A 113,976-nucleotide genomic window follows, 5' to 3' on the forward strand; every position below is an offset into this window, starting at 1 on the left:
GTAACTGACCTAGAAGCTGACCTACCTGTCTTATGGCATCTCTCAACTTTCCTTCCTCCGTGGTCAGTGCCAGACGTAAATGAGATACATGCATGATAAAGGATTTACCTGTCGCTTGCTTTTGTTAATGGAAAGAGGACCTATTAAGAGGAGATGGGTAATATACAGACTACAGTTATAGAAAGAGTTTTGCTTTACTCTAGTTTGGTAAACGTTAAAAATAGCTTATTGATCACATGCTTCAAATAGTCGTTCTGAAAATATACTGTTTGTAATTAAATAAATTGTGCTGAATAATATTTTTTTTTCTATTGAAAATCAGTTGTTAAGTTTTCTTACAAAATCAGCAAATGCCATAGGTTACCTCACACCTATTTCAAGTTAAAAAATAATACACAAGTACCTACTTTAACCAGCCAAGCGTGTACCAGGAATTTCGCGAAATAACCAGGTGAAGCTGACACGTCAAATACTCGAAGCAATTTGTAAATAACGAGAAAAGTGATACATTTCCTAGTAATAATAAAATTTTCTTTGAGTAAAGGAAAAAGGGTTTTTATTTATGTAAATGTCAAGTGATGTGATGCCTTGATGTTTGAGAAATATTAGTGTAATGAGTATCATGTTAGGATCCTTAGAAATTATTATTGTAGACTAGTTTTTTCAGTCGGTTCCAACCGCGTCCAAAGGGAATTACCGCATGCATTGGGATAAAATATAGCCAATTATGTTTCTTTTTAGGCTTCAAAATCAACAAACACGGTAAGGATTTGAAAAGACTTATTTTAATGTACCTAATATTGTGTATTTTTCACTTTCTAATACATAAGGAAAAGACTTAAGAATTTTGTGGAATCACGTCCTTATACATATACACATTCCGACATTCTACTACCGCATAATAGAACTAACGCTAATCAACAATAGTGGTAGTATTTAAAGCAATAGTAAACATTTGATTGAAAACTGCGTAAACTACAATAATATTCTATTTATTTTCGTCTATGTATTCCATTGTTTTACACACAATGTGAACAAAAGTATTTACTCAATACGTAATTATTTTTTTAGAGGCTTGAATAGACATAGATTTCATAGTTTCGAAACAAATTTGACGAAAACGTTACTGATAGGTATTAATGCATTATTATTTACAAGTTGTTTCAAGTGATTTCATCCGTATCACATGGAAGCTACTGCACATATCCGGGATAAAATATAGCCTATGTCATTTGGCAATAATGTGGCTTTCCAACAGTGAAGGAATTTTTCAGATCGATTCAGTAGTTTCAGAGCCTTTGAGGTAAAAACAACAAACAAACAGAAAATGTTTCCTCTTAGTATGTATTATTATATTTTATTTCACACATACTGGTGAGCCGTACCTAGCCATGTATACAAAAAGAATACTTATACATATAGTTTTTTTATTATTAAAAACCTCTGATAACCCAAAAGATTAACTTAATTCAATTACCGGATTGACAAAGTCACCCACTACACATAAAATATGTAACTTACTTCACACATCTACTATGTATGTCGTGGGAATGTTTGTATGTTTGTTAATTAATTTATTTGCGAAACTCACATTGTCATTGACATGTGTCGACACTGCTCTTATGTTGTCAATGAACTTTATACACTCGCGGGCAATGAATTCGGGTCAGTTGCATACAAGTTTTTAGAAATAAAGTCACTTTTATTGTTTTCAAGGTTAATAGCTAACTAATAAATATCAAAAAGAATCCAAGAAAACTATATTTACAGAAAAGGGGAATTAACCTATCAAGGAGGATTAAGTTATACAGACAATTTTACACTTTTCAAAATTAACATAACTTTTGAAATACAGCAAGTTTCATTTTTTTACAGCAATAAGCTCTACTTTATTTACTACATCGTCAAATAAATAAGTACTCTCACACCAATATAATAGTAGGTATTGAAAAATCAACCGAGCATTTTTGTTTTAAATATTTTTGAATTTAGCCCGATATTTATGAATAACGGCTGAAACCTGCGCAGTTCAGATATAACAGAGCTGTTAATACCAAATAGTTTTCCAAAATCGCTTCACTAAGCCTCAATAAAACTTTAGCATTCAAATATAAAAATCCTAGTATTCAAGTTATGGCCTATTCAGGTAGACTAAACAGCAGCGGTGAATATTTGCTGGCTATTAGCAAATATTCACCGCTGCTGTTAACAGTACAGGGGTATTTTTATGATTTTTTATTGGTACCATTCATGGGTGGAAACTTAATATATAACAGCTTTTACAATATACCCTAAAACATGGAATTAATCGAGAGTGTAAAAAGTGGAGAAAGATATTCTGCCATCAAACAAAGGTGGATTTAGATTACACGGTAGAATTATTTATATTATTTATACAAGACAATATTCCCACAAACAATTACACAACTATCACAATCAAATTCTCAATTGCATACAAAAGGCAAATTCACAAACAAAACCAGATTAACCATACTGCTACAAACAATAATCAGCAAAGGATAATTCAGAATGACTGAGCTTCAGTACAGAAGTAAGTTGCAACGCGCCTTGTACCCGTTGCAGCAACGTGCGCGGCTTGCATACTAATGCTGCAACTAAGCCTGCGTCTTACCCCCTCATGTATATTGAACAGCCTGACGAACTTCAACACGATATTAAATACTATGTTAATGACTTGAAGGTGCTGAGGTAGGTGACAAGAGATTATTATTGTTTTTATGGAAAATTATTTCCTCCTGTGCTCTTAATTTACTCCTTCTGTAGCGGATCTTTCCAAACAACGCCCTCCTAGGTTAACTTTGAAAAATCTATTTCTCATTTGAACACTTTTTCTACTTGTACAAATTCTTAAATCTTGCCAGACTAACTGACTAAACGGAGTAACTACCACATATACAACATCCAAACATATTAAGGACGATCAAAATACATGCCCAAACATCAGTCAAAACACAAAATAACAACATACCCTCTAAAACAACGTCAGGTATGATACAACACACAATATTACCTACTATGAAACTAATATTTTCCTTGCCTAAAATTCCCGGCTCCCGGAGGACAGAAAACATTTAGGTTACATTGTCTACATCCCCCAGTAGGGGGAGTACCCCCTCTTCCCCGTAGGAGGGTAGAATTGCCGATTTACGTCAAATATTTACTGTACACATTACGCACTGCTTACGACAAATACATTTTGTTGTGCGGGTATTTTGTCGTGTCGCTGTTAATCGGTTGCCTCGAGGAGTGTTTTTGTCGACTGATTGTTTACTTTATTGTTACTTAGAAGTTGGTAAATAGACTGAAATAGGATACTATACTATCTTCCACTATTACACTACCATCTATGTACCATTAAGGAAAAATTTGGCAAACAAATTGCAAAAATGTTGTGTTGTATCCTGAATGTTTAGAACAATGCCTACCTGTGAAAAGACACCAAGACCATTAAAAATTAAGCACTAACAGTGTCTTGTAACAAATACCTACTCATTTAGGTCAAGGCCAAATTAAGTCACCTATTAAGAAGATAAAAGTTAAATCTTACGCTCTGGCTAATTATGTAGCTGAGAATGCTATCTCATTAATTTAAAAAATAACTCTGTTCTTTGATACACTTCAGTGTTTAGAAATAGCTATAAGTATGAATATTACTGCGGATAATTAAGAAAACGTAATCGAAAACAAAGCAATGTCTTCCTCATAACGGCTGCTGTGTCAATTTTGATGATTTGTGTCGTTAATGATCTGTCAACTGCTTTGATGAAATCGAACCGACCATTTCGTAGGTGACAAAGTCTTCAAATGATTTTGCATAACTTTGAAACTAGCTGGATAATTACACTTTTAACTCTTTCAAAAGACTGAAACATTGCGTTTCTATTACGCTTATAAAAGATGTCTTATAAGCAAATTCCACTGTCACCTCAGTCTTCCCTTTCCATTGCTTAAAATTCCCAAATACTGGGAATTTGTTTACCATCATCTAGTCCAGTAATTTTTCAGCTCCAAACACCACAATCTGCCTATCCTTCTCCCAACAATCTTCTACATTCTGAACAATCTTCTAGAGTCTGATTCAGCTGAACTTAGCGTAGACGAAGTGCTCATCATTGAACCCACATAACACAGTAACACGATGCTTCCTAAGAGGGTTGTTTATTTACCATCTAATTGCATAGAAAAACGTAAGCAAAACAGTACAAAGAAGCTCTTAAACGGAACTGCAAACAAATATAATAAATTACCGCGGAATCGTATAGAATGTGTCCTACACACAGAAAAGACAACGACAGATTAACATGGATACGATAAATATTTAATTCAATTTATCCTCATTACGAAAAAGGGATGAAAACCTCTCAAGTGCGTGTTGGTTTAAGTGTTGAGGATTCCGTAGCTAATTAATATCCTCTTGTTTAAATAGGTTGGGTACAGTTGGGTTTAGGTTCGTCTTTGTACGTTCGTTTTTGTACACTGTATTTTTTGAACGGATAATTTTTAACATGAAATAAGAAGTATACCTAATACCTACCATATACACATTAGATAATAAATAAAGGTTATGATGTAGAGGACATAAAATTTACTTAAATTCTACTCCAATGATTGACCTGGTTTGTTGAAACACTTTGGCGAAGTTGGTCCATTAAAATTTCACATCAAAAACCACTGAAGGACTTAAAGACAAATTGAGTGAGATGATTTTTAATATTTCCATGGAACCCTCAGACCAGGGTACCCTTTTGATCCCTTCTTAGTGGGTGCTTACGAATTTACAGCCGGGGAAAGGATTACTGAACACACATAACCGGATTTAGCCGAATCTATTTGCGAGTAGACTAAGATCAGCATTGTTTTCTTTTGTTTGCGCTAATGCGTTGTTCGTGGCTCTATGAGAAGGGGTTTTGTTACTTGAAACTAAGGTTAATGTGTGGCCTAGATTCTTTGCCATTTTGTTGAGTTTGAATTAGTTTGGGCTGTGAGAAAATATTTAGAATAAAAATAAATTGAAAGAAATATAGAGATAGACCTCTTGATCAAGACCATCTTGAATTTATTTTTGGGAAGATCTTTAATCCAAAAGTAGAATAACTTTAATTCCTATAGTCATGATAATATATAATAAAAAGTAATGATATATAGTCATAATTAACAGAACTAATTACGTATGTACAATATTACAGAAAACATCCGCGTGAAAGAAAAATAAAGATATTTTCTCGGCAGCTTTTCTTTCTAAGCAAACATTTTCATGTTAATAGCGAGGTAACGGATTAACTTGTGTTATGCACAAGCTAGTTACTGCTTAGGTTACAAAGTTATCTGCTTTTAACCAAGAAGTACATTTTCTAAGAAATATTCTTGGCGTAGTTCTTAAGAAAAACGTGCTTTTATGAAAAATAATAGAACATGGGTTTTGTTGTTGTGTGAAGTTTTTCTTTAACGTAGATTCTATATTTTTATACAAGAACTAAGACTTTTTTTTAATTAACTTTTTTTACGTGTTATGTAATAGTAATAATGACTAAATTTCGTACATCTATCTATGCCAATCTTATACATTTCAGCACATTTCTACTTGAAACAAAATATTGAATGTCACGACTTGCCGTCAATATGTTTAGAAGTGCAAGAAAACCCGTCATATCCACACAAATCTTTCGGTCGCACTTCGCGTTGTATTGAGTTATTGGCGATCTTCGGTATACGCAACAACCTATACAACATACTCAGTCACTGTACAAGAAATACGACAGAAAACTCAACCACTCTAAAGCATATTACTGCCTGAATCTTAGTACCTTAGTAATTTTAACTACTTTTGACCCTTTGTATCGTCATCATCATCAGCCGTTTTATTGTCCCACTGCTGGGCACAGATATGGATTGAGCGTAATCACCACGCTTGCTCAATGTGGGTGATGGTGATTTCTGACTTTAAAATCCAGGTTTCCTTGAATTTATTTTTTTCGCCTTTAATCATTAATTGGTGTCCAAGATATTTGAAAACAGATCTGAAATTAAAATCATGCTTTATTGTAACCAGTAGTAACTTGCCACATTATGGTATTTCTGATGAATACACTTTATACAGCCGCGATAAATAGAGGCGGCAAGCGTGTGTGACGTCACAGCTACGTCACAATGCACGCTCGAACATGTTTCTAAAGTTGTTCACTGAAAATACAAGCAAAGAAATTCACAGCAAACGTTATACTTATGCTAACATGCCGGTCACCCCAAATGTTGGGGAACTAGTTAAAGTTACACTCTATTTTATGAATGGAGTTTTTGAATTTATCGTAAGTTAATACGTAAGTTACTTAGTGAGTAGGAAATCTTACAAGGGTATGGGCGGCCTTACTATATGTTTGATTCTACTTACCTATTTGACTCTTTGCATAATTATTCTATTTTTGTTAATTTCTAAGTAGGTAGGAACCTAAGCTTTCAGGCAAAATGACGTAGCTGCTAGAAATTATTAAAATAATGGTCAAGCTACGCTACTTTATTTACTTCTTTGTAATGCACAGTAGGTTCGCTAATTAAATCAATGGAAATTAAAAATACTCAATATATTTTTTATCAAAATAAAACATCCACCTATCTGATCAACCGTTACTAATCAAATCAAAACATATTATAATATATTAATATCCTAGTTCACCTTTATCCAAACTTTTACTTTAAAACATTAAATTAAAAGTTATTCACACATGTAGTAATTTCGTCAGATCCCGCGGCTATTAGCCTACAGCCCAGTGCATATTGTAGGCGTTTCGTCACACCTAGGCACAGCTGTGCCCTACTTCATAACGTGTAGGGGAAAAATTATACCGCTCGTATGTAGTATGTCTTGGGTGTAAAGGTATGGTGACAGATAATTAATTGGTTCATTATTTATGTTAGTTAGATGCTGATAATTGAATGGTGTTGTGGTATTAGTTATGATTATGATTAGCTTTACTGCATCGTTGGTCTAGTTGCTGCATAGCATGACTGCTGTGTACGAAGTCTCGGGGTCGATTCTCGAGTCAGGCCAAAATCGCTTTGTGGATTTTAGAAACTTTCACAAAGCAGAACGGAGTCTGGAAGTTGGTGATTGATACACCCATGCTGATCTCTCTCCGGTCGTGTCGGATTGCCGTCCCATCGGGCTATGAGTGTGAAGGAATAGTGAGTGCACTTGTATCTCAGCTAATGCTTGTGCATAATATCCTGCACAGCTTTCATATAAGTAGATGAATACTTTAATGGCTTTCACAGACGTACAAAAGAGCCAATACAATTTTACTATAACAGTTCTACGATATCAGCCTACAGTCTGGCAGTGTTGTTACGCCCCGGCAAAACACAGCTGAGAACTGTACCTACCTATATTTCCGTAAGTAGTTTGTTTAGTGATATGAATGGGATAAAGGCCAAATGTTTACATTAAAATTCTCAATGGACAATAACGTTTTCTTCGTGTTACTTATCTCTTGCACGTCACTTCAGTAAACACGCAACATAAACACCAGTTTTGATATGTTTTGTCAACTGTGATTTATATTTTGGTAAGCAGTCGATATTTACAGTAAAATATACACAACCTTTAAAAACACAAAAATGTATTTACAAATAATTAATTTTGGTGTCTGTAGTAATGGGTAAACCTTACATACTTAGGTATTACTTAGTACTCCGTAGTAGTACCTACCCACTAGGAAACTAGCAGAAATACTAATAAGCAACAATTTGTCTGTCGTGTCAACAGCTACTAGTTAAAAAGTTTGATATTTATCATAGTATGAGTATGACTCAGTCGCTCGGGTATTAACATCGCTAAATTAAATAAATTTAATTTGGACAGCACCTGATTATGTTTATTAAGTATTTATCGTCAAATTACCCCTTAGGGATATTTTATCTAGGATTAATTTATAAATTTGACCCCTTCTAGATCATAGGAGTGCACCATCTGTGCCATCAAATATTCTATGATACTATATTTTGGGAAGAGTTAATAGACACCGTTGTGTCAACTCCAGTGCAATTATACCTGGAACTATATTTTTGTTCTATTCCCTAAACACAGCAAATACCTTCAATATAAGAAAATGAACTTGTCTTAGCAAACATAGTTAACCCACCCGTGTGACCCAGAGGTTCAGTTACCGACGAGTCGTGGGTTCGGAACCTACAGTAGCATTATGACACTGCTTTACAATGTTAATTAAAAGTATATTCTTTCACAAAACTATGGGCTCAACTACCTCATAAAATTCGCTCTAATATTAGCGAAAATATTAATTACTCCTAAACATAATTAAGACTCATATTGCTTAAAAAGGTGCGAAAAAATTAATAGAATTTTACAAAATCATAATTTAAGAGCCTAAAATAGTAATTAGTCGTAAACGGTACTTATGCCATTTGGCACTGTTGCCGTTGTCACTGTCAGTGGAACAATTGCGTTGCGCAAACGCATCGACAATTCAATGGAGTTTATGTAATTTGCGAAGAATTTACCCATGTGTGTGCAACTGTTTATGTCGTTGCTAAGTTTATTGTTTGAGAGTAATTTGTGATGTTACAAACCTTTAGGTTTCCCGTCCCTTTTGAAATTGAAGATTACATTCTGTGTCAGTTTCCAAAAGGTACCTTCAGTCTTATCGGTATAGCTGAGCATGTTAGTGCGTAGGTACAAAATATTACATATTACGAGCCTATTTATCTCTGTAGCCTAGACATCCATTTTCAAGGAAAAGTCCTAAAAGCGAACGTTTCATCTGACATCAGCTTATATAAATAACCACAGCTATGTAACGGACATCTTTTCACGATAATTTCGTAAATATTTTAACGAACTTAATGTAACTCAATTAAAGTTACTAGTCACACTTAACTAAACGTAAAGCATTCCCTTTAAAAATACACACAAAATAACGGTTAACTCTAAGAGCAGAGCAATTACGAACGGAGTCAGGAAACAGGACATAGCTGTCTGCAGGTCACCGGACATCGCCTGATGCAATCACTAGTACTCACTATTTGAGAGTGGTACTGGCTAAGTGACTCACTTAAGTAGGTAATCAGTCCAAAGTTGGTGTCAATAAAAGTTATAGGGAGAGTTAAAAACCAAACTGAAAATAAATTACTAAAGTTTTCGTAACTTAATAACATGAAATTTAAAAAGTTTTCGTAATTCAAAAAATCTTGTCATCCTCATATCCATAAAAATTAACTAAAAATGTATTAGCTAAAGATTTCGTAAAAAAATCTTGTCAGAAACATGTCAGTCATCCATAAAGGAAGTTGCAGGATTACTTTCGATAATGGTTCAAGGAATTTGCGTAATTTATATCTTCAGAATATTAATAAATACTTTTCTGAGAAGGCGCCAAACAACGCAGAAGGTTTCGCGGACAGTTTGAAGTCACTCAAAGTCACACAACAGCAGATAAGCAAAGTTACACCAAAACTGCATTCATCAAACATCTGCACACAATCATCTAATTAAAAAATTAAAGCAATAAATTACAAAGTGTCAGAGGTTAATTATAATAATTAAATCGCACCCACATACGGTGAAGTTCAGCGCCCTATTATGCAACTGTAATTCAGATTTAATGCATCATAATTAGTGTGACTGCATTTTGCATAACGCGTATCTAAGTGGAGCATCGTGAAGACATGACAGCCTTGAGGTAATAGTGCTCTGAAATGATATTAATGGTAGGTAGACAAGTTGTAAGTAGGAGAATGTCATTAAAAAAAGATATACGGTAATCGAATGTGATAGGATTTGTTCCAAGATTGGCAGACCTGTCGTTGTTTTTCGAAGTCAAATATCTGTAGTTCAATCCTTACTAATATAACTATGTCTGTCGTGTTTTTCCGGAAAATCTTCTTATTTCATTTTTATACATAGGTACATCGATATTCTGGAGCCTGAAAAAGCACATAGGCTACTTTTTACACGCTTGCAAGAAGTTGATTTTCAGTTAAAGTTGACTTCAAGAGATGAAACTGCGGGGAACAGCTAGTTCAAAAATAAAGGTAAAAGATAGGAATTTTAGTGCAATAACCATTTACTATGAAATATTGTTCTTTAAAAAAGTATTTTTATATTTGAAGAACTATTTAAGTTTTTATTTCAAAACATTTTCAGCAAAAAGCGCCACTAATTTCAGGCTAGACTGCACTGTGAATACCTGACATAATTTTTAATTAATTCTTTTAAACGTGAATATTAAACGGTAAGAAAATAGTTACCCTTCGCCCTCCACCCGTAAATAGCTGAAATATCTGAAGCATCCCTTTAAGCGACTGCGGTCATATTAACGCTGTGTTTGTTAATATAATAGATCATAGTGTAATGTATCACAAAAGCATTCCACTGGTGCATTTTTGTTGATATTTACTATACAATACTTAAGTCTTAGATGCCATACATGTATCTTGCATAATAATATGGTAGATTTTTTCAGTCGATTTTTAACGATGATCGTGCGAAGAACAATTATTACGAGTGCGGCTGGCTTTAAAATATTATTGGATCTTCCAATGATCTAACTTTTATTTGAAAATCAGTTTAAAAGATCTATATTATTTATTGTTGTTCGGAATAGTGATGGGTCTACAAACGAGCCATTACCCATGAAGCGACGACCACGATCACTCTCCAATGAGTGTGATGACGATAAAGATAGAAGAACTACTGCCCAGATTGAGAAACTTGTAAGTTATATCCACCTCAGACTAGTACGAAAAGAAAATAAATAACAGGCGAAAGTGCCACTCAAAACCAGAAATTGAGATCATAGCTCTTTTGTTTTTTTCCTAGAAAGAATCAGCAATAGTTATCCAACATATCCATGCAACGAAAATAAAAAACAAATCCAGCCATGATCTTAACGTTGACACTAAAAAACAATAAATAAATACAATCGATCTGGTCATATGTTCTACTTCTGCACTTTTTTGTCTAATCGGTTTCAAAATGCAAAAAAGATTTACTCTGATACTCTTACACATTAGCAAAATCTTCATGATTCACTATCCCTCTGCGCGAGAGCATAAAAGCCCGTCTAGTGTGGCCACGCATGCGCAGTTCAGTGTAGTACGCAGTCGCGTTGCGCACCTCATGCCGGGCGGTCGTCTCGCGACAATATGAAGCTGCCGGTTAGTTACACGTGGAATTTGTGAATTAATCAATTAATTTGTGTTATCAGTGATTTTGGAAACAGGATAAGCTTTGTGGTTTTATTTGGAAGCTTCCAAAATAATGTTAAGTTTTAGTGTCAATGAGTCATGTTTAAGTTCCGCCCGCCCAAACTGATAGGCGAAAAAATCTCTGTTATAATAATTATGAATGTCTTTTTAGCATTATTTTAACCATGAATGTTATACAACATACATACACAATGTATAATACATACAATATATAGCTATAGTTACTTATGTTACACGATTAAAATTTAAAAATACTATAAGAAGGCAAATTAGCCTTCATTCGGTTCAAACTTTCCGCACTTTGCATTGCTATTCAACTCTGATGAAATAAACCATTTAAAAAAAATTACGCTGAAATGACAGTTCAACATCCCATGGCATTTTGGAACAGACTTGTGTCAGGGGCGACATTACAGTTAAACGAGCATTCACAGTGAATTAAATTAAGCCTTAAACAAAACCTATAACGATAATATAAACGATAATATGAGCACGAAAGCAAGGAACTGACTTAAAAAAAATTGTTATAGCAATTAAACCCACCTGAATTTCCCCCATTTCCTCAGATATTGATACTGGTGTTAGTGGCGATAGGCGCGGCCGTTGCTCCCCAGCCCACCGCCAAGACCCCCACCGCCAAGTCCCCTGCAGCCAAGAGTTCCGTCGGGAAGAAGATCAGCAACAAGAACAGCAACCACACCAGCAAGCGAGAACTCTACGAGGGGAACTTTGGGGACAAGACGGTATTGGGGGTCAAATATGGTAAGTTTGCAATTTTCTTTCTTTCTTTTTCCTGCATCTTGAGGAAACTTCTTCATACTCCATTTAGACGACCCCAACATAGATATGGGAACAGACTCGAGTTATGATGAAACTTCTTCATGACCCGGATAATCAATAGCCTGTAGCCTGCTTTAAGTGGACTATCTAATACTGAGAGAATACTTCAAATCTTGCCATTAGTTCCTGAGTAATCTCAAAAAGTAAAGATTCTTTGATCTAATCGTGAAATTGATTACAATTTCAGGATTCTTCAAGAATTCTTCAAGAATCTTTCCAGTTTTCTAATGTTAATATAGAGGTAGATACGCAGCTTTTGCGCATTTTTTGTTTCAATACGTTTAACTTTTTAAATCAACATATACAGTTTATTCATGATTGTGTTTTTGTTTCATGAAGAGTCATTCAGTTTCCTAAGTTTCTTTAACATGCCAACATGATGGACTGGTTACGTTTTCATTCAAGCGTATTACGCACCTAGGTACGAGTTTTTAAGACTCACGGTAATCGTTGGATTTATTTTTTATTCTTTTTTCATTCCCTTGTAGCCAGATAAGTTACTACGCGTTTAATAATTAAAAATATAATTGACTTTGTACCATTATTAAATATCTTTCTTCAGTAGTACTTAGTGATAATTAATATCTAGCGTGTATCTCATTAGCGTCGGTTTCTTTGACTAGTTTGTAATTATTACGTTAGTTATTATTTAATAAGGATTTCTAGACTTCTTGTCTTCTTGTATAAGACCTAAGGCGCAATCAATTTATTTTCTTCTTAAATAACCTACTTAAAATTAATAGAAGATTTTTTTATGAGCTCTAGCGAGGTCTTAAAAGTTATATTTAGCTAACAACGCACAGCATAAAGTATCAAATTTATTAATAGGCTGTCGTTTTGTTTTCGCGTCTCCATCCTCTGTCAGTGTTTCAATTTCAGACCGGGGAATAAAAAATACTCAACTTCCTACAACTTCAAATAAAACATGCATATCTGATCCGGCATTTAAAAACATCGCGAAGTATTTACAAAACAATTTTTACGATACATAAACATAATCCCCATTATGCTATCAAACTCAAATATTTTATTAAAATATAATGTACGTGACTGTCTATACTTTCCATTCACAATGTGTACATACGAGTACAGAAGCGCTCCGTGTATCCAAACATGATTAATTGAATTTGCTGAATCAATGATTTCCTTCATTGAATTACATTGTGCTATTGTGGGGGAGATTAAAAATTACGCTTCGCTCGCTCGCTTCCCACGACTTTAGATATTAAATTCTTATAAAACTGTTCATCGCTGGATTCTTTGCTAAACAGAGATTTATAATGGCTATTATATTTTAGAGATAAACGTGTTTTTTAAACATGCTATTGTTGAATCTATTGAAGATCAGTGATTTAAATTGCTTTGCAGTGATAGTAGCTCGTTTTCGTATTGATGACTTCAACCCTTTTGTCCGTTTTAAGGTTTATTTTTGAGTTATTGATTGTACAATGGTTATTATCATCCCGGCTTGGATTCTGGATCTTTCGTTCAGAAAATATATTTTAAAACTTTTTATTAGTTACTGAATAAAAACCCATGATGGAATTAGTAAAAGGTGGAGAAATAATGTTTTGCATCGTAAAATACACATAAACCTCTTCAGAGAATATTGTGTGATCCTCATTACCCATGAGATAAATAAGGGGCGTTGTTTCGTAATTAAAACTTCCCACATTACATACTGCCACGTCTTTACTTAATCCGCCAACTTTCAAAGAATATATAATTATTATAAATGGTAACACCATTTAAGTGAACTTTGTGCTCATTAACATTTGCGTCTGTCACAATTTGCATTAATAGTACTATTAAATAAATAGCATTAATAAGTAAAATAATGATTACTGTAGGCGGCTGAGTCAAGGGACTAATTTTGAAGGAGGTACTTATATACTCCTTGTGTCTCTGAAGTCCTAAGAGTCCTAACTACCGGTAGCTTAGACCCTGCTCCCAAAACCTATATACAGCTTCTATTTTGGATTTTAAAATCAAAATAAAACGATGTATTTTTTATTACTGTTTTATTTAATGACATCAAAAATATTAATAGATTTATTATTTCTTATTTTCCAGCAGTGTTGAGTTCCACTCCAAGGACTGACTACTCTGATGACCTGAAAAAAATTATCACAGAACAAACTTCAGATGCTGTAAGTTGTAGACAATAAGTTGATCATTTTATTGCCAGATTTAATGGTTATTTCATGACAGTATTAAAAATCTTCAAATAATGTTTAATGTAATCTAATAATAATGAATTGTTCTTCATTGTAAGACACATTCATGCATCAATCACGTCTCGAGTGCATTATTTCTTAATGCATACTTGCATTTGTTTACATGTTTCCTCTTTCTCAAGAATCTTGATAATATTGTTATGATGCAACGAGTATTTTGTAAATAAGAAAAACTCGCGTCGGCTTTTGTTGCAAATTCTTTATGCGGCGTGGTATGCTTTCAATAAACAATGCTTATTTGTTAAATGTTGATTTTCATCCCACCATCTCGGAAAGAGTAGTTTTACCCTTTGATATCTGAGCGCAAAAGTCGTTTTTATCCTCTAGAGCGGCAAAGTGATTTGAATTTAGAACATCGTGTGCAATACTCCATTTGTGACAATCTTGATAAGACTTTTCAAACAAATACTTATTAAACTAATAAAATACTGCTTAAAATAATTATTCAATTAATTAAGTATTTTTTATTATTGTTTTTACACAGATTTTTAACGTCGTTTCATTTTTAAAGTGAGTTTTCAAATATATGAACTTTAATAGGTACATCTTTTTAATTTGATACTCGTATGTGGGCGCCATTTTGTTTTTTAGCATCTAGTAATTTCCTCGATGAGGTGGGATGAAAAGTTACGTGTTGCACTCGAGTGCAAAGATTTTTCACCTTGTGCTCTTTTGATTCCCTCGCTATCGCTCAGGATTCTATTTATTGAAACACTCGCTACGCTCGTGTTTCAATTTTAGAATCCTTCGCTTGCTCGGTCATCAAAATTGAGCCCGCGGTTAAAAAGCAACTTTGCACTCTTGTATAACAAATAACTATTTCTACTCTTTATACTGTTTCTACTCATAATAATACTATTATGTATGACAGAATCAAATAGCTAGAAATAGCTTTCTCTATGTACTGAAAATACTTACTCTCGGTACTCTTATAATTATATCAACCGAACACTATCAAACGCAGTCAAAGAAAACGTATCCGCAAAATGTAGGTAATACTTTCCCGAGAAACTACCATTATGATCAATTACCACAATGTTGGAGTCTCCTGAAACATCTTGACATTTCATAAAGCCAATAAAAGTTGTTGAAAAGCGTAACATCACCAACTATTCATAAGGAAAGTTTTAAAAAAATGTGTTGCCCACAGAATGGGAGGGAGACGGCTTTTTTACGGCGCGCCAAGTACGCCCAAGTTTATATTAAATTTCTTTGAAGTTGGACGAAGGGGGGTTATGTCACCCCAAGCTCGTGTTATGGGGATTTTGTGGGAACTCCTCCATTGTGTGATGTGAGGGTTACGGTTTGTTTATTATGAAAATTCATGTTGAATTGTATTGTATGGTGGTTTATTTTGTAATTGTAGGGGTATTTTCTGCATAGGAAAGGTCAACTCGATCATTATTTTATCGAGTTGAACAACAATTCTTATGCGTGATACATGTTTTGTGTGAAATTACCTGATAATATACATAAAATCTTATATATGACATATTCACCGCGACAATAAACTTGAACATAAAATCTTATATACCACTCAACAGATCTCAAAATTGCAGTCAATCAAGAGAATTTTGAAACAAAAACTACAATTGCTTGTTGCTTGCATAAAAACTTACCTTTCTACATTACACACAAACTATGTAGATATTATGTATTACAGCTTCCCAATTATTGTTAACTTGAAGTGTAATTATTTTGCAAAATAACAGTACAATGATATGATGGTGTCACGTTTACGTCAACATTACAAGATATTAGCATACTGACGGACAGACAGACATTAACATTGTTATGACATACCTACATATTATTATGTACGTGATTAGTGTTGGGCCATCTTCTAACTGTAATATCATTTTTGGGTGATATTATCTTTAAACGCTAATAGTACACAATTTACTGTTTCTTGACCCCTGCTAATGCTCTTAATTCACGACTTGAGCTAAACATAAGCTTTAAGTAGGTACCGCTCTGTTTAACAAAACTATACATTTTTGCCGTCGACGGAAACGTCTAGGAGGACATCATCATCACTTTACATTAAGTAGTTACTATAACAAAGCTTTCATCAGTCATTATATTATTCCGTCAAAATAAGTTTTTACATAACACCTACACAATAAAGTCTGGCCCAGTGATAAAATTAATTCGTAAGCTAGCTAACAAATTAATTATATTCCTAATTTATGTATGGAATCGCAATTTAGGGCGCTGTTGTGTCCTTGGTAACCAGGCTGTTAGGACATTGTGTTCATGGGCTCACAAACAGACAATTTAATTGTAAATTAGGTAAAAACCAAATTGATTAATATTCAATAGAGCGTGTGAATTGTTTTTTACCTGAATTATTTTCGAGTAAGATGTTATTTTATTCAACTAACAGTTATTTTTGCTTTTATGCTAATGCTAATGTATGTCATCAGTAACAAGCTTTTCTTTCAGTGAAAAAAATATTGAAATCTTTTCAGTAGTTCCTAAGATTAGCGAGTTTTATAAGTCATACACTTTTAGACTTCATTTTAATAGAAAAGGAATTTCTAAATGTCATTTTAAAGCATGCAATTGACAAATAAATGCACATATATCTTCCTGAAGCCATTAAGGCAAGGTCAGCTGAAGTCAGAATCTTGAAACACGCCCGTTCTGGGTTATTAACTCGCACAAATGTTGCAACGCTTGAGAACCGGGCCAATGTTGCTAGTATCTAGTGTTGCCAGCATCAACTCCCACCATTGTGGTAGATTAATTTAATTAGCAAAAAAATCTAGATTAGAATGTTTTGAATGTCATGAGATATTTATTGCTTAAAGTAACGTCAGTCAGAAAATAAATACCTGAATAGATACTAAAATCTCCAATTAAGTAACTTTCCCGACTATAGATCAAAATATGACCTGGACATCTGACAAGTATGACTTTGTTAAAACACATCTTTTGCTTTATTTACTAATTTTAAATATGTAATGGACATTTTTGCTGTCTGTTCCTTATATCCAATTATAAAAATTAAAACAATCCAACAAAATTATTCTCAAAAAATATTTTGAATAATCTATGTTCCTATCACTCTCACAAGTTTTCAAAGCCAACGCTTATGTTTCTTTAATAACTTTTAACTATAAAAAGTCAATTATAACAAACATCGGTATCATAGATCGGACAGACAGTTAATCCGTTCTCTATCACTCGTTACTAATACTTCGACGTAATACTTAATTAGTACAATAGCGATAGCAAGTGACCCGGTGTATGATTGATGTCAACTTTTTAAGGCTCGTTTACATTCGATGCTTTTTGTTTTTTTATAATAATATAGTAGGCAGAGCTATTTTAAAAAAATGTGCAAAAATAATTTTATTGTCTTTTTATGTCTTAATTACCCAATTTATAAAATATTTTCTTAGACACAATGCTAATGTTTATTCTGCGTTTTAAGAAGTCCATTTCGATTAGTCGTTTCATTGAAAACAAAACAGTGCACACCGTTGTTTATTTTAAAACCTTTTGTATAACAAGGCATTTATAAGAAACACCAGTATCATACATCTGACACGTGATACTTGTGCTTTCACAACATATAAAATCTACAAATAACCTACCTACTACAAAGGATTCTTTTCTTTGCTACTCACTTGTTACACTTTTAATCTAAACGCGGTATCACAATGACAGGTGACAAAGGCACTGATCGCCTTTCTATTGCTTTCATAATCCGCTTCAAAAATTAACCCAAATATCACCCAAGACCAGATTATCTTTATCATAAAGAAACACTTGATTATTTCATTCAATATACCTCTACTTTATCTTTCTGATCTTTAATACATCCTTTGTGAAATTTTAGAGTCATGTAATGATAGTGATTGGTGGCGGTGCGAAATTTTATTGACAGATGTGATTGCTATATTGCTATGGCTATTGAGTTACGTAATAAGGACGTGACGTAACAGGTTAATGTGTGAGCCATGAGTTAGCAAGTGTGGCATACCTATTAAGTATGACAAGTTTATTAGTGAATTGCTGACTACGTGAGAAGTTATTTTTACGCACCTTAATGGGTAACTGAAATATAACTATTGCGTTACCTATTCTGATACAATATGTTGATGATTCATCTAATCATAAGTTACCAAACTAAGTTTACATGTTAGTGGTCTAGTTTTACAAGCTAGAAAAACGATTGTTCAAACTAAACCAGAATCCAACTTATAACAACAATGTCTACAATAAGTTCCACCTTCACCTTCACTCGTAATAACTTCATTAACAGTTGAAATAAACTTTCATAATCTTTATTGCCTTCCGTTTGGCTAATTTTGAAGCGCGCCCGATTTCTTACGAACTTCTTAAAAAAAAAGAAAGTAGCTACCAAAGAAATTAATTAAAAGAACAACTTTATTAATTTCAATAATACGAAAATTTTCACGAAGTTTTGGGAAATGTTATATTTGGAGTTCTCTGTATTGAAGGTCCTGTTATTTTTTGAACAATTAATTAAATTGTTTCATATTTTATGGCAATTTCACTTTTGAATTATGAGGGTTGAATTAGACACTCACTTTAATTTTGAATAGATAGAACCGTGGAATAGCTCGCTATCTCTTATCAAAAAACAACAATCAAGAACGGAAAAATATTAATACTTACGTACTCAATAAAACATTTATAAAAGAACAGAGCACTCATTCAACATAATGAATTTAGTTCCAATCATTTGAATAAGTACGACTTCCTTCATAAAACGATGGAATTTTAATTCCTCGCCCACAATTCCCACTCGATTAACAGATAGAAAAAGTATTCGATTCCGCAAACACTAGTCGGATAGTGATTAATTAGGAGCCGAGAGCTTTTTACGATCTGTGGCCTGCTACGCTATGATTGATCGATGCGATTACCGACCAAGTAGCGGAGAGAATCGAGTTTTGTGACTTGATCGAATAAAACTTTAGTATTCTTGGTACTTTGGGAAATACTTCGTCAATAGAGATTTTTTACGATGTGGTGTTAGATAGCTAGTGTTATGCTGAATTCATTTTCCGATACTAATATAATGAAGAGGTGGATTTTGATGCGAGGGGGAGTATCTCTGGACTTCCCGAACCAATTTGAAAATCTATGGAAAATCATGTTATCTGTGAAATGTACAGAAGAAACTGAGATGCGGGACTTGAATCCCAACGACGAAGCTAGTTACCACTATAAGAATTATAGTTGTGTCATAATAGCTAAGAAATCAATTTCCAATACATTTTTACTCTAAACACACATTCCTAAACTAGATACAAATGCTAATTAAAATAGAACAATCGCTGAAGAATAGGTACTTACAGCGACAGACAATACGACCAATAAAATAGTCTTAGCTAAAGACAATAGAATCGTGACAACCTCCCTTATTTCTCTTATTAAAGTTTACAATAGCCCTTCATACGAGACGAGCTCATAAAGTCTTACAGTAGCCGCACACTGCAGACTAAGCAGTCGGCCGACTTGATTCCAATCAAACTTTTATAAAGTCGATAGGTATGTGCTTAGTATCATTCATCTCTCTTTATTTTTTTCTCAACTGTGTTGGGGTTGGCTTCCAGTCTAACCGGATGCAGCTGAGTACCTACCAGTGCTTTACAAGGAGCTACGCCTATCCGACCTCCTCTACCCACCTACCCGGGCAACCCAATACCCCTTTAGACTGATGTCAGACTTACAGACAGTTGACCCTATGGCTGGCAAAAAATAATTTAAAGACCATCTTTTTCTTTATTCCAATCCAAGTTTTCAATCGGTCTGATACTGGCTAGGTACGTATTCTTTGTGGTGTGCATACTACCATTCATCTTCATACTGATAAGTCCAAACAAACCATCAGCCGACTAAAAGTTGGCAGTGTGCGATTACTCTTAAGCCGTAAATTGTAACGTTATTCGTTAACGACGGGCTTCGAGACAAATACAACAAATTAATTAAGACATTTTCTACTTTACGTGTCGTATTTACTGAACAAACATTGTTTGTTGGATTCAATGGAAATGTCAAATGTTGAGTCCGTCATTTGTTAGAATATGCTAGAGTAATGCTTAGTTTACTACGGTCAGTCAGTGTGTGAATTTCAAGAAGTCTGAGAATTTAGTCTTATTGTAAAAGACATATGTAACGCATGAAGACATAGCAGCAATTAACCAAATAGAAGACTGAAGAGAATATTTGTGTAGTAGTCAGTCTATATGTGTATTATTAAGCTGCACAGTTTGTTGAAAGTGCTAATCTAAGCAACTCTTGATCCGACTTCAAAAAATCTTTCAATGTTAGGTACCGATAATAGAATTAGATAATGTTAGATATTTATCTAGGAAGCCTTATTTTTTTTTCTTACTCAAAATTGTTTCTACGAGACGCGAGGATGTACATAAAGTTTTTTTTTTGTATAAGTACGTACTACCTACGTCTGTTCACATCCGTTGCAGTTCTTAAACCTAAAACATAAGTAAGTCACACTTGTCCCTAGAAATAAGTCCACTTGCGCACGCGCAGTGAGAGTTGATCCACCAGTTATACAACACACGAGCCACATGTAATAGACAACCGGTCATGCCAATACAGTCATGTGATGGAAATTAGGACAAACTGTACTAACTACCGATAAATCTAAATCAATGTAGATATTGAAAGTGAAAGGACTTGTGTATGTAAAGTTAAACATGTGTGACCTATATTTTGATGAGATAATTTTGTCAGGAACTGACTTGTGTCTGAGATCCGATAATGTCATTTATGAGTTAAAGTTCTCGGAGATAATAAATCTGATTATTATTACTTACAACCGTCCACCAGTGGATCCGCCCACATAAAGTGTATAACATGTAGCATATCTATGTATATCTCGGTAAATGGGCTATCTCACTCAAACTTTTTTAAAAATTGAATCATTAGTTTCTGAGATGGGAACTTAGGTAGGAGAGACAAGCCAAGAAATAAACACTTAAGATTTCGTAAATTTTATAGATTTTCCATTTTGCTTCTGTCAAAACTGTGCTGTAGTGTTCCTAACTAATTTATCCACTCATAACAAAAACAAGATAAAACCCTAACTTTCAAGATAACTTCACATGCAATATCTCACTTCTTGAAATTCCCTTTGACGCAAGCCCGTGAAAATTAAAACTTAAAATAATTAGACAAAAGTCTTGAAAGCCAAAGGGAATTTAAGAATAGTTATCATGAGCCCTGAATTCCGACCGGGGCAGGGATGGAGCGTTAATTTGGAAGGCTTAGGGCGGTCGCCATGACAAATTCGCGTAAATACTTTAGCTGTGAAATGTAAGGACGAATTCACGGACATTTACATTGCATTCCCACTGGTGGATTTTGTCGCGCGTATTAAAAACGAGCGTTTAGGTGCGCGCGATACACTCCGAGCGGAAAAAAATCGCGCCGTTCTTGGCGGCATCTTCTTGTCTGGTAGTTGTCAATTGTTTGCTTTCATGTACATAGGTACGAAGTAAGCGTTGTCGCACGAAAAACGAGCGGTAAATCGGCTAGTGTGAAAGCACTGTAATCATTTTAAGTAAAGTTTGGGTTTCATTAATTTATCTTTCATTGTGTTAAAATGTTTTTTACATTATGTGTTATTACGAGTCGTTTATGATTATTGAACCTATTAACATCACTTTCAATTAATAAGAAGAAATAAGTATTTCCTCCTATCTATAAAATAAAACTTCTAAATTATTTTACATAACATCAATAATTTGACTTTATAACATTTATAAATTGATGGAATGTTCTAAATGTCAAATGATCCATTAATTATAATTGCAAAGACTTTTGTGGTCACCTTATCCCATTTTATAGAAATCGGACTTATAATAACGTGTGTAACATTAGAATATATAATAATGTTTATGTTACGTGTAAGTCTTGTTTCATTCACATTTCCCGTCATTAGTTTGCCATAAAAAGTAACCAATTTGGTAGAAATTTCATCCGTATTGCACCGTCAACCTACTAACCCAAACTTGCAATAATCACGACAATTTCTGTAATTGCACGAAAACTCTTAAATAGATAATCTCCTAAAGCGATATTATTACGTAAAAGGTTATGTGTATTGATGTTAGATCATTTAACCAACTGGAGCCGCCATGAGCATAACTATGCGAAAAATAATGCAACTGACTCCTGGGGGCGAGGCAACGGAAAAATAGTGATAGCTCAGTCTCGCACTGAAACCAAAAGTGACGCAAATTATGTAGGTTGTCAACTTGATTTATGTGATGATTACCTAATACTTTCCATCCCATATTAAGGTGAATAGCATTCAAACACTACCTGAGAGAATTTCCATCATTGGTAAATAATTGATTTGTATAATGACTATAAACGGTGCTCTCATAGCATTGGCAGAAGGGATAGCACTGTGATAGCGGCTCCGGTTGATCAAATTATCTAAGGTATTGATGGACCACAAAATATATGGTGTTACGTAAGAATTAATAATTCAATGGCCGCCCTCGCTGGCGGTCGGTCATAAAAACGCCAAAGTTGTGAGAGCCCACAGATATGTTTCGCCAAATATATGTATTACGTGTTATAACTTGTAAGTTAGGATTATATCGCGAAAGTCAATTAAAGTGATTACTGCACGATATACCTACTGCTGTATAACTTATGACCGGTTTATATACCAACTTAATATTAATCTGTTTGCTTGCTTGAACGCTATCCATTATTGAATTGTTTTTCGGTGTAAGATCGTGGAAGGCTGTAGACTTCTTTTTACACGGGGACGCAATACGAATAATTTCTGAGATTAACGCGTTCAAGAAAGCAGTCAAACTTTTCAGCCTTATTATATTAGCTAAAACATATCTTACACAAAAGCCACCTCATACAAGAGAAACTCTTATCCTGAAATTAGAAGCTTTTTTTTCAATTAGTGGATTACAGTAATTCTATTGCGGCTTTTCAAATATTTAACCGCGCCGAGGTCTCTGATGCCTAAGTCATTAGCCGTAATACCTAAACAATTAACTATAGAAACTTGCTAACTTTTAAAGCGGCCATTTTATATATTTAAAATCTCTTCGTAATTTAGTCACTGTCACAAGTTTTATCTTTTGTTTTGCAGAATTCTATTATTTGTTTGGGACGCAAAGATTTCAACTATTTTCAAGTAATTTTAAGTTTCCAAGTCAATTTTGGTAAGTTAATTACCTTTTGGTCTGGTTAAAAGTTTATTTAGTTATGTTAAAGTTGGTTTTAGTTTATTAGTGTAAGGGACATAACTGACTTAAATTATTAAGTCTGCATTTTTTGTAGTTATTTGTATATGACAGCAGTTTTCCATGGTTTACCCATGACCTAAGGGAAGTACTTCACATACCCGGATAAAAAGCCTATCTCCGTCCTCGACTTACACACTTTCTTTTCATACAAATCGAATAGGCAAGCTAACTTTGTGTAAAAGATAACAAACATCCCACCTATTCATTCATTTTGCATTAGCACTTGAAATATAAATAAGAATTTTGTTTCATTACCTACAATTAATAATTTATGCAAATATTATGTTAGCAAGTCACACACGTGACTGCGGTGTAACTAGTAGGTAGTTAAAGTCAACAGCGTTTGAAACTCCGTAGGTGCCCACAGCCACACATTCACTACTTAAACATTAGTCCACTGTAATGCAGTTGCACCTGATATCATTTTGTATTTAAACTAGCATTCAAGTAGTGCAAGTGTGTATTTGAGTAAAACCTATTTAAAGTTAGTATCTAGTTTTATGTATAAACAGTTTATAATTGATAAGTACAAGTCCATCATCTTAAGTCCATCTCCAACTTCTTGTAACTCTACTTTCATAAAATGGCTTTGCTTTTCTAAGGTTAGCCATATGATGCAGACGCAGTTAGTATTTTGTTTAAAGGACATCGGGGGTGTAATGAAGTATGAATTAGCTATCAGATAACCATAGCTACTCATCAAGAACTATAGTTAAGTAAGTAACAAGGTACATAAGACACCTACTAGTTCTTTAAATACCTACACAATACCATACCCTTCAAACGGCACACAGCAAAGCTGCTTACTTCCCACCTCTCAGAGTAGGTGGCGCTAGATACCCCAGCCAGGATTCCAAAGCTGTTGGTGACTACCACTATACTTGTGCTTCACTGGCGACACACGGCCATGGAACTTGCTAGAAATTCCATACATGCCGTTTGAGAGCTTGACGAGTTTTCAGACTAAGTGTTGCCAGGTTAGGAATAGTCCTCTATTACAAGGAGGTATATTTCTACATTTTGTTTTATTTGTAGTTTTTGCAATTAAATATTAAGTACCCAATTATACACGTAAAAATCCTTTTTTATGTCACTAAAATACGCTTGTCACCAGCTTCCAGGGGAATCTTTGCAACATTATTCGGAATAACCCCTTCAAAAAGGGTCAAGAGATGTCGATGTCTATTTGGAAAAGTTACATAATGTTAAACAAAAAAAAAAAGATCTTAAAAGCATTAAGATTAACACGTCGAGGATAATTTCCGTGTTCAAACAATCTCGAGAACTTTGTAGAGTATAGTTGGTAATTTTGTAATTTATGGTAACATTTGCTAAAGGTCAGCTGTCCGGGTAAAACTGACAGCTACAACGTTTGATTGGGTGTGACATCCACGAGGAAACTCGTTAATCGTATTAAAAAGCAAGTTTACACACAAAATGATTACATTAGTTTATATGCCGCATATTATACATACAAAGAGTTATTTCACACTGAAAAGTGGTACGGGTAAATTTAGTCAGTAGAATTGAATCATAACTTCAAGGTTCGACCAATGTAATATAACTTACATTGCAAAATACCAATACACCCCTGAAAAACTTACCTGCTAACGCAACTATTAAAAAACAGTAATAAAACGAAACATATACTTGAGTTTAACAAACACTTAAAGTTAGATTATTCTAAAAATGCTATCGGAGGAGTTATCAGTGCAAATGGACCGCCCACGGTAGTATTAAATCTTTGAAAACATACGAGAAATTTTACTTTCACGTTCACGTCTAAACCTCTATGGTATTTAATCGTGTTCTTTTTTTTTATTATGAGGAATTTTGAGATTATAGAATCCTTTTCTTATTTCTCAAGCATAAATATTAACTAACATTTCCTGCATATATTTTCATGAATTCACTGGAAATAATCATATTTTCACATCACATTCACTGCGACTATTCCCTTAAAATACCCTTTTTGTCTCACGCCCGTATTGAATCTATAACACCGCCTTCAATTCGTTAATAAGTAAAAAAAAATGTTCGTTGACCACCACGAATAATTTGCCAATGCTTTCTAGATGATCTCTTTTCACAAGGCAACCGTCCATAACATACTGTCGTATATTTTCATAGGAATAAAATAAAGCCAGCTCTTTTTATGTAGGGGAAGTTATCTCGACGCCTGCCCACGCGCTGAGTAACCCAGCAGGATCCTACAATGTGTGGAATTGTAACAACACTGTTAGTAGTGATAAACTAACTTGATTAGATCTTAATTCTTGTAGGGTTAGGTAATGTTCTTGATTGTTATGTGTTTTTAAAATATCCAAAGCGAAAATCCCTTGTCCTATTGAATTGGTTGTAATTTACTCCAGAAGAGATGATCCAGTCAAAGCCTTTTACGAAGCTTTTCCTAGTAATATCTTATCTATTAGTTGTTATATAAGGTTAAATACCAGTTCTGAGTAATACTAAATGAAAGTCACTTCTGATAACAGTCTTCCTGGCTCTTTATCAACTCTAAATCTTTCATATTGAAAGCTTAAAATCTTGTCTTATGAATATAAGGCACACAGAAACATTTAATGAAATTATAATCTCCACCATCTGCCAAATAAATCAGCATTGAATTGTGCCCCAAATTATAAGTATCTACAGGGTGCTCCAAATTATTAGCATCTGTATCTACAGGATGTTATCTTATCATTTAGACAGTACTTTGTAACTTTAGCGTATTTAAGGCGAGGGCAGTGGTCGGTGAAATTCTGTTGAAAATAGACCGTTATTGTTTAAAGACTGTTTTTTTGTTGTTTAAATGTAATTCTTTGAGTGTTTATTATTATGTCAGTTGGCTTTTTTCAGTCTCCTTAACAAACAATTGAACAAAGTGTTATTAACAGAGTCATTTGAAACTAAAAACAGACTTTGCATTCATAAAGCAGAAAGAAGCATGTATTATTCTAAACATAAAGTAGGTAATTATACTAGCTATTCCCCACGGTTCTACTGGGGTCGTCGTTGCTCCAGTCATTTCTGAGGTTAGCGCGCTTAAACAAACAAACTCTTAAATTGTATAACATAAAATAAATTACATAGCATGAATTGTTTAATTGTCACCAGTTGCACTTTAAATAATAAAAAAATACATGTTCACATGATAACAATATCATTAGTTGACCACTGCAACAGAACATGGCCATTCTCACGGTTTGGCCTGTCACGTACCGTAACGTGTAGATGGTGGTTGAATTTTGGAAAAAAAACATAAAACAATATTAAAACAACGATGTGTCGCAATAGAATAATTATATTTACAAAAAACTAAGGGAACCTATAATATTAATCCAAATTAACATAGTCACCCACGTTCATTGTAAAGCCGTAAATTGTAAAGCACTTTTAAAAAAACTGCAATCCCCGAGATGAAATGCTACCAGTCTTGTTTTTACCAGCAAAGTTCGTAAGTTCAGCGGAAACATTAATTTTAATCTGAGAATTAAGACAGTTACCGTAACAATGATGTATTGTACCGGCAGATAATAACTGCGCTAGTACAAAGTACGCAATGTAAATGATTTATATTTTTAATTTCGCGTTAATGAGTAAACTGGGCTTATGTGTGGTCGATTATTTTGTTAAATTGTGGCAATTAAATTTGCACATTTTGGAAATATATTGCACTAGCCAATAACACGCTACAATGGCTAACATAAATAAAGTGTTTATTTTTGTTTCACCATTCGCGTTTAATTTTGTAATTATAGGCAGCCTGAATTGAAAGTCTTAAATCTTACTTTGTTTTTCATAAACATTGGAAGTTATTTTTTTTAATAGTTTTTACTTAATTAATAATTTGTGTATCCAACGAGGTACCCCACAATATTTCTAAACGTATATTTTTCCCACTGCACACAAAAACATAAAACAAAAAGGCACACCTACCCTCACGCAAAACAGTACAACGTACGTGACTCTAACTTACACGTCCACTTACTTAAACCTCAATAACCCTTCGGGGAGAAATAGCCGCGTAGCGCCGTAGCCGTAGCCCCATAGCCAGTACTCCCGTAGTCAGTATCCCCGAAACCCCCGTAGCACCGTAGCCCCGTAGCCTTGGAACCTCGTAGCACCGTAGCTCCGTAGCATCGTAGCCCTGGAGCCTCGGAGCTTCGTAGCCGGGATAACCCGGCGAATTATCGGCTATGACGGCCACGATAGGCGTGACTTTATTGCCTGACGTCCGGCAATCTACGTCGGAGAGATGTGGTATATAGTGTGAAGATATGCTTAGGATTTTGGCAGTTTTTAAGTTAAATATGGGGAAGGGTTTAATGTTTCTAACTTGGTCAGTGTTCGTATAGGGTAAATGTAGACGTATAATTTAATAATGACATTAAGGCGTGAAAGCATAATTCTATGTTTTATGATTATGACCTTAGTGCTATAATTTGACCCTTAATATACTACATTCGATAAAATGTAGTTAGTATTTACGATGCAATAAAACAATCAACTAAAAACAATTTATTAAAACATCCCCTAATTTATTGGCGCTAACTACAAATAGTAGTCTAACCAAACAATTCGCACGTACACTACAACAAAATAATAGCGAACTAAAAACCAATAAATACTTCAATGAATAAACTAAAACTAAAATTTATCTACTTTCAGTTTTAAATACTTTTGAAACGTTTTATTTATCGGTGCAACTCAACCGGGGGAGTTGGACCACTGTGCACTGAATTTAATAAATTACACAAGTTCGTCTACAATACTAGGACTGGCTTTGGTGTGCATCACTGAATACTATCTAGGTTTACAATAGATGATAATTTACGAGGATATACAGAAGTCTCACCCATCAATAACTTTCAAAAATAACTTACAATTTCAGTGTATCAAATAGATGTCACGAAGTAATGATTTGTACGATCATTTTAAATCAGATTGTTTAAATAGCTTGATCAGCTTAAGAATCATAAAGCACTTCTTACTTCTTCGAAGCCGCCATCAAACAGGCAAAATAAATGGCCATGTAGATGCCATATACTCACAATACCCACGTAAGTTTTACAGGAAAACAACGAGCTGACGTCTTCCATTCTTTGACCCCTGAACCTTTTTTCGTTGTAAACTAGTAGAGAGTAGACCTTCTGTAGTCACCTGTCAATGTCCCAGCGATTTACCGGCCCGTAGAGTTGCGAGGTCGATTCGCGCGGCTTCGGCACAATTCGGCAAGTTCCGGCAAAGCGCGCGTTTTGCATATTAACGCGGTGGCATTTCCACGCACTTTTTGCGCCCTCCGCTAAACGCTGTCGATAGATGAGTTCGGGTGATTTCGGCGGAGCTCGGGCAACTTCGGCTGTTGTTTTCGGTCATTACTTCCCAAAAATAGAATACGGAATTTTAGGGTTATGTTAATTTTGTTACTAGGCGTGGTATATCATCGATGTAGCGTATTATTAACATTAGGGAAATCTGCATGTAATAGACGGTCTCAAAACAAATAGGCAAGATGAGGCCTTGCTCTTGCTCTCTTGATCCTATAATAAGCTGATATTCAATGCAATGCCATAATTTCTGGGTATAGTACCACCTATTAACCGTCTTTTAAGCTTCATTATCATTCAAAACTTGTAGTTATCAAAATAAATACTCCCCTTACTAAGACGTAAGTGGCCACTGAGGTTCTTTGAAGCATTCCACTTACAGCACCAACATTAAAGCTCCAATGTTATTCCACTTTCAGCACCTTCTGCAAATAAAGGACACAGAAAAAGATCTTCAAAATCTAAAAAGTTTATTAGTATTAAATAGTCACGCATTCCAAAGTCCCACAAAATGAGCCCGATTTAAAAATGTACCCATAATCCCCACTACCATGTGACATGCGCACGCGTCGCTTGCGGGTTGCAACACAGCAGTAATTAGTGACAGTTAGTCCATAGCATTGCGTTACACAGTCGTTAGACTTTGCCATAATTATGTCTTCAAGCTTGCCGATATTTTACGCTCGAATTAGCTTGCTATGACACAAGTCTTAGGTGGCTTTCGTTTTATGTATGTTTGAGTTTTTACTTACTGTCTGAACTGTTGGTAAGTCTGTTAGTGATTTATGACCTTAAAATCGGTTGCTCGTGGTGCCATTCACGACTCGAAGGACCCATTTCCGCACCAGAGTAAACAGTAGCCTATGACTTTTCTCAGGCTCTGATTACCAAATAAATCTTTTGGCTAGAATAATACGAAATTCAAGATTGGTAGCTTTGCTTGCTGCTACATAATTTACTGATTTTAGAAAACAAAACATACAATACATAGTTCCTCCCATCTACAGGGAAAATCTTACCGTCTACGAACTATTACAGGAGCGAGTCATTCATGTTTTCCTGTGCGATAAATAAGGGGATGTATTGAGTAATAGCTTCGGCACACGACACGGAATGTCGGAAACTGCTCGTAACGTTGCAATTTACTTCTATTATCCTCACTACACCAACAAATATACACATACCTACACTTCATCTATATATACGTAAATTCTGAGCGCTTTATTATAGGGTAAGGCCCAAGTTCACCGCCAAAATAAAAGTCAGTTTTCTTAAAACAACTGTTATAATCATCGGCACGAATCTTGAGCGCTGACCTTCAGCTGCGCAGAAGTAATTTATCGGGGCACTTTGGTGGTATGAAGTGAGGCGCGGGGGCGGGCTAAAGCGGTGATTGGCCCGCAGCGCATCGCGTCATAGCCGTCACTCGGGATTGGTTCTTTGCTAATAAATCACTTCTGCGCAGATGAAGGTCAGCGCTCAAGGTTCGTGCCGACAACTATAACTATGAATTGTTACATTCCATCTCAATCTAAATGGTTGTTTTAAGAAAAACAGGCGTTTGTTGTTAGTGATATTGGGCCTTTGTAGGGTCGATGAACGGCAAAGGAAAATCAGTGGAATACGATTTGAATTTGAAATGGAAACCTCTTTTGTTTTTTAGGTGATCAGTTTGAATTTCGAAATTAAATAGGGGTTAGAGTTTTGTTTTTGGTATTTATTTTCGCTGATTAACAAAAGTATTGAATTACAAGACAAATATTAAGTTTCATCAATCGCCTTGGTATAGATATCCTGTTTGCTAAAAAAAATTATCAGAAAACGGAAATCTTATTAGAGCTTTCAATGGCAAATATAATATTCATAGGGAATCCCAAACATAATGTTAAAAATTCATAGCTATTTACAATCTGATTTCTACAGAAATGAATATTCTTAAAACTTAAAAAGACACCTAGATAAGGTACATCTACTAAAAAGTTGTTCACTATAAACAAATTAGATAAAAAAACAATGTTTTTCGTTAACATCAAATCATCTAGGATTGGATTCCTGTGCTAATGTATTTATACAAACTTGTAGAAGCCAGCTGTAGTGTAGTAAATAAGCTACAACATTATTATGCCGTTCAATCACTCAATATAAAACACATGAATCTTGTGTCAAACAGCCGTATCTAATCTCCTCATAATATACCGGCAACTTTGTGATCTGTTGACGGCGACTTAACTAATACTTTAATAACTCACTCGACAAATAACTAGTTAGGCAACACAAGACACTTAAGTTTTCTTTTATTTACTTCTAATCTCTTCGGTATCAACTTTCGTGACCAAATTCTGAAGAAAGGTGCCTTTTTGTTCATGTTGATTGAAAACTAAGTATATTGGGGCTTTCAATTCTCATAAAAAGGTACGCTTAATACATAATAATTGTAGTAGATACTACTTCCATGAAACTCCAAGCATCTACTAATTAAATCGCATTCATACTCTTTGCACTCTTCATTAAAGTTAGATTTAATGCAACATTCCAAAACCACTTATCTCCCAAACCTAATTAACATAGAATCATGTCAAACAAGACATTGTTCTTCCTTCCAAGACAATTCCCAAATGAATGCGAACTAGTGAAACATGGTTCGCGACAAGACCTCATTCCGCCATAACGAGGGCTTGTTATGCATGGGGATGGCTATTAATGACCACTGATGGTTGTACAAACCCCACTATTATGACGTTTATAAGCCATTTTGTAGGTCATCAGTTCTTATGGTGTCGTTGTTTGTGAATGACTGATGTTTGGTTGTAGTTGCATCAAATTAGCGATGTTGACATGCGCCGTATTATATGATCTGATTTCGTTCGTTTGTTGAATTTGTTTTTCATCTTTAAAGCCGCACTGTGTTAGTAGATATCTAACCGTTATGGACTTAGTTATAAAAATTTGTGAAAGACTTTAATCTTTTAGATGTCACATTAATTTTAGGTTCCGAGTACTAATGTAGAACACACGTGCCTTTGGAAATAAGCGCCAAAATTTTCATTCAACGCTCAAAACCCCTCAAGTAAAATGCCGTAAAAGATCTCATCGTGCCCCCATCATTCAGAAGATCATAAACTATGAAGCCTCATCTTTTATGCAAATTAATTAATTTGTGACTTCGTAAAAGTGTCGTAAAGTTTGAAAAGCCTATAAATCGGGAGGGGTTTATGGCCTGCAGAGCTGGACAGCATCCAAGACATGTCGCAGCTTATCATAATAAACGTCAGCATTATTAAAATACCTGTGCTTTGCACTTTTGAATGGCAACACAAATTCACTGAAAGGTTTTTTTGGTGAAGTTGTTGATGAGAATATTTTTAGTACGAGCTCTGCTGTCAATTTTCAGTTCAATGAAAACAATTATCAAAATATGTTGCAGTCAAAACGAATTGAATATAATAATAATGCATTTAAAATAATACTACATAGCGGTCTACGCTATCCATTATCTAAACTTTTGACAAACCCAAGAAATAAACATGCTGACAGACGATTCTGTGTGAATCACTTTGTATTTGGCATCATAATACACCAAATGTAGAGCATCAAAGCCTACAACTACTAAAATGACTAAGTCTAAACTCTACACGAAAAAACTACTAAATCCAGCTAACCGTTAACCATTCCCCATGAATAATTCCTCCCGAAAACCCCGAAAAGACTGATCATAGCTCGGGAAGATAGGCGGCACAAAATTTTTGTTTAGTCAGAAGCGATTCAGGTTATGTGACTAATCTTATTAGCAGCAAGTGCCTGAACCAGCGGGGACACCCGGGACGATAAGGCGATTAGTGTCATAATAATGTCATATTCTAGGTGAGGACAGAAGTGTAAACTAGATCTAGAACGTGGTTTAGAAATGGAGATTTTTTTTTGTGGTGGTTTATCAAAACTTTTCAATATGTGGAAGGTGCAGGAAGCACGTTGGATTTACTGAGTGAAATTGAACTGTGTTCGTTCAGTAGATAACCTTTAGCTTTACATAACTGAAGTAACTTTGAAACAATATGTTAAAACAAAAATGCATTTCCAAGAATGTAGTCCGATCATTTGCTGCCATTAGGTATTGAAAACGACATTTTTTTCTCAAGTTTTTAGTATGAATTGCTTACAGTCAGGGTGGAACTAAAAAAAGTCTATGGAACAGAACTTCTGCTTTTACATCTTCTTAGTAACATTATACCCGACTGAGAGAATGTGTTGCGAGCGAACAGAAATTTACTGGTGCGAATTAATATCAGCAGCGAGACAATCTGTTGGATAAAAAGTTAAATAATGGTTTTATTGTTAACCTCTTACGAGTGTTTGTTGGACCGAGCCTTTGTTCACAAGTTTGATTTGAAACACAAATTGTTTGGTAAATGCTATTGTATCTCAATAATTATAACAACAAAGCTTTCTTCGAAGTATTTAGTAGATGTACTTGTAACACCATCTTCACCCTGTTTTGATTTTGTAAGCAACAATATCATTTTCATTCGAATCAAAAGTCAGCTCGTGTTTTGAGACACAGACACGATTCTCTTAAACATTATAATTTTCATCTTCAAATTAGAAAGAGTTTGAGTCTTAAGAATACTTTACTTTTTAACATCTAAGCTATCAGTCACGCAACCCGCAGATACGTTACGTAACTACTCAAAAAAGGGAACCTGTACAACCTCTCTTAAAAAATCAATTGGGTCCAACAAAATTACCTGGGGTACCAAATCAAAAAGCTCTTAAGAAGTTATCTTCATAAATAATGCTGGGCGTACCGTAAGTCGGGTTTAATGAAGGGAATTGTCGCAAGGAATGGACGGAGGCAGTACATCTGTGTGTTAAGCGCGGCCTCCTTTTTATTTTCCGTCGGGAAATCTTTCTGTCGACGCGGAGCTCACTCGTTTGGGTGACTATTCATAGTCGGGTTTTGTGAGTTACGATGTTTATGATTAGTTTAGTAAGTAGATATGTTAGTTTTGTATATTTGGTAATTGTTTGTGGAGAAATGTTTGAGCATTTCTAAGTGTTCTTAAATAAGTGGTAGCGTTATGTAATGTTTAATTCTGTTTAATGTTATTTTATGAACAATGGGATTTTTATCAACATTAAACTTGTCTCGCATAAACCCAAAAATAAGTAAATTATAATACGTTTCGTGGGACAGTATCCTGTTTTGGACTAGTATAATTGTTAATGGCTCTCTAGCACTGGTATCTTTTCATACTTTTGGCATCAAAAACCCTCAGGCCTAAATAAATCCTGTAAATGTTTCGGAATAAAAGCTCACATGACTACACATACAGCTCCCCACTTTGTTGCTTCGTGATTTGTGTGCCAATTGCGTAAAAGTGACTCCCTACTTAGGAGACAGGCGGGGACGGGAGACACACACATACTTTATAATGTCAGCCCCGATACGTCGCCGGAAGATATTAAACGCCCGTTATTGTATTTATTTTACCGTCTATAAGATCAACGAGGCAGAAAATTGAGAATTTACTTTCTTGTGTAAAAGTTACCGAAATTAGAAAACGAGTTACACAATATTTTCTAAGCAACCATCCAATGATAAATTTCCTTCTACCTACATATTGATATATTAATAGATTCTTCTGTTCCTAAAAGCATAACTAACCTAATTTCGAAATCAGAGTTAATTACATAAAATGGTTCGCAGCCAAAATTAATTCTGAAATTACCGCAATCTTCGCTAAAAGGCTTTATAGTTGCCAGCACAAAGCTTAGCTGTCGAAAAATTTGCACAAACCGAGCGTTCGTTAGGAAGAGAGCCTGATGAGACGCAATCAGCATTCCACTAGTGGATTAGTGCCTGTCAGCCAATGTCTAGGGACCTCTCATAATTAACACACAAATATATAAAACCTAAACCACCAAAATTGAAGACACTTTAGATTGAAAACCACGACAAAAATGTTGTTTGATCCAACAGTAATCTGCTGTGGCTTGTTAATTAATATACCCTTAAGATACTTCAGCAGTTTCATCATAAGTTTCTCGACCAAAACTATCACGAATACATCTTAGTCATCAGACCATTAAATCTGCGCACATACTCATTATCGATTTCAGTGAACATCCAAAAATAACCTTCAGCCACCAAGCTGATTTGAACTTTATAGCTTTAGTAATAAAGTGTTTTCTTCAGCAGCAAATCTTCGGCGTGCGGGTGCCCCAAATTGCCAAGATTTCAGACGTGCTGAGTGGACAGGGAGCCTCCTTTGAGGCGGCGGTCGCCAAACATCTATATTCCCCGATATCCGTGTACCAGGCCAGGGTAAGTTGCACTATGCACAATAAATTCATCCAAATATTCAGCTGAATTTTGGCCGAAAGCTCGTCTTGACGAAATGTAAATGGAAATACTAGTACATTTCATACTATATGTATAAAAACAGATTGAAGAAATCTTAATCTGCAAGGTTCCTGTTCATTCCTGTTCATGGCTAATGAATATTTGGATATGTTGTATTGAAAAATGATTTGATTAAATCTGAAGCAATTTCATAAAAGAAAATAATTATGGGTAATTATGATCTTTAGCGTATTCACGAAACCAAATAACAAACTAAACTAATCAAATAGAATCTAAAATCTAAACTGACAACACTATCAAAATACACATTGCCAAACATAGCGATTATAATTAATTACAGTACTCAATAACGGCAAATGATTTTCAATAATCCATATTTCATGGAAGCGGTAATATATTGTGTGGAATATAAGCACACATCACATTTGGCATCACAGTCAATAATCAGGCTATGGGTCATAAACACTAACTCGCGACATTGCCAAACCGAAGCTGGTACTAATCCCGTCCGTGCCAAAACTACGTAATGCATTTAAATCATTGTTCATCATATTTGTTTACGCTAATGTTATCTAGTTAATAGTTATTACTTTGTCAAAACCTACCTTAAAAATATTTAGTTTTTGAGCATTCATGATTCGACCGATGTTAAAAATAATTGTTTGATTTTACAGTTTGCAGCACCAACATCCTTCATACCTACACCTGCAGTCTACCAAAAGCCTAAACCGTTTGAACTTTCGAATTCAATTAGTAACCAAAAGACACCAGAAAATGCACCAAAACAAGAGCACCAACCAACATTCCGGCTGGATGGATACGTACAATCCGGACTCCCTAGCATACAGGGTCATCTCGGACTTCCTCAGGAGATATTCCAAACCCAGCCGTTAGGCGTTAAACAAGAACCAGAATATTTCCCGGTATTGACCAGCCAGCAGTTTGGACCCATCAAATTCCAAAGTCTTTTACCATCGCAATTCTTAGAGCAGAACAAAATATACCAGCTCCTTCCTTTCAATTCTGGCTTCGCTTCTGGCTTCGCAAACAATCAGAATGGAATCAATGAAAAGAGTTACTCTAATGTAGACAGTGAGGAACAGGCAAAATTGGCACCGACCCCAAGATCCATAGAGAACAACCCGGTACCAGTGCCTACACAGGTATGAAAATCATTTTTTTTTTTTTGTAATAACTAATATATTTAGAAACATGAAAAATACGAACATCTGAATTGAGAAACACCCCTTTTTTCCTTTTTTCCGAAATCGGCAAAAAATATTGATCATGTTTTTCCCTTTTATTCTGCATATATTGTTGTGTTTATATATTTATGGATATGTTTGTAATAGTCTTTTTTTGTTTTCAGGGATATCACGCTCATCCAAATGGCGCTATTAGTTTCTCAAGTTTCTCTCAAAATTTACCAGTCAATCCTCAGTACGAATCTGTACCACAATCACCACCTGGAAATTTTAACAATCAGCCATTTCCAGTAGCATTGCCACAATCACAACAATCCATTGCATACCAGCTGCAACCTCAACAACAGAAAATAATTCCACTGAAACAGATCTCTCAATACCCGCCATTATTAAGAAAAATTGTACAAGAGCTTAACAAATATCAACCACACTTCCACCCAGATTTAATTAATTTCAAACCTCAGGGTGACCCTAGGGCTGTAGATAGTTTTCGTCAAAACGTCTTAGTGGAACATCCTCGACAGCAACCTCATCCTCATTCTGAATCACTTGGTTTGCAGCGGCTACCTGCATTTAAACCATTACCTCAATCAGAACTGTCACCTGAAGCATATTTCCAGCACACAAGCCCATCGCCAATAGCAGCGGACCCTAAACCATTTAATAAAAATGAACAATCCAATCAAACTCCAAGCCATGCTGTTCAACCATTAGCACCGGTGTCACCACCGCGCGAGCACACTCCCTTGCCTCCTTTGAAGCCAAATTATAACAAACACGTGAAACCACTAAAGCAGCGACGTCCCACTACATCAGAGTTCCTACCAACTACTGTACAACCACTGCCATCGTCTTCTGCATATGAACAGCCCGAACCCGACCAACTTATAGCATCGACAACTATACAACCTTATGATAAATACAATGATAATGATAACGTAGAATGGAAAGAATCAGATAGAGATTCAGATACATATAACAGAGAGTCAGATAACGAAAACGGCCCCCAACCGGATCCAATAATATCATCAACATATCAGCCTGAAGTTATGAAAGAACCTCGACCAGAGTTCTCGCAACCCTCTGGGCCGGAACCTGAAGAGCATTCCCTTTCAGTTCCGCAACCAATAAAATCAGAACCCACGCACGATGTTGTCATACAACAGCAAGAGGTACAAGAGATAATACTTGAGCCATCACCGCAACCTGAAGACCGTCAGCAGAATCAGATACGTAATCAACCAGAACAGGAGGCTGATCAGCTGCAGTCGCAGGAACACCATCAATTGCTGGAACAGATGCAGCCACTACACTATCAGCAAGAAATACAGGATTTACAATCTCAGTATCACGTGGAAGCACGTCAGTTGCATGAGGTCCCGAAACAATATGCCATTCAACAAATAGGCAGTCAGCAATATCAGATTCAACCATATGCGTATCCGCTACAATTCTATCAGCTCCAAGCTAAGCCGTTACAAGGCCCGCAAGCTGAACCTGAACAACCTCAACCACGGCAGCAGCAAGTAGAACAAACTCAATCGCCGCAATACCAACAACACAGTATAGAACCGAAAAGTGACGCCCAGCCTTCCCCGCCTACTACCGAAGATTCTGAAGCACAGTACGATCAAAATGAGCAGGATTCCGATGACCGGTCGCAAGATCAGTCAAAACGTCAACAAGCGGCAGGCAAACCTATTGAACAATACTTAGCGAAATCTGGTCCTAATTACAGGCATTCTTACGGACCAGTACTGTCCTCTCATTTCCCACATATATTTGCTCAGCCACAGCGGCTGGCCGAGGCCGACTATGGCTCGCAACTGCTGAACCTGCCAAACTACCCAGAAGTGCAATATTTTGGCAAATTCGCTCGAGAACTGTTTGGTAATGGCCAACATTAACACTAAAACGATGACATTGCATTTTGTATTGTAAAATTTCGAAATAGACTTTCGTGAAAGATTGAAATTAGTTTAAAGAGGAATGCCAAAAACATTTTTTTTGCATATTTTGCCAAGAATTTGGCCTTTCAATACTCCTGAAATTGTTCTAATAAGACAAAATAATGTGATGATAACTTCTGCCTGTAAATATGCTAAGTGTAGGCTATGTACATAAAATGTAAGTATTATTGTTATTTTACTGTTATAGTTGGTGTGTGAAAGAGTGTGATGTGACGCGAGCTCGACTGTGATGCCATATGTTTGTCTGCTGAGACTTGTATCGCTTTTTATGTAATAATAAACTTGTGTCAAATTATACGAAGTCATTTATTCTTATCATGCTATTTAATAGAAATCCAGACTTAAGTGCGTCTCTGTGACAAAGAGACAAAGGTGAATTTGTAAGTTCAAAAAAATATTACGCCACAACTATGTGGAACAACTCAAGTACATAACATATAAAACAAGGAAGAACTGATCCGCAGGTTATCTCGAAACACTCAGGTATAACAAAGTTACCACATAAATAACTGACTGCAGGCTCCGTTCTCACCTCATCTCGCAGCTATCAGCACAACTTCCAGACTTCACTAACCCTATCTCAAGTTATCTGTTGATTTATTCCTCTTAAACTACCTGAAACATTGTTCTAAGGATTACAGTTAAAAAAGGTTCGGGTCTAAGGAAAGAGATTTCACTAACTTCAGAAATACTTAACTGATTCAACTGCCGGAAAGAATTTCTTTACTCTTTGATAACATTACATACACGTTAACCTCGAAATGAGAGGTTTTTACCAAAATAATTGCAACCTCTGTTAGCTCGCACCCAATCACCCGAGTCCCATAAGATGATGAATTATTTTTAACCTTTTTAATGGAACCTATATTCGTACTTTAGACTTCACAAAAAACAAGTAGTAAATTAATAGGAAACTAAATATACCCTTGCTCTGTTCAATTTGCAAGTTTCACACGATTTCATGAGCATACAGAACAGACAGGATCTATAAAATAAAAGTTAGGTGTGTAGTACATTTCCCTGCGGAGTCGGAAGCACTTCATCTACCGTCAGTCTTCATTTGTTCTGACAGCCGACAAGTCAGACTCGATGCTCAAAGAACTACGTATGTACGGAATTTTTATTTCGACAAAATTGGGATAAATTACTCACACATGTTTATCTGAAAGGGACCGTTTTTTTGTGAAAGGGTAAATTATTTATAGAATATTCAATGTAGGGTCTGATTCAATGTGAGGTGAGTGTCGAAAATAATCCGTGTCTGTGTAAAATGAATGGGTCTCTAATTTAAAGGAGAAGGTGTACCTACATATGTACCTACTTATAAACAACTGATTGATTATTTTACACAGCTAATATATCCTGAACAAAAACATACATGATTTGATAAAATCTCCAATGTCTCTAACTGCTCACTAAGTCAAACCATTAGTTTACCATTACCAGTAACCATTAGTGTCATTAAAGCTAAACAGTGGAGTGCAGCTGCTGAACTAAGTTGTCCCCGGGTGCTCGTGACGTGAGCTCACATATCACTCGTTAACAAGACAACTAGTGCACTGTGTTAGTGTTATACCAATGCAAAGTAAGCCTAAAGTCTGGCTTATGCCATGCATGACAAATGACTCTGCATTTCAGAAGTAATTCATTTGACTATTAAATTTTTTGACTATTCTATGCTTAAGTAAGTCAGCAGTACTTCTGACAAGCAAAGCTTCTCAAAAAGATATGAACAAATAAATACGCTAGAATTTAAATAAATCCACTTATTTTTTATGAAGTCTGGTATTAATTTTCTCATCATCACCAGATATAGCTTTAACCCATAACTATTTATGCTACCTATATTCATCGTTTCAGCAAAAAACTTCTAAAAGCCGAGAGATTTTTCGAATGCCCTGTTAAAATTGCTACCTATTAAGCCGGACTGCAAACTCAATATCCCCTTTATCTAACCAAATTCAAACGGTTACGAAAGATAACTGGAACCACAATATTGTCTAATAACTTCCACATAACGACTATAAACGGTAAAAACGTAACGATAACGAAGAATAAAAAATAACGACGCTATACAACGTTATCGGCGCCCAAAAACAAAAGATTTCCCGTTTTGTAATAAACTCTGTGTATGGAGTTTCATAAAGGAAGTCTTTGTGAAAACGCTTAAGCATGGAACCACCCGGAACCGCCAAAAGGTTTGCTAACATTCTTGCTATAATTGTTAAGCTAGCGCATAATATACCATCATCTGCCTAGCCTAGGCTTCCAGTCGAACTGGATGCACTTGACTACCAGCGTTCTACAAGACCTGGCGTTGTATGTGACCTCCTCAACCCAGTTACCCGGGCAACCCAATACCCCTAGTTAAGACTGACACAGAATATACCACCACACAATGCGTTTTCAATCACATAGGCAGGTAAGAGGTGTACAAACGGCAATGGCGCCTCCGGTTGTTAAAACCTTCTAAGTAAAAAAGCCATTGAAAATTATCGTCACGGCTGATCCCAAACAAGACATTACTTATTTCCGAAAAAAAACACAGCTTTTAATGTTTAATACTTTTCCCGGCATTTTCCTATGGAGAACAAAACACATAACTTTTAATCTTTGAAGGATCAGACGAAAATAATGATTATCTGCTTAAGACTACAAAGGAATTTTGGATGACGACTAATTGGGGATTATATCATAAGTCTGAGTTCAGTAATTACTGATTATATCTAGGCACCTAAGATAAAGAGTAGCTTCACTGAATATTATATGACATATGTTTATAATTTGGTTAAGTATTAATGTAATTAATTAATCATTAGTTTTATCTATTTAAGCCTTGCCTTGCTTGCTAGTCAATCATCCACTGCAGTCACATACATAACATCGCTCATGCATCTATCAAACACACACGAAAATGCACTCAATCAAAAAACTATCAAGGTATGATTTACAACTAATACTGATCTGACAGTTGGTAATTCTAAACGGGCGTTATTTATCATCCTTTCATTACCAAACAATAAATAAACATGTCACAGAAACGACACTTATGCTTCAGTGCAGTTAAGCAATTCCACATATATAAACTACGTTCACGAAAACCTATAATCGAATGCAGAAACTTATGAATAGCAATTGCACTTGGAAGCAAATTGCGAAGTTAGCAAGAAAAATTATAGTAAGCACCTATTTAACTTGGCGTCATATTATAAAGAATAATGACATGAAACGCCTACCTATATCATTTTAGTTTAAATAACGACACAGTAAAATTATTAATTTACCATATTCTACTTTAAATTACTTTTCCGATAATATATAAGCTTTAAACAAACGCGTTAGCCTAAATATGTACATACCTCACGCGCCTGACACTAATTTAATAGCAATATTATTTTCTACGTGACAACTGAGAAGCTTTTTATCACGTTTTTGTGACGAGTAATATATGCGTATTTAATAAGAGAAGACGAGACAAGTCATAGTATAGCAGCTGTCAAGAAAATAAGCTTCATAAAAGGCATATCAAGCTTCTACCAAGTAGGTATAACTCAACAAGAATTTATTTACATGATATTATTTACTGTGCTTGAAAGAAACTGTCTCTTAGTTAATACTTTTGTACCTTTTTATTACTATAAGTATTTCCCTAGAAGGGGTACCATATAAAACTAATTTCCTCAACAAGTGGATATCTAATTATAATCTTACTTGAAAATTATACTCTAAACCCACAAAACGCCTGAAAACTTGCACTAAACTGAAATTACATTAAAATAAATTTTACCTTTGGGGGATTAAACCACCATCATTAAGCTTATGGATATAGCCATATAAAACCTTCCTATATTTTCATATCAGGCAACACCAACAGGTATCCCACTATAATCATCAGGAACACACACACACACATACATACACACATGTACATAAAATCCCACAAACGAGCAAACACATTAACGTTTTAGTTCACAAACCGCTAAGCGTTACCGTTTTATCCCGTTACCAAAAATATTTTACTAAATTTTCATGTCATTTTGATGTAATCACCTGATGCTGAGTATAATAATTACGGTGTAGACGGTAATGATGCTGAAAATACCTGAAAGTACCTGAAAATGTTAGTAACAGGTTGGTAATGAGCCGACCGACGCGTATTGTGTGTAATTCGAGGAGCGTCGCCTAAATTGTTACTCATTATTTTATATTTCCTATTATTTGTTTGAGGAGATACTTTTACGTGGTGCTTCGTATATTTTGTGTTTATATCTACGTACTTTACTATGAAATAAGTGGGAGGAAGTTAAGATGAAATACTATTTGTTTTTATTTGCTTTTTGACACATTATATTTTACTGAACTGTTTCAAAACTTGATCTAACTAACCCCTTCAGTGAACTGGCTTCGTTCAATAACATAACAAGGGAGCTATCAGGACTGGCATTAAGATACAAATCCCTATTGGTTATCGGGAATCAAGTCCATTATGACGTCAGACAAAAGATCGCTTTATGGCCCCGGTTGGGCCTTCCCGGGATTTGCAAAGTCTGACAAAGGGTCTGTGTACACCAGATCGAGGACCCAGGGTTGTGTGCGAAGGCCCTTGCGCCATTGTGAGACTGTTTGATGAGGCCAAAATGTTGGATGTAGATTATACTTACTTACATAGATATTGTAATGTTCATAGATGTAGGTCAGCAAATAGTTTCGTTAGTCACTTTTACACATAGCATTAACTAGACTGGTTTAAAAGAACGCTCTTTCACGGAAAGTTTTCAACAAATACTTACAGAAAAGAATCATAAAACATGCAAGAATACAACAAGGAATGTTAGTAAAACTTGCCGCCGCAGTACATTTCACCTGTAAAGTTTGTTCGGAGTAATATTACAAGTGTACAAGCCCCGAACACTCGGGTTTACATCTTAGAAATAACTCTTACAATACTTCAGGGGAGATTTTATGTCTCACATTAGAAGTGGCGTTTTTAACAAAACTTTGCACAGTTTGTTTTATGTTGTTCAATATATTTGAAGACAGAAACTTGTGCTTGAGACGCGAAGATAAAAAAGACTGTCATTTCTTTTAGCTTTTGCAGGCTGTCTTATAAAAAAATGTCTGGACAGAAAATATTACTTCATTCTGCCTAACTTCAGGCATCCCACACATTTTTTGCTGAGAGTATTATAAATTAATCGATCTAGTAGTTCCACAGATGATCCCTACGAGAGATAGCCTGCCTACGTTCGCCCTTCAGAATATCAGTCATTTTATATTTGACAGAGAGGTAACTTTGTTCATCCTCCGAGCCTTTTCCCAATCATGTTGGGGTCGGCTTCCAGTCTAACCGGATTCAGCTGAGTACCAGTGCTTTACAAGAAGCGACTGCCTATCTGACCTCCTCAACCCAGTAACCTGGGCAACCCGATACCCCTTGGTTAGACTGGTGTCAGACTTTCTGGCTTCTGACTACCCGTAACGACTGCCAAGGATGTTCAATGACAGCCGGGACCTACAGTTTAACGTGCTATCCGAAACACAGTCAATGGTGTCTAAGATATACTTAGAAAGTACATACAAACTTAGAAAAGTTGCATTGGTACTTGCCTGAACCTGGGATCGAACCCGTGCCCTCATACTTGAGGTTGGTCTTTTACACACTAGGCCACCACGACGATCTCCACCTCTGCAAGAGAGGTAACTTTGTTCCTTGCAATAAAATTAAAAATTATGCACATTGACATAATATCCTCATCAAACTAATTAACTTATTATTCAAATTAATAAGCTTAAACTTGGAAGAAAGAGGAGGGATATAATGATCATATTCAAAGGAAACGATGTCATAATCGCCCGTTTCACCCGAATTAATCCAGGACTGAATCAGTTAGTAGTAATTTTGCGTGCAAACATATGCGGGGATGCGGAATGCAATAAACATTTTAGTGGTTTCAGTACTAGCCACAATAAACTTTAGTGCGCTTTTTATTTATTTATGATGATTGCAGTCCACAGTATGAATGTTTGATGTTCTATGTTGTTCAGATGATATCTCTGAACGAGTTGTTCTCCAGTTTTTAGTACAGTTTATCATCTTTTATTTTCCTTTCAAATTCTGAACTTATTCGTATTATTATTGGGGAAGAAGATAGTATCGGAAATAACTGCAGGATCAATCATTAGGAGGTAATTAGGAGGAAAATTATTTTAAACTATCAAGGCCGTTTTATAAATGGCGTAATTAATTAAAAATCAAACACAAGCAAAACTATGTCAAGTTCAAAATTAACGGTCAAACTTAAGAACGAATAAAGCCAGCACATAAGCCGAGCATATGAAATCAAAATACGAACAAACTTCATGAAAAAAGACCTGAAGTTTAATAAACCTAATCTGAGACTTAGGGCCTTGCTAAAACTTTAGCCGACCTTATCCAAATTGGCAAAGAAAGTCAAATGGAACGGCCTGAGGTCTGAGACAAAAGAATAAGGTCGCTCAGAGCCCAGGGGGAGGCCAGCCATTTACATATGCGGAATAATTTACATATACACTCTGTGGTCTATTCGCAATGACGAGTTTGAGGACCTCCTGAATTTTGCTTCTTTTACTGTGAGTTGGTTAATTTTTTTCTCGTTGCTTGTCGTAAATGAAATGAGGAGTTGTAAAATATGGTGTGACTTGAAGTCAGTTCCAGGCACATATAGAAGCGAATTGGGGTAGTTACCAATGATTTGTAGGTACTTATAAACAAAGAAAAGAAGTCAATCCACTAACGATACAACTAAAACACATTGTTAATTGACTGAAGATCTAGGATCCACGAAACAAATTTAATTAATTTACTTAAATTGTCAGATCGAACAAATAAAATATCTATTATGCCTCCAGAATCCCCACTAAGACTGCAATTCAGAACGCCAACAATCCTCTGGTTAACAACCCATCACATGCCATAGTCATTCACGCCACACACATACTCACACACACCCACACAAGCAAGCATCCCTCTCAATGTGATCCCAGTGTGGATGTCTAATAAAATGCGGGCTCATCCCATTTTTCGTCCGTCCGACATCATTATGTAAAAATTTTCGGACACAGCTGTAATCTGCTTAAATTTTTCGCGAACGTATATTTTCAATTCCACGATGATTGGACTGTGATTCTGTTTTACGTACGGAATAAATGACTGAAACATGAAGCGGAATGTGGATTATGTATATTCATATTTTGCCATTGAGAAAAAAGGATTTATACCACTAATCTTAAATCCAGATTTTCACTCACAGTTTATACCTGCTCGTGCCGATCATATTATTAGTGAACTAGATTGTATAATCCTGTAACAATCACGCAATCTTATAAACCTGTGTCTTATTAATCTTTTCTTGATCTGCCTTGCTTGTTCCCACTACAGAGTAAAGTTGGCTGTAGAGACTTCTACATCCCAATCAAGTAACTTTGCAGCCCTGAAATCAGCCACTAAAGACCTTTTCGGAACCTTGACTTCTGCAAGGTCACCTGTTATCTCATCAATCCATACTTTCTCCGTTCTCGTCACATCTACATACGCCGTGCCATCACCCTCGAAACCGAACGTGGTCGCTTAGACAAAGGTCGACTACAATCACAATCATATTTATTATCAATACCAGTATGTATGTAGGACGTTAATCGATACCAATTTGTGTTTTAATGTCTGTCCTACTGATTTTACATACTATTACTGTGTCATGTCTTGTTATTGAGCCCGTTTCATCAGCATTATGGGAGAGGCGGTTTAGGTACATACTTGGATAAGTCTTTCCTCTATTTTCTATCACATGACACTATTGTAAACGTGATGTTTGGTGTATATGTGTGGTTGTTAGTTATTAAATCTCAAAATAATGACAGAACTAATTTTGATGAAACTTTTAGTAACATAATGTTATGCACCAGACGAAGACATACTTTGGCTTTCTATCTTTGTATGGGGTAAATATCCAGAACAAAATTATGCCTAAAATAAGCAGAGCAGACAAAATTATTTCAGAGAACAGCAATAAAAACATATGTATTAGGTATATGGATAATACTTGGAATTGTAAGGGATATAAAATTATGTTATTTTAAATGAGTTGTATAAATATTTAATTAAAGTAAATTTAAGGATAAATTATTGATGGTTAATATAATTTTTGTGCTGGCAACACGACACGGAGACTAGAGCTCGGTGGGGTGATGACAGCTGGCAGGCAGTTGGTTTTTTCCACGGAACGATAGCTGGAGGTTGTCTGATTGTACATTGTATACTTATCGTGGACTAATATTGTAAAACCGTGTAAAAGGTGTTACGTTACGGAATAAAGAAGATTTGTGTACCAATCCCGTTGGTTTTATTATACTTCAGAAGTGGTAAGTACCTACCTACAAAAATATTTATTTTCTTATCTTTCGAAAAATTAAAATTTGAATCCTAAGAAATCAGATGCATCGTCAAGAGAGATGCCCTAAACGCTTGTGAAAGACACCTATTAACATTAATATTTTCATGAGGTAGCGATATTTTTCAAAAAAAAAAAAAAAAAAAGTTTTATTTGCCGCCCGCGTGGAAGGTTAGTTTCTAGGTTATGAAAAATATTGTGTATATATGTACAGTAGCAAATTATGAAGTTTATGCGAGAGTAATTTGAACAATTACATATTCGTCTTGTTTCGAGTTCCAGAACGATGGAGAGATCGAATTCTCGGCGCCTGGAGACTCCTCCAGGTGGCACTGGTTCGCGAGGGCGAGATTATGAAGAAATTAGACGAAGTCGCAGCCGCATTCGTCGAGACAGCCCACCGGAGCACCGCCGAAGCCGCCTGAACGAGAGCCGGAGTTCACGCGACAGCGACAAACTACGTGCTCTGGAACGAGAAATGGAACAGGAACGCAGAAGACTTCGAGAATTGCAAGATGATTTGGACAGGGAGCGTACACGGCTGCGGAAAACTGTGAGTAATCAACGAGAATGTATTCAACCACATGTGTGCCTCACGGAACTGGAACATACCACAAATCAGTTTGATAAAAATTCTCGTAAACGACTGCGTACTCCAAGTAAAAATAACGAAGGCCCCGAGCCTCGCAGATCCCACAACGAGCGACATTCTCCTCGGTTAGGCAGATCAGTTAGTCCTTCGTTTACAACAAAGGACCTTATAGGTATTCTAAGTAACTTAAAATATCTACCGCCCCAGCCATCGAGTACATCCGTTACTTATACTTCTAACAATCATAAAAATATTTTGCCTGACTTTGATCCATCAGTAAAATGCCAACGCGTAGATATATGGCTAAACAAAGTGAACGAATGTGCTACGGTTTACGGCTGGGACGATAAAACCACAATCCATTTCGCAATGCAGAAGCTCCAGGGTTTGGCCAAAACCTGGTATGAGAGTTTGCCGTCAATTTTGTACAGTTGGTCCGAGTGGCAAATTAAATTAACGAAGGCATTCCCCTGTGAACAGAATTATGGCCAAATTCTGGAGGACATGCTGAAAAGGAAAAGTAGGATTAACGAACCGATTGAAGTATACTTCTACGAAAAACTGGCTTTATTAAACCAATGCAACATCGATGGTAAACATGCTGTTGATTGTATTATTCATGGACTGACTGACAGGACTATGAAATCTAGTGCTATAACATTACGCTGTGCTCACCCGGAGCAATTGCTACAATTTTTAATGAGCAATAAGGATTCTTCACAATCGCACTCATACGACAGAACGTTTTACAAAACAAAATATGGAGGTGACAGCACAAGTACTAACAGTAGTTCTACTAAAGCTAAAATACCATTTCCAAATAGCGCTATTTATTGCTACAATTGTAAAGAGAGGGGGCATCCGTTTTTGAAATGCCCAAAGCCTCTTTTGAAGTGTACCGCTTGCAACAGAGTTGGTCACAAGACTGAAAATTGTTTTAGCAATTCAAAAGATAGCAAAACTGACACCCTCCAAAAGACACTGTGTATTTCAAACATAAGCCCTAACTCAAAGTTTTTCAAAGATGTAACCGTGAATAGTATTCCTACAAAATGTTTTATCGACTTTGGTAGCGAGGTAACCTTAATTAGGCAGTCTGATGCGTCACGGTTAGGATTGATGAGTAGCGATGAAACAACTGCTTTGAAGGGGTTCGGTAACGAAATAGTACATACTCTTGGTACCGCAACTATAAATATGGTTGTTGATGGTGTTGTTGCTGATGTAGTTTGTCATATTGTTCAAGATGAATTTTTGGAATACCCGTTATTAATAGGTCAGTCGTTTACCGAGCAATCGCATGTCACAGTTTATAAGACCGCCGATAAGCTTACTTTTCTTGATTTCGGTAACGAAATGCCCTTTTCTCAAGCGAAAATATACTCCAATGCAACAATTAAGTTACTTGCAGCCTCTGACATAAGTGTTTGCGGATTAGCTAGTGTGAAGTCATTTGTTGAACCCCAGGTAAAAGGCGAAATATTGGTAACCAGCAGGGTTATTGGAAAGCCTTGTCAGCAATTAGCCGTCTTAGGAGGCGTTTATCCAGTAAACAACGGAGCGGTCTATATCTTGGTATCTCCCATATCATCATCCACTCTAATCAGAGGGGGGATGAATATATGTCGCGGTACGGAGATTAAGGTAGTAAGTAGCATAGTCATGTCTGTTAGCGAGCTACCAGAAACCTCGATTGATGAGACTCAGATACGTATAGGCGCTACGATTGAGGAACCTCACCGCGAAATACTTTTGGCATTATTACATAAATATCGACATTGTTTTGCGTCGACTTTAAAGCAGTTAGGATGCACTAGTGCCACGGAAATGTCTATTGAGCTAAACAACACAAAACCGATTGTCTATCGGCCGTACAGACTTTCACATAAGGAACGTGAAAATGTTCGTACGATGATAGACGACATGTTGGAAGCAGGCATTGTGAGAGAAAGTGTGTCAAAATATGCTAGCCCCATTATTTTAGTTCGAAAAAAGGATGGTAAATTACGGATGTGCGTTGACTACAGAATGTTAAATTCTGTCACAGTTAAGGAACGTTATCCGATGCCTAACATAGAAGATGAAATTTCGCGTTTATCAGGGCAGGCATACTTCGTCACGCTTGATTTAACATCAGGCTACTACCAAGTACCTTTATCCGAGAAGTCACGGCCTTTAACGTCATTTGTCACTCCGGATGGCCAGTACGAGTTTAATCGTATGCCATTCGGGTTAATATGCGCCGGCCGTGTTTCAAAGGATGATGCATAAGGTTCTAGGTTCCGCGCGTTACGATGGTGCTACATCCTATATTGATGACGTATTGATATACGGGCGAAATGTTGACGAATGCCTGGTTAGGCTAGAGAAGGTTTTTCGATTACTGGAAAGTGCTAACCTCACGCTTAATTTGGCCAAATGCGAGTTCCTAATGAACAAGATTGATTACTTGGGGTATGAGATCAGTGTCGCCGGTATAAGACCAGGGGATAAGAAAATTCAGTGCGTCATGAACTTTCCATGTCCGACTGATCAACATACTGTTCGACAGTTCCTCGGTCTCGTGGGGTACTTTCGGAAATTTATCCATAATTTCGCTACCTTGGCGCATCCTCTGACAAAACTCCTTACCAAGGAAGCTGTATGGACCTGGTCACATGAACAGGAGACAGCTTTCAAAGCTCTCAAGGATAAGCTAGTGACTAGACCTATACTGGCAATTTTCAATCCTAATTATCAGACCGAACTGCATACCGACGCTAGCAAATTGGGTGTTGGTGGCGTTTTGCTACAGAAATCGGCTGATGACGACTCATTTAGACCGGTAGCATATTACAGCCGTAAGACTTCTCCCGAGGAGAGAAACTTTCACGCTTACGAACTTGAAACTTTAGCCGTGATCTGTTCTCTGAAGAAGTTTCGGGTGTATTTGTTAGGACTAGATTTTAAAATCGTGACCGACTGTAGTGCCCTCCGGTCTACATTCTCTAAGCGAGATGTCCTCCCAAGAGTTGCGAGATGGTGGCTGCTAATGCAAGAATTCCAATGCACCATCGAATATCGCCCAGGTGTAAAAATGGCCCATGTTGATGCGCTCTCACGCAACCCCATATCAGACGAAGAAACTGCACAAGTTTCAGAACATTATCCCTCTGTCATGAACATTAGTAGTGAAGACTGGTTGCACACATTACAGTTAGGTGACGCGGAGTTGTGTAGGATCCGTAGCGTGTTAGAGTCAGGTTTAGATGAAAGGGATTAAAATACATAACGGACAATTACATTATTAAAAACAATAAGTTATATCGATATTTGAACGGAGATAAGGAGAATGTTCGTTGGGTCGTACCAAAAGGTGCAAGGTGGCAATTATGTCGTAGCAATCACGACGAAATCGGACATTTAGGAGTAGAGAAAACTTTGAATCGTTTAAAAAAATCCTATTGGTTTTCGAAAATGTCCAGGTTTGTTAAGAAATATGTAAATGCTTGTATAGAGTGTGCATATGCCAAAAAGAATAATACTTCGAAGGAAGGTTACCTATATCCGATACCTAAAATCGAAGTACCGTTTCATACACTACACATTGACCACCTTGGACCCTTTGTGAAATCAAAACGGGGGAACACTCATCTTTTGGTTATTGTAGATGGCTTCACCAAATTCGTGTTTACTAGACCAGTTCGCAATACGAAGACCCAAAGTGTGGTCAGAGTATTGGAAGACATATTTTATACATTTCGTGTGCCAGATCGTATTGTCAGTGATAGAGGAACGTGTTTCACATCTCACGCATTCAAGAGATTTTGCCTTGATAAAGGAGTGAAACACATTCTTAACGCTGTTGCCAGTCCCCGCTCTAATGGGCAAGTAGAAAGATATAACCGTACTATTCTTAGCTCCTTAACCGCACAAAATTTGAAACAGGATGAAAAAGATTGGGATGTTTCGGTTGGAAAGGTTCAATGGGGACTGAACAACACAAACCATAAGGTCACTGGTAGAACGCCGTCCGAAATGATGTTTGGTACATGTATGGACTCTGAAATTGATCCTAAGCTTAACGAAGTACACAATGAAACTCGTGAAACTTGTGATTTATCTGTTATTAGGGAAGAAGCTAAACGGGCTATAGATGACGCACAAGAAAAACAACGACAGACCTACGATAAAAACAAGAAACCCGCCAGAGCCTATGCCGAAGGTGAACTAGTAAAAATCACAAAAACCTCTTTTACAAATGACGGTAAAAGTAAAAAGTTACACCCCGCTTATATAGGTCCTTATCGTGTTGTTTCAATATTAGGGAATGATAGGTATAGGCTAGCTTCTGTTCCCGGTCTTACGGGCAGTAAGAACAAGCGGCATACCACGGTTGCTGCTGATAGGATGTTGCCTTGGGTTAATATTGCCGCTCTGAACATAAATGAATCGGATAATTCTGACGATGATGACGATAATGAAAGTGATGTAAACGACTCTGACAATAATGATAAATAACGAATGTATTTACATATACTCTATATATATGATAAATTTATAATAAGGTACCGGTTGATTATAACGTTTATTTATTGGTTACTATAATATAATACTATTTAATGTAAATATTGTTACTGTCTTTAATGCATTTCAAAGAGACGCTGTTAATATGATTTACTTAGTGTCCAATAGAACAGTGAGAATGGATGGGTTCACTGTTCTATGAAATTTGGATAATTTGGTCACGAGAATGGATGGGTTCGTGACCAAATTTGGTTATATTTCTGTTCGCAAGAATGGATGGGTTTGCGAACAGGAGTATTGTGTAATATGAGTGTCTGACAGAACAGTGAGAATGGATGGGTTCACTGCACTGTCGATTAAGGATAGGTTTGATCACGACGATGATGTTTCTGTTCACAAGAATGGATGAGTTTGTGAACAGAGCATTTATGTACTATTGTTGTTATTTTGAAGAATGATCTATTGGAAATGTTCGTTGCTGATTATAATTGTTCTAGTCTATTTTTAGATGTTGTATGTATTCAGTTTTGATTTTATGTTAAACATTATTGTAATGGGAATGCTGACACAAATTGATTCCCCGATGAAGACCTTTTTCTTTTTCTTTCATTTCATATTATTTCTGTCTATGCTTTACGCGATGGTGTCAGTACTCCCAAGTTAGTGCATGAGGACATGCACCATGTCAGGATGGGCGAATGTAAGGGATATAAAATTATGTTATTTTAAATGAGTTGTATAAATATTTAATTAAAGTAAATTTAAGGATAAATTATTGATGGTTAATATAATTTTTGTGCTGGCAACACGACACGGAGACTAGAGCTCGGTGGGGTGATGACAGCTGGCAGGCAGTTGGTTTTTTCCACGGAACGATAGCTGGAGGTTGTCTGATTGTACATTGTATACTTATCGTGGACTAATATTGTAAAACCGTGTAAAAGGTGTTACGTTACGGAATAAAGAAGATTTGTGTACCAATCCCGTTGGTTTTATTATAGAATGTTTTCCGTATCTTCATTATATGAAAACGTTTTCCTTTTACTGATCAAAGAATTCACCAACACCATATATCAAACATGAAAATATACTCGCGTCTATAATAAGGCACATAAGAACCGCCATATTGGCGAAAAAGAAGTCGCAATTTGGGCAAAAATCCGTAAAACCTAATGCATTTCCCGGGTATGCTGTACACGGCTGCGGAGTCCGCATCAATCATGGATGCCCGGCTGAATACTAAATACCCGGGTAGGCATACCCGGGTGCCTACCTGGGCAAACAGGTGAGCTTTTATTGTTGAACGAATTGTACCTATTGGAGAATATTGGTGATTGATAGAAGATGCAACGATGTTCAAGCAGTTCTCATAGAAACAACAATAACAATAGTTAGGTAAGGAAAAAATTGGAAGGTATCTCGTTCAATTTTACTACTGAATTATTTATTAGTATACCTACTTTCGGGAATATGATGCAGTTTTGCTGTGGTAGCAAAATATAAATTATCTAATTCATTCGTCTAGGAATCGAAAGATTTACCCAGTCATCATAGTTAAACTTATTATACTACTACTCTTACTTACTTACCTCTACTAAAACAGTATTATTATAAAATATAAAAACTATAAACTATAACTGTAAATAAAAACTATAAATAGCTTTAAATTAATACATCCTATTACTTAAAGGTCGAAGTTCAAAAACCCATATTCATTAAGCGAAAAATTAGAAGATTGGTTTCCTTTTAACTTTAAAAAGTTTTTATAGGAACTTAGATAGTCAGTTATTTTCGGTATTTTCCTTATGCGAAATACCCTAAACCCATAAGGATATTGTTGATATGTCATAAGGTATTCACACATGGACGATGGCACGTATTCAAATGCGCCAAGGAGTCGTATGGTGTCCTTTCCCCGCTACGCTTAAAGCATGCTGAGTGTGAGGCCATAAAACCAACGGTGTGTATCAGAATAATAAATTGAGGTGTCATCAATATTTTTTTTCGTATTTATGTATATTTTATATTTCAGTAAATATCTAAATAGGTAATTGAAGAGATTGTCCATGTCCATGGAAAAACATTACCAGGACAGGCACGTATTAATTTATCTTTGAATTAAGTAAAAGTGTATTTTAGTGTTTTACTCAACTTATTCAGTAAGTACACTTTTTTGTTTGACTTGAACAATCATACGATATCGTATATCGTAAAATATTGTTCACACATTTTTCCCCAGTGAATAAAGAAACTCTAGAACAATATTGAAAGACAAAACTCTTTGCAACACATTTTCATTGATTTATGCTGCTAAATGTCAAAGCTATTTTAGTAAACGCGAATAAAAATACATTCAACTTTGAACTTAGGAAGCTTGCGTTACATATCGTTGTCGTTATGTGTTAAAAATAAGAAACAGGTAAAAGCTTTTCAAATATTCGTAGTTTTAAATACCTTAGTAATAAACACAAAAATAAAACTCTAAAACTAAAGCTTAATTGTACTTAATTAAAAAGTCGACAATAATACGAAAAAACGTCATGGTACATTACTACGACGAAATTATCCGTATTTCTAGTCGTACATTGCACCGCTTAGCACGAACCACGTCACTCCGATCATAAAACAGTTTTTTCAAAAGTAAAACACTTTTAATCATCTAGTAACTTTTACTCGCGTTTTATCGCTGATTTAATGGCCCCACCGGCTCGCTCCGGCTGGTCTTTTGGCTCCAATCTGCAGTGTGTTGACAGAAGCTGGTCATGACAGTGGCTCCTAGTGGGACTATCGAATTTTATAGTATTTTCATTGTTATTGTTAAATAGATAAAGTTTAAATTCGAGTGCTTTTCGGAAGTGTGCTTGAAAGGTAGGTGTTGGTGTTTATATTTTTTTTTATGTTTTTAGTTTATTTTATCAAGTAATGTAAACAAAACATTGTCCAAGACCACCTTGAAAATAAACCGGTAGGTAAGCGATTTTTTTTAAGTATGCCATTAAAGTCATAAGTAGGTACCTATATGTATACTCGTCTATGACAAAGCCAAAAATATAATTTAGTTAAAAAAGGAACTTATGTTTATAGGTACCTATAAACCTACTAATAACATAAATATTATAATTTTATTGCGAACATTGCGAATCAAAACACCATCCACGTTGTGGCGACCGTGACAATCATAGTGTAACCTTGACCTCCCAGACTAAACTATTAGCGAACACAAACAAACATAAAAGGAAAACTATTTCAAAATATTTATTTTTTAAATTTTAAAATGCCTAATAATTAACAAAATTTCTTGCATATATTTTGATTAAATCAATCAAATACGCAAATTGCGATCCAACATAATTATATCTCAATCACAATAACCCAATTATATTCTATTCTATATCGATACAAATTATCTTCGTTACATCACTATCATTATTAACAATGACATAACATCACTAGTTGCAAACTTTGTCTAAGTTACTTAAAGTTGCAGTTAAGCAAGAACAACTTATGTTCTACTATCACAATTGCATAAAAGTAACTGGACGATCACCTATTTATCTTGTTACAAATCAGCTGCAAGACAAAACAAAAATAAAAGGAGCCAGCGATAGTTAATATTTATAATAATTAGTCTTCATAAAGGTAAGGAGTTGATATAACCAATTGCTTTGAACTTTAAAGTTGGTCTTTATCAACTTTTTACAATAATTAACATAGCAGCACGTCAACATCAAAATTATAATAATCATTAACTACGTAATTTAATCCTAACCAGACCCTATCAGTATGACTTTGCTGCATGTCTGTCCGTTTGTCACGAGGTTTGTATCTCCTGAGCTGTATAGTTAGACAGTTGCCATTTTCATGTTCTTAACTAAAACTATAAAATTAAAATTAGTTTTTTTTATTGTTTCTTAAGCTTTCACGTTAAAACGTCTTAACCATTGCAATGAAATTTTGTCCGGAGATAGTGGTACCCTGGTACTCGGGGTCAGGACGTAGTTCTTTCGGGACATGGACGAAGTCGCTGGCATAATCTAGTATAGTCATAAAGAAAATTATGCGCACTATATTGACCTTATTCATTGTTTTTTCATCATTATAAAAAATGCCAATACTTCTACTCAAGGATTATTTATAGCCTTGATTTTCACACAAAATATTGTAAATATCAAAGAAAACCCTAATGAATAAATTAACTAATAATCATTTTAAGTTGCATAATTTTACCTACACGGAAATGAATCAAATAAAAATGTGTACCTACATAATATTTGTTTATTCTGACCTTACACTTATATTATGTTAATCTATAATGCATAGTTAGAACCTTCTGTGGTCTAATTAAACGAAGTCCAGATGAAGGTCACTGCACCGCATGTTTTAATAAAGGCAAGCTTTAATATTTCATAGGAAGGTCTTACTTAAATAAAGGTTGCATAGACTAATGCATTTAATATAGAGGTACATACTCGGCACACATGTCCGTATTATTTCTGGACCTTAAACAACCTAGGTACTTGACTTTTGCTTCGCAAAGCAATTTGTGATTTTAATTCTGTTCTTTTTTTTTCTGGTTAAAACATAATTTTCTTATCATATTTTCCGGTATTATACATCTTATTTTTCGCACGTCCAAAGTTCAATGTACCGGAAAATCTAAATATTATGTACGTACTTGTCTTCAAACGAATAGTCTAGCAAACAAAACAAATGATTACCTATTTGTATTCATACGCACATCTTGTTAACAGAAAAAAAATATTATTACACAAAGGAGTCAAGGAAAACTTATAAAAATATTATTAAGACCTCCAAACTTTATCTTTATGGAACATATAATGACCGTAAACAGTTGAAAATCTGTTCCTTATCACTGCAGGAAAATGGCACCAAGTGGTCCTTGTCAAAAACTTTAGCCATGTGCTGAGAAAAAGTACAAATCTCTGGAAAATTGCGTTTCCTCATATAAATCATTCGATACTTACAACATTACAAAAAATCTTAAAAACCCCGTATGATAACAATCACCCTCAGTCTTATAGTAGTTTGTATGGCAATCCGACTTGACTGGACAGAGATCAGGCGCAGGACCATCACTTACGTGCTCTCCTAAGCAATGGAGTATCAGTAGCAACTTAGGTACAAACTCCGGTCTGCTTTGAGAAAGTTTCTTAAAGTCCATAAAGCGATTTGGACACGGGATCTAACACTGAAACCGGTGCACAGCGATTGCACTTTAGAAACACTATTAGTAGACCAACGAGGTATAACCTGATACCTATAACATTAGCACAAGCCAACTTCGAAAACAAAATGATCAAAACTTGTTTTAACTAAACTCCTTTAAGCAAAACCCAACGAAATCTACTTTTGACACAAACACAAGAACTTAAATCATAATTAAAAACCGTAACTTAAACTGGAAACTGAAATTAATCTGAAGTTGGTTTCGATCAAACTCCTTGATTGAATGTAATGTATATTTAACTTGATTCCGGGCTCCGAATTAGATAAACTTAATCAAGGGAAAGTTATACTCGTGAAATATGTATACACTTCGATAAATATCGCTGGTTTAGTGTTTTGGAGTAGAAGATTAAGTTTCCAATGTTTGTTAATACAAATCTTGTGTACGATTTTGAGATCGATCTAACTAATACTATCTTATGTCTGTGGTTTCACCCACAACTTATAGAACTAGTACGTACACGTATCTGAAAGTTGTCTAAATCCTTCCTCAATAAAATAGTTGCCTGTTTAACGCCTACCTAAATATTTTTCTAATGAGATCTGTAGTACCTATCTAAATAACTTTTTTATATATTAATGGAAGCAAATCTATATTTCAAACTAAATAACTCTTCAGCTTCGTTAAATCGACCGATATCTGCAAAGGTATTGATCACATCAGAATATATTGGTATTTAAGTATATTTTTAATAAGTTATATTTTTTGGTAATAATGTAATAATCGTACAGATCACCTACTTAGTTAAATAAACGTATCACCCAAAAATCTCTATGAATTGAAGTTCTATAATCCTCTTTCATCGACAATGACGCTTATCACTTTTGTTTTTAACATCTAACTGACCACCTAACATCATCTACAAATACACCTCAGAACAAAAACGCAGTAACTCCCCCAAGTCCACACCTTACGTAAACGAGTAAACGGCGGGCGCACAACAAGCGGCAATTAATCGCCTCGTGCGATATGTCGAGCGTGCAAGCTGATAACGCATGTGTAGATGCGACACTCCGTATTTCAAAAACGTGACTTGAGTACAGGTTTATAGGTATAATTTCTTTAGCTAATACGCCGTCATCATCATCCTCCGAGCCTTTTTCCCAACTATGTTGGGGTCGGCTTCCAGTCTAACCGGATTCAGCTGAGTACCAGTGCTTTACAAGAAGCGACTGCCTATCTGATCTCCTCAACCCAGTTACCCGGGCAACCCGATACCCCTTGATTAGACTGGTGTCAGGCTTAGTGGCTTCTGACTACCCGTAACGACTGCCAAGGATATTCAATGTCAACCGGGACCTACAGTTTAACGTGCCAATTGAAACACAGTAATTGGTGTCTAAGATATGTATACTTAGAAAGTACATACAAACTTAGAAAAGTTGCATTGGTACTTGCCTGACCTGGAATCGAACCCGCGAGTTCACACTTGAGAGGTTGGTTCTTTACCCACTAGGCCACTTTTTTTTATTCAGTTGTAATACATATGTATGCTAGTCAGTGAGTAGGCGTGGTTACTTTGCTTGATAAAATATGATTTAGGTAACAAGGTTGTGGATTAACATGTCAAAAGCTCACAAAAAAATTAGAAAGATTAGAATCTGAGCACAACATATAAGAACAGTCCAACAAACACAAAAAAATCAAAAAGGTATAATAAGTATGAGTCACACTTATCTAATCCCACAACAGATAGTCGTATCTGCGCTGTACGTACCTAGTCTATGGGCCGTCCTCGTGTCAGTGTCACCCAATTGGATCAGATCGGAGCCCAAACCTGTTGTTTGATCGTAATATTGATATTATGCAAATATTATCAGCTGTACAGCGCACATTCAATGCCAAAACCGCGGTGATCGATCGTGTAACGCTATCTATAGCAATTAGCTGAAGAGTTTGTTTGCTTGTATGTTTGCTTGAACGCACGTGAATCTTGAAAGAGATCCAGTCTATAAGTATAGGAACATTAGTTGCTGAAGCTTTCTGGAAACATAGAAAATGTTTTGAAGCCTTTATTTAATCCACTGAAATTAACTTTCTAAAAAGACGATAATTTAAATATTTATGGCAATTAATATTTATCACTTAATTATTTGTTTATACAAATAAGTCATTTGAACTCACGTCGGAATTGATGCGATCGTATATTTTTGTTTTAAATAAGGATTAATATCCAGTGTTAATGTGACTCAATTAAAATGTAAATATTAATCTACGAAGTAAAAGTGGAACAATTAAAGTTTTAGTTGAAAGTGATTTCACTTATTTTGATAAATAGTAATATCTAGATGAACACAAACTTGAAATCATATTATAACATTAGAATATAACATCGACGAAGGAAAGTCACCCAATCGCAGATATTAAGAAGAAGAATAACGAGCAATTGATCAGACTACATTCATACTCATTACCAATCAATGTTGAATATAATCATCGGAATGACCAAACTATAATCACATCGTGTTGTATGAACCGAAGACTAATACTCCACTGGAACAACACTACCTGCTAAAACTGATATCAATTCAACTTCCACAGCTTTGTTACCAATATCCCAAAATAGACCATAATCTTCTGACCATAAAATTCAAATCAACTTGAGCACTTTATCCCACATTGACAAAAGCTGGCATGCAGAGCTTTATCGCTAATTAGGTCATACCTGGTTAGCTCACCATATTATCCGCTAACTGCGATAATGTATAGGATGAGCCTAGCTATTTTCCAACTATGTTGGGGTCGACTTCCAGCATAAACAAATGCAGCTAGGCCCAGTATCTTGCATGGAGAGATTTTCCATCTAACCTCCTCCAAGTTACCCGGGCAAACCCGATCAAAGAAGTAAGACTGGTTATCAGTCTCTCTGGCTTCAGACTACCCTTAACATCCGCCAAAGGTTCCAACGACAGCCGAGACCTAACGTACCTTCCGAAACAGAGGAACTTCTTATGACATAGATGGTCACCCATCCACAGACCAACCACGCCAACCGGTGCTTAACCATATGATCGATCTAGCTCCTAGCTAGGTTCATATTATTATTATGACGTTGTGATAATCGTTATTTGGTAAAGGTCAACAGCGAGATATCAGAGTAAGCTGAGGCCGCGCAACTTTCCAACATCCATATCAATTAGTAAGTCAGCGAGTTTTTTTGAAATGTATTACAATATACCCCATTTTATAGCGAACCTGACAACGCTGTGTAACTCAAAATCACTGTAGGTATACTACCTTTTGCTCTGGTTTTATTCGCGTTATTTTTGGTTTATACTGGACTTTACGCTAATTTGTCTCGGTTCAATAGTTTTCAGTGCTTAGTATTTTCTTCAAATTCCTGGTGGTCTGGTGTTTTTGTTTTTGTTATTTAAAATCGATTAACTTTTTGCATGATTTACCGAGTTATGTATACTGCGTATGTTCTAAGAAAAGATTTAGATATCTTTGTTTTACATAAGATACATTTGATCATTTGCTACTCACCAGACAAAAATTATCTACGTCCATTTCCAGACCATCCAGTCTTTTCATTCGGCCTTCGGACCAAATATCTCTAAGTAGACCATTCGTTTTAGCTTACGAAAAACAGATGATACTTGACTTCGTATGCACAACTATATTTTATTAGATTTCATCCGTGACGCCACGTAAAACTGACCCCCTTGTTGATACTTCCTATCTCTACAAAAGTGTAAACAATCACTATCACTGTTGCATTTATAATATTAGGATTGTACCTAATAAAATAAATAATTAGCTGCCAACACTAACACTTTTTAACAAAAACCAAAAAACATCAAAATTAGTCAAAATCGACTTGATGAACGATTTCCGTTATCACGGAAGAGGTCGTGTCTCATTGCACACTAACTCTATAAATAATTAATATCATTCATTCAAACACTGTTGTTCCGTCATTAAGACTGGTTTTGATCAAAAATAATCTTGTGTTCCGGTTTAGAATTTAGTGTCAAATATTTCATTAAACATGTTTATTTTTACCACACATAAATCATAGAAGTCATCTTAGTTTTAGAAATTCTTTAAGTGACTCACACGAATTTTAAAAGAGTTTTGTTGGGATCAATATGTATGTATGCTTATTCTGCGGTTTTGCTCACGTCAAATAAGCAGCCTAGCCCTGCTAACTTATAGGTACTGAAGGATTCAAATCAGACCAGTATGTAGTTCCTGACTTAACGCTGTCAAAAAAACAACCTCTTAAGCTTTATTATATACGCATGGATTGGAATCCTGAAAATCATACAAACTTACACTGGTAGCTATATTCCCCTCACTCCAAAATAGCAACCTCTTTCTGTTTTGACTTATCTTCCATTTTAAAAGACATAGGGTATTTAGACGACGAGTTCAACTTTTCATGGAAACAATCCTCTATCCTAAATATTCATCATAATATGAATACTAACACCAAGACATCTCGTATAATATCCAACATGTCATAATGTAGTCATTTCCGACGTTAATCCGCTACATTCCTCAGTGGGTCTGCGTAATACAGAGTCATGGCCACGCGCTGCTAATGAAGTCCAACTCTGAGCAGTCGGCTCGTCAGCTGATCTGGGAATACCACTACTAGTGTACTGGTACTTACTACAAGTTGCCAATGTAAACGGGAGTAAGTTGTGAGAACTTTGGAAGTGGCAAAGTATGTCTACCAGAACTGCTGCCCCTAATTGTCTCAGACTTCTATCTGTCATCTTTCCTTCTATGTACTGTTAATTAATAAGCTGTTATTATATTCATAAAGCTATTATTATTTTCTTTTTTTTAAGCTTCATAATAATATAATTTTCTCTTCTACGCAAAAAACGCATTTTTAATTAGCAGCAACAAATGGTACTTCATCCTTGTACATATAATGATGAACAAGATAATCTACCCTTTGTGCACCGATCGACAGCCCTGTTCACTAATTAGTTCCCAACTCCGTAGCTATTGGAAAAAGTTCCCATTTTAAACCTCTTTTAGTACAAAAAAAAGCATCGTCGGTAATCCCTTGCAACTCCCGAATTAATGGCAGAGTTCGATTCGGGTTTGATCTCCTTTGAGTGATTAGGAACGTCTCGTCTGCGGTGGATTTTGGTGTATAAAGCTTTAAGTTAATCATTAAATTCGTATTTAGTTCGTTTAAGGTTAAATCTGTTTATGTGGTCGTCTTAATTATTAGCCTATCAAGCAACCTCTAATCAAAGATTCATCCCATCTTTTTTGACATTTCTTACTTATTAGCATCCAACCATCACAACTCATACCTACTTTAAATGCATCACATTTTTCACGTTTCAATCCCTTTGGTTTCCCGTTGGTACAAGAATGAATACAACGCGTACAAGTGTCGGTGGCTGGCTCATTAGCGCACATTGACAGCGGTTATTGAAAGCCCCATCTGAAACCGCGGCGAGGCGGTCAGTTATCGCTGCACGGAATTTTCAGCCCGAGTTTACACGTCACCTTTGCCGTGTTTAATTTCAGCTTTATTCGTGTGCCATACCAATTTTCATATTGATGTCTCACTACCTATCTTAGATTTTTTTCAGTTATCTATAGATGCCATAAGCAGTTTTATCTGATCCCCCAAATACATATATCCACAAAATATAGGCGATTACAAACACAAAGGCAATTAATTTAGAATATGAAAACATTTTCAATATTTGGACAAACGCCTGCGATAAAATCCACTTTATTAAAAATACGTTCGCGTGAAAATATGCTCACATTATTTGAGTAGGCGCTATGTTTCAATCATTTATATTTTCTGTTATTGTAAATGAATTGTAGGACGTAGAAACATAATAATGTATTTTACAAAATCGACGAAACAATTAAGTAATTTGAAAGTTGAAATAGACATGAGGAATTCTTATAATCGACTTCCGAGAACCGAAATGGACAATCAAATACCTTTTGTTCGAAGATTTCAACTTCGGTTCGAGTCTCATTCATTCACTCGTTCATTAATTTGGGCGAAACCGTTTAACCGTTACATTGTTCTAAAATGACTGACTTTTGTTACAAAAGGATACTTTAAGCTTAGCTTTAGAATTTGTGTGACCTTGTTGTAATTCTCATATTATTTCACAAAATAAATTACTAACTTTTAACATCTCTTCTTTTCCAGATGGTGATGAAACTCACTCTGCTGCTAGTACTCGCTCAGTTCCACCGAGCGATCAACAGTCCTCTGCGACAGTTCAGGGAACTGAAACCCGGCCAGGGGATACCCATGGTACTCCCACAGCATCAAGAAACCCTTCCGATACCTCACATGGTCATCCACCCACCAACCAGAGAGAAGAAAAGCCCCAACATCATTTCAATACCGATTCAACAGATCTTAATTCCAAAATTCCACATTATACCATTCCATCACGGGCCGCCACAGTCTAACGTACACCACAGCGCAGTTCACACGAATGTCAAGCATATCATCACGCATGACAACGTTAAGATACCGATCATCTCGCAGACTGTGTCACATAGTGGGACAAATATCACGCACCCCACTTCGGCGTCCGTCATACCAATCTTAGTACCACTTCATCAAAACTTGGTACCGGTACAGGATCTGTCAGTGATACCCTTACAGAAGAATGTACATAAGCTGGAACAGAAGGTGGAACACTATACTGTGATGGAGAAGAAGGATGATAATGACCATGAAGAAGTGAACAGGTTTAGGACGTTCTACGGGGGTTATGGTACGGGACTGTTTTTCGGAGGTCAAGGCGCAGGGCATGGGTTTCATATATTTGGGTAGCAGATTAATATAGGCATATATATAATAGTGATAACCCATTAATCGTTTATTAAATTATTTATTAAAAGCGTGTCGTTATTTATGCCCTGGTTATTTGTGAGATTGTTTGCGAGCTCGCCGGAGATCGCTCGCCGACCCTCGTCTCATCCCGCGCATGTTGTTACAGACGCCTGAAGGATTATAATATCGATGGGGTGGACTTATCCATGCTGGTATTTATATTGTAATATCTAGGATATAATGAAATTCCTAGTCGATAGCGTTCATCTCGTAGCGATCGGTAAAGGTTACAGTTTGTAGTTACCAGTAGTGGTCCATTTTATACCTTTTTCTTGTAGTTCTTAAAGTGACATAGTAGTTATCTGACTTATGCTATGATTAACTTAAGACGCCTGAACAATTAATCTTAGCAGCATACACCAAACAGCACAAACTATGAAAATAAAGCTACCCGGCACATAATCTATCACTGGTCTCTAATTACCCTGGGTATAGGAAGAAAAATGCGCATAAAACGTTAACAAACGAATACTTAATTAGCAGCTACGCCCCTGAAACGTAGCAACCATTCCGACGGGGAAACAAATTAACTGAATTACCAAACTAAAAACAAAAGAATCGCATTAAAAGGAACGTCAAAATGTTCGCAATTTTTAGCTGAATTCATGTGCAGGGATGTGTAGTAATAAAATTATGACGTTTCCAAATATTTGGCTCGTGAAGCTCACGGGTGCACCGCAATGGCCCGCAGTCTACCTGTATCAACAGCGTCAATGCAGAAACAGGTACAAAAGATCCAGTTAGATGCTACTATGTGAAACTTGATAAAGTACCTAATTTGGATGATTCCTCAAAGTTCCAGAGTTTCCAGAGTATTTTTTAATACGTCAATTGTAAGTAAACCAGCTGAAAGTTAGCTTGACTTGAAACGTCAAGAAAGCCTAACTATACTATACCTATACTAACTTACAAAGACATAGAATCCAATGTCAAAAGTCTTGTCAATAAACAATTATTTATTCCGTTCAGTAGTTTTGATAGTTCAAAGTTATCTATTAATGACTTCACACTAGTCATATAATTAGAAATATAAAACAATTTAAGAAAAACAAACTTATTTGCCGAGAACTGTATCAAGCAGAAGTTCTGTCATGTCCTGTGTGATGGCAAGTAATTGTAACAAATTGTAGCAATGTTTTATTTTGTTCGTTTTATCTGGAGCGTGTGTACGCCAGATGTGTTCCGACAGATATTCCTTTAATTTTATTGATGATGCCACTTCAGGCTCTTTGTTGTTGACTCAAGAATTCCTTATTTGATTGTTTATTGAATGGCTGCCTTGTTATTTAAATGGGAAGTATTTTCTTGCATTAAAAAGAGATAGACAATTTCTGACTGTATTCAACTCTTGTTATTGTTCCTTTACGCTGAATACCGCGACTCTAGTATTTTTAAATAATACTATAATAATAGACTAATATTTATGGCTTGACTACCTCATTCTAATGAACTCTGCAAACTGCAGAGGTGACATTAAGATAGGTGCCCCTGGAAGTTGGGATAGGCTACGTTTTATTTCGTTGGGGAAGTAGGCAGTTCCCTCGCAGACGAAATCCAATGGTTAAGTACCTTAATTTCCTTTAACATGACAATCGATTTTTGTGTCAACAGGGTTTTTACATATAATATTGTTTTTAATATTCTGGTGGTTGCAGTAGCCTCTCAATGGGGACAACCAGGCTGTCATCAAAAACCACATAATTTGTATTGAAAGGACACATTTGCGTATTGCAATATCGTTGTGACTTGCGGTTTCCGCTTCCGCGTCCTGCTTGATTTCCAACTCGTGCAAAAATTATATTATTGAGGCTTTGTACCTACAACGCTTTGAAATGCTAATTTGGTTAATTAGAAAGCCTGTTTTTTGTCATGGTGACACGTAGGAATAAGATACTAAAGTACATCGTTTCTTTTTAAAATAAATTGCAATATCGCAAAATCTCTACTCATTAATAAGTTTATAACCATCCTATTGACTTGTATTGTATTCTAAAACGATAAACTCTTTTGCATTACTCGAATGATTTCGATAAAAATAATACAAGCAAAATAAAAGAAATTTCTTTCGGAAAACAATTGACTATGTACATAATTCAGATGTCGATGTACTTGGTGGTCAAACAATAGCGTCTAAGGCGCATTAAGGCAGCGTGCCAAACTTTCACCATAGCCGTACCGCTCAGTTAACTTGTACGGTTATAAGTGTCAACATATTCCACAGTTCACTAACGTTACTAATAAATAATAGTCACGGTCAAAAGCCAGGTTCAGACCAATCAATTAATATAATAATCAATTCATAACACCTCTTAAATCACTTAAAATTCTTCTTCCAAATCTGGGCCGAAAACATTTTTGTATTAAAATTTTCTCTCTTTTTTTGTGTAAATTAAAAATGTGTATTCAAATTTGTTTCAATTCAACGAAGTGTCGAGATAAAACGTGGGAATGAATAATATATTTTTACTAAATAATTGTGGGCAGGCCAAGTTCGCGAACTTTGTGTACCGTTAGCAAATTAATTAGCTGACCTGTGATATATTTTGAGTGTATTTGTAGATAGTGTCAAATGTATTTATTGAGTTCTAAATACAAGTTATTGTTGGTGAAATGTGTGACACAGCGGTGAGCGAGCATTGAGATATTGAGTTAGGTATAGAACACGTTTATGTTAAACATGTGTTATATTTTGTGCGATATTTACCAAAAATGTTTATTTATTTATATTTATGAGAACTATTCTAATATTAGTCTAATATTAATGAATTATAATAAATATATAAATAAGACGACCTATGTCAGATTGTCTGATTAAAAGCCTAACTTCAAATGCTGATCAAAGGCAATATGTGGTTTATCGGCCATTGACAGAGGTATTTTGTAAACAAAATGACATTTCGTAATCAAAGTTTACAACTGTGTACTCGCGGAGTACTTGACCCTCGATAGTGAAACCGAGTTTAAAGTAAACAGAGATAGGTATGAAGTAGGTACGGTAGTAGGTTTTTTTCAATCAAACAAGTAATAATTACCTAGACGTGTAATTATATTAATAATTCGTGGCAATAAACAGTTAATGATCTATTGTTTCGTTAAATAAAATATAAAACTAGCATAGCGAATGTGGGCAATAAATCTGCAAAGTTGAAGTGGGATTGGGAGGGTCGTGGTATGCCCAATGCAGTTGGTTAAATGGGTCAAGATCACTCAAAGGATTCCTGAAGATGGAAGACGGCCTGGGGGTAGACCACGGAACATTTTCCTTGCTGACTGAATGCAGCACGAATCGTTCAAAATAAAAAGAAAATGACTTTGGTAGAGACCTTTGCAGCAGAGAGACAATATATTTAAGCTAATAAAAAAAACATATAGGTAATAAAAGTAACATTACCAAGTTGCCCGTTATTAGTGTAGTAGAATTTGGACAGCTACTGAAAAAGACATTAAACACAAAAAATCATAACAGCACTCAACTATCGCGTCCAACTACGACCTACCCAATATTATTGAAAACTGAATTTTATATCTAATGAAATTGCATAAAGTTTTCTATAATATCTTCCTTCTAAATGGTGATAGCAAATTGAATAAAAATGCATACGAATGGTTATAATCATGGTCGGAGTTGGCACGGCGCGCGACGCTCGGGTACTCGCCCATTGGCCCGAGATGTTATTGAGCATTAAGAATACATACAGCACCTGCTGATACTCAGAAAATAATCAGATTCTCAACACTGCTTAAACATTTAAAAACATTTGATTTTATCGTTATGATATCAATGAAAATTCTTTATTTTCATCAAATGTATTAGATAATAATTACACTTACTACTAGTAAGCTGAAGTTAGTTTGTTACCTTGAACGCGCTTATCCCAGGATAATTAAAAAATATTCCAGTATTAGATAGCCCACTTATTGGGGAAAATTATATGCTAGTTCCCGTAGAAACCGTAGAAATATTTCTTTATTTTAAACTGGATTGATATACTCAATATCTCAATGCTTGCTCATCGCTGTGTCATAAATTTCACCACCAATAACTTTTATTTAGAACCCAATAAATACATACATTTGACACTATGTACAAACACACTCAAAATATATCACAGGTCAGCTAATTAATTTGCTAACGTTAAAAACGGCTTTATCTAGTTTAAAATATTTCTATATTTTAAAGTAAACAGCGATAGGTCTGAAGTAGGTATCAGCCAACATTTTTTCAATCAAATATGTGCTGATTGGCATGACATGTATCGTGGTAATAAACAGTAAATGATCTATTATGTTAGTCAAGTTAGTGAAATATACCTTTCTAGGTAACTATGTAACTACATACTTAACTTACTACCTACTTAGGTAGGTAACTTCTTAACTTGACGAATATAGGTACCTACCTAGAAAGGTATATTTAACTGACTTGACATAAAAATGTTATCTACAAAGTTGCCATAATCGCTCAAAATCAATAGTTACCAAGCACTCAGCTGTACGTCCGATTACCGATCAACTGATAGTAGTCTATCGTACTTACTATAATAATGTAAGTACTGTTATCTGCAGACATCTACTTATATCTGGTCGGAGGCTGCCAGACGAGATGACGACGTGACTCAGACACGGGATCATCTCGTGAATGGCAGTAGATGGATGCATGGAAATCAGATGGAAGGAAATGGATTTTCCAATATGCCTACTTTTAGATCACTTGCGATAAGATTGAGATATTTCTAAAACATTATATTGCATGGCAATCTTACAAGTTCTTACTGGTTTGTCCTATTTGAAAGCTATGGAGACGCTTTAAATTGTTACGTCCAACACATTGAATCTTGCTATCTGCATACACATTTTTTGAGAAAATGCTATGACTAAATATACATTGATAAACAGTCTAATGAAACCTATTTACGCTACAATTCGGTCACTATTCCTAAGTCATTATTCCCCCGCCTACATTATCATTACCACACTTCAAATTGCCCAAAAACAGCCCATCAGAATCTATAAGAACGGAAGCTTCCCCTAACACACCTCCTTGAGGAAAACCTCTTGAGGCATTACCTCCTGAAAACAAAAAACAATCGGCATGAGGTACTTTATCCCTCTCGATTCGTTCAGAAGCTCTTAAGTTTTTCCGCGCGACTTAAACGGGCGATTAAGTTCTATTGCGCTGAACGGGAATCGAAGGGCGAACAAATAGGTCACTGTGATAGTCAGAAGTACTGTACTATTGTATTACGTATTTATGCTATTGTATTTTTTAAAGAATTGTAAATATGTGGTGTTTATAACAATATTCTCTTTCAACATTTATGTAGGTACTCTGTTTAGTATTATAGGATAAGGAAACATAAGAACTTGTGGCATGTTCTGTGGTTACGGCGTTTTTCCTAGAAATAGCTGTAACTTAATAGGGAGTTAGTAAAACCCTACAATATTTAATATTAATTATTGCTTCGGGCGGGGATATAACCTGTTAATGTAAACATAACTGTCTACGATATTAAATAGTTATGTCAGAATAACTCAATACATACATATTATCAGCAAATGTCTACGAAATACGTAAAACATGCATCACGCTAGATCTTCGTGAACTTGGCCTTTTTTGCACCCATTATCTATAAATAGGGCGGTTGTTGTACGATAAAGCAGTATCTATTCAGAACACAAGAGTTGTGCACATCAATAGAACATAAACATACCATAGATTAAAAGTAAATAATAAATAAAAACGGTATTCACCCGGAAGAGAGTATAGCACAATAGGTATAAATCAGGTATAAGTACGGTGCATTAGAAATATCTATAGCATTCAAGTTTGGCAGGCGAACCGCCGCAGGTCAGACCAGACGTCCAGTTAATCCAGGAGAGAAATAAAATGAGGTAAGTTCTTTTATAGACTTTTTACTTGGTAATGAGTGTAAAGGTGATTAACTTAGCTATCGAATTTTATTTGCTTAGATTTTCAAGTGTCCTTCCAAATTATAAATATATTGTATGTATATTTCATAATAAAATCTTTTATTTACTTCTTTAGTCATTAAGGTGCGCTAATAGCGTAACATTTTGTTGTTATATTATTTTACATTTATGATTGCCCATTAGAATCGCACACCGCACTTAACAATGCAACTTAAATTAAAATGAAACTGTTTTACATAAAAACAAAACAGTTATTATTATGTGTGGAATTACACATCATTTTGTTGACGCATTCAGGAAAAGCCCACTTTTGTCACTCCCTTTATTCTCATTTCACTACAGTATTATTAGTAAGAACGGTATTTTGCGAGTTTATAAAGTCTAAAGTTATATTATAAAGAGAATTAGGTATTTGGCCTTAAGTCTCCGAAATGATTGAACCGATTTGAAAAAATATTTTACTGTTGGGAAGTTACGTACCTACCTATACTATCCCTGAGTAACAAAACTACTTTAATATGAACTACGATTGCTACTTTTAGGTGTTATGGTACAATGTTTTTATTTGACAGTTTGCTCCTGTTTCTGGCGGTGTTGGTGGCGGCCGAAGCAGCCAACGTAGTTCACACCAGCGTTCCTCATGGTAAGAACTACTTACCACTAATTATTATGAGCCGAACCAGTCCGATTAGTTAACGCAAATCAAGATTTATGTCTACTTGACACACATAATCTTTTTAGAGACCATCGTGGAACTAAAATTGCTGATAATTACATAATTACATTCAGTTAGTTTTCTTGAATTACAAAGTTAAAAATAAATATTACGTTCTTTATAGTTTTAGCGTTAGTTTACCTAAATGAAGATTAATATGTAGGTACTTGACACACACATTCTTATTGGATGCCATCATGGTGGCATCTAATAAGAAATTGTGTAAAAAATAGTGATAAGGAAATATATAATTACACTTAGTTTTCTTGGAATCTTAAGTTAAATAGAAATATATACTTAACATTAATTTGCAGGCTATATAGTGAATAGAGAGGTCGGCAAAGCGTACAGGGTGGTGTACCATGCACAGACGTGGAACCGCGCTAAAATGGACTGCGAGACTCATGGGGCTTCTCTCGCCGTGCCCAAGTCTCAGGTATGTATCTCCTACAAGGCTATGGGAACCTGGTACCTTTCGGTGCCAAGGGTGATGCAGCTGCTATGGCTAAAGTTTAGACTTTAAGGGCCTTACTACAAAAACTTTAAACCCTGTTTTACACTTGTCTAATAAAATTTTGGCTGCAAAATGAACCATATGTCAACGTCATAATTTGACGTTTTTTTAGACAAGGCATAAACTGACGTTTAAAAGTTTTTGTGGTAAGACGGTAATTACCGTCTTACCACAAAAACTTTGACATATGGTTCATTTTGCAGGCAAAATTTTATTAGACAAGTGTAAAACAGGGTTTAAAGTTTTTGTAGTAAGGCCCTAATATTTTAACCACTTAATTTAGAGCTGATAGCTCTGTGGTCTTGAAACTCACGGTTTGGTAACCCAATCTACTAGATACTTCATTAACTCCAATACTTGTGTACATAGGCAGAGTAACCGCAAAACGAATATTCGTTGTTCTCATTCAATCTTAAAGATCTTTCTCTCCAAAACAAAACATTGCGTTTCAAACGGAATCTAAACCATCAATTTAAGTTCAAAGTCCGGATTTACGGATCCCCCTAAATCCGTGCCCAGCCTACAAACCGAACACATCCAAAGTGAACAACTCGAGTGTTAGCAAGAAAAAGTTAAGTGACAGGCTGAACGAGAAGCAATCCAAGTTTGCGGGAGTTTACAGAAATAACTTGTACAATGCCGGGTGACGGTAACCGGGCCGCGGGTGACGCGAACACGGTTCAAGATACGCTCTTTACTTTTTAATGTGCCGTTATTGTATTTTTGGGTGGCAAAAAGTCTAGATTGATTTGTTCTTTTCTTTAGAAGAAATGAGAACAAAGTATGCTTTATGCTTAGTGGAATAACATAGAATTCGCTATTACTTTTAAGACGGTAAAGACTTTGATAGGCGTTCCAAATGTTCTCCTGAACAACCTCAGTTGTTCTGAACAAAGTAGTTTTCTTATTGGATTCTTATATGCAAATGACCATATCCTAAACTCATTTCATAAAACTATAAAATACGAACATACTAATCTCCGAAAAAATCTTTCAATGTTATACAGCACATTTATCAATGAGGCTTTTAAATCCCACGGAAGTAGTTCTCTTAGCATGCGGGCGCTACCAAGGCAGATGACTAACAGAATGACTCCTCCAGCTGTGGGTTAGCAGTGAGGGAGTGTCACACTTTTACTGACTAAAACCCATCATGTTCCTTCGTAGACCTTTAATGTACTAGGGCCGCGGTAACAATATCTGACGTTACCATCTGGTTTCAGGACGAGTTCCATTTCCTGCAGCGGCTAGTAAAAGGCATGTACTACCCTCAGATAACGGGTACCAGGTACAAGCTGCTGGTCTGGCTCGGCATCTCCAACATCGAGGACTATAACGTCTGGACCAATGTTGATGGTGAGGACTTCAACTTTGGTGGAAAGCTGTAACTTCAAAACGACCTAAATATAGCGATGTCTAATTTGCATATTGGTAGCATAGCCCAATTCAGTTGTGCACAGAGTCTCGGGTTCGATTCCCGGGTCGGGCTGAAATCACCAGCCCGTAGCATGAAAGTTAGTCATTGATGTATCTATCCTGGCATTGGAGAGGACTTAAAGTCAGTCTTACACCCGATGATGCGCATAATTATGTTTTTGTCTTTGTTGTAGCATTTTAATTATTCAGCACCAATAATAAGCTGTTCAAAATTCTTTATTATAATCATTTTCCTTCTTTTTTTTAGATGAGGATATCGAAACAACTGGATTTCATAAATGGGCGAGCAATAACGTTAATTTCAGGTACTTAGCTATTTTCACAATGTATTTCAATTTAAGCCCCGCATAAATTGTTTAAAATCTACATAATATGCACATTGACATACATAGCTCATTCACGGACACGTGCGACATACATGCGTTGTAAGTGCTTTGTTTGAAAAATCGTAAATCAATGAAACATGACTTTTAGAGCCCGTGAAAAACATTCATTTATGTACCTACACAATCACGCTTAAACAGTATTGTTTCAAATATATTACGAACTAGCCGTTTTCAGGCAGTTTCACCCGCGTCCCGTTAGAACTACTGCATGTACCTGGATAAAATATAGCCTATGGCATTCAGGAACATTCTAGCTATCTGTCAGTAAAAGAATTTTGGAAATCCGACCAGCGGTTCCAAGATATCCCCTACACAAAAACTTACAAATACTTCTTCATAATATTAATATAGATATTAAAATAAAACTGTGTTCTGCAGCAATGACCCCATGGAACCGCACTGCGCTGGCATGGACGGCGTGAACCCTGGTCTCCGAGACTACTGGTGCCACCTCCGTCAACCTTACATCTGTCAGATCAAAGTCGAGTCCTACGGACAGCCAAACTACAATAACTTGAACGAAGTTCTGGAACACTCTCTTGACTGAATCTTCAATTAGCTTAAGTTTACCTAAGTTTACTTTTTGTATTGATTATTTATTTATTAAAGTATTAACCATAATAAAACATTATTATTTAGTCAAAAAAAGTATTAAGTAATTAAGTACCTACCAAGCTGATATAGTTTTTGTATTATGTATCATAGTGAAATATTCAACATGATATTAAAGCACTGAAGGGTAATGCAATTATTTTCAATCAGGTTTTTTTTTTAACATAAAATTATAAGAAAGAATAATAACTTAGTATTTTAAAGTCTGCCGAAGCACCTAACGTACCTATTTCCATTACTCCGTCACTAGCAAGTAAAGCCTAAGTAACACAGCGGTGACACATCTCTCGTATTAATCATGAGGCAGATCGCCGACACGCCGACGTTATTGGGCTCGTTCACAAGGATCCGCCTGTCAGCCACCACATTACACGACGACAAAAACCCGCACAATAGCCGTCGTTAAACCATTTACGTCCAGTAAACGTCAGCACATTTCATTCCACGAATATTACTAAAAAGGTCACCCGACGTATAAAAACCTTTCTAACTTTCTCTATAGGTATCCAACAGGAATCACTTTAGACTCACTTTTGGCGGGATTATGTTAAAAATCCAATATAAGTGTTAAAAGTCAAATATTCGCGAAGCGGGCCCAATAAAACTTGGCTGGATTACGACAGAAGTTTTTAATTTAATCCTAAATGTATGAGAAATAAAAGCTTAGCGGCAGTGGCTGGCTATTGTATTATTCATTCGGCTGTCACGGCGCGATCTTCCAATAAAAAGCTTTAAAACGACATGACACTTTTATTGCTAATCCTTTTTTTATCGCAAGCGTTTTACTCTCTCATTGATATTTAACAAGTCTAGTTATGCATGCCACGTGGAAATAGTTCTCTTCCGTGAGCAGTGAGCAGGTAGCAGTAGCTCAATTAAAGTTTTTTTTAATTTAATTATCCTGTTTGAGACGGCTTTGAAAATTTGAAAAGGAACGTTGGTTCATGCCTTCATGGATAACAAGTGAAAGAAAACGAAAAGCTGTATAAATATTTAGGTATCTAATCTACTACAACAAATACCAACCAATATCATAGGTATACCTCATTGATATACAAAAACCCCTTCTCATCTCACACACACTCTATAATTTGAAGGTACATACCTATGTTCATGGATTGCAATTATTATTTTGAAGCAGAGGTTTTCATATCTCCAGGTAGATAGGTGCATACCACACATAGTCTAAAATAGAAAATGCAACTTTATCGCAAGTTGTGGTATAATTCAATGGTTTTTTTTTTTGGTACTTTGCGTGTCAATATTTTTGTCAAACTTGAAAAAGGTTTTAATTTATTATTTACCAATCCGCCCTCTAGTGCCGTATACTGGAAATATGAAACCTCCTAAACATTGTTAATCTATTCGCCACTAGATGGCACAGTGAGGTAGTTCAGTTAATCAAATATTTAAGACAATATTATTATTTCGAAATCATAATACAGTTTAATCATTTCATCGATGTTCAATAACGAAATGATAATGAACTTTCTATTTACCCAAAAAAAAATATAATTTTTCTTTTCAGCCAGTTTATGAAAAAAAGCTAGCAACTCTTTGTTTCGACTGTCATTTGTCAAAATGAAAACAGTGAGGTTATAATAGAGAAAAATCATTATATTTTTTGTTAGGAATATATTTTTGTTAAATTAGTTGTAGCTAACAGACTGTCTATTACCTGTAGCAAAAGGTAAAGAATATTCACATCGGTAACTTCTACAGAAATAACCGGAAAGATATGAAAATCTTATGTAAATAATGTTATTTTTTTGTTTTTTAGATGAATTTCTTGCGAAGAGGTTTAGCGCAGCTTTCTCTTGGTATCAAGGCACAATGTAAACAAATGACAGGTACTCAAAGATTCTACTAATTAAATTACTTAATTATCACTAACTCAATACATGCAACCGCATAACCAAAAATGTAACCCTACAAAAATAAATATTGCCAATTTTCTACTACAGAAAAATAACAATTTTAGAATATAAGTAAGTATTAAATCAATAGTAACATTTAGTTATTTAGTAATATGTTATAAGTTGGAAAAGCTATGATTTTAATTTATCTTTTATCAACACAACTTTTGCCAGTCTGAAGTCAAGTGGAATTTCAACAAGTCTAGTACTAATTGGGACTGGGGACATTAATGAGTGCGTATAAAATTATCGTGTATGTTGTTCTGCTTATATGTAGCAATGATTTTGATGCTTTGTACCTAATCCATGGAGTTTCTTGCCCGTACTTCTCCTTAGGAAGCTACTTTTGAAAGGGGTCAGCTAGAATGAATCTTTTTAATACAATCTAAGCAGTAGTAGAATAATAGAAGTAATAGTCTGGTTTCTTTAGAGCCCTAACCACCCATACCTAGGACCCTTTGCCCGACATTGGTGGCCACCTATTTTTGATTTTTTGTAATGAATGTTTAAAAAAAATTTTATACATATGTTTTTATATTAAATAAATAAATATTCATGACATTAAATTAAGTCACTGACCCAGAATTACACATTCATATTAAAATTGCCAAAAACTATCTGTTTTAGAAATACTTGAGACAACTTTTCAGCAAACTGCCAATAAAAGAAAGTATTGAAAATTACTATAAGTGAAGAAAATAAGGAATCAGTAATGTGCACCACAGCCAATTATTGATTAGACTGTCACACAATTGGAAACTTATAAAAGTATTTGCTGTTAGATTGAATTCTTAAAATAACCACAGATTTTAACACCATTCTGGTTATTAGTTATATGTATTAGTTACAAATGTACAAAGTTACAGCGCTATGATGAGAACAAAAATGTCACATTATCGCAGTGGACCAATGTCAAAAATCGTCATCATCCTTTGGTCTTTAACCAACTTTTAAAAAGAGTTTTTCTTATATAGAGCTTTATTTATATAGAGACTGTACCTCTGGATTTGATATTTAACTAACAAGCTGATTCTTTTGACAATATCCTTCCTATCAAACGAAACCCATACAGATATGGACCACCGATTATTACGACATATTTTGCCGAATCCAAAGCCGTATGATAACATCACAAACTAGTATATAGGAAATTGCACATAACTGTCAAATATAGCGGACTATCGACATCTGCATCAACTGCAGCTGCGACTGCGCAACCGGGAATTTCAACCTAAGGACCTTGTTTATAAGGGCTATATTTCTGCAGTAGCTAGGTGTACAATAATATTTGCAAGGGTTTGTCGCGCGCCTGTCATTTAGAACCCTTCCGCGTGGACACGGATTATGTCCCGGGGGATCAGTACGGTTCACAAAAAAGATATTGTGTTACATATTTCGAGAAAAGATAACTGTACTTTTGTTTTTGAGTGTTTGAGTTTGTGATTACGTGTTCGGGTTTTTGGCGGAGGTGGAATCGCAACACTTTTGAGTTGCAATGTTGATATGGTATTATGTTTCAACTTTTATTCTCTTCTGTGTTGATAAACGGGATAGGTATTTTTTATTTAGGTCCCGAGTGGACACAACGAATGTTTCAGTGGTTTTGTGACGATCCAAAGCTGTCAGATACGGACCTAAACAGCCAAGTATTCGTAAATGTGCCAAAATTTTACATTTTCCCGTTTCTTTCATAAATAAATTGGAACCGCACTGTACTTTTCTGCTAACTACTCACATGAGAAGTGTGAAGGGGTGCCATGAGTCGGCAGATCTCGCGCTGACCGCAACATGGCCGTTCCCGTAATCTCGCATATTCGACCGATCCATTCACACGAGCCATTGTGTCCAACTTGCGTGACTTGAAGTTTCCATTTACTCGCAATCTGCCTTTATTGCTTTCAAATCTGACTGAAATTGTACGAATTGTCACAAGGCTGATTTGAATGAAGATACGAGAATGCTAAATGGTCCTTTTAGCCGCAATTTGTTCAGTTCAGACGTACCGATTGGTTGATTTTGTCACGATGACAGATTGCTGTTGAATAGCAAGGAGAATAACTATCTACTGCAAAAGTATTTAATAGAAAGCTCAAATGTACATCGCATCTTTAACACGACCATTTTAACTGGGCTAAAATAACTGATTAAGCCAATTTTTGGTAGATGCGAGAAGCGAGTTGTTTTTAAAAATCTAGAATAGCTAAGCTAGTTACAGCCCAAAGCTATTGAAACAAAAATTTTATTTTCGTTTCATTTTGTATCAACGAAAAACCAAAACATTATCTTTGCAATATAACTGTACATCAGTTTGCAATCCTTTGGCCCATCATTCTAATGACAATAACCACAATGGTCGATGTAGGCGTAACGTGGGACCTCCCCTTGCGAGACTTTCTCATAGAAAGTGTCCGGGAATCAATGCCTTACCCTCGATCGCCTCACTTAAGAATCGCTCTAGCAAACATTGCCGTTTTATTGACATCTCTACGGAAGTATCCACAATTACTAATGATGCTGGGATAGCTTTATTTGCGATATTTTTGGAATTTAAACCATTTTCCGGTCCAACAGTTTTTTTCGTACGGGTTTCTCATTCAAGCTTTTTGAAGATGTTACAGTAGTTTCCTAGGGCAATTTTTGTGCTACTATGGGTTAGCTTGATTGTAAAATAGATAACATTCGAACCTATACGACATAAGCCCATGTAATTTCCCCAAAATTCATATTTCAACAAATAAGCAACTGAAGCAAATCATAACAGATCCTTCTGAGAAAAATATGAAATTTGTATGAAGCTCAAACAGACGCTGCGTAATAGTCGCGAGGGATTAGCGACTGATAAATTCCTGTTATTTGTTACGACTGAGCTTTCTTTGTCCAATGGATGAATGACAATTGCGAAAGGCTTGGGATCGGGACCCTGGCTTCTCCCTGTATTATCATTTATCAGTTTTGTGATAGAATTGTGTTAGATTTCACAATGTTTAATCTTCGGGGTTTTAGATTAGCTTAAGAGTGCCTCTGCCTCTGTCCGAGCAATCTTTTTTAAGCCAGATTTTACTTTTGCGTAATGATAACGGCTTCTAACTGGTTTTGGTAAGGAAACGAAAACTGTTTGGAGACATCTAAACAAAACATTTTTCCCGATATACGTTCCTTTCATATGTTTGATAAAATTTTATTAGGATGGTCTCATCCTTATAAAATTTTCCTAGTTTGCCTACCAATCAGTTATTGATTCTCGATAGTTCTGGGTGGTAATTTGTATTTTTATAGTAATTTGCATGTAGGTTCAGGTCTCTCGTATCTCTGAATCTTGGGGTATAACCTAAGATAGTCCCCGAGGAATGCCTCGACTTCTTGCACCTCTGGCTACTTCCCTGAAATAAGACGTAATTTTTTGCAACCCTTTGCAAATCTTAGACACAAACGCACATGAATGCCACTTCTAATCAAAGAATGTCTTTCTGTCCAGAATCTTGCACATTTTGCTGATTGTTATCATCACCAGTTATTAATGTTATTCTTACACAAATATGATTTACAGCGTTTCCCAGAACGACAAAGCTGGTTTGGTAACTCTTGCCCATTGTGTTTGCTGTCCCCGGTTTTTTCTCGTGTGCGTTTGTAACAAGAGTCATGCTGTCAGAAATGAATCGTTTTAAGTCCGTGTGTCCGTCATCTGTGGACAATGCCCACTATTAGCGGATTATAATCCGCAAAAAGAGCAGGTACTGTCGTGTGGACTGCTGTTGTGGTCCAAGTGATGCGATAATTGTGGTAGATGTGTGATTAGTGGCATTAAATCATACTTTGATGTAGATAACTGTGTTTCCCATAATCAGAATTTGAAGTTAAGTCATCTTTATCTTCGTACAATACCGTATCAATCTTCCTTGCGCTTTTCTAGTTGCCCTAACATGATAAATCAATATAATGTAACAAACTATGGTGAAATTGCATCGTCCATATATCCTATATTGCACGAACTCAACAGTTTGAAATTTCCATCAACAGTATCTAAATCCCGCTACCTCCTATCCCTTAACTTACAATATTTGCTTGCATTAGCAGATGCAAGGTTGTCATTGCTCGTCATCGTCCCACGGGATCCCTCGATTATCCCAAACAATAACAGCCGATGCTGACCGAAACGTGACCACTCTTCAGGGAGTCAGTGGCTGTTGCGTTTGTTATTCCAAGCTCAACAAATACTACCAATTTCTATCCTTCCTCCCTTCAGCTTCTCAGAATGAACACAATTAATTCAGAAATGGTGGTCAAAGAATGTGTGATTATGTTACTCCTGTTTGTGGTTTAAATTAGAAATTCGCACTTCGCCTTTGTGCGTGTAAAATAGTAGAAGGATTTGGCTTATAAAGCCCTTTCTCGTCTCTTTTATACACTGAAATTGCTTCTTTTACCATTGCTATTTAGAATTCTAAAATATATAGTTGGTTATCAACAAACACAATATTATTTTAATGTAAAGAGTTTTTCTTCAATTTGGTCTGTAAAGCAATGTTTTTTTTTCCAAACCACTTAGTTGAATCTTCAGTTTTCCTAATAATAAAGTATGGTTTACCAAGAAAACTAGGTATGTCAACAAGGCCAACAATAACGATTTATCTAAATATTTCTTTGATGTATTTGGTAATAATCAAAATCTCAAGCTTAGAAGAAGGCTTACCTAGCTGGATACAAGTAGTTTATACAAATTCAAAACATTGTAATCCTTATTATTCGGTGTACCGTTTACTTCACATGCATCACAATGTCAAGTTTCCCACATGTGGGCACAAACTCTTCCTGTACAAAGGCGACAAACTGGCCAGCCACATTGACGTGTCAATCAAGCCGAAGCCACGCAAATCGCGGCCTCATGCGAATCCGATCGCAAGCCTCCACAATGCCCACAATTGACACAATGTATTACGGGAACGCCTCACAATCTACCTCAATACCAAATAACTGTTTTATTTTAGCCCTTTTTGGTCCTTTACAACGATTTTTTGTAAACCTCTTATGTCAATGAGATAAGGTTGAATATCGCGCAGCAATGTAATGTTGTGTGGTTCAGCACCAAGCCTTCATTGAAAGGTTAATCCCGTATGACAATGTGCCCTTAGCACCTGCTTTTTATTGTGAAATTTGGGCATTTTGAGTTTGTAACGGTATGCAAAGATGGTTTCGATAATTTTGACAATACTGCACTGTTGTGCATGAGATTATTTTTGGGAAGGCACATGTCTTTTCAATGAGGTAGACTGAGGATTAGCAGTAGTCTATGTTATTTATTATGTATCTGATAGTCATATAAATATGAAAAAAGCCATTCAAATGAGGCTGACAATCATCAGTTCTCCCAAAAATGTTAAGCAACCTATAACACGTTCTTTATCATGGCCATTTCCAGCACCCCCATCGGCGCCCGCACCAGTGGCACCAGTAGCTGCAGCATCAGTATGCCAGCCGGTGGGGATGGTCACCAGGGCCATGGCCTCGCTCAACCAGATGCACAGAACTGGCCCTCACATCAAGACCAGGAAGTCTAGGAATCCTCTTAACGGAAACCCTTTTGCTAAGGTACGGTGAAATCTATTTTGTTAATTAAGCGAGCAATTTGCTTAAAGCTCCAGAGACACAAATTCTAAGATCGAAACCTTTTTTACAGAATTGGCTTAAGGAATTCCCCAGCAACAGTTCTGTTTCTTACATCATAACGATAGGTGCTGATAAAATACAAATACTCTATAACATGACATAAAATACATGCATACTTCTTCAGACCTCCATGAAAGTTTTTATGCATTCTTGTTTCACCTTGCAACGCGGTTTTGCCTCATACAAAACTAGTCGTCAAATCATCAATTTTTTTTTTTACTAAATGAGGACTTGTCAATTCCAGGGCGTAGTACTAAAAACCCTGATAAAGAAACCAAAGAAGCCCAACTCAGCGAACCGCAAGTGTGTGCTGGTGCGGCTCTCCAACGGCAAGGAGATGGTCGCCTACGTGCCCGGCATAGGGCACAACCTGCAGGAACACAACATCGTGCTCGTCAGGGTCGGCAGGTGAGCAACATCTTTTCTAAGCGATTCTTTTGAAAATCAATGGGGGATGTCTATGTTCAGCAGTGGAAGTCCTATGGCTGAGATGATGATGATTTATCCTTGATCTTTTATATGTAGCACGTAAATAAGACGAAGTAAACTCATCATTTACCTAGCCTTTTCCCAAGTATGTTGGTGTCGGCTTCCAGTTTAACTGGGTGCAGCAAAGCCCTAGTGTTTCACACAGAGGGCCTGCCTATCTATATCCTTAAGTTACCTGGGCAATCTAATTTCCTGATCTTGGTAAAACTGGTAGATGGAATCTGCATCTTCTGAGTACCCCTAGAGATTGCCAAAGGAATTTAAATGACGGGACCACCAAAAGACGAATTGAAGCTGTTATCAATATATTTTGTGTAACATTCCAGGTTGAAGGATTGTCCCGGTGTGAAGCTGAAGTGTGTCCGCGGCAAGTACGACCTGCCGCACGTCATCAAGCAGAAAGTGTAGTGTCGTGTTGTGTCGTCTCATGTCGTGTCTTATCGTGTCGTGCCAGTGCTCTTAGAACAATATACCACGTAGTTTAAGATATCTTTTGACGTTTTATTTCTAACTTGATTACGCCCGTGAGGTCATCGGCGTAGAATATTAATTAAAATTTTTCTAATGACAGGGATAAATAAAAAAATTCATTAATCTCTTTAATGAATCTGTCGTTTTGTCGCGATTGTGTTTTACCGTCGCGCCACTCTAGATCACACAGGCATAGTTTTTGCAAACAGCGAATAATATTTACATAAACTATCGGTAAGACTGTACATATATCAAAGTTCCGCAAAAAACAAATCATCTCATCAAAACATAACATGGCAATATGATTTGAACAGTACTTTTAGAGAACAACCTTTTCTAAATACTGACACGTGCTTCATTTGAAACATAATGCCTTGCGTCAATTGGTTAGCGTCGCGCGGAGCTGCGCTTGCGCAAGCCACGCCTACTGCACCCCGCGGTATGTATTTGATACCTATTGTAAGTGGTTCGTAGGGATATAGTCAATAAATAAGAAAATGGTTTATGTTATAAAATTCATTTTAATTCATGTTTTAAATTAGGCCAGTCTTTTCTTAAATCTAAATTAAATTATTCGATAAATTACAGTCTCAATACTCAAGTATCATTAATTTACATTAAATAATTGCACATTACTACTACACATACATACAAGTTTTACAAACATTTGCCTACAACTAACTTATTCTACGGTACATTGCACAGTCTTTTGAATAGGAACTTTATTTACAAACTTAGTCTAAAAAGTCTTTTGTTATCAGCAAAGGCAGGTTTGCTGACATCGACCACAGACTCTCGTACTCAAGGCTGCTTTTAGCGCGGCAACCTCTTTCCTGAGGTAGGTGACTTTGAGGGCGAGATGTATCTCCCTCAGCTTCCTCCTGTCGCGACTCTGCTTGGCAGCGTGGTTATTCCTCTCTCTCTGGCGCCTGTACGCGTCGTCTCCGGCGTCGGACTGCGTGGATCTCACAGCTCGGCGCATGCGCGGGTTGTTGCCTAATAAGGCACCACCATTTTTCTCCGCCATCACTCTTAAAGCGTTTCTTTCAAACTCTTGGAAGTCCGGGTCGTCTGATAGACAATCAGCGTCTATCATGTGGTAGGACCTCTTTGAAGTGACCTCGGTAGGCGACGCGGGCGGTGATAGCGTCACATGTCGCGGCGTCATAGGGCTGAACGACACTGAATCGTATCCTGAAGAACTGCCTCCGGGCGATATTTGTCCCACTGGTGCGTAATACCCATTGTAGGGTAAATAATCCGGGGGAACTGTTAACTGAGTAGCGTAATACTCTCGCGAGTACGTCACTGTTTCTTGTGCCGTCTTTGACAAGTCCAAGGCGGCTTCGTCAGCGTAGGGTGTCCAAAGAGCCATGGTTGCGTGTGCGATGTTGCGAAGTCACAAGGGGAGTGATGCGGAGGGCGGCGCGGGCGGCCTTATATGGCGGCGCGGGGTGCGGGGCGCGCGGGGCGGGGGTGGGGGTGGCTCGTTGTCGCTGTGGGGAGAGAACAAAGGGGTGAAATAGCTTCGCTAATAAGTTGATGCTGCAATGTATTGTGTAGGTATATGGCTACTGTTGTTCAAAATGGCGAGCGTTCTTGGTTTGAAATAGGTATTTTAGGTCGATATACCTAAGTTATTTTTGAAGATTTTGCAGATAGTTTAAGAATATTCTTTTGATTAACGCAAACGATATTTTTTTTTGACTGATTGTCAAAAAAAAATATCATAATTTTGAAAGGTTTTCTAGAACTGGATAGCTAGTGAAACAATTTTGATTGTATCTTCGCCACTGTCCTTGATTTCTTAGTTGATACTCCGGACACAAAAAATAGGATCTAATCTTTTATATTTCGTCTTCTGTAGGACACTTTTATATCATTTTAATATTCTTCATTTAAATTGCATATTTTATGTTTCTGGATGCTGACATTTTGATATGCTGCATTTCCACAATAACGTAAACAACATATTCTTACCATTAATTACCTAATGACTCTGTTTTGCACCTCATGTTTAGTTATCGCGCAAATGACTTCAACTCATAGATAGCGCTAACTATCAGATTATCCGCTAATAGCCTTACATCTTGTAGTAAACAACGTGATGTCAACAACTTTGTAATGAGCTTTGAACTTTCTAAATCACCTATATTTTGTAAATACTCATTACCAAGTAAATCAGCAAGGCTTAAGCTATGAATTATGTATGACACAAAGTTACTTTTAATCGTTATTTGCTGAAAACTTGTTATGTACTACTACTGATGATCTTATGATAGGGAAATATTAAAACTAAGTATCAAAATATTACTACTTAAATGAGAATTAGTTAAAACAATGCTGCATGCATCTACATAATTAATAATTACTTGGAATAACTCAATATTTTTCAACATGGCAAACAGTGCCAATTACGCATAACGATATATTTGTAAATTCACATGGGCACCTACATGTAATACCTAGTATTTCATTCATAACTATGGCGCTAAAAACTTATGCAATGTCCACGTTCACATGAATCACCTACGCAACTACAAACAATAACAACAAAACGCAACGACAACAAAACGTTTAGGTACACCAACAACATTACCTAACTACACACAATACACGCGTGTCCACTCCTGCGCATGTCATTGTCTTACTACCATAAACCGCCCTTACAATACGGGTGCATTATTTTACTACCCGCCATAAAGAAGTAGCCATTTTTACAACTAAGAAAAACCCTTTACAGAAATATTGCAGATTAAAGTTTGCTCAAAAAATGTAAACAATATTGTTTTATTGTAACCGCTTGTACCGGCGGCAAATTAATTCCGTCCTTTGTTTTACTTGTTTAAAGATTAAAAGTATTAAGGATTATTTATTTACAATTAGTGCCCGCATAACTGTGTGGGACTTATTTAGGATTCGGTGGCCTATTGTGGTTCGTTTGATGATTAAATTGGGATTAGGAATTTCGGGAGAAAATTATAAGTTACTTAGTTTGGCCTAGTGTTGCAATATTTTTGTAGGAAGAAACCCGCAGAAATTAAGTACATAGATGGCCATAAGTAAATATGGCTTCCATATAACCAATATCTGGATCAATTATGTTCGGTTTGAAGCTTCAACAATACAACCTAGACAGTTATCTCCTCAATACTTCCAGACAATTTCAATACGTGATATTCATAAAAACGTCCATTGAATAAGCTAAGTAACATATCCCTATTCACGGGACCACCGTGAAATCATAATCGCAGTAAAGAGTTACACGCACAATGCGACTGCCGGACGACAGTTGCGACATTATTGTCGCATGGACGACTTTAGCGCGGTGTCTGGACATGCGCGTGAGTGGACAACTGAGATGTTACGGAAATGGATTTGTATGAATATTGTTATTGATGTAATTGTTCGGACTGGCTGTCGGTGGCTAATTGAAAGTCTGCTGTCCGGTGGTTATTTCTTTTATGACGTTTTTGAAGCTACCTCTATCATTATGAAAATCCATACATTGTACTAGATCCCTTGTGATATAGACATCTGTAATCCATGCAAGTCATCTTACCTGTAATTAAAAGCGCCTCATGTTTTAAGATATCGAAGGAGAAATTAATGAGCGATTGGGGCGATTCAATGTGCTGTGATTAAAACTACGCTCTATAAAAAGTCTTATTTGTGTTTCTTAACCGATTAACTCTTAAACGGTTTTTCTAATTTATGCCATGTGCAGACGTAGGTAGTTACCATCCGAAAATATTGTCACAATTTCTAGGAAAGTGATTAAATATAAATTAGATTGGTCCATCAACAGTGCGATCGAAGCATATGATCATCAATCTCCGGCACAAAGGCGCGGTGTGAATGGGTTGCTTTCCCACACAGACCACTGTTGGACAACATGATCGATTGAGGCACAACGGGAATTGGCGCAGTTGTGCTGTAGGCATAATTATAATGTGTGCTTCCGGCATTTTATGATATTTTCCTTGAATCTGGTTAATTTACTGTTAGTTTGGAATAGCTGGAATCGTCTGAGCTGTCATTATACTTATGCGCTATTGGTCAATTGGTAATTTCAATCTCCTGTGATTGACTATTTGATTTTAATTCTTATTCTCATTAGCACAGACATCAAAGTCGCAATGTAATTATCTTTACATTACATCTTGACTTGAATATAAAATTGCAACCTAAATGTTGTTGATGCTACATCACGGAAAAAGGAAGCTAAACAAACTATAACATTACGCAGTATATAAGAACACATCACAATCGCCCCTATCCCAACTATTACATAAACTGCACCCCTTCACATGGGGTGTCGCAACCATTGACAGCCCGCTGACAACCCTGCAATCTACAACACACATTAGAAAATACACCTTAAGCCGTTGATATAAGGTTCATATTTGCAGCATGGTGGTAAGAGTAAGTTCACAGATGCAGTAATATTGATTTATTCGACAATCTAATATTATTTTTATTGTGATGGCTGCTCACGCCTTGCGGAACTAGATTAACGGGAATCACAAGGTGTGTTGTGTACTTTACGTACCGTTTGACGCGTCTGTGCAAAAAAATACCTACCAGGAAATATTTATTAGACACCTTTATATTTATCTTACCTTATGGTAAAGTACATAGGCCCTAGAAATTATTCAGAGTAGATACCTTTGTACATTACTTAACTTTCTATCATGAGTTAAAGACGCTTGTCACGCCTGATCTTTCCCTACACTTCTACCTATCTTATGTAAAATTGTAAGCATATAAAAAATCTAACTTCTAAATAAGTCAATGCCGCCGAAAGCGAAATCTTCCGACAGCTATACAAAACAAGCGTAGAACAAGGCGCTTATAGTTGTAAAGCAATGTTTTATTGAAACTGTACAATGCGCAAACTCGAACCATTCGCAGAGGATTAACGCAAGCGCTAAGACAATAGCGTTCCTCGTAGCTTGCGACCAGACAACGGTACTGCAGTGAAAAGGGGAATTATCAGTATTGACTGATCCAGTATAATATCTTACAGGGAGGTTCCATCATAGACGTGATTAGCGATATTTTTTGTACTAATCCGACTCCGGCTGTTGATTTTTGAAGATTTCACTTCAAAGTAATTCGTGTTGATTTGCTAATTCATTTCCGTATGAATAAATGCATACAATGAATGGCGCGCCTTAGTCGATCCAATAATGTAATTGAAACTGATAACGTCCTGAAATTGCTAATTAATTAGGAACCTAAGTATCTTCATAAACATTATTTTTAAAAATACATAACGAAATTAATATTTTTATGCAGTCTGTACAAGTGTTGGCTTGGAGTCAACGAGGTGACGTATCAACTTTCCTTCAAGACACAACTTTTCAGATAGGTAGGTAATATATTTTTCTACTTTTCTACATACGCACATACAATAAACGCATTCGACCAATCCGGTGTCTCGAAATGTTGCACAATGCAACATGCCGCCCCTATGTAGACATTTGCGCAACTAATGCAAAAAGTTCCCGCCTACCCATTATTTGTCTGACTATAGCAATCCAGTCGGCCGTTCCAAAGACATTGAGGTAATAAAGAGTATACATAACATGTACCTACCTATGCAAGGTGCGCATAAAAAACATAAAACTTCTGTTAAGTAATCTGTGATTTATCTTAAAAGGATACTTTTCCTCGAAAATACCGTGAGCTCGCGAGATAGTAATTCTGAATTCCAAAACTATCGCTAGTTTTACTACTGATCCTAAGTCGATCAACTGTACCCAGACTATCAGATAAATGGAAAAAGTACATTCAAACGCTAGCCATGATCAAGTAGAAGCTCGTCACATAGCAGGAGGGTGACGCACTAATTGAGTGAGGGAGCGACCCTCGCCAGCGCAATACATAAACCCTTGCGTTTGCCACGTTTTCCTACCTACTCGTATATCGTAAGTATTGATCCGTTTAGATATACTTAATTGGACTTTTGGTTAATGTAAGAACTTTGCATTGCCATCAGTAAGTCACTCTTCTTCGGGAAGTCCACCATCAAACTGTTTAAGTATTTAGGTTATTTTAACTTTAGATTTCTGAATTCTGAACTTTGATGTTTATTTCAGCAGCATTGCAATGAGGGTTTTCTAAAATGGCAATCCACGAGGTGGCAGCACCGAGTCGTCAGGTCCAGATAACTGTCAAAGTGCTTATCTTTACTATGAATAGTGAACGATTTTAGTGTTTTTTTTTTATTTTATAATTAAAGCACTGCATTATTGTTTTACTATTGCGGTTGAGTAAATAAAAAAAACTAAATCATATTGTGTTAACAAATTTTTCAACAAGCTTTTCCTTAGTACCAGTGACTTTTGCACCCTCTCTCTTAGCTCAATTTTAGTTCGGAAACCTTATTCTGACCGTAGTCCATAATAAAATCAATAACACTTCCAATATAACAGAATTTCAATAAACAATAAGTTCGGCACCTACAATTCCATACTATTTGACAGCTGTTTGGACCAGACGCATACGTGGCGCCACCCGGTGGCAGAAAAAATTTCAAAAATTTCAAAAAAATTGAAAAGATGCAGTTCGTAGCTTGAAAACTCTCTAAAATTTTCTATCTATAAAATGATCAGCCGCTTCACTGATTGACATATCTGTTCATCATTTTGTCCTCGTGCCGAATGCTTACCCAGCCGGGAAGTCGGCTGATGTGGTGATTGTGATCTTATGTGCTATTGGGTTTCATGGTACCGGACTAACTAAGGATTACCACGTGCCGAAGTAATAGCAGTAACGCTGATACGTTAAAATTAGAAGGAGCCCATAGATTATTGTGCCAAACGACGAAAAAAGGTGATAGGCAATGAATAACAAGTTTTCGTAGACACCAGATAAACAGTACCTACCACCGCGTAGCCTTTTCTAAACTAGTACTTATGTTAAAGTTGACTTCCAAAATAAGTGTAGGTATCTGAATGAAGTGAGATTTTTTTTAAAACGATATAAAAAAGGAAATATAAATCGTTTGTATAGTATCATGCGTCAATAAAACGCCTTTGTGCAACTCACGCAAATGGGCGAGGCGTGCGCTTGCGCAGGGTGTAGACACGTGCTGTTGTCGACCAATAAGGTCGCGGGTTAATATGTGCTTATGTATTTAGGTAGGTATACCTAGCACAACTGCATAAATCATTTTTTTATATCAAAAGTTAATTTAGTTTAAAGTGGCTTAAAATATGAAAACAGATATAGGCTTTTCAGATATAAGTTTTGCTTCGTTTAATTTAGGTAAATAGCTAATGTAAAAAAATAAGCAACTAAATGCAAAAATGTACGACTGAAATATTCTGTCCTTTTATAAAATATCATCATCCCTTAGCGACGAGGTATCTAAAATCAATCTTGCACACAATAAGCAGCTTCTGCAAAAATTCCAGAACACTAAAACAAAAGAATTGAAACAACAGGTAACGGCTATATAGTTAATCCCCGTCGCTGCCCGCTACAGCTAGAGTTAATCCCCCGGCTTCGCTCATAAAACGACGATGGCATAATTGCCACTCTTTTTACCGACTAAAACATGTGCAATAAGTAGCGGCGAGTATAAACGACATTGGGAAATTTTTAATCCCCTTTCAAAATCATTTTATTGCGGATTGTATTATTTTCTAGCAGGAAAGTTGCAATTTTAGCGTCTAGGGCTTAGGGATTAAACTGTTAATCCTTTTTTAGGGATTTATGTTAAAAATGTGGGTTTTTGTGGTTTATTACCCAGGCAATGTTTTTTTACAGCAAGACTTTATCCATATTTCTGTATATTAGGAAATATCAAGGTAAATATTACCGAGGTCGCTGTTTGAAAGGGATATTTGGAATGAAGAAAAAATACATAAATTCGTCTATAAATTATATTTATATACCATGGTCAATTTACACAATATTTATCGAAAATCGTAATTCACACAATTGCACAAAATAAATACAATCAATTCATTATTAAATACTTAAATCTAAATCATTTGGTTTAGGAACTTCATTCTATTCAATATAATCTACATTAGGTACAGGCAACTTTTCAGGTTACAGAATATTATCTATTGACAACTATGTACAAGTTTATTACTAACACAGCTACACACTTAGTAGTCCAATCACTGAAGACATGTTCACTCAACACTCGCAGACCTGTCGGCATCGTCCACAGACGCCGGCGCTCAGTCTCGCTCGCAAATCCGCCATCTTCTTCTTCAGATACGTCACTTGGAAGGCCAGGCGAACTTCCCTCAGCTTCCTGCGATCCCTGCTCTGCTTAGCAGCGTAGTTGTTCCTCTCTCTTTGCTTCCTGTACGAGTCATCAGCAGCCTGGCTGGTCTGCACAGCGCGCCGCATCCTCGGGTTGTTCCCCAACAATGTTCCTCCGTTCTTCTCTGCCATCGCTCGCAGGGCGTCTCGCTCAAACGCCTGGTACTCCACGTCGTCAGACAGTGATTCTGAGTCGTAGAATTCCGGTGAGTCAGGCGGAGATGGCGCGGTTTGTTTGCCGTGTGACCAGCTCCCGATGGATTCAGGAGACATCGATGAAGGTACTGCATATGTCACGGGCTGGTATGGGTACGTGGCGTAGTACTGGGAGTCCGCGTATGTTGGATACAATCCTGATAGATTTGGGGACTGAGGAGCACTGCTGGCTGGAAGCGGAGATGCTCTCTCCGCTTTGACCGCGTGCGTGCTCAAGTCCAGGGCAGCTTCTTGCGCGTAAGGAGTCCACAGAGCCATTTTGACAACTTGTCCACTTGCCGTGCAAATAACGAATGGTGATCTATTTTGGCGCGCGAGTGTCGCTAAAAAGAGGCGGGGCCTGAGTGACCACCCCTGGTGGAAGGGTTGAATGCAGGTAGCCACCCTAACGGACCCGAGTGTGGGTGATTTATGGCTCGTCTGGTTTTTTGAATGGAGTAAATGAACATAACGTTATAGTGAAATTCGAGCCGAGTATTAACCGTAATTAGATAAGTTGGTCAAAATATTAATTAGGCACATAACTTTTAAAATAATCCCTTAATGAATTTGTTTACGAGTTTGGTTGCAAATTAAACTTTTTTAGCGACATAACAATAATTAACTAAAATTTCGAGTACCTATTTAGCTTGAAAACAGACAAACTGTAATTAACATAATTAGTTGTAAGTACACAATACCATTTTTTTAAATAAAATTTCGCGTTTTTAGATGTGTTTTTTTTTTTAGTTTTTCATTTGTAGGGTTTGAGTCATTTTGGTCTGGTTATCATAAAGAATTTCAAACGGGCGGTTTGCTACATGCTAATTAAATCAATTCCAGTTCCTTACTTCTGTCAGAGTTACCTAACTACCTATATTTCAACTTATTATTATTTGGATAATGTTATGAAATAGAACCATATTTATTTTACAGAAAAAAAAGGATAATTCGACAATTCTGACGCTGACCATGATCACATTGGTCACCCCCTGCGTCATCTAAATGAACGGATTGTATTACGGAACAAACACCATTTGGCCACAGCTGCATTGGATTTAACCACTTTCAGTTATTTTCAGTTCTATTGCCTAATAAATAGGAGATATTTTACTGTAGCTTAAAGTCAGGGAAAGGATTAGATCGTCACTCGGTTGTCAATTGCAGAACCCTTCCGCATTTACATTAGTTAACGTTGCCCTTATTATTATTTGGAAAAGAAGGCTTTCGGGATTTTTCTAGGCAACAGATTGGTCTTCTTGTTCTTATCGAGAGAGCTCCAGGTTTAATCACACAAGCTCCTGGTGTCAGAGTTTTCTCAAATCCGCCTGACAGCCTCTGACGTGGTATTGTAACAACGACTGCTGCTGAGTAGCATTCGGGGAAGCTAGCTTTACGTGCCCTCCCAAAAAAAGTGGTAAAAAGCTTTATGTACCTACGCTTCATCCTAGCTGAAACTATTTACACACATTTATATCAATCGGCACCTTACCGTCATCTAATCGCTATTTCAATAATATTTTGAAAATTAGTAAATTCAAAAGTTCTAAGGCATGCTACTAATTGATATTCATATCGGCCCGCATCGTTAGTACTAATCCAGTCGAAATATTTTTTTGGTTAGCGGATTAACTTCCCGATGTCGCTCTAATTTAGAACATTCAAACATTTTTAATCTTCACGTTTAATATTTTCTTTTAATCCCTGGATTACGGCGGCCTGACCTTAACTTGCTTATCTATTTTGCTGGCAATAAAACAAAAATGTTTACAACTCTCTATTAATAGCCAGAGGATTATAATCCCGTCTAGTTCGAAGATTATTTTATAGCCGAAAGCTGTCTTTTATTCATGGTATTAAGTTCCTTCTTTGGGCAATAAAACAGGGTAGACAAGTCAGGTAATGACGGACGTTTACTTATATTGTCTTCGTCTATTTTGCGCTACCTAGGTATGATTTTATACCTACTAGGCTCTGAAGATTATAGAATCTATGTTGGGGCTGAAATCAAGACTAGGTACATTTGACCATAGAACATCGGAAGTCGGAAGATACTTGCAGTAATATAATAGGGTGCTACAAAAACTGCACTGTGTCGGAACCGCGACAGTTGTTGACATTATTAACGCACTGATGATTTGTATGAAAGCGTGCGTCATGCGAATGAATATTCTTTGAAGTTATTATACTTAAGTGGTTCCTGGTTTTTTTGCGGATAGTTGTAAGTTTTCTGAGTAAGATATCAAAAAACGTCATCAAGTAGGTAAATTGAATCATAACTTCAAGAGACCTTGCATTGAGGTGCCTTCTCATACTAATTACTTAGTTACAAAGATGTGAATTAAATGCCTGTTTAAAATTCGATATCCCGTGTACAGTTGCATCCAGTTCCATTAAATAAATAAGGTTGTTATTTCTACGTATTTCTCACGTGAACGTAGCTGTAACAACATGGTCGTGTGGCGGGAACGGGTTCAACAAGCTGTCAACGTGACAATCTGCTAAAAGGATTCATGTTATCTTTGCGCACGCGCCTATCCTACTCGTTGTTATTAGGTAAATAATTATTGTAGAAGCTATATTCGATTTATTAGACGATTGGACATTATTTTTATAAAATAATGAAACTTAAGAATCATTAATTACGATTAACGCTCAATCCTTCTCCGTGAGAGAGAAGGCCTGTATTCAGCAGTGGGACGATAAAAAGGCACAGGCAAAAAGGCAGTGGGGCGTAACGTAACTTAAGAATCAGTACCTAAGGTCTTTCTATCCTCTTTGAGGAGTGGCTCGGGAGGAGTCACGGCGCCCTCACATACCGCATGACGCAGGTCCTCACCGGACACGGTTGTTTCGGGAGGTACCTGCACCGCATCGGTCGTGAGGAGGCGCCCGGGTGTCACCATTGTGCGGACAGCCCCGAGGACACGGTGGACCACACAGTCCAGGTGTGCCCCGCATGGGAAGGGCACCGCCGGGTCCTCGTCGAGGCTTTGGGCGGCGGTGACCTCTCGTGTCCGGCCCTGGTTCAGGCCATGGTCCGGGGCGAGAGGGAATGGGATGCCGTCGCCTCCTTCTGCGAAGCGGTCATGCTCGAGAAGGAGGAGGCGGAACGCCAGAGAGTTCGCACCTCTCATCCCGGCCGCCGCGCTGGACCAGGTAGACACCATGGGCGCCGGGTGTCGCAAGATGACTCCCGGCCACCGTAGGCGTGGGTCTGTGGGCGGTGACTTCGGGTGGCTCATCGTCCCTCTGTCTACTTAGACGACAGACCCGTGTCGACGGCGCGCGTTGTTCCACGCACTCCTCAAAGAGATGTCAGCAACCCCAGCGGGGCCCAGCAGGGCCAAGGCCTGCCGGGGCTGCGGGTTGTTCGAAAGAGATACCGCGGCCCTGGTACATAAAAGGCCTATGACGGAACACGACGGTTTTTAGTCAGTAAGAGTCTGACACTCTCTCACCGCTGCTAACCCACAGCGGGAGGGGTCATTTGATGATTTTTGACGTCGGAAAAAAAAAAAGGTCTTTCTATGATCATGATTAAAATAGAAACTCGGCCGGCAACTGTTTCGGCGTGCCAGTAATGAGATATACCTATGTAATTAAATAGATAGGTAGGTACTGTCAATATAAATAACAAAAATAAACGAATTTGAACTTGAGCTCTAGACCAATCGAAGGATGTCATGGCTTGTACCCAAATATCAGGAATCTGTTCTTGGATTTCGCTCTGAAACATCAATTTAGCGTATCTTAACTTCTAAGTTCTAAAGAATAATTTACTTCAAGATAGTCTAGTCGCCATTAAGTATAAAGCGTAAATAACGGTTATATTGTCTCAAAGAAAGTAGTATTTTGCAAACTCATAGCACGCCATTGTCTTCAGGGCTAGATAAAAGGGTTGTTCGGTCCTTTGCAAATGTCACACAAAGCGGATTATACAATTTGCATGTTGCGTTGGAAATATTTCTCGGAATGTTGACTTGTGCTAATTATTTGGTAACAAGCGTGACTGAGGCGAGACAAACATCGAGTGATGGTGTCCGTTATGTGCGCCAGGATTCTGAGGAAATATCTGGCTAGCTTGAAGTTCTTGGTGATATCAGTAATGAACGTACCTAGGTAAGTACTTAGTTAGCTCAAACGACTAACTAACTAATGACTGGGGATTCCTGCTTAATTATTTAAGTAAGTAACACCGCGTAGGAATCCTAACTTAAGACGTGTCCAGTAAATGTCCTTAGAATTGATGAATAATGCAATTTCAGATTATAATGTAGATATGCATGGATAATGCCATTCAAAACGGTTTTAAGGATTAGGTACACTTTTTAGCTTCCATGCCGACTTTGCGTAGGCACTGGCGTAGAAAATCCTTTAAACGTCTAAAGTATTGCGTCGTATATTGTCTATTAGTTAAAGGACATATTAGTGACAAATGAACACACATCTTTTATACACAATGAAGTTCATACCTTAGTGGCACAGCTTAAGGTTCAATGTCTGATAGCTGGTCGTCAGCGTAGGCGGTCTGTGTGCTCAAAAGATTTGGCGACAGACAGTCCTCACTGTTGTACAATAGTACAAAGACCACACAGCACTCTGATCTCTGGCTGAAGCAAAAAAAAACATTTTTTATGTACTTGTCTAATGATGCAAGATGATCCATGCAAATGTCACACAAAACTTACCTAAGCCACCCAATTTTTACCTAGCTTTTTACTTTTTCTTTTTATTTATTTAGTTTTCAGGATGATTTTCTTATATGAACTTTAATGTTATTGTATTTTCTTCTGTAGATCACTCAAACAATTAATAACTGTCTACTACCCTCAACAAAGAAGATGCGAAAAAATACATTTGTAAGTAGGACCTATGTGGGTACCTGAAAATATTTGCATATTTTTTTTAAAGTTATTTAATAAAATACAAAATCACATGTATTTTTAAATTGAAAAGTACAAAATATCGTTTGTTATCAATGCAAGATGTAAGTTATCTTCCGCCATCTAGTGTCCAGTAGCAGTACTATAAAGTATGAAACTAGAACGCAGATATCACAAATCTTTAGTTATCTGTATTACTTTATACATTATTTTAAGGTATGTTTTTACGATGAATGTTGATAATAGCGGTGATAACGATCTTTATTGAATTATGGCACTGAAATATTAATTACTTATTTATAATCCAAGATTTATACAAGATTCATGTCATTAAAAAGTTCGTGCAAACAGTTTGTTATCTGTGGTCGGCCATTTTGGATTTTGATAATCTGATTGACCGTAGAAACAATTTTGATGTTTTTCAACCTACCTGTAATTTTATTAGTAAATTAACGTTGCCGTTACGCGACATAATCGCGGCCCTTTTGCCACCGTCATCGCCTCGTGTGCCGCTCCTCTCCAAAGGGGTCAAATAGTGTCCATACGATCAGCTGTCACGTACTACTGACGTGTAGAACACAAACAAATCTTATATTTTGGGTTTGCTATGCTGTTTTCACGATGAACGGCACGTTTAACGAGCAGCTCGGGGGCGTAGCCGGGGTGTTCGAGCAATGGGGAGCCTGCGAGCAGACGGTGCTGGCGTGCACGCTGGCGCGGCGCGTGCCGTGGCCGGGCCTGAAGCTGGTGCAGCGCGCGGTGGAGGCGGCGCTGCGCAGCCACGTCGAGGACGAGCGGCTGGAGCGCGACGCCAACGATGAACTCCTGCTGGCCGGCCTGCTCACAGTGCGCGACGACGACGATGATGATGGTACGAACCTTTACTTGCATCTACATTCATGTTTTTGTTCATGTTTTCCACCTGGAAAGTAACTAGTCAAGTATTGTCAATGATAGAATTTACAAAGTAAGACTAGCTTTCTGAATACCTTCAATTTAATTCATGGAGTCGAAATTAAATTTTAATTTTGCCCTATGAGCTTAACATCATAGACTACCTTATCCACTGGATCGTTACCGACAGTGAATCGTGTATTTCCTTGGTCAAGCCTTATTTTTTATAATTTAAATGTCAAGTTGTTTCATCGCCTTATGTGAACAGCAACTTGGTGAAGTTAATTACTAAATTTTTGATGATTCTCACTTTGCACATAGTAAGAATAAGTTTTCTTTTGTATGTATATGTTTTAAAACAGCCATTCTGCCACTGCAAACAGATAGACAAAGTTAAATTTTTTACTAGAATTCTAGATAGTTAACTTTAGTTACTACCTACATGCAATAAAAGTTAGCACTCATTTGTTAATCCAAGGTTGCAATATCATATTAACGATATAAGCCTATTTAACTATCAATACAGAATTAATTTCTAATTTTCCTTATACCTACTACATTGATAGTTGATACTTATTCACTATCTGTGATCTGTGATGAATGATAACTTATTGCAATACCTTTATTGCACCGCTTACACAGATACTATAGATTACCCGTGTGAAATTACAAAATCTGTTCAGGAGTTCCAGAGATAATCCCTCTTATTGTTATTGAATATCGCCTACGATGTCATAAACACACAAACTTTACCTTTTAATAACATTGGCATAGATAAATCAAATGGAGGGTAATCTACAAGAAGTGAAGTTGAAAATGTTGGAATTAAAACAAAACTTTATCCCAGTTGCACATTGTTTGAACATTTGTGTCATTTCCTGTTTATCAATCACTAATTTGGATGTCCCCTTCGCCCAGTTAAGCTGTATAGATTGTAGGTGTGGTTATGTATCAAGTACACCTATGTCAATATTGTGATATAGATCAGATAGCAATTATTTTAGGAATATATCCATCCAATTTGTTTAGTAGGAAAGGAATTGTGGTAGTAGATTGTGTACCTAATAATTGTATTTGAAAGAGGTACACTTGCGACTTTGAGATTTGAAATCATATATTTCCTATTCTATTACATATTTTATTTTCACGAATACTTCTAGTTCTGCTTTTATAAAGCGAAATAAAAATAATTCTATATTATTCCCTCTCTTTGAGAATGATTTTCAGTTATTCCCACTTTTTCAAGGTGTACCATGGATGTTCATATAATTTAAATTTCTGGAGAGCGTCCTATAAATAAGCATTACTATCTCATTTATGTATTTACTTTGTTCACATGCTCATCCTTTTTCCATGTTTTTTTGTACAAGTGTTCATTTAAATAATGCAAAGATTTGTCACCAACACGTCAGTTACTCGAACCTGTCCTAATCCTAACCAACTTGCAATATCTCTATACCCAGGCTGCGAGCGCCTGCATCGCCTGCTAGGCCTTCTACCTCTGCTGCGCGTGGACAGTCAGCGATGCAAGGAGCTGTACGTAGCAGCGGCGCCGGCGCTAGTTCAACGCTGTGTAGACGCACCGCGCCGCAGCGCTGTCGTGCCCGAGCTGTGTCGACAGCTGCTGTGTTACCTGCTCGTCCATCCCGCGCTTACACATCACGATCAAGGGTAAGTTGCTTGTATGAGTTGGTACTTTTTTAAAAAGTTCAATGTACCCTCATGTTGGTGACATGATTAGTAAGCGGGAAAATCTGCTGTCTTATTCTTAGGTGAATCATTGCCATAATCACCGTACAAAGACGCGCAACCTTTTCCTTAATATTCAGCAGCTTTCATAAAATTTTTGTGTAATTACTAATCACTGATTAGTATTTCGCACCGTAAACAGATGACCTGTAGTTAGTACCTTCATTGAATTAATTATTAATTGTGTTTTCAGGATATTAAAACAATGGCTAATATACCTAGAGAATTATATAGCCGGCAACAGAACAGAAAACGTATGGAAACCAAGGATAGACCCCTGCCTTATGCCAGACTCAAACATTTGGGGCACAAACAGTACATTCAGACGGACTATCGGCAAGAACGTGGAGTTCCGAGGCATACTAGACTCTGTAGAGCACTACAGTACTGACATATTACAGGAATCATTCTCCAAAAACGGCCGCGATGTAGATATTAGTATAGAAGGAGAGAAATTAAATTTTGACGCGACGATAGCTCAGCCTAAGTCACAGAGATCGAATAGTTTGACGCCTCCTTCTAGTAATTTTATGCAGATGTCGTCTTCGGCGGAGAATTTGAGCGACGAGCCCTTTGTACAGAAGCCTCGGAGTTTCTCTCTGTCGAGTGAGCACAGTTTGAGTCAGTTACGGCCTATCAGTATAATGTACGGTACGACGGGTAGTGAGACGCGCTTGGACGACTTGCGGTCGCACAACTTCGGCAAGCACCCGGGCATGTCCAACGTGGCGCAGTGGCTGAAGAGCCTGCGCCTGCACAAGTACGAGTGGCTGTTCACCAACATGAGCTACGAGCAGATGATGACTATGGACGAGAAGTGCTTGGAGGAATTAGGTGAGTCATCGTAACATATTTTTACCCGACTGCCAAAGAAGGAGGGTAATGTTTTTTTGTATCTCATCAAGGTTGGTGTGCAATTGAATGCATTAATAAATTCAACTTTTTCCTCATAACAGTTACAAAGAATTGTTGTGACTTGCTAAGTAGGTGTAATAGCTAAAGTACCAGGATCATCGAAATGTTTTCTATTTGCAGTCTATGTTACAAATTGTTTCATTGTGCTGTTTCGTTTGACAATGACTCACGGAATATTAGCAGGTTATAGTTCAATTGAATCATTTTATTACTATATGGACAAAAGTTCTTTGCTGCAGAAACAAATTAAAAGTCAATGAATCATGTGTCATTGATTGAGTATGTACTTCTCATTCACTGGTCTGGGTTTTTTTTTATAAAATACAGTGTTTTGGAGGATATTGAAAGTTTTACCTCAACTTAGTCATGTATTTGAAAGAAATATTATTTGTGTACTTGCTAAAACCTTTTTCTGAATATTTTCATAAACAGATTAAAACATTAATTGAAGTAATAATGTTATATTCTTCTATTTCTTTAAAATATCAATGCAGGTAGTTTGCAAGCAACTGTTAGTTGTTAGGTCGGAAGGAAACTACTTTTGGAATGGGCAACTAGAATCAAACTAAGTAATATTTTTGACGTTCATATGTGCTTGTAAAGACCTAAATGAAATAAACGATTTGATTTTGACTTTGGTCCTGAGGATGTGAGATTTTTTGTTAATGGGTAATATCATGTTGACCAGTTTGGTTGAGCTAGTCTATGAGTAATCTGTATGTTGTGTGCTTAGGCGTGACGAAGGGCGCCCGGCACAAGCTGCTGCTGTCGATCAAGAAGCTGTCGGAGCGCGGCGCGGCGCTGGAGGGCGCGGAGGCCGAGCTGCGCGCCGGCCTGCCCGCCCGCGCCCTGCAGCGCCTGCGCCACGTGCTGCTCAGCCCCATGCCGCCCGCCTCCGACCTGCCCGCCGCCATCGTGCGGGCGCTGCACCTGGGTACGTACAGCTGTGTGTATGTCATGTGCTGCAGCGCCTGCGCCACGTGCTGCTCAGCCCCATGCCGCCCGCCTCCGACCTGCCCGCCGCCATCGTGCGGGCGCTGCACCTGGGTACGTACAGCTGTGTGTATGTCATGTGCTGCAGCGCCTGCGCCACGTGCTGCTCAGCCCCATGCCGCCCGCCTCCGACCTGCCCGCCGCCATCGTGCGGGCGCTGCACCTGGGTACGTACAGCTGTGTGTGATGTGCTGCAGTACTGTACCATGTGCTAGTACACTATGGGTCCGTTCACACAGACCGGAATCGACTTCGATCAGCTGCGTGAGCGTTACAGAGCATGCAATCGGAGCCAAGCGTCGCGCGTCGGCTTAGACCCAGAAAAGATACTCGATCGGAGCCAGTCAGCTCCTCTTATAATTTCACACTGAGCGCCTTCGAGCATCCATGTAAAAAGCAGTGCACATGCAAAAATAAACCTTACTCCAAATACTCTAAGTACTCGTTTTTCAACGTGTTAAGAATTTGCTCTCTTCACCGAGCCGGTCTGTTTGAACGGCCAACTGAGCTAACCTCCTGTATGTGTTGCAGCGTCGAAGTGCCTGAGCAACGCGCCGGCGCCGCCCATGCGCGTGACGTCACAGCTCTGCGACGACGACCACGAGCCGCCCGTCGACCCCATGTCGCTGCACTGCTGGCTCGTCGAGAAGGTAATGTTATTACTGCAGTAATACGGTTTGTAGGATAGTTTTTTAGGCTATCACGAAATTATCAAAAGAGGTTATCTGAGTGGGATAAAAAAGATCTCTCTTTAACTTCACTAAATTAGCTTAAAAAGATGTATTGTAAGACTGTCATGTTGTACATTGTAGGCGTTGCACCATGAGGCGTTCACCCGCCCTGAGCTGCAGGAGACGCTGAAGGGCTTGCGGCACCGCCTGCCGCCGCGACAGTTCTTCCACCACGTGTCCGACATGCCGCTCAACAGGCGCTGTCCCAAGAACAGGTAGGATACAAGCTGAACATTTCTCTCCATGCAACTCTCTGTTGCACAGGTCTCAATTTACCAATGACTGTGTTTCGGATGGCACGTTAAACTATAGGTCCCGGCGCTTATCGAACATCCTTGACAGTCGTTACGGGTAGTCAGAAGCCAGTAAGTCTGACAGCAGTCTCATTTGTCATCAGCAGATGGCGCGTGGGTCAGCCGCCGGGCCCCAAGAGCCGTGCGCGTGTATGGACGGGCCCGCCCGGGCCGCGCGGCAAGTCGCACTCGTACCCGCCGCACGCGCGGCCGCCCGCGCCGCCGCCGCACGACTACTCCTCGCTCGACGCGCTGTGCCTGCAGATGACGGAGCAGGCCATCAACTGACAGCGCCCCCGCCCCGCGCCGCCCGCGCCGCGCCGCCGCCCGCCCGACGCTCCGCGCGTGTCGGCCGCGGCTCCGCGCCGCCACTCGCCCGACGCTCCGCGCGTGACGGCCGCGGCTCCGCGCCGCCACTCGGCGGGGCAGCCGGCGACTCGCACGGTGCGGTTCACGGACGCCGCAGGAGGACACTCGGACACATAGTAATGTTACTACTGAGTAAGGTGTATGTACGCACGATTTCTTATGAAATCCTTAGTTTGTCGGACTGGGACCGCGGTGGGCGGGACCCTGACACGAGTAGCTAGAGAAATTCCCGGAGCCCGGCGTCGGCGCTACCCGACGCCGGCCCGTCGACGTATACAAATTATTCCTAGGTAGGCCAGGATTATAGCTTTTTATAACGGATCGCCCGCATTCGGTAACTATAGTTTCAGTCCCCGAATACTTAGCGTTAAGTATTCTCTAACGATAGTACTAGTGTAATCGGTGACATCGACTCGATCGTATACAACTAATCGTATCCTACATTTCTCTGGTGCTAATTTTTGCGACGTTTTATTTGTAGTTAGCTGTATAGTGTAGTGCGACGTGACGCTGTGTGTGTGAGCGGTGTATGTGTGTGTGTGACTGCGCCGGCGCAGGACTGACTGCGCCCGGTAACGATTATATTATTGTAATGTTAACGTGAATTAGTTATTAACGTTGTTGACTGATGTTTGCATAATTTATAAAGTTCGCAAACGATTATTATTTTTTATTTTAATCTTTATTATTTAGTCTAATGGATATTTATATTCAGCAATTTAATGTTTTGACTGGATCAAAAATCTGATTGTAATGTGTGCAATTTATTATTTTTTTATTTACGCAATATTATGTCTATATTATAAACTTATAGATTCATGTAAATAATGAACTAGTTCACATTGTATTTATAAGGGTTATTGTTTTGTACAAAACACGTGTTGATGACAGATATAATATAATTATAGCAAAATGGTTTTGAATATTATTATGAAATGTATTGGTTTATGAGTTGTTTCGTTTGGGGCTGACATGCTGTCTACAGATATTTATATTTAGCCAATTGTACAGAAGTTTACGGAGTATATTTATTCTTACCCTCACTTACCTCAATTGTCATCTGTTAATGTTTTGGTTCACATCTGTGTTCAAGAGCTTTAGTTACTAATCTGTAGCGGACTGTGATACGGTTTGTGTTTGGATCATGGATCATGCATGATATTCATCAGCACTAAAATTAAATACCTATTGTATAACATATAACGTTGTTTTATTCATACCTAAAACAGCATATAATTAGGGAACCACTTTCCGCACAGTGGTTCATAGTAGCCCACTTCTCAGGTTCTATTTCATTGAAAACGGTTCAGTAATTTTAACATGAGAGAGTGAAAAACTTGTGTCATTTTCAAAATCATAATTGGCCAAAAACTTGATTAGTTAACAAAATATAAACTTTGTAATAAATATTATTGCAGAGTAGAAAAGCGGAAAACGGCGCAAGGGTTGGCCAAAGTGAGCAAAGACAGTATACAGTCAAATAAAATTTATATTCAACTTTCACACATTATGTATTACATACAAAATGAATTGTAATTAAAACATCTTTGGTTTTGTTACAAAATTGATTAAAGCTAAAACTAACGCTACTCTTATAATATTTGGTGGGCAAAAATGCAAAATGCACTTAACTATAATTTTGGTCACAATAATATCACAAGCCATGGTGGTATACAGCTAACTTAGTCTCTCTTTATGAGTACCTATTTTATGTCTAGCAAGATCATTCTTCCTATAGAAGCCCCTTGAGCACCTATCACAAGGGAATGGGATGTGGGTGGAGTGCACTTTGGCAAAATGGAAGTCTACCATTGGTTTAGAGGGGTATGACAAGTTGCACCCTTCAAATTCACACTTGTATTTATCAGTTTTAGTATGTTTGAAGTTCATATGTCTGGCCAAAGCCTTGTGTTCAAAGAAGCAGCTGTCACAGAGCTCACACTTGATGGGACGCTGCCCCGTGTGCCTCCACATGTGCATCTCCATGTTGGGGACGTGCTTTATACAAACATTGCAGTAGCCCGACTTCTCCGAGTGTTGGGAGTCAAGGTGGGTCTTTAAGTTCCCCTTCAGTTTGAAGGTACGTCCACAATAGCTACATACAAAGTTAGTGGATTCAGAGTGCAGATGCATGTGTTTTCTTAAATTATTTTTGTATTTGAACTGTGAGTTACACACAGAGCAAGTGTATCTTTTCACATTGCTATGCACTATCTGGTGATTCTTTAGTTCTTCTTTGGTACAAAAAGTCTTGGGACAAGCTGTGCACAGATGGTTCTTCTCACCAGTGTGCCTTTTTTTATGTCTTTGTAATCCACTGATTTGTGTGAACTTAGCACCACAGATAGAACATTTGTATGGTGTTTCTCCAGTGTGTGTGCGCATATGAATTATTACATCTTTTTTTGCAAAGAAGGCTTTGCCACAGTGTTCACAAACAAAATCTCTCCTCTTTTGTACATGAGAGTGAGCATTATCTATGTGCCGTTTCAATGCGCTGGTGTCCTTGTATCTCTTATCACAAGTGGGACAAGGATGTGGCTTCTCATCAGTATGGGATCTCATATGCACCTTATATGTTGAAGGATACGCAAATTCTCGGCCACAGTCTGCACATGGATATGCTTGCATTCCCTTGCATTTTGATCTTGATGTGTAGGTTTTACGTTTCCGGGAGATTATTTTAGGTTCATCAGTTTGCAATTGCTCTTGCTTAATTTGTTCAAGTGGTATATCCGTGTCTTCTGTGTAAAAATGTTCATCGTAACTGTCGCAGGCTTCAGTCTTCACTTCCAGCTTAGGTTCACAGACGTTAAGGTCTGCTATGACTTGGGATATCACCTTCAAAGCTAAACATTGAGAATGCAACTTCTTGTCCGATGCTTCGCATTTAAGAATAAATTGATAGCAGGCAGCCAAGTCGTCATTGCAGTTATCACAAATATTTGATGGAAGTCCATCATCATCTTTAATCTTAATATTTGGACAACAATATATTATTTTTGAACTCACTTCGCTATTGAAAATGCAAAATGTACCTTCATTTTGACAACACAACCTGCATAAGTTGGTCTTCATTATTAATTGTGGAAAAGATTAATAAAATAAGATTTTCACATCGAAAACTGTAAGAACAGAAATAATTGCAATGTAAGATAAACAAACGAAACCGACAGATCGTAAACCGCATAAACAAATCGTGACAGCTGAAAGCCTGTATCATCAAGTTTGTACGTCAGTAGAATTGACACTGACCAAAACATTGACGTTGACAACCCAAGTGACACACGCCTGCGTTGTTTTGTTTTGTTGTTGTCTTGTCTGTTGATTATTGAAAACATTAATCGTGATCGTGATTTTATAGAAACTTCTGTGAAACCTTTTCATTATCTAAATAATCGTTTGCATAACACACTCTACTGATTATAGTTATAGTAAAGCGTCAAATATGGAGTCCAAAATATGCCGTATTTGTCTCAAGAAAACCGCAACAATATCAATATTTGACAAGCAAGATGATATTCAGTTAAGTAGCAAGGTGATGCGATGCGTGAACGTGGTGGTGGTGGAGGGCGATGGGCTGCCGGACAACATCTGCAGCGAGTGCGCCGCGGAGCTGAGCACGTGCTACGAGTTCGTGAACAAGTGCGAGGCGTCCGACAAGGCGCTGCGCTGCGCAGACATCGCCAGCCTCTACGAGGACCTGCTGCCCAAGACAGAACTCTCCATTAAGATAGAACAAATCAAGGAAGAATGTGCACCGGACGACCACGATCACTTTGATAATTACTTATTGGATACTGTCTCAGAGTCTTGTAATGATTACAGTGATAACAAAGTTAAAGTTAAACGAAAGTATACAAAGACAAAAAAATTTAGAGAACATATTGATGGTAGGAAGTTAAAACCAAAACTAGGTCCAGTTAGATGCATGGTGTGTGGGCTGATGGCTTCATGTCGCTCTGCCTTGGAGAATCACATGAGGACACACACAGGTGAGAAACCATTTTCATGCGACTCCTGTGGCGCACGGTTCAACCTAAAAGGTACTCTCAAAAGACACACAATAACTCATCATACACAAAGGGAAAGAAAATTCATTTGTGAGACTTGTGGCAGCAGCTTCTTCTCAAAGAATGATATAATAACACACATAAGAGTTCACACTGATGAGCGACCATACTCTTGTACATACTGTGGGAAGGCATTTAGACAGATTGCTTCAATGATCAGGCACAAACGCATGCACACCGGGGAGAAACCATTCTCTTGTCCTATCTGCTTCAAGAAGTTTATAGACAAGAGCCACATGAAGAGGCACCAGTTTGTGCACTCAGATGAGAAGAACTTCACTTGTCACCTGTGCAGTAAATCTGTCAAGACTAGAAATGCACTGACGGCTCATATGCGCATACATTCCAATGAAAAGCATAACATTTGCAATTACTGTGGCATGACGTTCTCATTTAAAGGCAACCTGCAAGTTCACATAAGAAGAATACACTCTGAAAAGTCTGGTCAGTGCAATGTTTGTTTGAAGACATTCTCAGACTTGGAGGCTCACATGCGCAAGCACACGGGTGAGAAACCATTTGTGTGTAAGTTCTGTGACCAAAGCTTTGCAACCAAGCGAAGTTTATCAAACCATGTAGGCTTTAAACATGAGAATGCTTCAAAATTTAAGTGTTCTATTGGTGAATGCACTAAAACATTCCCAACAGCAATGATGCTGGAGTTCCACCTGCTCAAACAGCACACCAATCACACACCATACGTCTGCCATCACTGCTCCCGAGGGTTCTTCAGGATGAGTGATTTGTCTCGACACCTCAAAGTTAGTCACATGGATACAATTGAATCTAGAAGGTCAAGACCACAGCTTACAGTGTCCCCAATTATACAAAACAATTGTACTATAGAGATTGTTAATCAGTGAACATGCTAAATGCCTATAAAGTTGGAGAGTTTAAATACCTAATTGAATTTGTATGTTCCTAAAATAATATTCTTCAATGTATTTTCTTTCATTGCTGGTTTTGTAAAATACTATGTAAAATATGTCAAGTCTTGAGGATTTGATAAAATATCTAGGACCTCAAAAAGTGGGTCTTATTTTATAAATGCAATAACTTTACTACACAGCTGCTCCAAAATAAGGCACAACTCGGTACAAGTAGAAGTGAAGTGGTTTTACAATACTCAGAAAGAAATTTACAATAACTCTTATTATACTATAGTAGACTGGACTTAAGTTCCAGAGAATAAAAAAAAACTGACCAATTTCTCTTAAAAAACTAGTAGGGAACTTTCGAAACCTGTATTTAAATATCTATCAAGTTAAGAAACCTATGTTTATATGTATAATTTTTGGCTATATTCCTTCTTTTTAAATTGACTTCTTTACCTATTTTCGTTTGGTTACCCTACTAGAATCTAGATGGATTATCCTATGATAGGGTCAGGATTCAGCCTAAAATTGTTTATCCAAAGCTGATCAACTGTTCTTGTTTTTTGCATTCGATTTATATAGATTTATATTTACTAATAGGTACTTGTAATTATATAAGCCTACATAATGATCTTGTTCCGTGAATCGATTATTATTGATTTTATAGCGTATACTTAAATCATGTGAATCGATTTTAGGACTCGTAAGTACAGAGACTTGAATTTGTGCAACTAGTCGTTAACTTGTGAGATTAAAATAAAACATATTTTCTATTTAACATCATTTTTAATTAATTACCATAGTCCCTAAATTGTTTAGGGAAAAAAATCTGTTTTCTTTGTCTGCTGTGCTGTCAAAAACGACCAAATAAGGATTTGAACCCAGATCTATTGTGCCAACCGCGACCGCCCAACTATTGCGCCGCAGGACACCAGTGCTCACTGCTCAATAATACAGAAAATTATTTCCTGCACTTTGCGGAACAAGTTACACAAAGTTGGGAAGCGTTAATGTTATAGGAAAAGATAAATAATGAAATAGTTATACCTACATATAAATAGTTTAAACTTAAACAAGAAGTAATCACCATTATCAGCAGAATCTAGCTCGAAGAATTGACAACCAGTTTCGCTTCTCACGCGTCAGAAGATATTTTAATCAACGTTCCGTTACAGGAATTATCAACAGGTTCCTTAATTAATGCCCTCTTCCTGTCGGGCCGTGGGGGAGCGACAGACCCTCGCGGCCAATGGCGCGGAAATCCGCGGTCAAGTTTCAAACGCGCGCCCTCACTTTCCTCAGGTGAAACAGTTCTGCCGTCGGTAAAGCAGCACCAGGTGTTGTGAGTTGGTATCTGCTTCTCTTTCCACCGCGTGACGTCGCGGCGCGGTCTCGCTCGCGCGCCAATTAAGCGGCCAGGTGAGTGATACGCGGAGGCTTCGTCGGCGTACACTCGCGCAGAGGACGTTAGCCCGCGACCGGCCGCCGGAACGCACGTCTCCCGCGACTGCATCATATCGTGGCAGGTGTCGGTGCCGTGATGGTTTAAACGTGTTACAGTTCGTGTGTGCTCGACTTTACCATACCTGTGCGGATTGTCGTATACCCCCCATCACAATGGGAGAAGTGAGTACTCTCTGTATTGTCTGCTTGGAATGCGAGCGTGCTCCAGTTTAGATGTGGCGGAGAGCTAGTCCTGCGAGATCGTAATCGTAGGTTCGTAGGTCGTCGGCATGAGGTACAGTTGTGCAGAGCGGCGCTCGGGTCGGCGCTCGCACTCCCGCCAGATTAATTAACGCTTTCATACCGTCGACAATAATGGTGTGTTCGGGTATGTGTGTCGAGATCGAAGCCCGGTAGAAAGCTCCCAGACATGTCGCCGAACCGCCACATCGCATCGGTAAAAGTATTCGATGTACTGTTACCTATACATCTGATAACGCTTCAGATACGTACTTACATTATCATTGATATTGTTCGAGTTTTTACATTTATTGGCATCGAACGTTCTTGCAATAACAAATGAGTGGCCATTGTCTTATCTCTAGGAATTAACAGGCTACGTGTAATCGTTGATTGTTGTTTTTATCTATGAATTCTCAATAATACCTTCCAATATAAAGTCACGACTGGCGGTACTTGGAAGAGGCTTGTGCCTGCGTGAACTAGGTATAATAGATGTATAACTCTCGGTCGGGTCCGAACAGATAGGTAGATGGTCGCCAGTGGGGCGCAGTGAAACTGAATATGGCAATGCGTAGGTCAACGAGCATATTGCACACGTCGCAACTGTGACCTGTTTTCCAGTAATAAATACAAGTAATGATGAAATACTCAGCTAGCACGTTCATGCTGACGCTACACAGACTGTCCATACATTGGCGAATGCGGAACCTAAATTATTCGCTAAACACGTCGAGGAGAGCGCTGAAGAAAGTTCCTAATACGATTAGCTCGTTAGCCGCAGACGGCATACTTAGCCTGAATAACATCTGAGAGGTCAAACAAAAAATAGTAAATAATCTCCGGCAGGTCCCACGCATACCCGCTATGATACTACGTCGGCTCTTGTACAATTCTACGCTTTTTGTACAGATTAACATAAAAAGAAACTGCCAAGTTATTTCACAACGTGCCCGCGGTTCTCGTTTTGCCTTATCATTATAATTTGATGGTGTTTTAAGAGAAAAGTGAAGTTGGGTTTTACTTAGAAAGGCCGGTTGAGTGCACACGCGAAATAATGAAATAACATGATGTGGCATGAATTGCATGTGTTCAGTAACCAAGTCCAAGTGTTATTAACCTTAGGCTAAAGTTCACCGGTATCACACAAACATACGGAAAGTGCAGACGCAATAAGTGACTTTATTTTCACTCAGAATTATGTAATTCTTCGGGCTTTAAGTAAATCTTCAGATTGTTGACGTCTAAGTGCTTTGATTGAATTCCTTAAAGTGGTGCTTCAATCTATCCTTGAAATGTCTTACAACCGATGATAGCGAAATTGTTCATGAAATTAGTGTAGCCTAGATCTAGAGATAGGTCTCCTTACATCAACACCGGATACCGCTATCTGCCAATACAAAGGAAATTAGTTTCACAAACCTATAGATACAGATCTACCCGCATAGCATTTAATCGCCTACCTCGATAAAACCATACCCGACGGACCTTCGACCAAACGTTCTGATAAAGGTGTATTTACCAGAAAACATTATTTTATCTATAAATGCAATCAGACGATTATATTAATGAGATAACAGAACAATGGAGGCGTTTATTATTATAAATTCTCGATTTTTCTTTAAAAGTGTCGGTTTTGCCTTTTAATTCAAGGTGCTTCTGTAATTTACTTTATTTATTGTTGAGCTTCGTTATGACCTAAGCTATACCAAATGTCTATAATTTAGGTTTTTACTAGTCTTTTGTTACTAAACTTTGATTTCTGGCCCCCATATAACCGACGTTACTGCTTACTTACCTACTCTAAAATAAAACAGTGAAACAATAGACTTTCAATAGCAAACGTTTCAATATTTATTTACTTACATAATCTATTGATATGGAGTGGAATGATATCGATCGCTGGTATCTGTAAGGTCAGGCGTGTGCGCAACTTGTGTCGAACTCGACCGAGACATACTTACACTTACACACGGTGATGTAGAAAAACCTGTATCCATTATTAAGTGGCGTAATAATGCTAGTTACCGCTAGGTTAATAATCTAGGACTAGGTACTGCATCTATTTATAGTAACATTCAAACACATTCAAATGAACGGCTGGCTTAGCGATTGATTTTTCAAAGATCAAAATTTACTGAAAAGTTGTTAATTCAGATCCAATTAGTGTGTTTGTAACGATCATACATATGTATATTATGCAATAAGACTAAAGAATATGTATTCTTAAGTAACATATTCTGACGATGTGTTTTCTTTTCGTTACAGTCACTGTTGAAAGAGGATCCCCTATCCAGGATCCAGAGAGAAATCATAGAAGTCACTGAAAGAGAAAGAGAATTCAAGGAAGGACACTTCAGAATCAACAGACTGATGTCTGAGTCAACAATAGACGTGAACCATCAGAATGGTCACGTGAACGGCGACGCTGAGCTCAAGCCGCAGAAGACCCTCAACAGAGCCGTGTCCACGTCACACCTGCTCGGCCCCATCGCGCCGTCGCCGCCCGTCACACCCTCACTCCTCAACACAAATGGCTACACGAGGCGGTTTACACCCCAGACGGGGACAAAGGGAATTATGCAGCGATTTATTGCAAACAAGGGCAAGCTGCCTGCTAGCCCCGGAGGAGGCATTCCTCCCACACCTACCACACCGCTAGCTCCGCCGCTAGTGTTCCCAACAATGCCGGTGATCGCGCCTGTGGTCTCGCCTCCCGTCATCACCCGCACGCCAGAGGGGAAACCAGTCAGGAAAGGTTATGTACCCGTTGAGGAGAAAATACAGAAAGAATTACAGGAAATGAAAGACAGAGAACACGAGCTCAAAAAGATGAGGAAGAAACAAAAGCCATACGACTTGGAGTTGAGTGATAATGAGACTAGCTCTGAATCCGAGGACGAGGAGATACCCCTGCCTGGTAAACTAAAGGCTACCAAGTCGATAGGCGAGCTGTATGAAGCTCTAAATGAAGAACTGCGGTCGCCCTCGCCACGAAACAGCTCGGGTCACGACTCCATCGGCAGCCTCAAGCCCGCGAAGTCACTGGCGGAGCTGTGCACGCTCGCGCCGGGAGAGGAGTTCCTCGCGCCCAGCTCCACGCGGCTCATAGCCAAGTGGGAGTCCCTCATACAGCAGAAGCAAGAGGCCGGCGCCGCTTAGGATGTAACAAATGTTCGGAAAGGCTAACTGGTTCAATATGTTGATATAACGGGCGCGTGTCGCCAGCTAAACTCCGTCGCGTTTGGAAGCAGCTGCCGCATAGTGGAAATTGTATGCAAGGCCGAAAGTGGCAACGTTCGGGTAGCTTCGGTTCGTGTGCGAATTTACGAACAGATGTGAGTGAAGTTCAGTATCCAATCAAAACCGGCTCGGTTCAATACGGCCACGTTTAATAGTTTTACGTAAATGATAAATTCCATCAGTGCGCGTTTGGTGCCATGTTTTGCCGATCGATTTCTTTCGTCTATCAATCGATTGTGGAGCAATTAATTTTCTCCAGATTGCGAACAATGCAAATGATGGTTATCCGTAACAGCAATTATCTCGCGCGCTCGCGCACTTGGAAAGCGGCCGACACACGATGCGAACTCGTCTCCCAAGTGTGAGTAAAATGGTTTCTTCCTATTGTTTGTCGTCAATCGGGTGAACTGAAAAACTCGATCGAGTTTTTTGGTGTGGCGCCGCTTTCCCGCGCGCCGCCGCGGTGTGAGCCGAGTGTCAGCACTACGGGCCGCTCTTTGTGCCTGTGAGAACACGACAGTAAGAAACAAGCCAATAACACCTTGAAATCGGCTCCCAGTATTGTCGAGATATCGCACTTGAGCACATTTATTATGAGTACACCGTATTTCCGGTTTAGTTTGTAAGCATTTAAGTAGTGGCGTATTTGCAAGTTTTATAACACCTTCAAAACATTCAAGTAATTAATGCTGAAAGTATTTTACTTGAATTCGCTTTCGCTTTAGCTAAAGTTATGAATTCCGAGCGACGAACAATATGATTAACTCTTATCTGTTGTACTTTCGTTTATTGCATTCACTATGCCGGGTGGTTACATGATTTATTCATCGTTCAAAAGATTATAGCATTCTTTCACATAATGTGGCTGTGGCCAGGCCTGGCAGCCGACTCGAGCGCCGGTAGATATGAACTAGTCGAAGCTGGACTTCGTGTTTTATATTTATTGTTATTTACATTGAATTTTATAGAGTATCTTACATTAGGCCGTAGACATACTCGATTGTGTTGTTCAGAAATCTATGCCAAACTCTAACACTAGCAACTCTGCTGAACTGTTGCAGTCTACTCTGGTTATTTACTGTCTAAATGGGATTTAGAAGAACTAATCGACAATATGCAAAAAGCCTTATTTTTCGAATTTATGATACGAATTAAGCTTTTTACGAAATGGCAAGCACGTAGTGATCGCGAGCTCAGTCAGAGCCGTCGTGTCTGTGTGTATGTCTGTACCGATCGCTATATATACCTATAGGTACCTACGTACCTATCTACACACGTGAGGTGTACCTTATAAGTGTCAAATAGTCTGTGCCTTACATTTTTACGCTAGAATTTAGCACAATAATATAAAGATAACAAGAAATGTGCATTTCCTAAATATTTCTATGACAAAGCTGTTTCTAGAACACTAACGAAGATATTAGTAATGGTAATGAAAGCTAATTATCAGTTTAACGTTTAATAATGATGTAGTGGTGATCGCAGCTGTAGTGTAACTAGATTGTTCAAGAGTTTACTTGATGAAGTATAAATATTAGACGTATGACGTCTTTGAAATATTTTTCAAATAAATTCGTTACTAAAATCTTCGTTCAGAGTTGCCTTATTATGTGAAAGGAGTAGTTTAGTAACTTGTACTTTTTTAGCACTAGCAACACCACGTCACTAGTACTAAATGTATAAATTAATTGATTAGGTACTTAAACGAAACATTTTCCTTTAGCATAATAATTAAATAGTCAATTTAATTTAATGGTATAGTGCATAGATCAAAATAATAATTACTGAGATTGATAGTGTTAATTGTTGCAATATTTTATAAGTAGTTATTGTAAGTTTGTTTCTATTTATGATCAGTGCCACATGGTAAAAACATATTTATTGTTAAAAAAGAGGCCTTGACAAAACAAATTCCTATTTATACAAAAGTATAGTTTTTCAGCATAATCTTAACAAATTGTGATATGAAATTGCCTTAAAATATAATATATTAAAATATTACAAGTAAAGCTATTTGTACGTCAGAGAAGACACTCGTAAACTTTACAAGAGGTACCTATACTGTCCATATTAGATGTGAAATGTTAATTTATGTTTGTTTAAGAATTTTTCGCAATAAATATTGTAAAAACGATGCTATGTTTTATTTCCGTCATGTCGAAGCGTACCCCGACGTCCAGGCGTCGCATTGCGTATTCCGGAACGCTTCCACACAATATTTTCACCTTTCAATGTGACATTAGCAAAGGTTACAGTTCAGGGAACGCCTGAAAAAGACATTAAACTGATTTATTGTAGGAGGTCTTACATAGGCATATACGTTCTTGTTTCTTGGGACAAATTAGAGAGCTATCGAATATAAGGGGGCTAATTTAAATGGTTGGGCCTTCCGACCAATTTAAACGGTAGCATTATCCGAAATGGTACCAACAGAAATGTCAGTATTACTTAGCGATGACTTCCTTCAGCTAATGACATAATATAAACTCCCTTCAGTTTAGAATATCGTGCCGAAAAACAATAGCATTACTTCATAGTTTCGTGATGATCCGCAGCTGTCCGCATT

General features: G+C 37.2%; 10 protein-coding genes across 16 annotated transcripts; 7 read left to right on the forward strand and 3 right to left on the reverse strand.

Annotated features, from left to right (window-relative positions):
- Positions 1–11,077: 11,077 nt before the first annotated feature.
- Positions 11,078–38,758, forward strand: LOC110380997 (titin). Of its 4 annotated transcripts, none has more exons than XM_021341169.3 (6): positions 11,078–11,190; positions 11,808–12,003; positions 14,155–14,231; positions 35,129–35,257; positions 35,971–36,459; positions 36,666–38,758. In XM_021341169.3, exons 1-6 carry the CDS (start codon positions 11,179–11,181, stop codon positions 38,406–38,408), a joined length of 2,646 nt encoding a protein of 881 aa, XP_021196844.3. In that variant the 5' UTR covers positions 11,078–11,178; the 3' UTR covers positions 38,409–38,758. The 4 variants fall into 4 exon arrangements, with proteins under 4 accessions (XP_021196844.3, XP_021196845.3, XP_049700130.2 ...); XM_021341170.3 differs by having other exon boundaries at positions 35,132–35,257; XM_049844173.2 differs by having other exon boundaries at positions 14,158–14,231.
- Positions 38,759–46,565: 7,807 nt separating this feature from the next.
- LOC135117976 (uncharacterized) lies at positions 46,566–49,760 on the forward strand. Its single transcript, XM_064038667.1, has 2 exons — positions 46,566–46,868; positions 47,180–49,760. The coding sequence occupies exon 2, from the start codon at positions 47,184–47,186 to the stop codon at positions 49,758–49,760; it is 2,577 nt and encodes an 858-aa protein (XP_063894737.1). The 5' UTR covers positions 46,566–46,868; positions 47,180–47,183.
- Positions 49,761–69,736: 19,976 nt separating this feature from the next.
- LOC110383589 (CD209 antigen-like protein 2) lies at positions 69,737–73,821 on the forward strand. Its single transcript, XM_021344387.3, has 6 exons — positions 69,737–69,979; positions 70,591–70,661; positions 71,048–71,169; positions 72,471–72,603; positions 72,932–72,989; positions 73,449–73,821. Exons 1-6 carry the CDS (start codon positions 69,975–69,977, stop codon positions 73,615–73,617), a joined length of 558 nt encoding a protein of 185 aa, XP_021200062.3. The 5' UTR covers positions 69,737–69,974; the 3' UTR covers positions 73,618–73,821.
- A 1,410-nt stretch (positions 73,822–75,231) lies between these two features.
- On the forward strand, positions 75,232–82,240 carry LOC110382997 (small ribosomal subunit protein uS12m). The gene is made up of 5 exons (XM_049844228.2): positions 75,232–75,372; positions 75,463–75,532; positions 81,015–81,184; positions 81,507–81,670; positions 82,078–82,240. The coding sequence occupies exons 2-5, from the start codon at positions 75,463–75,465 to the stop codon at positions 82,157–82,159; spliced, it is 486 nt and encodes a 161-aa protein (XP_049700185.2). The 5' UTR covers positions 75,232–75,372; the 3' UTR covers positions 82,160–82,240.
- Positions 82,241–82,979: 739 nt separating this feature from the next.
- LOC110382998 (hepatic leukemia factor) lies at positions 82,980–83,597 on the reverse strand. The gene has a single exon (XM_021343699.3). It carries the CDS (start codon positions 83,595–83,597, stop codon positions 82,980–82,982), a length of 618 nt encoding a protein of 205 aa, XP_021199374.3.
- Positions 83,598–90,379: 6,782 nt separating this feature from the next.
- LOC110383003 (hepatic leukemia factor) lies at positions 90,380–90,985 on the reverse strand. Its single transcript, XM_021343705.3, has one exon. The coding sequence runs from the start codon at positions 90,983–90,985 to the stop codon at positions 90,380–90,382; it is 606 nt and encodes a 201-aa protein (XP_021199380.3).
- A 4,923-nt stretch (positions 90,986–95,908) lies between these two features.
- Positions 95,909–102,739, forward strand: LOC110382996 (protein Smaug). 2 transcript variants are annotated; one of them, XM_049844195.2, is made up of 7 exons: positions 95,909–96,463; positions 97,950–98,157; positions 98,429–99,069; positions 99,884–100,084; positions 100,675–100,793; positions 100,956–101,089; positions 101,272–102,739. In XM_049844195.2, exons 1-7 carry the CDS (start codon positions 96,214–96,216, stop codon positions 101,453–101,455), a joined length of 1,737 nt encoding a protein of 578 aa, XP_049700152.2. In that variant the 5' UTR covers positions 95,909–96,213; the 3' UTR covers positions 101,456–102,739. The 2 variants fall into 2 exon arrangements, with proteins under 2 accessions (XP_049700152.2, XP_049700153.2); XM_049844196.2 differs by having other exon boundaries at positions 101,275–102,739.
- A 268-nt stretch (positions 102,740–103,007) lies between these two features.
- On the reverse strand, positions 103,008–104,752 carry LOC110383000 (zinc finger protein 93). Its single transcript, XM_021343701.3, has one exon. The coding sequence runs from the start codon at positions 104,612–104,614 to the stop codon at positions 103,214–103,216; it is 1,401 nt and encodes a 466-aa protein (XP_021199376.3). The 5' UTR covers positions 104,615–104,752; the 3' UTR covers positions 103,008–103,213.
- An 88-nt stretch (positions 104,753–104,840) lies between these two features.
- On the forward strand, positions 104,841–107,262 carry LOC110382999 (gastrula zinc finger protein XlCGF26.1). The gene has a single exon (XM_021343700.3). It carries the CDS (start codon positions 104,985–104,987, stop codon positions 106,470–106,472), a length of 1,488 nt encoding a protein of 495 aa, XP_021199375.2. The 5' UTR covers positions 104,841–104,984; the 3' UTR covers positions 106,473–107,262.
- A 591-nt stretch (positions 107,263–107,853) lies between these two features.
- LOC110383001 (uncharacterized) lies at positions 107,854–113,544 on the forward strand. 3 transcript variants are annotated; one of them, XM_021343702.3, is made up of 2 exons: positions 107,854–108,110; positions 110,436–113,544. In XM_021343702.3, exons 1-2 carry the CDS (start codon positions 108,102–108,104, stop codon positions 111,327–111,329), a joined length of 903 nt encoding a protein of 300 aa, XP_021199377.2. In that variant the 5' UTR covers positions 107,854–108,101; the 3' UTR covers positions 111,330–113,544. The 3 variants fall into 3 exon arrangements, with proteins under 3 accessions (XP_021199377.2, XP_021199379.2, XP_049700179.1); XM_021343704.3 differs by lacking the exon at positions 107,854–108,110 and adding an exon at positions 108,529–108,653; XM_049844222.2 differs by lacking the exon at positions 107,854–108,110 and adding an exon at positions 108,786–108,803.
- The last annotated feature ends 432 nt before the right edge of the window (positions 113,545–113,976 follow it).

The sequence above is a fragment of the Helicoverpa armigera genome, chromosome 16 (genome assembly GCF_030705265.1).
Source record: "Helicoverpa armigera isolate CAAS_96S chromosome 16, ASM3070526v1, whole genome shotgun sequence".
In the NCBI taxonomy this organism is placed as follows: domain Eukaryota; kingdom Metazoa; phylum Arthropoda; class Insecta; order Lepidoptera; family Noctuidae; genus Helicoverpa; species Helicoverpa armigera.

Excerpts from the sequence above, each read along its gene's own strand:
- LOC110380997 (XM_021341169.3), top strand. Across the intron at positions 14,232-35,128 it reads CAGAACAAACTTCAGATGCT|CAGCAAATCTTCGGCGTGCG; the intron begins GTAAGTTGTAGA and ends TGTTTTCTTCAG. Across the intron at positions 35,258-35,970 it reads TATCCGTGTACCAGGCCAGG|TTTGCAGCACCAACATCCTT; the intron begins GTAAGTTGCACT and ends TTGATTTTACAG.
- LOC135117976 (XM_064038667.1), top strand. The coding sequence starts at position 47,184 with ATGGAGAGATCGAATTCTCGGCGCCTGGAGACTCCTCCAGGTGGCACT.
- LOC110383589 (XM_021344387.3), top strand. Across the intron at positions 70,662-71,047 it reads TCACACCAGCGTTCCTCATG|GCTATATAGTGAATAGAGAG; the intron begins GTAAGAACTACT and ends ATTAATTTGCAG. Across the intron at positions 71,170-72,470 it reads TCGCCGTGCCCAAGTCTCAG|GACGAGTTCCATTTCCTGCA; the intron begins GTATGTATCTCC and ends ATCTGGTTTCAG.
- LOC110382997 (XM_049844228.2), top strand. The coding sequence starts at position 75,463 with ATGAATTTCTTGCGAAGAGGTTTAGCGCAGCTTTCTCTTGGTATCAAG. Across the intron at positions 75,533-81,014 it reads ACAATGTAAACAAATGACAG|CACCCCCATCGGCGCCCGCA; the intron begins GTACTCAAAGAT and ends GGCCATTTCCAG. Across the intron at positions 81,185-81,506 it reads ACGGAAACCCTTTTGCTAAG|GGCGTAGTACTAAAAACCCT; the intron begins GTACGGTGAAAT and ends TGTCAATTCCAG.
- LOC110382998 (XM_021343699.3), bottom strand. The coding sequence starts at position 83,597 with ATGGCTCTTTGGACACCCTACGCTGACGAAGCCGCCTTGGACTTGTCA.
- LOC110383003 (XM_021343705.3), bottom strand. The coding sequence starts at position 90,985 with ATGGCTCTGTGGACTCCTTACGCGCAAGAAGCTGCCCTGGACTTGAGC.
- LOC110382996 (XM_049844195.2), top strand. The coding sequence starts at position 96,214 with ATGAACGGCACGTTTAACGAGCAGCTCGGGGGCGTAGCCGGGGTGTTC. Across the intron at positions 96,464-97,949 it reads CGACGACGACGATGATGATG|GCTGCGAGCGCCTGCATCGC; the intron begins GTACGAACCTTT and ends CTCTATACCCAG. Across the intron at positions 100,794-100,955 it reads ACTGCTGGCTCGTCGAGAAG|GCGTTGCACCATGAGGCGTT; the intron begins GTAATGTTATTA and ends TGTACATTGTAG.
- LOC110383000 (XM_021343701.3), bottom strand. The coding sequence starts at position 104,614 with ATGAAGACCAACTTATGCAGGTTGTGTTGTCAAAATGAAGGTACATTT.
- LOC110382999 (XM_021343700.3), top strand. The coding sequence starts at position 104,985 with ATGGAGTCCAAAATATGCCGTATTTGTCTCAAGAAAACCGCAACAATA.